The following is a 144,179-nucleotide window of genomic DNA, read 5'->3' on the forward strand; positions in this document are numbered from 1 at the left end:
TCACAAACCTCCACCCATAGTTCATCAGGCACTCCGTCTATCAGATCTAGTCCCTTAGATCTATTTATCACTTCCACTGTACAATCATAAGGTTTTTGATTAGGTCATACCTCGATTGTCTAGTGGTTTTCCCTACTTTCTTCAATTTACATCTGAATTGGGCAATAAGGAGTTCATGATCTGAGCCACAGTCAGCTCCTGGTCTTGTTTTTGCTGACAAGTATCTATAAACCCCAAACTAATTTCTATACTCAATAAACTATACAGGTGTTTGCATATGTATTACAGGCACTCGTTAAGAAATAAAACAAATCTCAAATAACAATCCATGGCTGAAGATCAGAGAAGAAATAAATAAAATATAGATAGAAAAAAAAACAGAAATGTTAATGAACAAAAGAATTAGCTTTTTTTAAATATAAAAAAGTGATAAACTGTTAGCCAAGCTTACCTAAAAAAAAAAAAAAAGGAAAAAGGACTCAAATAAACAAAGTAAGAAAAGAAAAAAGAGAAATAACAACTGACTTCACAGAGATACAAAAAAATTATCAGCAAATACCATGAGCTGTTACAGACCAACTCAATGGACAACCAATAAGAAATGGATAGATACCTAGAAACACTCAACCAGGAAAGACAGATTCTAAAATAAGCAGACAATGTGAACGGACTGATCACTAGTAGCAAAATTAAAGTTGCAATAAAAATGTCTCCCAGCAAACAAAAGTTCAGGACCAAACAACTTCATGGGGAAACTCTACCAAACCTATGAAGAAGAGCTAACACCTAGGTTTTTACAAACTATTCCAAAAATTTGAAAAGAATGGAAAACTCTCAGACTCATTCTAAGAGGCCATCATTATGCTGAAAGCAGAACCAAAAGCCACTTCAAAAAATTACAAGCCAATACCTCTGAGGAATATAAATGCAAAAACCCTCAATAAAACAGCAAAATGAATTCAACAATGCACGAATATATTATATACTATGATTAAGTAGAATTTATTCCATGGATGCATGGTTGGCTCAATATTCTAAATTAAATCAATGTGGGGTGTGTGTGGGGGTGTGTGTGATTAGTTACTGAGTCATGTTCGACTCTTTGTTACTGTGGAGTAACAAAGGCTGAGTAACATCCCAACCGGGCTCTGTCCGTGGGATTTTCCCAGCAAGAATATTGGAGCAAGTTTCCACTGATACACCAGATTAACAAAAGGAAGGATAAAAGTCATATGACCATCTCAATGGATGCAGAAAACATATTCCACAAAATTCAACGTCCAATAATGGTAAAAACTCTCATGATGGTGGGTAAAGAAGAAATATATTTCAACATAATAAAGGCCATGTAAGACAACTTTCATCATACTCAGTGGTGAAAAGCTGGAAACCTTTCCTCTAAAATCAGGAACAAGACAAAAAGACCAATCTCTACATTTCTATGTAACACAATATTGGAAGATCTAGCCATACAAATTGTATAAGAAACAGAAAAAAGAAAAAAAAAAAAAGGCATCCAAAATAGAAGAGAAGAAGGAAAACTGTCACTGTTTACAGATGCCCTGATACTTTTATAGAAAACCTTAAAGTCTCTGCTCAGAAGCTATTAGAACTAATTAATGAAGGCAAGAAATTTGGATTTGTTAATTAGCATAAGGTTAATAGGTAAAATTCTGTTTCTTTTCCATACACTAATAATGAAATATTCAAAAAATAACATTTAAAAATCCCATTTAAAACCACATGCAAAGGAGAACTTACCGAGGGATAAACTTACCAAAAAGGGGAAAGTACTATACTCTGAAAATATAAAACATGGATGAAGAAAACTGAAGAATATACAAGAAATGGAACACTATCCCACATATTTATGGATTAGAAGAATTAATATTAATGGCCATTTACCAAAAACAATCTACAAGCTTAAGGCAGTTCCTAAAAGAATACCCATTTATTAAAGAACTAAAAATAATCTTCATGAAATTAATATGGAACAACAGAAGATCTGAAACTGTGAAAGCCATCTTAGGAAAAAAGAACCAGCTGAGTGTATCACCCTCCCAGACTTCAGACTATACTATATTGCTATATACAAAGCTAGAGCAATATAAACAGTGTGGAGCTTGCACAAAACAAACACATATATCAGTAAAACAGAACAGAGGGCCTAGTAATAAATTCACACAATTATGCTTAATTAAATAATGACAAGGAGTCAAAAATATGCAATGGACAAAATACAGTCCCTTCAAGAAGTGATGCTGGAAAACTGAAGAAATTCATGTAAAGCAATGAGATTAGCATATTTCCTCAAACCATATAAAAAATTACTTCAAAATAGGTTGAAAACCTAAATTAAAGTCTGAGGTCCTGAAGCTTTTAGATGAAAACATAGGCAGAACATTCCCTGCAATAATGGTAGCAATATTTTTTTTCAATGTGTTTCCTAAGGCAAATGAAATAAAAAGAAAAATGCATAAATATGACCTAGTTAAACTTTAAACTGTAGCACAGCAAAGGTGATTATCAAAAAAATAAAAAGTCAGTCTAATGAATAGGAGAAAATGTTTGCAAATTATATATCCAACAAGTGGTTAATATTCAAAATATATATGCAGCTCATACAAACCAATATAAAGGAAAAAAGTAACCAAATTAAGAAATGAGTGAAAGAACTAAATAGACATTTGTTCCAAAGAAGGCATACAGATAGCCAACAAGTGCATAAAAGGATGCTCACCATTGCCAATCATCTGGGAAATGCAAATCAAAACCATGAGATATTACCTCACCCCTGTCAGAATGGCTATCATCAAAAAGACAAAAAATAGCAGATGTTGAAAGAATGTGGGGGAAATTGAACCCTTGTATAATGGTATGAATGTAAATTGATTCACCACAATGGAAAACAATACAGAAGTTCAAAAACTAAAAATTGTTAACGTGGTGTATCACATTGATTTATTTGCAAATACTGATGAATCCTTGTATCCCAAGGATAAACCCACTTGGTCATGATGTATGATCTTTTTAATATGTTGTTGGGTTTTGTTTGCCAGAATTTTGTTGAGGATTTTTGCATCTATGTTCATCAGTGATATTGGCCTGTAGTTGTCTTTTTTTGTGGCATCTTTTTCTGGTTTTGGTGTTAGGGTGATGGTAGCCTCATAGAATGAGTTTGGGAGTATACCTTCCTCTGAAATTTTCTGGAAGAGTTTGAATAGGATTGGTGTTAGTTATTCTCTAAATTTTTGGTAGAATTCACCTGTGAAGACATCTGGTACTGGGCTTTTGTTTTTGGGGAGACTTTTGGTTACAGTTTTGATTTCCATGCTTATGATGGGTATGTTAAGATTTTCTATTTCTTCCTGGTTCAGTTTTTAAAGGTTGTACTTTTCTAGAAGAATTTGTCCATTTCTTCCAATAGATGCACAGACGATCTTTGACAAAATTCAACATCAATTTATGACAAAAACTCTCTAGAAAGCAGGCATAGAAGGAACATATCTCAAAATAATAAAAGCCACATAGAGAAACCCACAGCAGACATTATCCTCAATGGTGAAAAATTGAAAGCATTCCCCCTAAAGTCAGGAACAAGAAGAGAGTGTCCACTCTCACCACTATTTTTCAACATAGTTTTGTATGTTTTAGCCACAGCAATCAGAGAAGAGAAAGAAATAATAGGAATCCAGATTGGAAAAGAAGAAGTAAAATTCTCACTGTTTGCAGGTGACATGATCCTCTACAATGAAAACCCAAAGACACCACCAGAAAATTACTGGAGCTAATCAATGAATATAGTGAAGTTGCAGGATGTAAAATTAATACAAGGAAATCCCTTGCATTCTTATATACTAACAATGAGAAAATAGAAAGAGAAATCAAGGAAACAATCCCATTCACCACTGAGACAACAAGAACAAAATAGTTAGGAATAAATTTACCTAAAGAAACAAAAGACCTATATGTAGAAAACTATAAAACACTGATGAAAGAAATCAAAGATGACACAAATAGGTGGAGAAATATACCATGTTCATGGATTGGAAGAATCAATATAGTGAAAATGAGTTTACTACCCAAAGAAATCTATGGATTCAATGTAATCCCTATCAAGCTACAAACGGTATTTTTCAGAGAACTAGAACAAATAATTTAAAAATTTATATGGAAACACAAAAAGCCTTGAATAGCCAAATCAAGCTTGAGAAAGGAATGGACCTGGAGGAATTAACCTGCCTGACTGTAGACTATACTACACAGTTATAATCATTAAGACAGTATGGCAATGACACAGAAAGAAATTAGATCCATGGAACAAAACCAAAATGCAGAGACAAATACATGCAACTATAGACACTTTATCTTTGATAAAGGAGGAAAAATACACAATGGAGAAAAGACAATCTCTTTAACAAGTGGTGCTGGGAAAACTGATCAACCACCTGCAACAGAATGAAACGAGAACACTTTCTAATACTATACACAGAAATAAACTCAAAATAGATTATAGATCTAAATGTAAGACCAGAAAATATAAAACTCCTAGAGGAAAATATGGGCAGAACACTCTATGACATAAATCAAAGCAAGATCCTCTATGACCTTCTTCCCTGAATAATGGAAGTAAAAGCAAAAATAAACAAATGGGACCTAATTAAACTTAAAAACTTTTGCACAATGAAAGAAACTATAAACAGGGTGAAAAGACAGCCTTCAGAAGGGGAGAAAATAATAGGAAATGAAGCAACTGACAAAGAATTAATCTAAAAAATATACAAACAGCTCATGCAACTCAATACCAGAAAAATAAATGACCCAATCAAAAAATGCACCAAAGAACTAAACAGACATTTCTCCAAAGAAGACATACAGATGACTAACAAACACATGAAAAGATGTTCAACATCACTCTTTATCAGATAAATGCAAATCAAAACCACAATGAGGTACCATCTCACGCCTGTCAGAATGTCTGCTATCAAAAAATCTACAAACAATAACAAAAGTCCACAAAAAATAATTGCTGGAGAGGGTGTGGAGAAAAGGGAACCTTCTTACATTGCTGGTGGGAATTCAGACTAGTACAGCCCCTATGCAGAACTGTGTGGCGATTCCTTAAAAAGCTGGAAATAAAACTGCCATATGACCGAGCAATCCCACTGCTGGGCATATACACGGAGGAAACCAGAATTGAAAGAGACACGTGTACCCCAATGTTCATTGCAGCACTGTTTACAATAGCTAGGACATGGAAGCAACCTAGATGTCCATTGGCAGATGTTTGGATAAGAAAGCTGTGGTACATACTCACAATGGAATACTACTCTGTTAACAAAAAGAACACTTTTGTGTCTGTTCCAATAAGGTGGATGAAACTGGAGCCTATTATACAGAGTGAAGTAAATCAGAAAGAAAAACACCAATACAGTATGCTAATACATATATATTTTAAAAGATGGTCATGATGGCCATATATATAAGACAGCAAAATAGACGCAGATATAAAGAGCAGACTTTTGGACTCTGTGGGAGAAGATGACGGTGGAATGATTTGAGAGAATAGCACTGAAATATGTATATTACCATATGTGAAATAGATTACTAGTACAAATTTCATGCATAAAACAGGGCACTCAAATCCGGTGCACTGGGACAACCTAGAGGGATGGTATGGGGAGGCAGGTGGAAAGAGGTTCAGGATCAGGGTCACATGTACACCCATGGCTGATTCGTGTAAATGTATGGCAAAAGCTACCACAATATTGTAAGGTAATAATCTTCCAACTAAAATAAATAAATTAATTTTTTAAAAAGTAAAAATTGAATTACCACATATCCAGCAATTCCACACTGGGGTATATATGTGGAGAAAAATAAAGCATTAATACAAAATAAGAAACACGCACATCCATATTCATTGCAACACTATTTACAATAGCCAAGAAATGAAAGCCACCCATGTGTCCATAAACAACCAAATGGATATACATACAATGGGATATTACACAGCCATATAAAGAATGAAAGTTTTCCATTTTCAAATACATGCATGGATCTAGACAATTTTATGATTAGTGAAATAATTCTTTTATACACAATAAGATACCACTTATATGGGAATCTTAAAAATAAAACAAAGAAATGTATACATCAAAACAGAGAGAAATTCACAAAGAAAAGAAAAAAACAAAAAACAAACTAGATGTAACCAAAAGAGGAGGGGAACGATAGAGGTACAGGATTAAGAAACATAAATGACTATGTATGAAGAAAATAAGCAACTAGGAGATATTTAATAGCACAGGGAATTATAGCCATTATCTAGTAATAAATCTTAATGGAATATAATCTGTAAAAACACTGAATCACTATGTTGTATACCTGAAAATAATATTGTGAATCAGTTATACTTCAGTAAAAATGCATTTAAAAGATAAATCCAGCCTGAAAATATGTTTGTAGTTCAAAAATGATAAGAAAGCAGTCTTAGACAAACCACAAAGAGTTAATACAATATTCTGAGAGGCCAGATATAAGATTTCAGGTACAGGAATCAAGGGAGGTAAATCCAACTGGCATGAGAAAATTTAGAATGAAAGACCTATATAGCTGTCTGCTGCTGCTGCTGCTGCTGCTAAGTCACTTCAGTCATGTCTGATTCTGTGTGACCCCATAGATGGAAGCCCACCAGGCTCCCCCGTCCCCGGGATTCTCCAGGCAAGAACGCTGTAGTGGGTTGCCATTTCCTTCTCCAATGCATGAAAGTGAAAAGTGAAAGTGAAAGCGAAGTTGTGTCCGACTCTTAGCGACCCCATGGACTACAGCCTACCAGGCTCCTCCATCCAAGGGATTTTCCAGGCAAGAGTACTAGAGTGGGGTGCCACTGCCTTCTCTGATAAGCTGTCTAAACTTACCTAAAAATTTATTTCCAAAATATTTTGTGTACAATGTGTACATGACTCTGTGTACTCTAAAATATGTCTGTCAAGTATCTCATTAAGGAAACTACCAAGAACTCACAAAACTATGATATATGTTATCTCAGTTTTCAACTATATATATGTCTATTTACACAAATATTTCTCCAAGTGAAAAGACAGTCAGTAAAAGTCAGTGACAGCATGAAGTTCACTCACCCTCATATGACTTAATAAGTTCTACTAAAACTTGCCTATCTCTTATCATTCAGCTAGATTTTTGAGGACAAATACACCTGGGGAAAATACAGCTATAAGCAAGAACTAAACTATGGTGGAAATATTTTATGACCTTAGTAGACATTAAATTGAAGTTTTCATTATTTACCAAAACATAAATGAATGTTCTGGAGAAGGAAGTGGCAACCCACTCCAGTAGGCTTGCCTGGAAAATCCCATGGATGGAGGAGGCTGGTAGGCTATAGTCCATGGGGTCCCGAAGAGTTTGACACGACTGAGCGACATCACTTTCACTTTTCACTTTTATGCATTGGAGAAGGAAATGGCAACCCACTCCAGTATTCTTGCCTGGAGAATCCCAGGGACAGAGGAGCCTGGGGTGATGTCATCTATAGGACTGAACACAGCCAGACACGATTGAACCAACTTAGCAGCAGCAGCAAATGAATGTTCAGTGAACTTTTCAGTATGGCTGTTATGTTTGATGAATAAATAAGAGAAACAGGTATTTTCAATATTATCATGTTAATGTAAAGTATCTAAAAACTCAAAATACTCATATTTATTTTTTTTTTAAATACTCATATTTAAAGCAGAGCTTAATACAATACTTTGATCACCTGATGCAAAGTGATGACTCATTAGAAAAGAGTTGACTCATTAGAAAAGACCCTGATGTTGGGAAAGATTGGAGGCAGGAGGAGAGGGGATGACAGATGACAGTGGTTGGATGGCATCATAAACTCAATGGACATGAGTTTGAGCAAGCTCCAAGAGATGGTGAAGGACAGGGAAATCTTGGGTGTTACAGTCAGTGGGCTCGCAAAGAGTCAGAAACAACTGAGTGACTGAACAACAACAAACCAGAATTATGATGATTTTATCTATTAGATAATATTTCCATATAAAATATCATCATAATCTTAATGGAAATGTGTACTTGTATATGGAATTTAATTTTTTCTATCCAGTTTTAGTAATGAAATATCAATTACAAATCAAGAATTCATTTTTTCTATTTTTATTGATATATATATTTGATATACAATATTATATGAGCTACAAGATTCACAATTCTTAGAGGTTATATTCCATTTATAGTTATTATAAAATCTTGCTATATGTCCTGTGTTGTACATTCTATTGTTATAACTTAGTTTATACATAATATTTTGTACGTCTTCATCACCTATCCCTATACTGCCTGTCTCCGCTTCCCTCTCCCCACAGGTAACCATAAATTTGTTCTCTATATCAGTGAATCTATCTCTTCTGTTCTATTCCCTAATTTGTTACAGTTTTCAGATTCTACATATAAGTGATACCATATTTGTCTTTTTCTGCCTGACTTATTCCACTTACCATAATACCTTCCAAGTCCATTGATGTTGCTGTAAATGGAGAGTCTTCATTCTTTTGATGGATGAGTAATATTCCATTTTATCTATTTACCCTTACCACATCTTTTCCCTTCATCTGTTGATGGAGATTTAGGATGCTCCCATATCTTGGCAACTGTAAACAATGCTGTGCTGAATATTGGGGTACAAATATCTTTTTGAATTAGTGTTTTCATATTTTTCAGATATATACCCAGGAGTGGAATTATTGGGATATATGGTATTTCTATTTCTAGCTTTTTGAAATACCTCCACACTGGAAAATTTCCACTTGCAAGCTCATTCAGAAACAATTCTCCAGAAGTTCCCTCTTTTTCTTCACAGTTGTTTCTTTCCTTCCATTTTTTCACAAGATGAACAGTGGGTTCAAAAACTGGTCTCTGCAATTTTAGCTGTTTGATTCTGAGCAAGTCACAGAACTATTTCCTTAGCAAAAAATCTTTTAAGACCATTTATAAAATTCTAAAACATATTATTTCCTAAAGATTTTATTTTTCCTCTAATAAAGGGAAGGAGTTAAGTTTATGAACTAAAAGAATAAATATTAACAGGACAATGTTTCTGTCAAATATTTTTGTTTTGTTTTGAAAAGTGGGAAACACATCTTTCTTTGCAAAAGGGAGCTGCTCTTATATAACTAGACAATGAATCTTGACCTTGCATTTGATAATGAATACTATAGTCAAAAATATCACTGTTTAACTTTTAATCACTATCAGAACCCACTGATATGCAAGTTGATAACAATTTCAATTATATTTTATGACAGCATATCAATTGACCAATACAATAAAAAAGGCATATGTTACTAGTGTGGATTGAGAAAGGTGGACAAAATAATTTAGCTTATCATTTTCAAGTACCCTCAAAAATAAAGAACTATGGTTCAACAAAGCGTTCAATTTCTTTACCTATATGACACTTAAGATACAGAACAGGAGCTATTACTCAAAGAATCCAGAAAAAATTGGGGAATTTTTACATCTTTACCATGTCCACATTTTTGTCGGTATGTCTCAGTTTTAATGGAATGGTAAGTAATGACAGCACTGATACAGGAAAGGGCTCTATATAATGAAATCAAGAAAGAAAAGAATTGGTCAGACTGCATACTACTCCATGGCATACCTTGGATGAATAGACACACAAGGAAAATAATAGTGTTATCATCAGATGGGAAAGGTTATTGGTCTCTACCCTGCAACTGCTATGGGATCACTTAGGGGTGAAGATGATTCTCCAGTTAAATAGGCCCACAGGTTACATTAAGTGGCAAGAGAAGAAAAGACATCAGACATTAGAGATGAAATCCTATCAAAAGGACATTAGAAAGACAAATCAAGAGCATGACAAAAGAGTAAGAGGAAGAGGATACAGTGGAGAGAGAAAAAAACAAAGAAAAGGTAGCATAACTGGTTTAATTCATTTTGTGATTCTCTTCAAGGTTTTCTTCACAGCAATTTTGACATCCTTATTCCTGAGGCTATAAATGAGAGGGTTCAGCATGGGTACCACATTAGTGTAAAGCACTGAGAAAAACTCCCTGCTGCACAAAACAAGAAGACGATGACCTGACGTGAGTGAGCAGGGCAAATCCATAGAACAGACCAACTGTTGTAATAGGGGACCCACAGGTGCTCAAGGCTTTGGACAAACCTTTAGATGATGGTCTATGAAGAGTATCGAAAAGAATCAAAGCATAAGAAATTAAGATAATGAGGCTAGATACTATAACAACTGTCCCCACAACAGCAGAAACCACAATCTCATTGGCATAAGCGCTGCTGCAGGAGAGCTGGAGGAGTGGGAGAATGTCACACATATAATGGCTAATAATGTTGGAATCACAAAAAACCAGCCGTATCATATACCCTGTGTGGACCATGGCTCTAGCAAACCCCAACACATATGAACCAGAAATCAGCAGAGAACACACTTGAGGGAACATGACCATTGTGTACAGCAAGGGCTTACAGATGGCCACATAGCGATCATAGGCCATGGCTGTCAACACATAGCACTCAGAGCTGACAAAAAAGCAGAAGAAAAAACAGCTGAGATATACATCCTGTAAAGATGGCATTCCTCTTGGAAATACAGTTCATTAGCATTTTGGGGGTAAAGACAGATGAGTAACAGAGATCAATAAAAGAGAGATTGAACAGAAAAAAGTACATGAGGGTGTGCAGATGTGAATTTAGACAAATTAGAATCATCAAGCATAAATTGCCCACCACAGTGACCAGATAGTTCAGCAGAAACAGGAAAAACAGGGGTAACTGGAGTTTAGGTTGTTCTGTCAATCCCATGAGGATAAACTCAGTCACAGAGGAGGCATTTTCCATATTCATTTACTACACAGTGGTGATCTGTAGGAACAGGGGCAGAAACTCCGATTCACAATGGACCTTCATGGACTTTCCCTCTTTCCCGAGTGAGAGCTGGATCTTTTTATAACCACAGGGTTGTCTAAAGAGACTCATCAAAGCATACAAAATACAAGACTTGTAATGACTATTCCTGCAGATTCCTCATTTTCTTCTTTCTGTCCTTACTCCTCTTCTTTGTCTCTGTGCTTAAAAAATACCGGTAGACTCCCAGTGTCTCTGCACATCATTCCTCAGTCTCTCCAGGCTCTGTTCAGGATCAGGGCTGAAAAGAACAGTAAATAGGTGGTGTGCCCCAGAACCCTCGATTTATGTAGTCTGAGGTTTGAAAGGAATTGAGACATAGGTGACTCAACATTCACTTTCTTTTCCCATGATGCCTCACTGCCACTGAACCTTAGGACTACGTCTACCTTACAGTCCTTAGAAGGGCAAAGTTTCTAACAAGGAAGAAGACAGTATCCATCACTGTGGTCCTCAGTCTTTGACATGCTAATGGGACAGGTCATAATTTCGATTTGAGAATTTCCCCAGAAGGTCTTCTTCACTTGCAAAGATGATATCCACCTTAACAAGCTCCAAAGCAATCAGTTAACTCAAGTAGAATGTATTTCATACCCTGTAGTTCTGGGAAAATTGATTAAAAGCACAGAAAATAATTCTCTCCCTCATGATTTCCTTTCAAGTTAATGAGCCCCCTGACAGTAGAAATGAGTTTTTTTTTTCCATTCTGTGTCACAGATCTTTTGAGACACAATATACTACTAGTTTACAATTTTAAAATAAGTTTTCTTCTTAATCCCCAAGGCAGAGTGATGTGTGTTCTGATATTCTTGGAGTCTATGCCCAGTTCCAAAAAAAAAGGGATATCTGGGGCATAATCACTTTACAATGTAGTGTTGGTTTCCCCCGTACAACATTGCAAATCAATAACAATTATATATTTATCCTTCCTCTTGAGCCTCCCTCTCCCCATCATCCCACCCATCCAGGTTGTCACAGAGTGCCAGACTGGGCAGTGTTTATACAGTGCTATGTAGCAGCATCTCATCATCTACACATTTTACACATGACAGGGAATGTATGTCAATCCCATTTTCTCAATTAGTCCCACCCTCTCTTTCCTTCACTTTGTTCACAAGTTTTTTCTCTATGTCTGTGTTCCATTCCTTCCCTGTAAATAGGTTCATCCGTACTGTTTTTCTAGTTTCCATAGATGTGTTTTAATCTTGGTAGTTCAGCTGGTAAAGAATTTGCCTGCAATGCAGGAGACCCTGGTTTGATTCCAGGGTTGGGAAGTTCCCCTGAAGAAGGGATAGGTATCCACTCTAGTATTCCTGCCTGGAGAATCCCCATGGACAGAGGATCCTGGTGGGCTACAGTCTATGGGGACACAAGAGTCAGACATGACCAAGCAACTAAGCATAACACACATACGATATTTATTTCTCTCTTTCTGACTTACTTCACTCTTCTGTATAATTGGTCCTAGGTTCATCCAGCTCACTAGAACTGGCTCAAATGTGTTCCTTTTTACTGCTGAGTAATATTTCAATGTATATATGTACCACAACATCTTAATCCATTTACCTGTCAACGGGCAGCTAGGTTGCTTCTGCGTCCTGACTACTGTAAATAGTGCTACAATAAAATTGGGGTAAATGTGTTTTATTCAATAATGGTTTTCTCAGGCTATATGCCCAGTAGTTCAATTGCTAAGTCAGTCATAAAGAACATGCCTGCTTGCCAATGCAGGATATGTAGATGCAGTTTCAATCCCTGGGTCTGGAAGATAACCTGGAGGACATAGCAACTCAACCATTCCAGTATTCTTGCCTGGAGAATTCCTTGGACAGAGGAACCTGGTAGGGTACAGTTCATAGGGTCACTGAGAGTCAAATACAACTGAAATGACTTAGCATGCACTCATTCACAAGGATATTTTGTTCCCAGTTTTTTTTAAGAAACCTCCATACTATTCTCCATAGTGGCTACATCAATTTGTGTTCCCACCAACTGTGCAAGAGGTTTTCCTTTTCTCCAGATGCTCTCTAGCAATTATTGTTTGTAGATTTTGATGATGGCTGTTCTGACTGGTGTGAGGTGATACCTCACTGTAGTTTTGATTTGCATATCTCTAATAATGAGCTATTTGAGCATTTTTCATGTGTTTAGTGGCCGTTTGTATGTCGTCTTTGGAGGAATGTCTATTTAGGTCTCCTGCTCATTTTTCGGTTGGCTTGTCTATTTTTCTAAGAGTGAGCTGCATGAGCTGCTTGTGCATTTTGAAAATTAATATTTTGTCACTTGTCTTATTTTCAATATTTTCTCCCATTCTGAGGATTGTCTTTTCATTTTGTTTATGGTTTCCTTTGCTGTGCAAAAGCTTTTAAGCTTAATTAAATCCCATTTTTTCTATTTATTGCTTTTATTTCCATTACTCTAGGATGTGGGTCAAATAGGATCCTGCTATGATTTAGGTCAGAGTGTTCTGCCTACGTTTATTGAGTTTTATATTTTCTGACCTTTCATTTAGGTCTTTAATTTGAGGGTTCTTTTGTGTGTGTGTGTCTGTGTGTGTGTGTGTGTGTGTGTCTGTGTGTGTGTATGGTGTTAGGAAATGTTCTTATTTCATTTTTACATGTAGCTGTCCAGTTTTCCCAGCACCACTTATTGAAGAAACTGTCTTTTTCTCCACTGTATAATATATTCGTACCTCTTTTGTCAAAGATAAGGTGCCCATGGTGTATTGGTTTATCTCCAAGCTTTCTATGTTGATCCATTGATCTATATTTCTGGTTTTGTTCCAGTACAGTACTGTCTTGATCACTGTGACTTTGTAGTATGTTATGAAGGCAGTAAGGATGATTCCTCCAGTTCTATTTTTCTTTCTCAAGATTCATTTGGCTATTTGAGGTCTTTTGTGATTCCATAAAATTGCAAATTTTTTTGTTTTCTAGTTCTGTGAAAAATGTCACTGGTAATTTGAAAGGATTGCATTGACTCTATAGACAGTTTTAGGTAGTATATTAATTTTCACAATTTTTATTCTTCCAATCCAAGAACATGATATATCTCTTCACCTGCTTTGTGTCATCTTTCATTGGTATCTTATAGTTTTCTGCATATAGATCTTTTGTCTCCTTCAGTAGGCTTATCCTTATGTTTTTTATTCTTTTTGTTGCAATAATGAGTGAGATTTTTTCCTTAATTTTTCTTTCTGATTTGTTATTATAAGTGTATAGGGATGCAAGGGACTTCTGTGTATTGATTTTGTATCCTGTGACTTTAGTAAATTCATTCATTAGTGCTAGTAATTTTCTGATGGTATCTTTAGGATTTTTCTATGTACAGTATATCATCTGCAAAGAGTGAGAATTTTACTTCTTCTTTTCCAATGTAGATTCCTTTTATTTCTTTTTCTTCTCTGATTGCCACGGATAGGACTTCCAAAACTTTGTTGAATAATAGTGGTGAAAGTTGTTATTAATTGCAATTGTCTTGTCTTGTTCCTGATCTTAGAAGAAATGTTTTAAGTTTTCCACCATTGAGAATAATGTTTGCTGTTTTTTACATATTACTTTTTAAAGAACTTTATGAAGTCATTTTAACAGAGGAAAGCAAATGAAAGGGAAAATCCATTATCCCACCACCAAAAAAGACAAGAAAAACCCTCAGCATTAAAATAATTAATGCTGCTGCTGCTAAGTCACTTTAGTTGTGTCCAATTCTGTGTGACCCCATAGATGGCAGGTGGGGATTGATCTATATAAATGGCAGAAATATAGATGCAATCCCCACCTGGCTCCCCCATCCCTGGGATTCTCCAAGCAAGAACACTGGAATGGGTTGCCATTTCCTTCTCTGGTGCATGAAAGTGAAAAGTGGAAGTGAAGCCACTCAGTCATGTCTGACTCTTAGTGACCCCATGGACTGCAGCCTACCAGGTTCCTCCATCCACAGGATCTTCCAAGCACGAATACTGGAGTGGGTTGCAATTCATATGTGTTATAAGATATTTCAGATATAACACATGTATTTGGAAAAGTCCCCAGTTTCAAAAGTTGTTTACTAGTAGGCAAACCCTGCTGGATCTTCCCCATCAGCTCCTTCAGATCCCCACTTCATCCCTCTTCAACTTTCTCTGGACCCCCTCACTGAAGGTTGGCTTTTGTGGGCTACATTGCTGGATCCCCGGTTACCTAGTATCTACTTGGGAACTGTCAGGGGAGGCACTAGCTGAGAGGGAAGGAGGGAGGGGCAAATTACATGCTTGGAACTAAGACATACAAACCACTAGGCAAAACAGACAAGCAACAAGAATATATTGTATATTAATATTTGAAGATTTAAGAAATTAGGATAGTGCAATAGGGGACTGTGATGTCAATACCCACATCAATGAAAACTACCATCTCATTGACATAGGTGCTGGTACAAGAGAGTTGGAGGAGTGGGAGGATGTCACACAAGAAATGGTTGATGCAACCAACATTGCAGAAGGTTAGTCTAAGCATGCACCCTTTGTGGGCAGACGCTCCAGCAAAACCCATCACATATGCAGCCAAAGAGAGCACCAAACAGACCTGATGGGACATGGACCTTATACAGCAAGGGATTACAGATGGCCACATAGCGATCATAGGCCATTGAGGTCAGCATATAACACTCAAAGATGATAAAAAAGAGAAAGAAAAACAGCTGAGTCATACACCCCACATACGAGACGGTATTCTTTCTGAATACAAAGTTCATCAGCATCTTGGGGGTGAAAACAGAAGAGTAACAGAGATCAGTGAAGGACAGGTTGAAGAGGAAATAGTACATGGGGGTGTGGAGGTAAGAATTTAGACCAATAAGAATGATCAAGCCCAGGTTGCCCATCATGGTGACAACAGATATCATTAGAAACAGGTGAAAGAGGGGTTGCTGGAGCTCTGGACAGTCTGTTAATCCAGCAAGAATAAATTCAGTCAATAAGGAATCATTTCTAGCCAGCTTTCTATTTTCAAATTTAGAAATCTGTGAGAATAGAAGAAAATTTCATTAACAGGGAGCACAGCTCTGTCCCTACAAAATCACTTTTGAATAAGTTTTATTTATGAGAAAGAGTCTCAGACTAGGAGAAATCATGTAAGTCCTCCTCTGCTTCATAGTGTCTCAAGGCACACTCATCTCAACATTTAAATCACTATCTTTTTTATTAAATTTAATTATTTTTAATTGAAGGATAATTCCTTTACAGTATTGCATTTGTATCTACCAAACATCAACATGGACCAGCCATAAGTTTACCCATGACCCCTCCCATATCTTTGGTTTTCATGAGTTGTATGGGACAAATAATAGCTCTAACTTTACTGAAAAATAGAGGGATGGGATAGCTGAGGAACAAACCTACCTCTTGACAAGTTTCAGTGGTGGGAATGTATCCCCATCACTCCAACCTACTCATTTGACCAGTCGCTTTTTCATTCCTACTCAAGATTCCATCACCCTACTAGATATCTCAGTTTCCCTATGATGACCTTCAAGAAAGAGAATTCCTATAGAGCAGAGGTCACACCTATATTCTGCTTCCTGGAAGGAAGTTGTTAACAGTCTATAGGATACGCAGATACTTTGCTTCAAGATATTATGAAGTCAATAACTGGTAACAGGTATGGAGGAGAGCCTCGGTGGCCTAAACTTTATACTTCACCATATATTCATTGTTTCTATACATTCTGCTCTATTCCATCCTAGAGGAACAGAGGATGAATAAAACAAGATGGACGTACTTTACCATGCTGTGTAGGATGGCATGAAAGAGAAATAAATTAATTTGGGTGCTGATTAAACTAGCTGTTAAATTAATGAAAACATACCAAGCTGTATTCTTATGATGACATCAAAGTTGTACAATACATACATTTCAACCAAAAAATTTTAGAAGAAAAACAAATATTTTCTTCCTCTGATATTGCTATGTTCTGGATTTGTCACTTGGAACTGCTGTAGTTCCCCTGCTACCAGAATGAGGACAAAGCCAACACAGAGGATATGCTCAGAACAATACAAGCAGTCAAGTCACAGATCCAGACCTTGGAGTTTCTTGTTATTCAGTAGAAATGCTTTTACTCATTTTATAGAAACAGAGATAAAAAGAAACTTGGTTAACTCACATTCCTTCCATTGAAGGAATTCAGTGCTGAGGGAGCTTCATATGTGTTTTGCCTCCACTCTTTTGGAAGAGCTGGCTTTGGAGATATTGACGCTGAGATGCAGTCACAGAATCTTCTCTCTGTGTTGGCAAAAGAGTCAGAGCATTGATACAGCAGTCTGAACATTACAGGAGTTAGTCTAAGGTTCAGATTAAAGTTGTAGCTATAAATCTATTAGGAGACTATAAAGGGAAACCATAGACTTGGCAGCTACACCACCATGTTATAGAGCACATGGCATTTGCTAAAGGCTTGTAAAGTTTTTATACCTGATTAGAAATCCAGGGGTAAGTCTCCACTAAGACCTTCTCATCACGATAAGCTCTGCAGGCAAGAAACTGGTGTCTATTTTTACACCCTAATCATGGCAGTAAATGTTAGTTTTCTTTCAGGGAATATACAACCCCTGGGGCATAGAAAAAGATCCTCTCTGTCTGTCATAAAAATGAAAATAGTTAATGTCACTGAAAATTTCATTAACTGTCATTCCAGGTAACATATTAATTTTTGTAAAAATTTATACACACTTCAGTAAAGGTTATTTACTTTGTTTTATAAAACAGTTTGAGTATCTTTAAATATTTTTCGCATTTTATAGACATATAGCAAAATGATATTTTTATTGCTTTTAGACATTATTATTTCAGTAAAATGCTATTAGGTATAACGCTAATCCAATATTCCATGAAAATTGACTTTGGGCTGTTTTGACTCAATATGTCTTTGCTTTTAATAAATTAAGTCTATAAGAAAATCAGGGGCTTCCTCCATAGATCAACTGGCAAAGAATCTGACCGCAATGCAGGAGACCCTGGTTCAATTCCTGGGTTGGAAAGATTCTCTGGAGAAAGGATGGACTACCCAATCCTGTATTCTTGGGCTTTCCTGGTGGCTCAGACAGTAAAGAATCCACCTGCAATGCAGGAGGCCTTAGTTCGATCCCTGAATTGGGAAGATCCCCTGAACGAGGGCAAGGCAACCCACTTCAGTATTTTTGCTTGGAGAATTCCCATGGACAGAGCAGTTTGGAGGGCTACATTCCATGGGGTCACAAAGAGTCGGACATGACTGAGTGACTAAGCATAGAGCACATAAGAAAATCACTGTTAAGATGACCCAGAGGGATGGTACAGGGAAGGAGGAGGGAGGGAGGCTTAGGATGGGGAACACATGTATACCTGTGGCAGATTCATGTTGATGTATGGCAAAACCAATAAAATATTGTAAAGTAATTAATCTCCAATTAAAATAAATAAATTTATTTTTAAAAAAGAAAATCACTATTCATAGACTTCTATTTCAAGAAAATATGACTTTAGAATTCCTCAGTTCAGTTCAGTCTCTCAGTTGTGTCTGACTAGAATTCCTAGATATGTATTAACTTCAACTTGTGCTTACGAGATTACAGCTAACATTTATTTTGAAATAAGTATAAATTCACAGGGAGTTGTTAAAATAATGCATTTGAACAAATGCATTTTGTTAGAACAAAATTTCTATTATCTAAATTTATTATCATTTATTATCATTCATTCATTCAATCTCAGTACACTCAGTACACATGTGATAGTTTCAGAATTGCAAATCAATACCAGTGTGAGAAAAACTTTTACCATCTGGAGTACAGTGCTTATAGACAGGCTTTTGGTTTTTTTTTTTTTCCTCCCTTTCTCCTTACAATGTATAGTCAAATAAGTAAATGACATCATCAAAGAAAGAATTTACAAATACGCAAAAAGGAAAGTCTACAGTTAATCCTGTGGTGCTAGATTAGAGTCAGAGATAGCATGTTTCTATTAAATATGTATTAAGATTCATTGTTATTCAGTCACTAAGTCATATCTGACTCTTTGAAACCCCCAAAGACTTGCAGCACACCATAGGAGCCACAGTTTTAGGGGACTGCCGCACTTTCTTGGATTTTACCTCCAAAACACCCCAGCAGATTCTCACAGTGAAGATCTGAGAAAGAACCACCTTAGCACTCACAGGGAAAGGAAAGAGTAATTATTTGTAATAATTACTAGTAACAAATAGTAACAAATTCCACTTAGAACACCCTTTTCCTCAAAGTCTTTATTCAGTGCAACTTGGACATCTTTGTTCCTCATACTGCAGATGAAAGGATTCACTTTTGGCCCCACAGGGGTGTAAAAAAACTGTGGACATTTTATCTTTATCCAGAGACCCAGCAGGAAAAGGCTTGAGATACATGAATGCAGATGATCCAGAAAAAGAGAAACCGCAATTATGTGGGAGCTGCAGGTACTGAAGGCTTTGGACCTACCCTCTGCAGAACAAATGCAAAGGATGTTCAAGAGGATCAAGGTGTAAGAAATGGAGATGGTGACACTGGGCACTATGACATTGACACCCACCACAATGAAAACCACCAGCTCATTGATGGAGGTGCTTGTGCAGGAGAGCTGGAGGAGAGGAGGAATGTCACACATGTAGTGATTGATGATTTTTCCATCACAGAAGGAGAGTCGCAGCATGCTCCCAGTGTGGGCCATGGCACCCACAAGCCCCATCGCATATACACCCACCGTCAGCGTGAGGCAGACCTGATGGGACATGGAGACCTTGTACAGCAGGGGCTTACAGATGGCCACGTATCGGTCATAGGCCATTGACGTCAAAATACAGCACTCATCAATAACAAAGAGGGAGAAGAAGCAGAGCTGAGTCATGCACTCTGCATAAGGGATGATGTTCTGGCTTACGAAACTCATCAGCATTTTAGGGGTAATGACAGAGGAGCGGCAGAGATCAGTGAAGGAAAGGTTGAAGAGAAAGTAGTACATGGGAGTGTGCAGGTGAGGGTTCAGACCGATAAGAATAATCAAGCCAACGTTCCCCGCCACAGTGACCACATAAAGTGCTAAGAAAATGGAAAAGAGAGGCAGCTGGAGTTCTGGCTGCTGTGTTAAACCCAGCAGGATAAACTCAGTCACTGAAGATTCATTCCCTGGGGCCATTCTTCCCTAGGACATACCTGTGGGAACAGGACAGAGGGTAACGTTAAAACAAGTACCCCGCTCTCTCCACCCAACCCCGCTCTAATGAGATAGACCCAGAATGTGAGAAGGAACCCCAGCCCACCCCTCTGTGCCTTTGTTTTCTCTTCTGTGTAAAGGCTGAGGGAATTTTTAAAGATGTGTATCAAAAACACTAATGGGCAAGTTCTACAGGGATAAGATTCAGTGACCCTGTGACCTCATGACAACAGCATCTCTGCTGCACTTCTGCTCTGACAGTTTACCAGGCCCACCCAATGATCAGTGGTCATCTCAGCAGGGAGAAGGCTTGTCATCAGAGTCCTTCACTTCTATAGATGAGGTTTGGAAGATGAGTAACAGGACAGATAAAATTCAACATTCACCCTTCTACAGCATGTCCGACTCATTGCGACCCCAGGGACTGTAGCCCACCAGGCTCTTCTATCCATGGGACTTTCCAGCAGGAGTACTGGAGTGGGTTGCCATTTCCTTCTCCAGAGGATCTTCTGACCCAGGGATCGAACCCAGGACCCTTTTACAGGGAGACTTCAGTGTTGGGGCTTGCTAACTCTGCTTCCTTATTCTCAAGGAAGAGCAAGTAGCTCTGATGAATTTTAAAAATGAACAGCCCAGAACAGAGATTCTTCCTCTTCGCTTTTTTTTTTTTTTTTTGATGTTGTGAGTGCATTTTGGACTGAGACACTCAGCACAGACCTCAGTACCCCAGGCTCTGAGGTACCACCAGTTACAGGTCATGATTTTTGATGGTGGCTTTGCCAGAGTGTCCCCTGCAGTCTATGGGATGGAAATAGCATCTGCTGGTGCCCAGGGAGCCACTAGCTAGTAAGACCTAAGGGTTATTGTGAATTGGGAAATCCAAGGGACCTGATTAAAACTTAGAAGTCTTAGGTTTTCATTGTGTTTTCCCCAGAAAGCATGATTTGTAGCAAAGAGAAATTACCTACTCTGCATTTAAGCTGAATTCATTATAACAGTGATGTATTGGAAGTAAACCATTTTGCATACATTTTGGTCTGTTGCCAAATGGAGCACATCCTCAAACAGAAAAGCAGGTGACCTTTCCTGAATACACAGCACCTACCCGTATATGAAATAGTAGTCACTTATTTGTTTATTTAGTTTTCTCACAACACATACACATGCACTCAGAGGCTCACATGCATTTGAATCTAAATTCCATAAGGGCAGAGATTTTGTCTATTTTGTTCAGCGCTATTTTTGTAACAACTTTAGTAACACCAGGCATATTCAGTAGGTATTGAATAAATATTTGCTTAATAAACACTGAAGGAATGAGAATCCCTCTTCCCATGTTTCTTGGCACCAATATTACAATAGAATTGTTACCCCACAGGCAAAAGCTTATGTAGCATTAAGGCAATGTGTTTTTTTTTTGTTTTTGTTTTTGTAGACCTGAATGTGAGGCAGGAAAAATATCAGTAAGTTATACTTGGGTGCCTCAGTTCTTAGGCCCTACATTTTTGTGGGTTTCTGATAGGTACTATTTCAGATGCTAAGGAATTATTAGAGGACAATCCTGTGCCTTCTAGGACCTTATGGTTTAAGAAAAGTACACATATAAAAAGAAACACTATTATTTGTTACAAATAAGAAGACTGAGCATGGAAGAATAGATGCTTTCGAGTTGTGGTGCTGGAAAAGACTCTTGAGAGTCCCTTGGACTGCAAAGAGATCAATCAATCCTAAAGGAATTCAACTCTGAATATTCATTGGAAGAACTGATGCTGCAGCTGAAGCTCAATACTTTGGCCACCTGATGCGAAGAAACAACTCACTGAAAAACACCATGATGCTGGGAAAGATTGAAGGCAAAAGAATAAGGGGGTGGCAAAGGATGAGATGGTTAGATAGCATCGCTGACTCAATGGACATGCAAACTCTGGGAGATAGTGAAGTACAGGGGATCCTGGTGTGCTGCAGTCCATGGGGTTGCAAAGAGTTGGACACAGCTTAGCAACTGAACAACAATAACACAGGCAGTTATCATATTGAAAACATTCTCTGATACAGCTGATCTAGTCCTAAACATCCAAGAGAAACTCTTGCTCATGGGCAGAATTGTATAAGAATATTCACAGCAGCACTATTTGTAATAGAATAAAGAAAACAGGGCTGCCCTGGTGGCTCAGTGGTAAAGAATCTGCCTGCCAATGCAGGAAACATGGGCTCGATCCCTGGGTCAGGAAGATCCCCTAGAAAAGGGAATGGCAACCTCGGAAATCCCATCGCCAGAGGAGACTGGCGGGCTACAGCCCACGGGGTCACAAAAGAGCCGCATACAGCTTAGTGACAAAACAACAACAACAAAAGAAAACTGCTAGCTTCTCATCAACTGGAGAATGAGTATTTCACATTGTACCCCTAAAGGGGAAAACTTAACAGTGGTTTGAATGAATGAAGTAGGTCAAAACTTATCAATAAATCACAAAACCATAGAGTTGAGTGAAAAATGAGCTGCTAAAAATGATCTGTACAGTATGGCATTTACTGATCTTTGAACAATTGGATAGCTATTCTTTACAGATTTTATAGATGCATAAAGTTGTAAGAAAAATGCCATGAATGTAAAATTATCAACATGCTTCATTAAAGGTGTTTTGCAGTGAAACAAATGAGATAATTAAGACTAGAAAAAGAATTATGGGAATATCAGTTATGTCTATAATGTGAAAGTTGGGTGATGTATATACAGGTGTTTATATGTTGTTTTGTATTTTTTCTGAAGTGTTGAAATATTTTACAATAAAATCAATGAGACTAAAGGTAGCATACCTTATTCTAAATCATTGTGATATATAGAGTTAATAATACAGCAACTATCAGTTATATGATGATATTTATTATACTAATAACAGATGTTATTAATTGATGAGAACAAATAAAAGCTGGTCATGATAAAAAAAAAATTCTTTAAGTTTTCTGGATCTTATAGACCCCAACCTAGTTATAGTCATTTATATAATGCCAAACCAGACTATACAGCTGGACCTACACACACCACATATGCACAAGCTGTTGCCATTAAGATGAACATAACTGTAAGATAAATTGTCAAATCATAGAGCCCTGGTTACACGACATGCTTTGATGTGTGGTTTTTTTTGAGAATCTTCTTTCATGTGGGTGCAGTGTAGCATGACAATACTTCTAGGCATTGCAGTACCTGCTGGAAATGAGACGACTTTGATAGAAACCACACTTTGCTCCATAACCTGACTTTCTCTGGCAGATTTGGGGATGGTGATCAGGCTGCCAGAACCATCGATGGACTGCTTGTACTGTAAGAGAGAGAGGAATCCTGGGAAAAGAGAAGCCAGGGGAGGGTGATGAAGGAACAACAGAAAAGTCACAGAAACACTTCCCTCCCTATGGGCCACGAGGCCCAGATCTAAAGCCTAATGGTTCCCTTTAAACTAGCCGAAGTCATTCAGGAGGGGGATGCTTTAGCAGGAGAGTTTAGAAGTGTGTACAGAATAGCTTAAATACAGCCCAACTACAGTCCATGGGATCACAAAGAGCTGGACTCGCCTGAGCACACATGCACAAGGTTTGGGGCTTCCCTGATGGCTCAGCAGGTAAAGAATCTACCTGCAATGCAGGAGATGCAGGAGACGGGTTCAGTCCCTAGGTTGGGAAAATCCCTTGGAGCAGGAAAGGGCAACCCACTCCAGTATTCTTGCCTGAAAATCCCATGGCCAGAGACACCTGGCAGTCCATGGGGTCATGGAAGAGTCGGACACGACTGAGTACTGAGCACACACACAGGCAGTGCTCAACACAACCGAGCATTCTTTCTGATGGAGGACGCGCTTCTGAGTTAGGAAGTTTAGTTCCAAGGGAAATTTTAAAGGCTTCTTAGAAGACTCTCCAGAGTTTGTAGGTGGTCACTGAGCATCGGTTACTGCTTCTGGCCTTGGGCTGTCCTGGCAGGACACTATGCCCCCAGGGTCACTGCCTTCACATGAGTGAACGTTCCCTATCAGCCACTCTCTTTAGTCTTGAAGTTGGCAGTTATCTCCACTCTTAAGTGGGGCAGGTATGAAAGAAAAGGTGGAAATGAGGGGTTCCCTCAGAAGCAAGCATGTTGAACATCCTTGCAGGGAACATCCTCAGAGTGAGTCTAACTCCCCCACTAGCCCTTTAAAATCCAAAGGTTGGTAACTCTCCCTCCATCCTCTTTCCAATCCTCTCACAGATGAATTGGTTCTTAGCTCCCATCAAGGGCCCTGAAGACACTCACCAGAGGTGAATAACAATAAAATGTCTAAGTACGCGGTGAAAATTATCCAGGAGACCTTGTAACTCGAGCGGTACACGGATTCACCCTGAGTTAGCATGTGGTGATACCACAGGAGTGCACCGAGCAGAAGGATGCCTGATGTCCAGACAAAAGGAGAAAGAAAAGTCCCTTCTGACGGACCCTGTCTCTCGTACTTAAGTTAACCCAACGTATGTTTGACTTCCAAGCCCCTACCACGCACAACTGCGCCTTGTCCAAAGGGCAATGCCACTTGAGTGGTGGCTCCAATTTGGCAGCTGCATATCTAAGCCAAAGAACTGGGAGGGCTGAGTTAGTCAGAGACCACAGCCTGGACCTACAAACCAAGTATGCCTCCAATCCTATGTTAGGGAAGACGAAGTTACTTGTGACTGAAGACAGGAAGTTACCTGTGAGGAAAGCGAGGCAGGCAGTCATGAGAGTATATTTGGTTTGAGGACTCATATAGGTGAATTCAAAACCCAGGAGCAAGTTATGCATGAAGGAAAGGCTGAACACCACAATCAGAATGTTCCTGACCACTTCCAGGCCATCTGTTGAAAAGAAGAAGCTGTATTGGGAGGAGGACGGATATTTCTTCTGGCTCATTTCTACCTGGGGCACACAAATCTCTAGGTAAACAAGAATGAGGTGAAACATTTGATTAAATAATAAAGAGCAGAGGTAGGGCAAGAAAGAGATAGGGGTCTTAAGCTAAATGGGAGATGGAACCAAAAGAAACTGTTCTCTATCTTTGTATCTTGTAAACTTCTTTCTCCATTTTTTTTTAAAAATGTATTTCTTACTAAACACTCTTGTCTTCCTCTAGTAGCAATGTAACGTGATTTCTTTGCTACCGGTCACCTTTCTTTTATATCCTCACATTCTAGATGTGCTAGATTCCCTGTTGTTACTGTCAGGGCTTCTCAGAGATCCATCAGGTAAGCCTGTGAGCTTCTAAACATTTCTCCAAAACATGCAAATACTGGGCTTCTGGGGTAGCCTTGACTGTGTTGATTATGGAAGTGGGCACACTGCAACCACAGGTGGTTACACTAGAGGATAATGGTGAGATGAATGGAAGTCAAGGAAGGATGAACCCTTTTTCTCTACCCATCTCTTTCCATAGTATAACTCTGACCTACTAGCCCCAGGGAAGTACAACATATCCATGGATTGCGGCTTATTTTAGGTTTTTAGGGTCACAACTTCAGTTCAGCCCATTATTCTATGATGATTTCTACTGCCAAGAAGACTAAGACCCAGGAGGAGAACATTCTGGTGGCTTAGACCTTTCTGACAAGTATGAGCACCATTGTGATTGGGAGTTTCAAGCAGAGACCATCACCAATATCTCATGCGCTTCATCTCAGAGATGATTAGTCACAAGAAATAGGGCAAAATCTAACTTTTAGTGATTGCTGACACATTGGCCGTGGCAGAAGCTGAAGTAACTTAGGAAACAGAGACGATAAATTGCACTGTTCCCCACGCCTCCATCTGGGCTAGTCTGTTGTCACAGCTGCCAACTGCCATGGAGTCATTTCGGTCTGACTCTTGACCCTGAGACCTACTGCTGTGGAAGCACCTAGAGGGCCTAGATTCCCTGAAAGAGGAACCAGATACAGAAGGAGGTATGATATCACACACAGAGAACACTATCAGATAGAGGAGCAACTAGAGGTCCTAAAAGAAGTTAGATATGTATGATGGAAGACGTTAGAATTATATGTTCCAGGATTGATGAACATTAGATGGGGATCAATGAAATGCAGAAGGTATTTGTATCACTACATGAGATGTCAGCTAGCTAGCATCACGAAAGAGAATGCCCACTCACAATTTGGGATGTTTTGAAGATAGGTAAGGGATTAGTGACACAGGTCAGAGAAGAAATCATATACGTAGTTAGGGAAAACAGGAGGCAAGATGCCATTAAATAAGATGTAAACCATGGGAGCAAGCACAAGCCTGCTTATGAGAAAGAATTTAGTAAGTACTGATTTTGTTTAAGTTTAAGGTGCCTCGAGAGCATATGACAAAATTAGTCTTGAAACTTAGTAGTAGGTTAAGGGTTATCAACCTAGGAATGGCAATTGAAACATAGGTGTGCATATCACCATGACAGGATATCACAGAGAATGTGACAAGAAGCAGTGATGGAAATTCTGATTAACATTACCACTTATGACAAAGAATAAAGGAGGAGTGGTCAGAGCAAGGCTGCATGTGTGTGATTGCATGTTAAGTCCCTTCAGTTGTGTCCAACTCTTTGCAAACCTATGGACTGTAGCCCGCCAGGTTCCTCTGTTCACGGGATTCTCCAGGCAAGAATACTGGAGTACTTTGCCATGCCCTCCTCCTGGGGATCTTCCCTACCCTGTGACTGAACTCCTGTCCGCATTACCCTAAAAGACCCCTCAACTATAATCACCCAACAACAGTACTCTCTCACCCGGAGGCCCACAAGAGACTTAACCCTATTATAGACCGTCTTCTTCAGACCTCTATCTTAATTCCTACCCATTCACCACACAAAACCTCTATTCTGGTAGTAAAAAAGGGACAAAACTCTTGGAGACTGGTCCAGGACCTGAGAAAAATCAGTGAGGCTATTACACCAACATTCCCAGTAGTCCCTAATCCTTACACCCTTCTGTCGGCCATACCAACTGCAACCCTCTTCACAGTATTAGATCTCAAAGATGCCTTTTTCACTATTTCCCTCCATCCCTTCTCCCAACCCCTTTTTGCCTTCACCTGGCAAGACCCTGAGACTCACATTTCCCAACAACTAACATGGACTGCTCTCCCCCAGGGGTTCAGTGACAGCCCCCACTTTTTTGGACTGGCTTTACAAAAGGACCTACAGACACTTGACCTAGCCCCAAGTCATCTACTCCAATAGGTAGATGACCTCTTCCTTTGTAGCCCAACTCGAAAACTCCGCCTCCAACATATTGCTAAACTCCTTGGGGCCCTAAGATCCTGGGGTTATCAGGTGTCCCGATCCAAGGCCCAAGTAGTACAGACAAATGTCACCTACCTGGGGCTCTCTATATCCCACCGACAAAGAACTATTCCCCCAGATAAAATCCAGGCCTTAATTAACTGTCCACTTCCAAAAACAAAAAGAAAACTCCTGTCTATCCTCTACCTCCTAAACTTTTTCCATATCTGGATCTCTAACTTCTCCCTCATTGCAAAGCCGCTCTATGAAGCGACTAAAGGATGTCTGGATGAGCCCCTCTTTAACCCCTCCTCTCTGGCCAATCCTATTTGCCAGCTCACCTAGAGCCTCCTCCAAATGTCAACTCTCCACCTGCCAGATCACACCAGACCATTCTTTCTCTCTGCCCATTCCAACCAAGGACAGGCCCTGGGACTTTTATGTCAGTGGGCCAGAGATACCTGGGCTCCCATAGCCTATCTGTCAAAACAGCTGGACATGGTGACCAAGGGGTGGCCTCCCTGCATACAGGCCATGGCTGCAATCGCAGCCCTCATACCCAAAGCAAATAAACTCTCTAGACATGCCCCTTTAACAGTCTGTTCTCCACACACCTTCCAAGACTTACTATCACATCAGGCTTTCCTCTCCCTTTCCCCTTCCAGGGTACAAGTCCTACATGCCTTTCTCTCAACCCTCAGCTCTCATTCTCCCCCTGCTCTCTGCTTAACCCCATCAGCTTATTACCCACATCATCTACAACAGACCCTCTCCTACATAGCTGCAGCCTAACAGTAGATCTTACCCAAATCCCCTTTTAACATTTAACAGATCAGCCCATCCTAGACCCAGACACCCCACACTGGTTCTTTGATGGCAGCTCTCAAAAATCACCACCCTTCGCAGCAGGATATGCCATCATCCAGGGGACCTTTGCCACAATTACAAGACCCAGACAATTGAAGCTTCACCTCTGCCACCTCACACCATTTCTCAACAGGCAGAACAGAGAGCTCTCACCAGAGCTTTGACTCTGGCTAAAAATCTAAGAGTTAACATCCACACAGACTCCAAATATGCCTATAACATACTTCACTCAAACATTCTAATATGGAGAAAGAGAGAGAGGTTTCCTAACACAAAAGGGATCCCCCATTATTAATTCAGATCTGATCCACAAATTTCTAGAAGCAACACTCTTACCAAACAAAGCCGCCATCCTCCACTGTAGGGGACATCAAAAGGGAAGTCTCATATTAGCCTACAACAATGCTGCAGACCAGAAGGCAAAAGAGAGAGCCCTGTCCCACCCCTCCCTCCAGTCCCCTGTCATCTTAGCTCTGACTCCATCTCATCCTCCCACCACCAGAAAAATCCTCTCTTATCTGCACTCACTCTTTCATCCCTCGTCCAAGACACTCCAACAGTTCCTCTGTAACCACTTCCCCATATCCACGGGTGACCAACAATATTTAGATAACCTTACCCGCTCCTGTCAAACATGTCAATGTATTAATCCCAATTCCCAACCATAAACCTACCTCCTTTCCAACCCATCAAATGCGAGGCAGCCTCCCAGCACCAGATTGGCAGATAGACTTTACTCATATGCCCCCAGTTCAGAGATTCAGATACATCCTTGTCCTTGTGGACACTTTTTCGAGATCGGTAAAAGCATTTCCCACTACAAACAAAAAAGCCCACACTGTGGCCCAAATCCTCCTCACAGAAATTATCCCCAGGTTTGGTCTGCCTTCATCCCTACAGTCTGATAATGGCCTGCAATTTACATACAAGGTACCCAACAACTTGTCCAATTCTTACAGACACCCTGAAAATTTCACATTCCATACCATCCCCAGTCCTCAGAAAAGGTAGAAAAGATGAATAGAATGATTTTAAAAACTCTTACCAAACTTACCTTCAAGGTACATCTAGATTGGACTAAACTTTTGCTGATTGTTCTCAGAGTGTGGGCTTTGCCCATAAAGACCCTGGGACTGAGCCCCTTTGAGGTGATGTATGGAAGGCCCATGGTCCCTCCTGGGCTCCTCTCACACCAAGCTTCCTACACTCTGCTCTGCTGGCAGAACTCCACAATGCCCTAGACACCGAGATTGGGGACATCTCGACCTCGGCCCATTTTTACAACAAGCTGTCCCAGGAAATTAATGAAGATATGGAGCAAGTAACAGGGTCCTTCATTTCAGTCCAAAGAGAAATTAACTCATTAGCTTCTGTGGCCCTACAAAATAGATGAGCCCTGGACCTTTTCATCACAGAAAAGGGAGAGACCTGCCTTTTTCTAGAAAAAGATTGCTACAATTTTGTTAATGAAATGGACATAGTCCAGGACAGAGTCAAAGAACTTAGAGACAGAATTGAACACTGCAAAAAAGAGTTACAAAACCTTTACAATCCCCAAAACCTATTCCAACAGGCCCTTCCTTGGTTACTCCCTTTCTTGGGACCATTGGTACTTATCATTTTATTCCTCGTATGTGGACCCTGTCTCTTCAATCTCTTTCAAAGGTTTCTCCAGGAATAGATTCGGGCCATCTCTCAAGACCAAGTCAAGACTGTTCTTTTGCTTAAAACTCTGATGGCAAAAATAGAAAACCAACACTACAGGCCTTAGACTTCCTTCCTCCCAGACTACAAACCCATGACCCTCATTTATCAGCACAAAAAAAGCCCTGAACATTAACGGTGCCCACATCTCTTTCTCTTTTTATATATGTCCCTTAAAGTCTGGAATGAAGGAAAGTTGCATGGTTCAAGGTAGACTAGAGTTAAAACTCCCCTCCAGGTCCTCCCCACCATTCTAGGCAAAACAAAGAACTCTCTCACCTGAAGGAAAAAAGACATTAGGTTGACTACGCCCAGCTCCAAACTGGCCCAGCCTCTGGCTGATCTCCAGAACTCCTTACCCCAGCCGTTTAAGAGATAACTACTCCCAACAATCTTAGAAAAGAACAGGCCCCCTTAAGACAGTAGCTTTCTACATACATGCCTATATATACTTACTCTTTTCTTAGATAAGAGCAGCAGCTGCTCGCTAATCTGACTTCTGCTCCTTCTCACCTCATTAAAGGTGATCTGTTCCTGTAGAGTACCAGTCTCATTCTTTTTCTGAACCTCACCTACTCTAACTCCATACCTTACACTGGTCACAAGTGACCATCTCAAGTGTTTGAGCAGGATCCTGTTGGGCATTCCTGGAACAACCTATCTGCCTTAGCTCCTCTCTGAAGTACCTAGATAACAGTATTTGGTGCAGAATTCCTGAGTTATTTTGCAGATGTGAACACCCATTCCATCCCAAATGGAAGATGTTAACTGTTTGATAATCAATAGCGCATAAACCCAGGCCTCCTGGAGCCTAAGTTCAGTTCAGTTCAGTCATTCAGTCATGTCTGACTCTGTGCGACCCCATGGACTGGAGCATGCTTGGCCTCCCTTGTCCATCAAGAACTCCCGGAGATTACTTAAACCCATGTCCAGAGTCAGTGATGCTACCCAACCATCTCATCTGTCATCCCCTTCTCCTCCTAACTTCAATCTTTCCCAGCATCAGGGTCTTTTCCAATGAATCAATTCTTCACATCAGGTGGCCAAAGTATTGGGGTTTCAGCTTCAAAATCAGTCTTTCCAATGAATATTCAGGACTGATTTCCTTTAGGATGGACTGGTTGGATCTCCTTTCTGTCCAAGGGATTCTCAAGAGTCTTCTCCAACACCACAGTTCAAAAGCATCAATTCTTCAGCACTCAGCTTTCTTTATCATCCAACTCTCACATGAATACATAACTACAGGAAAAACCATAGCTTTGACTAGACGGACCTTTGTTGGCAAAGTAATGTCTGATTTAAATTAACCTCTGTGACACCACACTGTTCCCTCACCTTCAGCCAGAGAACTGTGCAGGAGCTGAGGACATACCCTGTGACCCCTCTCCACTATCTGCTTTTTAAGAGTGCATTGCTGAACTCTTTTGGGGAGCTAGGGGCTTCTAAGTTCATGAATCACCTGTCTCCTTGCATGACCTTACAATAAACCTTTCTTTGCTTCAAACCCCTAACATTTCAGTGGACTTGCCCTCACTGTACACAAACTCGCATTAACACTCATCCCAATTTTAGGAAGATTACTTAATCTGCTTTCATGATTGTGTGTGTCCCTCAGTTATGTCTGACTCTTTGCTACTCCATGGACTATAGTCTGCGGTTTCCCCTGCCCATGGAATTTTCCAGGCAAGAGTACTGGAGTGGGTTGCCTTTTCCCACTCCAGGGGATCTTCCCAACCCAGGGATCCACCTGCTTCTTTTGCATCTCCTGTATTGACAGGTAGATTCTCTACTACCATGCCACTTAGAAGCCTTCTTTCATGATTATCAGAGGCATTTACAAGAGATAGCCTAAATTAAGTCTCACTTAAGTTCATGAAATGAGCTACAATGAGTTTGCTTACTTACATGGGTTAAATAGTTTTGGCTGTTCAGAAAATTCTCAAGTCCAGTCTCCAATTTGCATTTAAGTTTAACAGTGTGAAACATCATCTAATGACATTACTCTCATGCTTTAAATGCTTTCGTGTTTCTATTTTTTTTTTTTTTTTTTTTTTTTTTTTTTCATGTCTATCTAATTCTTTTTAAATGCATAACTTTTTTTAATATTATGTTAAATTTTTTTTTTTTTTTTTTTTTTTTTTTTTTTTTTTCTTTTTTTTTATATTTTTTTTTTTTTTTTTTTTTCTTTCTTATCTTTATTCTATTTATCTTTAAAGCAAATCTTTTTTATATATGTAAAATCTTATATTCTGTAATTACCTGTCTGGCATCTATAAATGTCCATGTCTCTTTTTCTTTTTTTTTTTTTTTTTTTTTTTTTTTTTTTTTTTTTTTTTTTTTTTTTTTTTTTTTTTTTTTTTTTTTTTTTTTTTTTTTTTTTTTTTTTTTTTTTTTTTTTTTTTTTTTTTACTGTCTGATCTAAATGTCCAGTCTCTATTTTCCCCTTCAGTTCAAAATTACCAAAATATTTGTTACTTCTCAAAACAAACACACAAACAAACACTATCACAAGTTGGTGTCTTTGGAGTTGTTGTTCCAAGTCTTTGAAATGCAGTTCATTTCTATCTCATCTACTAAAATCCCTCTGCAAAAGTCTGACTTGATTCCAACATGACTTAAATTATGTTTCCTTTGTTTTCTAACTTTAGATCATAAAAACCCTAATGTTATACAGATTACATTATATTGTGTCCTCTAAGCTCCTTGGGTGCTATCACTGTGTTTCTGATTTCTGTGTATATTTCATATGTGCTGGGTTCACAGAAGGAATTTAGCAATTGAAGGAAGAAGAATTATACTATAGATGTTGACATAAATCAGGGTATTTAAAAATTTTCACATGGTTAAAGTAAAAATCACAGACAGGGTAAAACTGAGTAGAATAAGAAACATCACACAAATATGATCATTTCAAATATATAATGAAATATCTTGAAAGTTCACACAAGAAGAAACCAAACTAATAAACATAGATGGTTAACCTATTCACTTTTTAATATAGCAATGTGATGTTACAATACTGTTTTTTATCTAGTCAATTGACAAAATAATATTAAATAATGAAACTGCATATTAACAAGCTACATTTTAACTCTGCTGCTTTTGGTAAATAATATTTGTCAATTCATATACAGGTAAACTTTATTGATTCCTTCAACAAGTGTTTTTTGAGTATCATTTCTATATTCTGCATAGTGATGGGAGCTGGACTTATGAGACAGATAAGACATTGATCCTGCCCCAAACAAGTTTATTGCAATGACACACAAATACACAGGATTTTAAGAGACTACTGAAGCTAACAAAGGTCTGTCAAGTCAAAGCTGTGACTTTTCTAGCAGTCATGTATGGATGTGAGAGTTGGACTATAAAGAAAGCTGAGCATCAAACAAATATGCTTTTGAACTGTGCTGCTGGAGAAGACTCTTCTGAGTCCTTTGTACTCAAGGAGGTCAAACAGTCAATCCTAAAGGAAATAAGTCCTGAATATTCATTGCAAGGACTGATAATGAAGTTTAAACTCCAACACTTTGGCCACCTGATGCGAAGAACTGACACTGGAAAAGACCCTGATGCTGGGAAATATTGAAGGCAGGAGGAGAAGGGGATGACAGAAGATGAGATGGTTGGATGGCATCACTGACTCAATGCACATGAGTTTGAGCATGCTCTGGAAGTTGGTAATGGACAGGAAACCTGGCATGCTGCAGTCCATGGGGTCGCAGAGAGTCAGACATGACTGAGTGACTGAAAGGACTGAACTGAATTGAAGAGGGATATTTATTGCAAAATGGGCAAGATGTCAGGAAAAATTTCAAATGCAGAAAGAAACATTAAATGAGATGTTAAGCAGAGAAATAAGAATTAGTTCTGAAATCAAAATAGTTAAGGGATTAAGGGAGCAGAATTAGCAAAAGCACAGAGGAATAGATTTGACAGGATGTGGTCCACTGGAGAAGGAAATGGCAAACCACTTCAGTGTTCTTGCCTTGAGAACCTCATGAACAGTATGAAAAAGCAAAATGATAGGATACTGAAAGAGGAACTCCCCAGGCCAGTAGATGCCCAATATGCTACCAGAGATCAGTGGAGAAATAACTCCAGAAGAATGAAGGGATGGACTCAAAGCAAAAACAATACCCAGTTGTGGATGTGACTGGTGATAGAAGCAAGGTCTGATGCTGTAAAGGGCAATACTGCATAGGAACCTAGAATGTCAGGTCCATGAATCAAGGCAAATTGGAAGCAGTCAGAGGTGGCAAGAGTGAATGTCAACATTCTAGGAAACAGTGAACTAAGATGGACTGGAATGGGTGAATTTAACTCAGATGACCATTATATCTACTACTGCTGGCAGGAATCCCTCAGAAGAAATGGAGTAGCCATCATGGTCAACAAAACAGTCTGAAATGCAGTATTTGGATGCAATCTCAAAACGACAGAATGATCTCTGTTCGTTTCCAAGGCAAACCATTCAATATCACAGTTATCCAAGTCTATGGCCCAACCAGTAATGCTGAAGTTGAACGGTTCTATAAAGACCTATAAGATCTTTTAGAACTAACACCCAAAAAAGATGTGATTTTCATTATAGGGGACTGGAATGCAACAGTAGGAAGTCAAGAAACAGCTGGGGTAACAGGCAAATTTGGCCTTGGAGTACGGAATGAAGCAGGGCAAAGGCTAATAAAGTTTTGCCAAGAGAACGCACTGGTCATTGAAAACTCCCTCTTCCAACAACACAAGAGAAGACTCTACACATGGACATCACCAGATGGTCAACACTGAAATCAGATTGATTACATTCTTTGCAGCCAATGATGGAGAAGCTCTATACAGTCAACAAAAACAAGACCAGGAGCTGACTGGCTCAGATCATGAACTCCTTATTGCCCAATTCAGATTTAAATTGAAGAAAGTAAGGAAAACCACTAGACCATTCAGGTATGACCTAAATCAAATTCCTTATGATTATACAGTAGAAGTGAGAAATAGAATGCCTGATGAACTATAGAATGAGGTTCATGACATTGTACAGGAGACAGGAATTAAGACCATCCCCATGGAAAAGAAATGCAAAAAAGCAAAATGGCTGTCTGGGGAGGCCTTACAAATAGCTGTGAAAAGAAGAGAAGCAAAAAGCAAAGAAGAAAAGGAAAGATATAAATGCAGAGTTCCAAAGAATAGCAAGGAGAGATAAGAAAGCCTTCCTCGGCGATCAATGCAAATAAATAGAGGAAAACAACAGAATGAGAAAGACTAGAGATCTCTTCAAGAAAATTAGAGACACCAAGGGAACATTTCATACAAAGATGGGCTCGATAAAGGACAGAAATGGTATGGACCTAACAGAAGCAGAAGATACTAAGAAGAGGTGGTAAGAATACACAGAAGAACTGTACAAAAAAGATCTTCATGACCAAGATAATCACGATGGTGTGATCACTCACCTAGAGCCAGACATCCTGGAGAATGAAGTCAAGTGGGCCTTAGAAAGCATCACTATGAACAAAGCTAGTAGAGGTGATGGAATTCCAGTTGAGCTATTTCAAATCCTGGAAGTTGATGTTGTGAAAGTGCTGGACTCAATATGCCAGCAAATTTGGAAAACTCAGCAGTGGCCACAGGACTGGAAAATGTCAGTTTTCATTTCAATCCCAAAGAAAGGCAATGCCAAAGAATGTTCAAACTATCGCACTATTGCACTCATCTCACATGCTAGTAAAGTAATTTTCAAAATTCTCCAAGCCAGGCTTCAGCAATACATGAGCCATGAACTTCCAAATGTTCAAGCTGGTTTTAGAAAATGCAGAGAAACCAGAGATCAAATTGCCAACATCCACTGGATCATCAAAAAAGCAAGAGAGTTCCAGAAAACACATCTTTTTTCTGGTTTATTGATTATGCCAAGGCCTTTGACTGTGTGGATCACAATAAACTGGAAAATTCTGAAAGAGATGAGAATACCAGACCACCTGACCTGCCTGTTGAGAAACCTATATGCAGGTCAAGAAGCAACAGTCAGAACTGGATATGGAACAACAGAATGGTTCCAAATAGGAAAAGGAGTATGTCAAAGCTGTATATTGTCACCCTGCTTATTTAACTTATATGCAGAGTACATCATGAGAAATGCTGGGCTAAGCACAAGCTAGAATCAAGATTGCCAGGAGAAATATCAATCACCTCAGATATGCAGATGACACCACCCTCATGGCAGAAAGTGAAGAGGAACTAAAAAGCCTCTTGATGAAAGTGAAAGAGGAGAGTAGAAAAGCTGGCTTAAAGCTCAACATTCAGAAAACTAAGATCTTGGCATCTGGTTCCATCACTTCATGGCAAATAGATGGGGAAACAGCATCAGACTTTATTTTGGGGGGCTCCAAAATCACTGAAGATGGTGATTGCCACCATGAAATTAAAAGCTTCTGTACAACAAAGGAAAATATAAGCAAGGTGAAAAGACAGCCTTCTGAATGGGAGAAAATAATAGCAAATGAAACAACTGACAAACAACTAATCTCAAAAATATACAAGCAACTTCTGCAGCTCAATTCCAGAAAAATAAACGACCCAATCAAAAAATGGGCCAAAGAACTAAATAGACATTTCTCCAAAGAAGACATACGGATGGCTAACAAACACATGAAAAGATGCTCAACATCACTCATTATTAGAGAAATGCAAATCAAAACCACAATGAGGTACCACTTCACACCGGTCAGAATGGCTGCGATCCAAAAATGTGCAAGCAATAAATGCTGGAGAGGGTGTGGAGAAAAGGGAACCCTCCTACACTGTTGGTGGGAATGCAAACTAGTACAGCCACTATGGAGAACAGTGTGGAGATTCCTGAAAAAATTGCAAATAGAACTACCTTATGACCCAGCAATCCCACTGCTGGGCATACACACCGAGGAAACCAGAACTGAAAGAGACACATGTACCCCAATGTTCATCGCAGCACTGTTTATAATAGCCAGGACATGGAAACAACCTAGATGTCCATCAGCAGATGAATGGATAAGAAAGCTGTGGTACATATACACAATGGAGTATTACTCAGCCATTAAAAAGAATTCATTTGAATCAGTTCTGATGAGATGGGTGAAACTGGAGCCAATTATACAGAGTGAAGTAAGCCAGAAATAAAAACACCAATACAGTATACTAACACATATATATGGAATTTAGGAAGATGGCAATGACGACCCTGTATGCAAGACAGGAAAAAAAACACAGATGTGTATACCAGACTTTTGGACTCAGAGGGAGAGGGAGAGGGTGGGATGATTTGGGAGAATGGGAATTCTAACATGTATACTGTCATGTAAGAATTGAATCGTCAGTCCATGTCTGACGTAGGGTGCAGCTTGCTTGGGGCTGGTGCATGGGGATGACCCAGAGAGATGTTGTGGGGAGGGAGGTGGGAGGGGGGTTCATGTTTGGGAACGCATGTAAGAATTAAAGATTTTAAAATTTAAAAAAAATAAAAAATTTTAAAAATAATAATAATAAAAGACGCTTACTCCTTGGAAGAAAAGTTATGACCAACCTAGATAGCATATTCAAAAGCAGAGACATTACTTGGCCAACAAAGGTCCGTCTAGTCAAGGCTATGGTTTTTCCAGTGGTCATGTATGAACATGAGAGTTGGACTGTGAAGAAAGCTGAGCGCTGAAGAACTGATGCTTTTGAACTATGGTGTTGGAGAAGACTCTTGAGAGTCCCTTGGACTGCAAGGAGATCCAACCAGTCCATTCTAAAGGAGATCAGTCCTGGGTGCTCATTGGAAGGACTGATGTTAAAGCTGAAACTCCAATACTTTAGCCACCTCATGCAAAGAGTTGACTCATTGGAAAAGACTCTGATGCTGGGAGCGATTGGGGGCAGGAGGAGAATGGACGACAGAGGATGAGATGGCTGGATGGCATCACCGACTGGATGGACACTAGTCTGATTGAACTCTGGGAGTTGGTGATAGACAGGGAGGCCTGGCATGCTGCGATTCATGGGGTCGCAAAGAGTCAGACATGACTGAGAGACTGAACTGAACTGACTGAACCACTTCACACACAATTACAACGACTTCCTAAAAACGATTGCTATCTAAAAATGGTTACTCACTTCTTAATGTAAAACCTCTGAATGCAGAAAACTATCTTTTTTAAAGTTCAGCCCATATTATATTCAGACCCATTTAATGGTTAGAGAGCCTTGCTATTGAAACACGTATTTTACAGGCTGCAGCTCTGTCTTTTGAGGTAACATTCAATAAATCTAATTCCAATTCATGTTACTAGTTGTGTAGGTACTTGGAGTAAAGTATTTTGATTCAAATATTGTTGTCTTAGATAATTATAATTTGAAATTCACCATCATAAATTATAGCCCCCAGAACTAAGCACAATTCACCAGATGTATTTTTTTCTTGTGTGATTATCACTCCCTTAATTTTGGATGTTATGTTCTTTTTAATGAAATCATTGGCAGTTTGATGTTTTTCTCTTGATCCAGATGTTTTGAACACAGATTCGTTAGGCCATTTCTTCCCAATTTTGAATGTTTTTTGCAGACCTGACCTATTCCTACTTATATCCTTCCAGATTCAGGTTACTTTTGGAAGCTTTCATTGACCTCTACTCTGGGTTAACACCATAGTCATCACGTTCTGGAGGATCTGTTGAATCATTTATCACATTGTCTAGTCTGCCCCCTCCACTCTCTCTAGACTGTAAAACTCTGAAGAGTAGGAATTCTATCTTATTCATCTCATCCTAAGTATCCACAGAAAACTGTACTTACAGTCTGTTAAATTATTTATAATATCAAAGGCTATCAGATCCACAGGCTAATAGTATCGTTTAGAATCATTATCATCATACAAGTGTCTGTTAATCTTCTCTATGTTAATATCATCTACAAATTTCATAGTGATTCCTTTATGGTATCATCAGAGTTATTAGCATAATATTTTTCAGTACAAGTCTAAGTTTACAGTACCATGGAATAATTCTCAAAATAGTATCTCAAAGTGCAAGTTCCACCTTTTTAAAAAAAGTATTTGTATTTAAATTTGTATTTAAAAAGGTGAACAGTTTTACCTGCTGTTATCACTAAACTCTACAAAAGTAGCTTTTTTATTTATTTTTTATTGTATTTTATTTTTTATTTTTATTTTTACTTTATTTTACTTTACAATACTGTATTGGTTTTGCCATACATTGACATGAATCCACCACGGGTGTACATACGTTCCCAAACATGAACCCCCCTCCCACCTCCCTCCCCATAACATCTCTCTGGGTCATCACCGTGCACCAGCCCCAAGCATGCTGTATCCTGCATCGGACATAGACTGGCGATTCGATTCTTACATGATAGTATACATGTTTCAATGCCATTCTCCCGAATCATCCCACCCTCTCCCTCTCCCTCTGAGTCCAAAAGTCCACTATACACATCTGTGTCTCTTTTGCTGTCTCGCATACAGGGTCGTCATAAAAATCACAAATTTGCAGTGTCCTCCTAGCTAAAGACTAAGAGGACCTTACTCTGAAATGGTGATCTTCATAATCATAACTGAAATTTCTGTCTATGGATGAAAAGTGTCAATAACAAGAGGGTGGCAGAAAATAAATGGTATTATGATTATAAATTTTTCCAGCTCTTATGCTCTTTGCATCTAGGATATGTTTTATGCATGTTTTGAGATAGTATGTTTTATGAATGTTTTATGAGATAGTATTCCCAGAAGATATCAGTATTAGCTCAAGTCCTTAATTACCACTTTTGTTTCTTATGGCTATGTCAATTTCTTTTTTTTTAATCTGTACTCTTAGGAAATCATTATCCACATTTATATTGAAAAACGAGTCATGGCTAAAAAATCACTTGAGTCTCTGAATTTATTAATGGCAACTTCATCTATATAATGGGAATAATACACTCAGTAAGATTGCTGGGACACCATTTTTAAAAGGCCTTGCACAACACATAGTATCCACTGAATAAATAGTAATCAGTTTTGATACACTGATAACCTCTGATGATACCTCTTGGGTCTCTTTCTTTTGAAGTCATCACACTGTGCTGTGCATGGAATCATCAACCTTCTTCCCCCATATCCCAGAGTTAGAAAGGTGCAAATATTCTTTCTGCTTTGGTCTCTTGTGCCTATGGGAGAGTGTTTTGGTTTGAAGGTGAATTTAAAGGTGAGTACAAAGACACCAAGACCACACCCATATTGTTGTTACAGCCTAAGGATCATGCAAGATTGACATTCTGCAGCCCTGGTTTCCCAGGACAATAACAGGTCATACAAAGTACTTAGCACATAGTTAATATTTCATAAGAGACTTTAGGATGAATGAATTTAGGCTTTAATATTTCACACTTCTGAATTCTCCTCATTATTTTTGAAAAGGTGACTATAGTGAAGGTATTCACTGCAAAGGATCAGTTATTTATACTCTACTGTCATACTTTATAATAATTTTTCCACTTACTTTAATTACTGTGAATGGTTGCTTTGATATGACAAAGAGATAGAAGGGCAGATATGAGTAGCTAAAAGAGGAGATGAAAAGGGAGACAGAAAGACTTTATTTTGTATGCTTGATCATGTACTTCTTATATGCCTAACTGTGAGAAAATATCCAATCACTATATTAGTTATCCAGCATGTAAAATAGGCATGCTAGTATTTGCTCTGTAGAAGAGTTGAGAGGAAAGAAAACAAATCATGGAAAGTTCTTATAATAAAGTTAACAGAAAATTTCTTTGGCTGTCTAGGCACTGGGCAATACTGAGACCCATTGGGAGAGTTCTTTGCTTTGATAACGTAGAACAAACAAAGGAACATTCTATTTATATTTGTTAATATTTACATCTTCTATGTTACTGAGATGCACTTTGACCACTAATGTAGATCAGGAAGAGACAGAGAACTGAAGCTATCTGCTTGAGAAGTCTGGTTTTTATATTACACATCGTGTTATAAGACTATAAATATCCACTTCAATTCTTCCTTTCTTCCATAAATTCCCAGAGGAAAATGGCAGCAGGAAATCACTCCTCAGTGACTGAGTTCATCCTTGCTGGGCTAACAGAGCATCCAGGACTCCAGCTGCTCCTTTTCCTCCTCTTCCTAGGAATCTATGTGGTCACGGTGGTGGGGAACCTGGGCATGATCACACTGACTGGGCTCAGTTCTCACCTGCACACCCCCATGTACTATTTCCTCTGCAGCTTGTCCTTCATTGACCTCAGTCAGTCCACTGTCATTACCCCCAAAATGCTGGTGAGCTTTGTGACAGAGAAGAAGACTATCTCCTACCCAGCATGTATGACTCAACTCTTCTTCTTCCTTGTTTTTGTTATATCAGAATGTCATATGTTGGCTGTAATGGCATATGATCGCTATGTTGCCATCTGTAACCCCTTGCTTTACAATGTCACCATGTCTTATCAGCTCTGTTCTTGCATGGTAGTGAGGGTTTATATCATGGGCTTGACTGGTGCCACACAGCTCACACAGGCTGCATGCTAAGAGCGCTTTTCTGCAAGGCTGATGTGATCAACCATTACCTCCGTGATCTTTTTCCTCTACTGGAGCTCTCCTGCTCCAGTACTTACATAAATGAGGTGGTTGTTTTGTGTTTCAGTGCATTTAATATCCTCACTCGAATCCTGACCATCCTCAGCTCCTACATCTTCATCATCTCCAGCACCCTCCACATTCGTCCCACGGAGGGCAGGTCCAAAGCCTTCAGCACATGCAGCTCCCACATCTCAGCTGTCACTATTTTCTATGGATCTGCAGCATTCATGCACCTGCAGCCATCATCAGTCAGCTCCATGAAACAAGGGAAAGTGTCTTCTGTGTTTTATACCATTATTGTGCCCATGCTGAATCCTCTGATCTACAGCCTGAAGAATAATGATGTCTAAACTGCGTTTAACAAAATCCTTGAAAAAATAACTTTCCTATGAAAAAGAGGATTTTGTCTTGGAAGAAATTTTTGATTTCCTGAGAAATTTGGTAAGGAAATAGTCCAGACACAGGAATGTATGTCCACAATTAATGAGATCATTGCTACCATTAAGACTTGATTATTTGGGGGGAAGTGGCAGGGAGAGGACTGGACTCATAGTGTTATCATATGGAGAACAGCACCATTTGAGGATGTGCCAGAGTCCACATGTCCATAAAATTCTGTATTACCTCTAAACATTAAAACAATATCCAAAGGCCTTCATGTGGATTATTATATGCATGGAATATGGAACTTCTTTAGTCAAGACTTATTCTTCTTTTAAAAATTATTTTTTTAAGTTTAAATTTTTATTTTTTGGATGCAATGTGTGACTTGCAGGATCTTAGTTCCCCCAACCAAGAACTAAACTCAGGTTCACTGCAGCGAAAGTGCTGAGTCCTAATCACTAGACTGCCAGGGAAATTCCAAAATTTATTTATCTTAGTTCAAGGAATAAATCCATCTGATATGTATCTTTTTACTTTCTCAATATCTTGTATCCCTGGTGCTGTTTACTAATAAGGCAAATATCTCCAAAAGTGAGATCTCTAAAGTAAACAATGTTTAACCATTTACAATCTATAAAAGTCAATCTTTAATTCTTAGTTTGTGCACAAAAATGTATTAGGAAGTACAAGGACATATGATGGGTGATAAGACACAATTTCTATGTCACAGGACACACATATGGTCCACACTATTGCAGAAGATTGACAGCTATAAATGGCCCTGAAGAATTATGTGTATTTTGACTTATATCTTTGTGCAGCTTTCCTTACTCCACATTTCTGAGATAATTCTACCACCTCTGTTTCCCTGATAATGTTGTACTTATTTTCTCTTGTCTCTAAAAAATATATCCTTTTGTTGCCATTCACATTATAGAATCTTAGATTTAGAAGTGATATCCTTTTATTATTATAACCATATGGATCATTCATTCACATAGGCATTTAAAATTGAAATATTATTTTCTGTTTAATGGTAAGTACCCATCTTATCCCCAAAGTATCTGATAGAAAAGAAACTAGTCATTTTGAAGAGGAAAAAGGTATATGTAAACAATAAATACCCTCTTTACCCCTTCGACTCAGCATGAGCTGTTATTCTTGGGAAAAATCCCTGGTGGCTCAGGCGGTAGAGAGTCTGCCTGTCAGTGCAGGAGACACGGGTTCAGTCCTCGGGCCTGGAAGGTCCCCTGGAGGTGGAAATGGCAACCCACTCTAGTGTTCTTGCCTGGAAAAGTCCATGGACAGAGAAGCAAAGTGGGCTACAGTCCTTGGAGTCACAAAGACTCAGGCACAACTGAGTGACTAACACTTTCACTTTTCTTTTCAATCTGTGTTTTAAACATCATGAGTCCCATCTGATAATTCTAAGGTAGTGTTTTCTTTGAGGTCAGCTTGCCTTCAGACATGTAATGGTAACACTTCTGTGAGATAGCACCATTTATCTTACCTCATAAAACCTAAACTCATAAAGTACAAGGCAAGCTTATTCCTCTCTTTGAGATTTAGAGGAAAATTCCCTCTTGACTTTCTATATACCAATCATTCCTCAAGTTCATACTCCACTCTTTGATCCTATAAAAACTCTCTGTATACATGTATATCTATCCATATGTGTACATATGTGTATGTATATATGTCTATGTTTATGTGCAACTAATATGAATGTTATATATTATAAACCAATCTCCATTTTTATTGCTAGCATATGTTTTATAAGGCTTATGTGTGTAATAATTATTACTCTATGCATTCAACAAACAACATTGAATACATTTTTTTTTCACATGGATGGCTGAAAGATAGGAAGGAATATTTCTGAGAATTTTTGTTTGTTTCTGAGCATGCATTTGTGTATTTCTGCTGCTCAATGCTCAGTCATGTCTGACTCTCTGTGACCCCATGGACTGTAGACCGTTAGGCTACAGTCTCTGTGACCTCTGTCCATGGGATTCTCCAGGCAAGAATACTGGAGTGGGTTGTGATTTCCTCCTCCAGGGGATCTTTCCAACTCAGGGATCAAACCTGTGTCTCGTACATCTCCTGCATTGGCAGGCAGATTCTCTACCATTACTGCCACCTGGGAAGCTCTATTTGTGCATTAAAGCTATCAAAAGATTAAAGAAAGATAAAACATGTCTGCACTGACTCTAGTGATATGAGAACTGGTAGAAGATATGCGATTAAAATATTGGAGTAGATTGCAGACAGATTCCAAAATGGAAATGAAACTTTACCACAAAAATGAGAGGTAAAGGATTTGAAGAACTACTACAAATGAGACAAAAATTAACAAATATATAGGATTGTTTTAGATACCAGTACAGATGGGCACAATGTTTTAATAATGGAAAAGAACATGATACAAAAAATACATTCTAACGCTAGGCACTATGATAAGCTTGGATTACGCTCTCATACAGAGTTTGTCTTTCGTTAATTCTCATACAAGCATATATTAATTTCTAAAAAATGTCCAATTCCTCACATACAATTAGCATTTTCAAGGATGTCACAGGAGTGGATTTCAGAAAATTACTTTATATTTTCTCTTTTAGTCACAGTTAGGTATAACTGTTCATCACATACACAGAAGTATGCACATACTCTGGTACCTAAACCTACAGGTGACTCAGGACAGGTTCAGTGGCTCACTGGGGACATAAGCTGCTTATCGATTGTTGCTCTGCTACAACATCTAGTTTCCATCTATCTTTTGGTCTCAGACAATAGTTCCAGATTCATCCTTCATCTGTAACCCTCAGCCATCAGAACCAAAGACAAGGAAGGAGAGAGAATGTCTGCCGACTTGAAGACAACTGCCTGGAAGTGACAGACCTCACCTCCTCCTATTTTCCTTTGGTGTGACCCAGTCATATAGTCCAAGGTGGCTGTAAGAGGGGCTAAGAAATACCATGGTATCTTTGTAGCCACCTGCTCCCCCCAAAAAATCAAGGCATTTATTATTGAGGAAAAAAGAGAAAATTAGGAATAACTAACTGTCTTCCACTCTTTTGAGTATTTCTATTTAGTCCTGGACAGCTGTGTGTTGTTCTCTCTAGAGTTAACATTTGAATTTGACTTTGTATCTAAAAGAATAATAATGTGAACTGTGATTAAAATGATATGCATAACATGCAAAATACATTAATATTTCATAGCTATTAGAATCTGCCAGAAAACTGTTTGTCCTGCTGGGTGGAATAGTTCCTATAATATCTTAGCAATGCGGTTTATTCCTGTCACTTCATTCTTGCTGCTTTCCAGTCCTGACATAGCTTCGTAAATCCATTCTCATTTTCCAGCTTTTCACACCTTTCAGTTATAAACACCTTTCAAGAACAAATGCAAGTTTTTAATTCTCCATGTATTTCTGACCACTTCACACTATTATCAAGCACATTTCTGGTTCCTCACATATACTGCAAGATGTCTTTTATGGTACTCCTTATCATTAAAGAAGGCTTGTGGGTATTCTGTAAAAGTTATCAGAAAGTTGAGAACAATTTTTTGTGTTACATTGTACCATATTGATTATTCTAGGTCTGATAATTATTGATGAGCAACATTTTCCTATGTGTTTATGGATTGTTATGTTTATGCTACCCTTTTTTTACAGAAATTTGCAACAATACCTTAAAATCTGATTAAAATCTGATACCCAACAGTAATCTAAAGGCTTTCAAACTCTGATTAGCCAATATACAGAAAGAGCCTGACGTATGTGGGATATACACACGATGGAATATTATTCTGTCATTTGGAACAACATGGAATGACCTAGAAACATTAGGTTAAGTGAAATAAGTTAAAGAAAGACAAATATTGTATAATATCACTTATATGTGGAATCTGACAAATCTGATCTCATAGAAACTGAAAGTAGAATGGTTTTTACCAGATGGTCAATTGGGGTATAAGGAGATGCAAGTCAAAGAGCACAAACTTCCAGCTGTAAGATAAATAGCTCTGGGGATCTAATATACAAAATAATGACTACAGTTAATAATATTGTGTTATATGTTTCTTTTTTTTCATTTAATTCTTTTTTTTATTTTTTATTTTTTTTGCCACATGGCATGTGGGATCTTAGTTCCCTAACTAGGGGTTGAACCTGAGGCACTTGAAGTGGAAGTGCAGAGTCTTAACCACTGGATCACCGGGGAAGTCCATTTTATATGTTTCTAGTAGAGTAAATCTTAAATATTTTTACCATAAAAAGGAAATGGTAACTATATGACATGATGGAGTTGTTAGCTAAAACCATAGTGGAAACCAATTTGCAACATTAAATTGTATCAAATCAATTGTATATAGTAAGCTTATACAATGTCATATGTTAATTATATCTCAAAGCTGAAAAAAGCAAACTTTATCAACACATTTCATAGTAAATTTTTCCTCAAAATGATATAACATTTAACACATATTTTGAATAAAGATATTAAATACAATTTTTATTTCCTAACAAATACAATTCAGAATTTATGTAGAATTAAAATAATCTTGATAACACATGTGTCTCTATATTGTTTCTCAACATACTTCTTATGATATTAGAGGAAAATAAGTCATTATTTTTCCTTGTTAGACTTGTTAGAACTCACGGGATTATGGCACTATCTAACAGATGTTTTCATTCAGTCCCCAAGTTAAAATGATAAAAGCATTTTTTAATGGGTGTATCATGATAGATAAATACAGTTAATAGAGAAAATGAAAAAAGAAACTTTTAAAGCTTACAGGTAAATGTTGCTCTCTGATTATCTATTATTCCCCTTGTGGAAAATCACTTTGGAAAACTCCTTCAGTGTATGTCTTTGTAATTTCCTGAAATTTTGAATTTTCAATTAACTTGACATGAAATTCACTGGAGCTCTAAAAACTCTATCACATCCTTGCTTACAATGTATAATCTAACAAGAGCAATGAACCCCATCCATGTGACCAGATTAAACACTTGAGATGCAATGGAGAAAAGAGTGAAATTCTAATTGTCTAATTTTCCCAAGAGTTGATACTTGTGGGATAAGGTTCCAAAGGGAAGTAAGAATCATTATTTATTCCACATTAGACTCTTGGCATCAATACTGAGAATATAAAATCACCGTTAATATCAACCATCTTTGCTAAGGATCATCAGCTTCACCAGAGGTCAGGACCAGTGATGCAAAATCACAAAAACAGAGACTTTTAGATTATGACCCTCAACACCAAGAAATCCTGAAAGGTTAGTACTCAGAACTATCCACCACCATCATCAGAATCACTTTTACCTTCAGAGTTGGGGGAGAAACCCATAGCTCTAAAGTTTTAGGCAGGGGTTGGTGCTGGTTAGTCACTATCATGTCCAACTTTTTGTAACTGATGGACAGCAGCATGCCAGCTTCCTTTGTCCATGGGATTTTCCATGCAGGAATACTGGAGTGGGCTGCCATTTCCCTTCTCTGGGAGGTCTTCCCCACCCAGGAACTGAACCTTAGTCTCCTGCATTGCAGGTGGATTCTTTACCAACTGAACCACCAGGGAAGGCCTGGGGAGGATTTATCCCAGTCTTGAATTTAAAAATTTTAGGTCTTTTACCACAGCACTCTCCCAGGGCACTAACAGATGTAGGTAGTTATCTTCCTGTCTCTATCTGTCCTCAGTCTAATAGTCACACTCCCAGAGCAGCAAAGTTTCCCTTATCATCTACCTGTCCCTGCTGGATAAAATTATGGCCAACATTTCTTTATTTAGTCACTTCAGCTCAGGCATTGTGAGAACCTTGCTCACTTATGTGGTGGTGGTGGTGGTTTTATCACTTAGTCATGTCTGACTCTTGTGATGCCATGGACTGTAGCCTGCCAGACTCCTCTGTCCATGGGTTTCTCCAGGCAAGAATACAGGAGTGGGTTGCCATTTCCTTCACCAGGGAGTCTATGTTAACCTCTCACTAAACTTTCAATAATTTTATTAAAATAGCATATTTGTGGATACTTTCTGTATTTAAGTCATGGTGCCAAATATTATCTAGTACAGAAGAATAACCAGTAAATAACTCTCAATAATTAATACAGATTTGTATTCATTAAATGTAACATGTTGTTGTCTAGTCACTCAGTTGTGTCCGACTGTAATTCGATGGGCTATAGCCCTCCAGGCTCCTCCATCCTTGGGATTTCCCAGGAAAGAATACTGAAGTGGGTTACCATTTCCTTCTCCTGGGGACCTTCCCAACCCAGTGATCGAACTCATGTCTCCTGCATTGGTAAGTTAATTCTTTACCAGTTAAAAAATGTATTTCTGGGCACAGAAAATGGTTTTATTAACTGGGGCTTCCACCATTTAAGTCCTCAACTTAAGGATGTTGACTGTTAGTTCTAGGATAAAGGGGATAAAGAGAAAAAAAACTGAAGGAATCTAATGTGTCGAAAGTGACAGTGAACCATGTTTCTTTGTTAGATAATTAAATCATGTGACAGCTATTGTGACCTTAAAAAAAGTTTATCGTCAGATGATATACATCTTTAAATAACAAACAAATTGACTTGAATTTATTTAGAGACCATGGAAAATGCTGTTAATTGATACATAATATTGATAATTTAGAAAGCTAGTAGCAAATAAAATAATTAAAATCTCTATTTTTACTGTATATGTTAATATATGTAGAAAGGAGCAATAAGAAGATGTGCTAAGGAAAAGAAAATTTAAAACTGTGGTCATCATTTAGAAATGAAAATATTGGTCAAATGAAAGATATAACAGAGACAAACTCAATAGGTTAAAAAAAATGACATTTGCTTACAAAGAGCAAGTAACTGCACTAAACTCCCTGTAGGAATCTTTTAACTTAATTTTCACATAAAATGCACATTGGTGTTTTTGTTTATAAGAGTGTTGGAGAGTAGATGTAACAAACACAAAATCACATGGGGAGTGAATCTTCTGTTAATTATAGAAAGTATACACCATTATTACTTATTTCAAGTGAGATAAAAATCCTATGCTAATTTATATGATTCAGTTCAGTTCAGTTCAGTTCAGTCGCTCAGTCGTGTCCGACTCTTTGTGACCCCATGAATCGCAGCACGCCAGGCCTCTCTGTCCCTCACCATCTCCCGGAGTTCACTCAGACTCACGTCCATCGAGTCCATGATGCCATCCAGCCATCTCATCCTCGGTCGCCCCTTCTCCTCCTGCCCCCAATCCCTCCCAGCATCAGAGTCTTTTCCAATGAGTCAACTCTTTGCATGAGGTGTCCAAAGTACTGGAGCTTCAGCTTTAGCATCAGTCCTTCCAAAGAAATCCCAGGGCTGATCTCCTTCAGAATGGACTGGTTGGATCTCCTTGCAGTCCAAGGGACTCTCAAGAGTCTTCTCCAACACCACAGTTCAAACGCATCAATTCTTCGGCCCACAGCCTTCTTCACAGTCCAACTCTCACATCCATGCATGAGCACAGGAAAAACCATAGCTTTCACTAGACGGAACTTAGTCAGCAACGTAATGTCCCTGCTTTTGAATATGCTTATCTAGATTGGTCATAACTTTTCTTCCAAGGAGTAAGCATCTTTTAATTTCATCTGCAGGGATTTTGGAGCCCCCCAAAATAAAGTCTGACACTGTTTCCACTGTTTCCCCGTCTATTCCTCATGAAGTGATGGGACCAGATGCCATGATTTTCGTTTTCTGAATGTTGAGCTTTAAGCCAACTTTTTCACTCTCCTCTTTCACTTTCATCAAGAGGCTTTTTAGTTCCTCTTCACTTTCTGCCATAAGGGTGGTGTCATAGGCATATCTGAGGTTATTGATATTTCTCCTGGTAATCTTGATTCCAGCTTTTGTTTCTTCCAATCCAGCATTTCTCATGATGTACTCTGTATATAAGTTCAATAAGCAGGGTGACAATATACAGCCTTGACATACTCCTTTTCCTATTTGGAACCAGTCTGTTGTTCCATGTCCAGTTCTAACTGTTGATTATGAATAACATATACATATGGAGAAGGCAATGGCAACCCACTCCAGTACTCTTGCCTGGAAAATCTCATTGACAGAGGAGCCTGGTAGGCTACAGTCTATGGGGTTGCGAAGAGTCTGACATGACTGAGCGACTTCACTTTCATTTTTCACTTTCATGCATTGGAGAAGGAAATGGCACCCCACTCCAGTGTTCTTGCCTGGAGAATCCCAGGGACGGGGGAGCCTGGTGGGCTGCCATCTATGGGGTCCCATAGAGTCTGACATGACTGAAGGGACTTAGCCACGGCAGAATAACTTATAAATATAGACTATGGGAAGAAAGAAAAGATCCTCAGAAATAAAAAGAGCAATGTTCATTCTGACTGATTTTAAAAATCCATAGATGGGTGTTTTCGCTTCAAAAGTGAGGAAGTGTTTGAATTCTAAGGGTTGTGAAGTTTATATTTCCTTCTCTGGTTCAAGCAGAATCATCGTTTGTCCCCAAGTAGCAGGAGAGACACAAGAGATTTCTGCTTTATGTGTGTCGTCTGATGAGGGATCAAATAATGAGCTCTACAGAATCCGTCCCTCCCCCTCATAAAATACATTCACATGACCACGTCTTCTCACACATGTACACTCATTTTCTCATTTTTAAACTTAGAACCTTGGAGAGGATGATGGACCCTGGAAATCACTCCTCAGTGACTGAGTTCATCCTTGTTGGGCTCACAGAACAGCCACAACTCCAACTGCCCCTTTTCCTCCTCTTCTTAGGAATCTATGTGGTCACGGTGGTGGGGAACCTGGGCATGATCACACTGATAGGGCTCAGTTCTCACCTGCACACCCCCATGCACTATTTCCTCATCAATTTGTCCTTTATCGATTTCTGTCATTCCACTGTCATTACCCCCAAAATGCTGATGAACTTTGTGACAGAGAAGAACATCATTTCCTACCCTGAATGTATGACACAGCTCTATTTCTTCCTCATTTTTGCTATTGCAGAGTGTCACATGTTGGCTGTAATGGCATATGACCGCTATGTTGCCATCTGCAATCCCTTGCTTTACAACATCACCATGTCTTATCACATCTGCTTCTTCCTCACAATGGGAGTTTATATTTTAGGAATCATTGGATCCACAATCCACACTGGATTTTTGTTGAGACTCCTTTTCTGCAAAAACAAGGTGGTTAACCATTATTTCTGTGATCTCTTTCCACTTTTGGAGCTATCCTGCTCCAGCATCTATGTCAATGAATTATTGGTTATATTCTTGAGTGCATTTAACATTTTGACTCCTGCCTTAGCTATTCTCGCTTCATATATCTTCATCATCTCCAGCATCCTACATATTCGTTCCACTGAGGGCAGGTCCAAAGCCTTCGGCACCTGCAGTTCCCACATCTCCGCTGTTGCTGTTTTCTATGGATCTGCAGCATTCATGTACCTGCAGCCTTCATCTGTGAGTTCCATGGACCGAGGGAAAGTGTCCTCTGTGTTTTATACTATCATCGTGCCCATGCTAAACCCTCTGATCTATAGTCTACGAAATACGGATGTCAAATTCGCCCTGAAAAAAATTGTAGAGAGTGGAAAGTGTATATGAATAGAAACAATATAATGATGTCATATCAGTCATTTGATTCACTAAGATATATTATGTATTAAGCTTATTGGATATGAAAAAAGCAATCATACTTGCCTATATAACACATCTCCAAGATTTTATCCAGGCCACTTCTTGAGCCTATATTGTAGTATTTATATGTAAAGTCATAGGCTGTGATTATGAATAAAGTAAAAAACTCCAGAAGATAAAGTGGTCTTAGTTTTATTTTTAGTGATAATCCAAACCAGAAGAAAAATATTGAGGGAGAAGATGAAGATTTTGAAGTCAATCATAGTAATCTATATAATTTTGTATAAAACACAATGTCCGGCATTTAAGTGAATAACTTTATTTTATATTCACAGTATTATATAAGCACATCGTAGTATTATTTCTCTTAGGAGGGAAATGAAATTGAAAGGCATTTAGTTTGGGACCATGAGTAAATGTCATGGTCCCAAATGTAACAAATGATAGGATGTGGGGAGTTTGGCTCCAGAATCCATGATTTTACTCGGTTATATTTTGGCCCCAGGTAATTGTGGGCAGATCTAAAGCCTCCATAGGAATTTTCTTCTATATATAAAGCAACCTCAGTTCCCTATAAGACTGAGTTTCTTTCCTCAGGATCTCTTATACTTTTTTCCTATTTATTTCTTCTGATATCATGAAAATAATGAAAAACATTCAAACCTGACTTCATCAAAACAAAAGAAAAAGAGTCATTTGAGTCTCAGAGACTTGGGGCTTTCCAGGTGATGCTATTGGTAAAGAATATGCCTGCCAATGCAGGAGACACAAGATATGAAGTTTTGATCCCTGGTCAGGGAAGATCCCCTGGAGTAGAAAATGTCAACCCACTCCAGTATTCTTGCTTGAAAAATTCCATGGAGAGAGGAGTCTGGCAGATTACAGTCCTTGGGGATGCAAAGAGTTGGACACGACTGAGCAACTGAGCAGAGATTGAATTGTTATACTTGATATAATAAAGCAATATGTAGCAATAATTTTATAAAACAGCCTCAACAATATTGTCTTATCTTTATACAAGAAATAGCTATTTATGAAAGCAGATGCTCATGAAAGCCAACATCCCAGCTAAGCTGTATCACTGTCATATGGTTCATGCTCTTTCCTCCTATAACTTATAAATAATCACCATTTCATGTCAGTTGTATCTTTGAAATATCTTTTCTCTTATGTTGTTTTATTGTCTTTCATTTAACATCTTGTATGTATGAATTTGCATGATATCTTAAATACTCAGTGTTTTCTATCTTTTCCCAATTCAAATCATCTTATTTGCCAGACTGGTGTTCTTTGGCTAGTGTGCTATCTTATCTGATATAACAAGTACAGATGCACTGATAGAATTAAAACAATGGCTGTTATGATCTCTTAGTAATTTTTTATAGTTGTAAAATTATTTATTAAAGACTTGGTTAAATTATTCCCATTTCTGAGCTCTTTCTCTATCAGTTTAATCCTGAGATTCAACTGTACAAGCCTGGTTGATGACCCCAGCCAGGTGACCTAGCAGTGTCCACTAAGCTGTTATTATTCAGTTGCTAAGACATGTCTGACTCTTTGCAACTCCATTAACTGCAGCACAAACTCATGTTCATTGAGTCACTGATGCCATCCAACCATTTCATCCTCTGTTGTCCCATTCTCCTCCTGCCCTTAATCCCAGCATCAGGGTTTTTTCCAATGAGTTGGCTCTTTGCATCAGGCGGCCAGAGTATTGGAGTTTCAGCTTCAACATCAGTCCTTCCAATGAGCAGTCCTCTGAGCCGCAGCCACAAAAGTCAGGGTTCCAGACAAGACTATGATCTCCCTGCCAGGAGATAACTGGAAGCTGGAGTTAGGGACAGGGAGAGTGCAGACCTGCTGCCCTCTTGCCTGTATCCCAGAAAGTATTTCAATAAGCTCTCAATGTGTGTCTCCTTAGATGCCTATTATTCTTGCCTATGCTTAAAAATAAGCAAAAAATCCTCTTTCACAAAAAGCCCAGGTGCTTTTCTAAAAGGGAGTTGCCTTGAGGTGAGCTCTGGGGTGGGTCAGTCTACCTGAATGTGAGTTTTAGGAATGGTTTCTCAGGGATGTCCCTGGTGGTCCAGTGGTTCAGGATCTGCCTTCCAATGCAGGGGACATGGATTCAATCCCTACTCAGGGAACTAAGATTCCCACATGCCATAGGGCTCCTGCTGCTGCTCCTAAGTCGCTTCAGTCATGTCCGACCCTGTGCGACCCCATATATGCCAGCTCACCAGGCTCCCCCGTCCCTGGGATTCTCCAGGCATGAACATTGGAGTGGGTTGCCATTTCCTTCTCTAACGCCTGAAAGTGAAAAGTGAAAGTGAAGTTGCTCAGTTGTGTCCGACTCTTAGCAACCCCATGGACTGCAGCCCACCAGGCTCCTCTGTCCATGGGATTTTCCAGGCAGGAGTACTGGAGTGGGGTGCCATTGCCTTCTCCATGCCATAGGGCAACAAAGCCCAAATGCTGTAACTAGAGAAACCTGTGCAGCGCAACTACTGAACCTGCAGGCAACAATGAAGGCCCAGGAGACCAAAAAAAAAAAAAGAAGTTTTTCTTTAAGAACTGTTTCTCGTCTCCCTATAGCATTGTGGGTCTCATGATCACAAACCCTGCTGACATTCCTGCTAAATGTTTTGTGACTTCTGTATTTGGTTCAGGTCTTTCTTAACAGTTGTGGTGCCAGATGTGGGGTTCAAGCTGTTAGCTCCGCAAGAAGCAGCTCAGGGTTCTGAGTTATGCTGACTGTGGTTTGTTGCAGCGAGCTGTGGTTTACGACAAGATTGTGTCTCAGCCTCTCATATCCACTTCAGTGTGGCCTTTTCTTGTTTGCCCAATGTGTAAGAATTGATCAACTAGTCCTCCTCTCCTCAAAAACCACCCCACAGGAAATTATTTTCTATGTAGCTCTAAATTCATTGTATCCATGGGAGAATGTGAAATCTGTATGTTATTTCTTTGAACCAGAGCACCCATATGTATTTCTATTTTAGTACACTACACATTAATCAAAAAACAGCTAGTGAATTTCTTACATTGATGCTTGATATATGAAAATGACTATGAAATTTTTTATGTTTTCAAGCATTTGTAAATATTTAAAACTTTAAAAAAGTGTTACAAAATTTAAAATGTGAATGTGTGTGTGTTAGTCACTCGGTCGTGTCCAACTCTTTGTGACCCCATAGACTGTAGCCCACCAGGTCTTCTGTCCATGGAATTCTCCAGGCAAGAATACTGGAGTGGGTTGTCTTTCCTTCTCCAGGGGATGTTCCTGACCCAGGGATTGAACCTGGGTTTCCTGATTTGCAGGAGATTCTTTGCTGTCTGAGTCACCAGGGAAGTCCTAACACACACAAACTTTAAAAGTACTAAGCAAGGCAAAAATTTAAAGCTTCCTTAGGAATTTTCTATGGATCTGCAGGGTTATGGATCTCAATCTGAGAACTCGTGGAAGATGTAGTATTAACATATTAGAATAGATATCAGAGTATTTCCAAAACACAAAAAACAGAAATCAAGGACTTGGAGATCTACTACAAATGAGAAAAGTTTTAATGAATACATAAGATTTGTTAAACATTATTATGGCAGGAGATGTTTTCAAATGTTTTAGTAATTGAAAAGAGCATGACTGAGTAAATGCATTCTAAAGTAGGCATTCTGATGGACTTAAATAATGTTCCATACAGAATTTACACTCATTAAATTGGATTCAGCCCTATATTAATTTCTTTAAAAAAAAGAAAAAAAAAACTGTTCCTGATGTACAATTAGCATGCTTCAGGATCTTTAGTTTGCATTTATTTTTATTATCAAAATTAAGTGCAATTAAACTTAGCTGCAATTAGGTTTCACTGTACGTCGCACACAGCCCCACACACACATGCACCATGATGCCTTAAAGATCTTCAGGACTGGTTCAGTGGCTCACTGCAGAACATAAACTTCTTTTAAATTGTGATCTGCTACAACATCTAGCTTCCATCCATCTCTCAGTCTCAGACAATAGCTCCAGACAGATCTTGCATCTTCATCCCTCAGCCATCAGAAGAAAAGATGTGGAAGGAAAAGAAATGTCCCCTAACTTGAAGATCAACACTGGAAGCGACAGACCTTACCTCCTCCTATTTCCCTGGTGAAATTTGGCCAGGCAATCAAACTCAGCTGGAAGAGAGGCTAAGAAAATACTTATTATACAGAGTGAAGTAAGTCAGAGAGGAAAACACCAATACAGTATACGAATGCATATATATGGAATTTAGAAAGATGGTAACGATAACCCTGTATGCGAGACTGAAGAGACACATATAAAAAACAGTCTTTTGGACTCTGTGAGAGAAAGCAAGGGTGGGATGTTTTGAGAAAATAGCATTGAAACATGTATATTACCATATGTGAAATAGATCACCAGTCCAGGTTCAATGCATGAGACAGGGTGCTCAGGGCTGGTGCACTGGGATGACCCAGAGGGATTGGATGGGGAGAGAGGTGGGAGGGAGGGTTCAGGATGGGGAACACATGTGTGCCCGTGGCTGGTTCATGTCGATGTTTGGCAAAACCCACCACAATATTGTAAAGCAATTAGCCTCCAATTAAAATAAACAATTTTTTTTAAAGAAAATACCAAGGTGTCTAGATAGCCATGCACCCAAATAAGATTCAGGGCATTTATTATTGAGGAAAAATGGAAGAATGAAAATTAGGAATAAGCAGCAATCTCCTACACTCTTTCAATATCTACATTTAGTCCTAAACAACTGTATGTTGTTCCATCTAGAGTCAACATTTGAATTTAACAGTGCATCTGAGGAGAATGGCAATATGAAATTGGTTAAAATAAAATATATAGGGCATAAATAAAAAATACTACTATTTTCATAATTGTTAGTATCTACTACAAAGCTCTTAAGTTGTTCTAGGTAGTTCTGTAAGATCTCAACATTGCTAGGTTCATCCCTATGACCTTGGCATGCTGCTTTTCCACCCTGAAATGACATCTTGACTCCATTCTCCTTTTTTCGTCTTATACACCTTTCTAATTCTCCATGCATTTCTGATCACTCTATTATCAGGTACACTTTCAGTTCCTCATGGATACTAAAATAATATAAGTATTTTTGTTTCCTGAGTATATCACAATATTTAAGCACAATTAGTATTTTACATGAAAAAGAAAAAAAAAGCTATCACATCTTACCTATAAAGTTTGTTTCCCTCGATTTTCTCATTTTCACCTAGTGGGAAATTACTTTATCCATAAGTGGACATGAAATTCACTGGAGCTCTAGCAAACTCTGTCTGTCACATCCTTGTTTACAATACAGAATCCAACAAGAGCACTGAATCACAGCTACATGATACTATTAAACACATGAGAACCAAAGGGGGAAAAGCAAAACTCTAATTGATTCTTTTCCCAAGAGTTGATACTTATGGGATATGAACCTAATGGGAGTTCACTCTCATTTTTCCTAATTAGACTCTAAGAATCAATATGCAGAGTATAAAATTATCATTCATATCAACCAGTCTTTACCGAGAGCTGTTACTTTCATCAGAGGTCAGGACCAGTGACATATCATTATCATGGAGGCTATTAGGCTATGACACTTCAACGTCTAACAGCCCTGCAAGGTTAGTATTCAGAGCTATCCACCAGCAACATCAGATATCCCCCCACCCCTCTTTGGAGAAATTGGGGAGAAACACATAACTCTGAAATTTCAGGGAACAAGGACTGTGTGTCTGAATCCCAGCCCTGACTTTTATGATTTTAGAACTTCAGCTGTGGCTCTGTGCTAAATCACTTCAGTTGTGTCCAACTTTTTGTGACCCTGTGGACTGTAGCCCACCAGGCTCCTCTGCCCATGGGATCCTCCAGACAAGAATATTGGAGTGGGTGGCCATGCCCTCCTCTAGGGGATCTTCCCAACCCAGGGATAGAACCTGTATCTCTTACATCTACCTGCATGGGCAGGCAGGTTCTTTACCACTTAGCACCACCCTGCCTCCAAGTGCAATTACAAATGCAGAAAGTTTTTCTTTCTTTCTTTCTTTTTTAAATATCTGTCTGTCCTCACTCTAATATTCATACTACATTACGAGTAAGGAGAGGATGAGATGGTTGAATGGCATCACTGGACGTGAGTTTGTGCAACTCTGGGAGATGGCGAAGGCCACGGAAGCCTAGCATGCTACAGTCTATGGACTGTACAGTCCATGCTATAGTCCTTGCAAAGAATCAGACATGACCGAGTGACTAAACAACAGCAAATGAACAAAGACTACCTCCGAGCAAGGACACTCTCCTGTCCCTGGCTGAGTAAAATTGTGACCAACACTTCCTTCTTTACTCACTTTGACAGAGATAGTGTGAGAATTTTGTTCACTTATGTGGAGTCTATATTAATATGTAGCTAAGCATCTTTCAAATGATTTTTATTAAAGGCTCATGTTTATTGATGCTTGCTATATATAAGGCACCATGCCAAACATTGTACTGAGTAAACAAAACACTCTAGTGCTGAAGAAAAATCAATAAATAAGCCATAATAATTGATGCAGATTTATTTATGTACTAAATATAATATAAAAATATATTCATGGGCACATAGAAAATTTTCTTATTGACTGGGGCTTCCACTGTTAAAGTCCTTAACTAATGGGTCTTCAAAATCAAATGCATTTTATAAGATAAAGGGCATAGAGTGAGACAAGCTAAAGGAATTTGATGAGTCAAAAATGAAAGCCTACTATGTTCTTTTGTGAAATAATTAAAACTTGTGATACCTGTTGGAACATCAAAAAGAAAATTTTTCTTGTCAGATGATCTGAATCTAGGAATGACAAATAATTTGGTTTGGCCTTATTTGGAGACCATGGAAAATATTCATAATTTAAGAAGTTAATATTCAGTAAAATATTTCAAATCTCTATATTACTATATGTATTAATGTAGAAAGGAGCAACAAGAAGATGTTCTAAGGATAAGAAAACTTAACATTTTGGCCATGATTAAAGAATGAAAATGCTGGTCAAATAAAGCATATTATAGGGAGAAGCTGAATAGTTTAACAGTAAAATAACTTTGACATTTTCTTACCAAGAGCCAGGGAGTGGGCTAAGCTCCTTGTGAGAATCATTTTACTTAATTTTCACATGAAACAGATTTTTGCTTTTTCAGAGTTGGAGAGCAGATCTGATTATCTCAAGGTCTTATGGTACGTATGGAGTTCAGCGACGCTTCAATCCACTAATTCTAACTTGCTACCAGGACTTATGTGTGAGTGTTTAGTCACTAAGTCATGTCCAACTCTCTGTGACCTCATAGACTATAGCCCACCAGACTCCTCTGTCCATGGGATTCTCCAGGCAATAATACTGGAGTGGGTTGCCATTTCCTCCTCCGGGGGATCTTCCTGACACAGGGATCAAATCCGTGATTCCTGGTTTGATTCCTGGTTTGATCAAACCTGTGATTCCTGGTTTGATTCCTTCTCTGTCTCCTGCATTGCAGGCAGATGTTTTTTTAAGAATTATAAAATCATGAAACAGTGAAACTGAGATGTTAAAAATTATTTAATCCAAGCATGAGATGCTTACTGTTATTAATAATTCCTGCTAAGTAACTAGTTATTTAAGATGAAATCAACATTTTGCCTGAAAGATCTGGGTATTTTGATAGTTGGAGTGTTTGTTTTGTTGTGAAACCAAATATTTCTCCAATATTTTTAAGCAGTTATTTTTACTTCATTCTATTGGTGACACATAAAATGAGCCCAATAACTCTTAAACAAACCAACATGTTGAACTATAGCTGTCAGGTGTCACATGGGTTTTAATTTTGCTAGAAATACATCCTTAGTTATTCTAACCATTCTAATATGGCAGAGTTTAGATGATTTTACTAGTTTACTAGTTTTCCAGTTTTTCTCTATCACATAAAGTATTGCATCTTGAATGAACACATTAATCCAACTATTGCTTGAGTTTTAAGTAAGATTTTGAATTTCCATTTTCTAGAATCTACTCATTACCTATACAAATGTAAACTAAAAGTGAGTTGGTCTTTAAACAAAGAACACATCCCACAGTTGTTAAGTACTGAGTTTAAATTAAAATTTCTAATTGCATTTTGCATGTGCTCTACTAATCCACATCTCTATCATCCTTGAATTCCATAGAGAGCATCTGCAAAATACAGGATTATATTAATAAAAAAGACCAGAATAAACAGGACCTAGTATCTGTGTTCAAAAATGCTTCTCATATTAAGGGGGGAGGGAGTGTGATTATAGTTTTCTCATCTTTTCCATCAACCATGAAGTGCAAATTCCATGAACTAAACTTTGTACACTGATCCCCTGGTCACAGTGATGGAATATATGACCTATATTGAGGTTGTTATATTCTGACTCCCAATTATCAAAATTAGAATAAAGGAGGAAGGTTCTTGAGTCTGGAAAACCTATTGAGGTATAAGGATGATGTCTGCCATGCAGTTATGTTTCTGCTCCCTGGGGTCATAGTTCAGGGAGAAGGATGTTGGGACATTAAAGAAGTAGATCTCAAGTGAAATGATACAGATAGTTGCCCAGTCCTTCAGATATTTTGAGTTATGATTCTAGTACAGAAAATATCTGAAATTAATAAACATTTCATATTTATGAATTATATGTTAATTTGCTAGAGAAAGCACACACTACTCACATATTCTGGGTGAAATAAAAATACTATGCCATTTTAATGGCTGAGTAATACTCCATTGTGTATATGTACCACAGCTTTCTTATCCATTCATCTGCTGATGGACATCTAGGTTGCTTCCATGTCCTGGCTATTATTAACAGTGCTGCAATGAACATTGGGGTACATGTGTCTCTTTCAATTCTTGTTTCCTCTGGGTCATATGGCAGTTCTATTTCGAGTTACATATACACAATGGAGTATTACTCAGCCATTAAAAAAGAATACATTTGAATCAGTTCTAATGAGGTGGATGAAACTGGAGCCGATTATACAGAGTGAAGTAAGCCAGAAAGAAAAACATCAATGCAGTATACTAACACATATATATGGAATTTAGAAAGAGGGTAATTATAACCCTGTATGCAAGACAGCAAAAGAGACACAGATGTACAGAATAGTCTTTTGGACTCTGTGGGAGAGGGAGAGGGTGGGATGATATGGGAGAATGGCATTGAAACATGTATAATATCACATATGAAATGAATTGCCAGTCCAGGTTCAATGCATGATACTGGATGCTTGGGGCTGGTGCACTGGGACGACCCAGAGGGATCACTGGTATGGGGAGGGAGGGGGGAGGGGGGCTCAGGATGGGCAACACATGTATACCTGTGGCAGATTCATGTTGATGTATGGCAAAACCAATAAAATATTTTAAAGTAATTAACCTCCAATTAAAATAAATAAATTTATATTAAAAATACTATGCCATTTTACATGAGTATTAACACATACACAAAGAATATGGAAAGAAAGAAAAAGTCCTCAGAAGTATCAATAGTAATATTCACTCTGATTTTAAAAATCTAGAAATTGGTATTTTCTCTTAAAATGTTATGAAATATCTTAATTATAAAATAATTAATTTTAATTTTATTTTTTTCTCTGGTTCAACTAACATCATTATCTCAGAGAAGCAAGCAGGAGAGGCTCAGGAGATCACTGCATTATGAGCCTTCTTTGATGAGAGACTGAACAATGACTTACCCAGAATTACTCTCCCCAACACCCACTCACATGTACACAAGTGCACATAGACACTCATACACATGCACACACAGGCATAAAATATTCTCATTTTCTCTTTAAATATAGAAGGAACTGAGAAGAAAATGGACCCTGGAAATCACTCCTCAGTGACTGAGTTTATCCTCACTGGGCTCACAGGACAGCCACAACTCCAGCTGCCCCTTTTCTTCCTCTTCCTAGGAATCTATGTAGTCACGGTGGTGGGGAACCTGGGCATGATCACACTGATTGGGCTCAGTTCTCACCTGCACACCCCCATGTACTATTTCCTTATCAACTTGTCCTTTATTGATCTCTGTCAGTCGACTGTCATTACCCCCAAAATGCTGGTGAACTTTGTGGCAGAGAAGAATATTATCTCCTATCCTGAATGCATGACTCAACTTTATTTCTTCATCATTTTTGCTATTGCAGAAAGTCACATGTTGGCTGCGATGGCATATGACCGCTATGTTGCCATCTGCAACCCCTTGCTTTACAACATCACCACGTCTTATCACATCTGCTTCTTCCTCACAGTGGGAGTTTATATTTTGGGCATCATTGGATCCACAATCCATACAGGATTTATGTTGAGACTCTTTTTCTGCAAGACCAATATCGTTAACCATTATTTCTGTGATCTCTTTCCACTCTTGGAGGTATCCTGTTCCAGCATCTACGTCAATGAATTATTGGTTATATTCTTGAGTGCATTTAACATTTTGACTCCTGCTCTGGTTATTCTTGCTTCCTACATCTTCATCATTTCCAGCATCCTCCAAACACTCCATGGAGGGCAGGTCCAAAGCCTTCAGCACCTGCAGTTCTCACATCGCTGCTGTTGCTATTTTCTATGGATCTGCTGCATTTATGTACCTACAGCCATCATCAGTCAGCTCCATGGACCAAGGGAAAGTGTCCTCTGTGTTTTATACCATCATTGTGCCCATGCTAAACCCCCTGATCTATAGCCTACGGAATAGGGATGTCAAATTTGCCCTGAAAAAAAAATTTAAGCTGTGAAAAACATATATGAACAGAGTCAATATTATGATGGCATATCAGTTATTTGGACTGCCAAGGAATTCCCCAATTCTTAATTATCTACAATATATTTAATAGAGAAACCTCTAACCTTAATTGATCCTTTCATAATAGATCTCAGTAACTTGTTTTCCAACAAAATATATTAATCAGACTCTGAGACGTGGATTCTTTGGAGATTAGGTCAGAACTAATAAGTAACAGAGAAGATTATTTGAAATTAATAAAAATTCCAAGATGTTGAAACTATTCTCTATTCTGCTCTCTATTCTGAATCCATTAGGAGACCCATTCAAATTTCCATTCCTCTCTGCTGTTGTTCAGTCACTCAGTCAAGTCCGACAGTTTGTGACCGCATGAACTCAGCATCTGAGGCTTCTCTGTCCTTCTCTATCTCCCGGACTTTGCTCAAACACATGTCCATTGAATTGGTGATGCCATCCTACCATCTCATCCTCTGTTTTCTCCTTCTTTTCCTGCCTTCAATCTCTCCCAGCATCATGGTATTTTCCAAAGAGTTGGCTCTTCACATCAGGTGCCCGTAGTATGTCTCTCTGATTTTACTCCAGTTTTATTTTCATATTGTGTTTCATTATGATAGATATTAGACCTCCTTAATATGAAGTTCCAAATTTCATAACGTCAGTAACTGTGATTTTTTTAATTATTATGTTCTAGTTTAAATCTCATTGGGTGGTAAAATGCTTTCTAAACTCAACATTTAAAAAAATAAGATCTTGGCATCTGGTGCCACCACTACATGGAAAATAGGTGGAGAATAAGAGGAAACAGTGATCGATTTTATTTGCTTGGGCTCTACAATCCCTTTGGACAGTGACTGCAGCCACAAAATTAAGACATTATCTCCTAGGAAAAAATGCCATGAAAAACCTAGACAGCGTATTAAAAAGCAGAGACATCACTTTGCCAACAAAAGTCGTCATAGCCAAAGTTAAGTTTTTTCCATTAGTCATGTATGGATGTGAGAGTTGGACCATCAAGAAGGCTGAGTGCTGAAAAATATTTTTTTCTCAAATTGTGATGCTGGAGAATACTCTTGAGAGTCCATTGGACAACAAAGAGCAAAATAGTCAATCCCCAAAGAAATCAACCCTGAATATTCATTGGAAGGACTGATGCTAAAGCTCAAACTTCAATACTTTGGCCACCTGATGTGAAGAGCTAACTCACTGGAAAAGACCCTGATGTGGGGAAAGACTGAGGGCAGGAGGAGAAGGGAGCAGCAGAGGATGAGATGGTTAAATAGTATCACTGACTCAATGGACATTTGTTTGAGCAAACTCCAAGAGATAGTGCAGGACAGGGAAGCCTGTTGTGCTACAGTCCATGGGGTCACAAAGAGTAGGACACCACTTGAGGACAGAACAACAGACCTCAGTTCAGTCGCACAGTTGTGTCCAACACTTTGAGACCCCATGAATCACAGCACGCCAGGCCTTCCTGTCTATCACCAACTTCCTGAGATTACCCAAATTCATGTCCATCGAGTCGGTGATGCCATCCTACCATCTCATCCTCTCTCACCCCTTCTCCTCCTGCCCCCAATCCCTCCCAGCATCAGGGTCTTTTCCAATGAGTCAACTCTTTGCATGAGGTGGCCAAAGTACTGGAGTTTCAGCTTCAGCATCAGTCCTTCCAATGAACACCCAGGATTGATCTCATTTAGGATGGACTGGTTGGATCTCCTTGCAGTCCAAGGGACTCTCAAGAGTCTTCTCCAACACCACAGTTCAAAAGCATCAATTCTTCAGCGCTCAACTTTCTTCACAGTCCAACTCTCATATCCATACATGACTACTGGAATAACCATAGCCTTGACTAGATGGACCTTTATTGGTAAAGTAATGTCTCTGCTTTTTAACATGCTATCTAGGTTGGTCATAACTTTCCTTCCAAGGAGTAAGCGTCTTTTAATTTCATGTCTGCAGTCACCACAAGCAGTGATCTTGGAGCCCAGAAAAATAAAGTCTGACACTGTTTCCACTGTTTCCCCATCTATTTCCCATGACGTGATGGGACCAGATGCCATGATCTTCGTTTTCTGAATGTTGAGCTTTAAGCCGACTTTTTCACTGTCCTCTTTCACTTTCATCAAGAGGTTTTTTAGTTTCTCTTCACTTTCTGCCATAAGGGTGGTGTCATCTGCATATTTGAGGTTATTGATATTTCTCCTGACAATCTTGATTCCAGTTTGTGCTTCTTCAAGCCCAGCATTTCTCATGATGTACTCTGTATAGAAGTTAAATAAGCAGGGTGACAATATACAGACTTGACGTACTCCTTTCCCAATTTGGAACCAGTCCGTTGTTCCAAGTTTAGTTCTAATTTTGCTTCTTGACCTGCATACAGATTTCTCAGGAGGCAGGTGAGGTGGTCTAGCATTCCCATTTCTTTAAGAATTTTCCACAGTTTATTGTGATACACACAGTCAAAGTCTCTGGCATAGTCAATAAAGCAGGCAAATGTGGCCTTGGAGTTCAGAATGAAGCAGGGCAAAGGCTAATAGAGTTTTGCCAAGAGAACACACTGGTCATAGCAAACACCCTCTTCCAACAACACAAGAGATGACTCTACATGTGGACATCACCAGATGGTCAATGCTGAAATCAGATTGATTGTAGTCTTTGCAGCCAAAGACAGAGAAGCACTATACACTCAGAAAAACAAAGACCCAGAGCTGACTGTGGCTCAGATTTTGAACTGCTTATTGCCAAATTCTGACTTAAAGAAAGTAGAGAAAACCACTAGACCATTGAGGTATGACCTATATCAAATCCCTTATGATTATACAGTGGAAGTAGCAAATAGATTCAAGGGATTAGGTCTAATAGACAGAGTGCCTGAAGAACTATGGACAGAGGTTCGTGACATTGTACAGGAGGCACTGATCAAGACCATCCCCAAGAAAAAGAAATGAAAAAGGCAAAATGGTTGTCTGAGAAGGCCTTACAAATAGCTGAGGAAAGAAGAGAAGCAAAAGGCAAAGGAAAAAAGGAAAGACATACCCATTTGAATGCAGAGTTCCAAAGAATAGCAAGGAGAGATAGAAAGCCTTCCTCAGTTATCAATGCAAAGAAATAGAAGAAAACTATAGAATGGGAAAAACTGGAGATCTCTTCAAGAAAATTAGAGATACCAAGGGAATATTTCATACAAAGATGGGCACAATGAAAAACAAAGATGGTATGAACCTAACAGAAGCAGAATATATTAAGAAGAGGTGCCAAGAATACACAGAAGAACTATACAAAAAATATCTTCCTGACCCAGATAACCACAAAGGTGTTATCACTCACATAGAGCCAGACATCCTGGAATGTGAAATCAAGTGGGCCTTAGGAAGCACCACTACCTAGAAAGGTAGTGAAAGCTAGTGAACATGATGGAATTCCAGTTGAGCTATTTCAAGTCCTTAAAGATGATGCTGTGAAAGTGCTGCACTCAATATGGTAGCAAATTTGAAAAACTCAGCACTCGCCACTGGACTGGAAATGGTCAGTTTTCATTCCAATTCCAAAGAAAGGCAATGCAAACAATGCTCAAACTACCACACAATTGCACTAATCTCATGCTAGCAAAGTGATGCTAAAAAATTCTCGAAGCCAGGCTTCAACAGAACCTGAACTGTGAACTTCCAGATGTTCAAGCTGCATTTAGAACTGGCAGAGGAACCAGAGATCAAATTGCCAACATCCATTGGATCATCAGAAAAAAAGCAACAAGTAAGCAACATTTAATAAAGTTTTCAAACAAAGCAGGTATTTAAGGTTTTTTTTTCAGAGAGTTGAAGAGTAGAAGGGATTATCCCCAGGTCAGACAGCATGTATGATGTTGAATTAAATTTTCAATTCACTACTGTGTAACTTAGTATCATAACCAATAAGAATTATGAAATCATGAAATTTGGGAACTGGAATAAATGCTAAAACATAATTGAATTCAACCAGGTGCTTTTATCTTTAAACAGTATTTGCTATGCAGTTGACCACTCAGAACAACCAGAAACATTTTGGCTATAAGATCATGGTATGTCTGATGATTGCAATGTTAAGCCTTTGTTGTAAAACCAAATATTCTCCCTACAGTTTCAAGCAGTTAATGTTACTTTAATCTCTTAAGACATACAAAGACATACCTCTAAAATAAGTCAATGCATTTAACATTGAGATGACTGTATGTGCCATGTGCAGTTTTGCTTTGCTAAAAAATGTCTTCAGCTATTTCAGTCATTCTAAAGTGCATATTTCTATATCATTTTGAGTTTGAGTAAGCTCCAGGAGCTAGTGATGGACAGGGAATCCCAGCGTGCTGCAGTCCATGGGGTCACAAAGAGTTAGACATGACTGAGTGGCTGAACTGAACTAAAACTTCTTCATAAAGTTAAACTAAAAACACATCGGTCTTAAAAAAATAATAACAAATCAAAATAACAACATTCTAGAATAATACACTGTAACTAGTTAATGTAATCTTGGATTGTGCTTAGTTCTAATGTAAGCAGATTTTGGTCATTTATATAAAATACATCCAACTATTCTAATGTTCACCTTGCTTATATTCCTTGTTGTCAGACTTAATTAATTAATCCCATTTGTTTATTTTTGCTTTTATTTCCAGAATTCTGGGAGGTGGATCATAGAGGATCCTGCTGTGATTTATGTCTGAGAGTGTTTTGCCTATGTTCTCCTCTAGGAGTTTTATAGTTTCTGATCTTACATTTAGATCTTTAATCCATTTTGAGTTTATTTTTGTGACCCCACTGTCTTTGAATTCTATGGAGAACACATGCAAAACACATGATTATTTTTTAAAAACACATCATAAATGATCCTTAGTGTTTGTCTTCAAAAGCCATTATTATATTTTGGAAATATGGATAATTATCTGATTGCCAGTACTTCAACCATGAAGCTCAAATTGCCTAAACTATTCTTAGTGCACTGCTCCCAGATCAGAGATGTGTGCAATTGAGTGGTAGTTTGAGCATTCTTTGGCATTGCCTTTTTTGGGGATTGGAATGAATACTGACTTTTCAGTCCTATTGCCATGCTGAGTTTTCCAAATTTGTTGGCATATTGAGTGCAGCACTTTCACAGCATCGTCTTTCAGGATTTGAAATAGCTCAACTGGAATTCCATCACGTTCACTAGCTTTGTTCGTAGTGATGCTTTCTAAGGCCCACTTGACCTCACATTCCACATGTCTGGCTCTAGGTGAGTAATCACACCATCGTGATTATCTGGGTCGTGAAGATCTTTTTTGTACAGTTCTTCCGTGTATTCTTGCCACCTCTTCTTAATATCTCCTGCTTCTCTTAGGTCCATACAACTTCTGTCCTTTATCGAGCTCATCTTTGCATGAAATGTTCCCTTGGTATCTCTAATTTTCTTGAAGAGGTGCTAGTCTTTCCCATTCTGTTGTTTTCCTCTATTTCTTTGCATTGATTGCTGAGGAAGGCTTTCTTATCTCTCCTTGCTATTCTTTGAACTCTATAAAAATGGTATATCTTTCCTTTTCTCCTTTACTTTTTGCTTCTCTTCTTTTCACAGCTATTTGTAAGGCCTCCCCTGACAGCCATTTTGCTTTTCTGCATTTCTTTTCCATGGGATGGTCTTGATCCTTGTCTCCTGTACAGTGTCACAAACCTCTGTCCATAGTTCATCAGGCACTCTATCTATCAGATCTAGTCCCTTAAATATATTTCTCACTTCCACTGTATAATCATAAGGGATTTGATTTAGGTCATACCTGAATGGTCTAGTGGTTTTCCCTACTTTCTTTAATGTAAGTCTGAATTTGGCTATAAGGAGTTCATGATTTGGGCCACAGTCAGGTCCCAGTCTTGTTTTTGCTGACTGTATAGAGCTTCTCCGTCTTTAGCTGCAAAGAATGTAATCAGTCTAATTTCATGTTGACCATCTGGTGATGTCCATGTGCAGAGTCTTCTCTTGTGTTGTTGGAAGAGGGTGTTTGCTATGACCAGTGCGTTCTCTTGGCAAAATTTTATTAGCCTTTGCCCTTCTTCATTCCATACTCCAAGGCCAAGTTTGCCTGTTACCCCAGGTGTTTCTTGACTTTCTACTTTTGCATTTCAGTCCCCTGTAATGAAAAGGACATCTTTTTGGGGTGTTAGTTCTAAAAGGTCTTATAGGTCTTCATAGAACTGTTCAATTTCAGATTCTTCAGCATTACTGGTTGGGCCATAGGCTTGGATTACCATGATATTGAATGGTTTACCTTGGAAACGAACAGAGAGCATTCTGTCATTTTTGAGATTGCATCCAAGTACTGCATTTCGGACTCTTTTGTTGTCTATGATGGCTACTCCATTTCTTCTAAGGGATTCCTGCCCACAGTAGTAGATATAATGGTCATCTAAGTTAAATTCATCCACTCCAGTCCATTTTAGTTCGCTGATTCCTAGAATGTTGACATTCAGTCTTGCCATCTCCTGTTTGACCACTTCCAATTTGCCTTGATTCATGGACCTAACATTCCAAGTTCCTATGCAATATTGCTCTTTACAGCACCAGACCTTGTTTCTATCACCAGTCACATCCACAACTGGGTATTTTTTTTTGCTTTGGCTCCATCCCTTCATTCTTTCTGGAGTTATTTCTCCACTGATCTCCAGTAGCATATTGGGCACCTACCAACCTGGGGAGTTCCTCTTTCAGTATCCTATCATTTTGCCTTTTCATAGTGTTCATGTGGTTCTCAAGGCAAGAATACAGAAGTGGTTTGCCATTCCCTTCTCCAGTGAACCACATTCTCTCAGAGAAGTGTGACAAAGAAAGGTAATGCCAAAGTATGCTCAATCTACCACACAGTTGCACTCATCTCACACCCTAGTAGAGTAATGCTCAAATTCTACAAGCCAGGCTTCAGCAATATGTGGACTGTGAACTTCCAGATATTCAAGATGGTTTTAGAAAAGGCAGAGGAAGCAAAGATCAAATTGCCAACATCCACTGGATCACGGAAAAAGCAAGAGAGTTCCAGAAAAACATCTATATCTGCTTTATTGACTATGCCAAAGTCTTTGACTGCGTGGATCACAATAAACTGTGGAAAATTCTGAAAGAGATAGAAATACCGGACCACCTGACCTGCCTCTTAAGAAACCTATATGCAGGTCAGGAAGCAACAGTTAGAACTGGACATGGAACAACAGACTGGTTCCAAATAAGAAAAGGAGTACGTCAAGGCTGTATATTGTCACCCTACTTATTGAACTTATATGCAGAGTACATCATGAGAAATGCTGGGCTGGAAGAAACACAAGCTGGAATCAAGATTGTTGGGAGAAATATCAATAAGCTCAGATATACAGATGACACCACCCTTTTGACAGAAAGTGAGGAGGAAATAAAGAGCCTCTTGATGAAAGTGAAAGAGGAGAATGAAAAAATTGGCTTAAAGCTCAACATTCAGAAAACAAAGATCATGGCATCCGGTCCCATCACTTCATGGGAAATAGATGGGGAAACAGTAGAAACTGTGTCAGACTTTATTTTTTTGAGCTCCAAAATCACTGCAGATGGTGATTGCAACCATGAAATTAAAAGACGCTTACCCCTTGGAAGGAAAGTTATGACCAACCTAGATAGCATATTCAAAAGCAGAGACATTACTTTGCCAACAAAGGTCAATTTAGTCAAGGCTATGATTTTTCCAGTAGTCATGTATGGATGTGAATGTTGAACTGTGAAGAAAGCTGGGCACTGAAGAATTGATGCTTTTGAACTGTGGTGTTGGAGAAGACTCTTGAGAGTCCCTTGGACTGCAAGGAGATCCAACCAGTCCTTCCTAAAAGAGATCAGTCCTGGGTGTTCTTAGGAAGGAATGATGCTAAAGTTCAAACTCCAGTACTGGCCACCTCATGCGAAGAGTTGACTCATTGGAAAAGACCCTGATGCTGGGAGGGATTGGGGGCAGGAGGAGAAGGGGACGACAGAGGATGAGACGGCTGGATGGCATCACCGACTCAATGGGAGGCAGTTTGAGTGAACTCCGGGAGACTGTGATGGACAGGGAGGCCCAGCGTGCTGCAATTCTTGGGGTAACAAAGAGTCTGAAACAACTGAGCGACTGAACTGAACTGAAGGCAGAAAGAGAAAAACAAATATCATTTGTTGGAAAGGAAAAACTGACACAACATTGTAAAGCAATTATATTCCAATAAATACAACAAATAATAAAAGATTTTATGAAATATAAACACTATGCCCTATTTTCAAATGGGTAACTGTTTATTGTATTCCCTTAAGGCAAGCTCTAGTATAATTGAAGCTTATTTCACTTGAGTAAATGACTGAGTTTTTCCACAATTTTAATGTGGAAATTGATTGAGAAGCACTGTGTTGCCCAACTGTAAAGTCTTTTAAAAATAATTGAGCCTGGGAGGGGGGTTCATGTTTGGGAATGCATGTAAGAATTAAAGATTTTAAAATTTAAAAAAAATAAAAAATAAAACATTTTAAATCTTAAAAAATAATAATAATAATTGAGCCTAATTCATTTAATCATATATTATACATGCTCCCTGATGTGAGTTTCCAATTTATCTTACATCATGCTACAATCTAAGACTGCTTCCAGGTATTTCAGCTTTGGGGAAAAAAAAAGTCAAAGTATATAAAAAAGAAGGATTATGAACCATAATTGCTTATAATAAACTGTTTCATTAAATATACACGTAAAATTTAAATTTAAAATTTAAATTTAACAGGTAAAATTATTATTAGTGACCACTTCAAAAAAACATTACATCAATATTCTGTATTCTTGCCCATAAAACTCTAAAATTCAATTCTATATATATATTTCATTTTTGAATCAATTATTTATATTATCTATTATTATAACAATTAAATATATATACTACATGAAAAATGATTTTAATTCATTATTTAAAATTTCTGGCTTTATTAACAGTAGGATAAATTTTCAGAATATGTCCTAATGCTCTAAATCTACTATTCACAGTCTAGATGGTGAAGCCACAGCATTGGTAGGAGCTTGTCAGAAGTGCAGAATCTCAGATCCAGCTTAGACTGGCCAGATCAGGATCTCCAGTTTAACAAAATCCTTAGCAGAAGCCTGTGAACAAATATTTATTGCTAGTTGATAAGTTCAGGATTGACAAATAATACCTTTTGAAGGAAAATGTTTGACAACTGGGGACACTTCACCTGCAATTGCCTCTTTTCTCAAGAGCCAGTCTCTTGAGAAATGCAAATCCTTGGAGAGTATTTGAATCCATGTTACTTGTTGCCTGGTATAGCTAAATCCAGGATGTACCTTCATAGCACAGTGATCACAACTGCTCAACGGAAAACTAAAAAGGTGCAGATGTTTGCTACCTTGAAGCTGAAGAAACACACACTGAAGACTTAGAATTTAAGATGCTGATCTGTGATGCATAACGGCTTCAAAAGTGACTCCTGAGACCAGGGCTGTCAGGCCCGCCCTCCCAGCACTAAAGACAGCAGAATGCTGGGTACCTATCACTCCCCACACTAACACTAGTGCTATTCTTTGAGAGCACATTGTGAAATAGATTTGGCATTGAGATTTCCAGGAACAAAGAAAGGTGAGTGTGTTGATTTTATACTTAGTATTTGAGACTTCAATTATGAAAGTAATAACCATTGGCATTCAGGCAAATATTCCACAACATCTTCATTCATAAAATTGTCACTTTATTCATAAACCATGTTTTTAAACTTTCTGTGATGTGCCAAATGTGGGATATTTTCTTGGATACAGAGGAAACTAAGTCAGACTTGTTCATCATTTAATCTATAGTACAGCTGGAGTCTGAAAATGGAGGATTATTGAGCTTGTAGTAAGAAAGTCGAATCAATTAGAAGGAATATGAAGTTTTCATGATGATATTCTGCTTTCCTGGTGGCTCAGGTGATAAAGAATCTGCCTGCTATGTGGGAGACTGGGTTTGATATCTGGGTTGAGAAGATCCCCTGGAGAAGAGAATGGTAACTCACTCCAGTAATCTTGCCTAGAGTATCCCATGGACAGAGGAGCCTGGTGGGCTACATGAGGTCACAAAGAGTCAGAAATAACTGAGCAGCTAACACTATTACTACTATAATGACATTAATTCTAAATGAGATTAGTTAAAAAAAACTATGTAGCAGATAATAGAGATGAATGGGGTTGGTGAGGCTATTATTTCATATGAGTAAGTAAAAATCTAGATAAGTTGAGAGAATTTGACTTATTCCAGAAAACGAACATTTTCTGAATTTGACTGTAAGTTTCTGAAACCAGAAGGAATCAGATGTGAACTGAGTCTGATTGAATGTATTCGTTGATTAAGAACAGACATTTCTAAGAGCTCAAAATTTTAGAATATTTTTCCTTGTATTCTTAGATCTTTCAAATGCCGTACATAAAATGTCTTTTGTCTCTTTAGAGTCCCTTGAGATATATAACGACATCTGTTAATTATCCCAACATCTCAAATATTTTTCAAGTTTTACAGTGTTTATTTGCTTTTTATCTTGTCAGTATCTCTCCTTAAAAAGAATATCCGTAACTAAGCTCCAAAGTCATTTATAATTTAAGGGTAGTATAGTGCTTCCCAACCTAATCGCACACATAGAAAATGGTAATATTTGTGTGAAGTGACAGGTTAAGTGAATCAGGCTGCATGTGGCCAGTGGTGACCAGCTTAACTCATTGGTTCTATCTCACTTCCTCATATCTGTGGCTTTGTAGTTCCATGGAACTAATATTAGAAAATCATCATACTGGGATTACTGCTGATCATACTCTAGACATTGTGTAATCTGAAACTAATTTCTTTATTAACCAGTCACTTACTTTGTGAATTTTATTGAGTTAATAAAAAAATTGATCCCTTATTCTTTTCAAGTGAATAGCACACAAAGCTATATCCAATATTCAAATGATTAGGTTTTTTAATCTAAATTTTAAATGTAAATACTCCTTATTTTGCTAAACTTCAAGTTGTTTGTTTTAATTGTTTTCAGTGTCTCTATTCATTTTTCCAGTTGCTGTCACCCTGGGGTCTAAGTCGTACAAACTTGGAAGGTTTTGTTGATCACAGAGTGTGCACTAATCAGGGGGCACTGGCGATTTTCAAGCCCAAGCTTCACTGAGAAAAGAAAAATTTCAGCGGAGAGTTTGAGTACCAACTGCTCTTTTCTAATTGTATTCCTACCTATCCCCATTAAAAGTCAAATAAGCTAAGGCCAGTAAGTAGTAACTTTGTCATTTTTAATGTTCAGTGATTCCATCTTACATTCTAATAAACGACTGAAACCCCATATAAACAGGGTTTATGTCATTCCTACATACACCTAATTCTTACATTAGGTCTATAAGATGGGCATTGAATCAGGACTAATAAATATCAGAAGGCATTTTGAAACAAAAATTACAAAATATTCCATTCCCTAGCTCTGAATCCATTAGGAGAGCTGTTCAAATTTTCATGCCCCTCTGAGTTTTCGCTCCTATTTTATTTTCATACTATGCTTCTTTATAATGAATATTAGGCCCTCTTAATATCAAAATTTGAATTTCATAAGGTAAGTAACTGTGTTTTTGTAATGTTTATACTCTAAACTTCATTTTGAAATGAAGTGCTGTTTCAGCAATTGTTGCCAAATTATTGAAGAAAGAAAGAAGGAAGGAGGTAGAGGAAGGATGAAAAGGAGGAAAGGGAAGAGAGAGGGGAAAGAAATAAGAAGATAAAAGGAAAAGAAAGGAGAAAAAAAATTTCTGAAGTTCTCCACCTAAAACATGCTGCTACATGAACTTTGTGTCTTCTAACACAGTAGTTCCCAAACCTCACTGATCATCAGAATTACACTGGCAGTTTTGTTGGCTTATTTGTTTTATATTATTTTGATTATCAGGTGTTGAGATCTTTAAAATTTTCCAAGATTCTAAACACTTTTGAGGACATTTTTAAAGATAAAGAGCAAAAAGAAAAGGCATTTTTTAAATAAAACTATCAAATATCAGACTAAAAAGAGGCAGTGGTAATGATTTAACTAAAGTAACAGCATATATAATAAAAGAGAAATTTGATAAAATTCTGGAATTCTGGAAGTACCAAATTTGTGAATTATTTAAAATTGTAGAGGCAATCTTTCAAAGAGACAGAAAGAAAAAATGATTTATCAGAGCTATTCTACAGAGATTAATCTATCCCTGGAGTAAAGAATGTTAAGGAAGATGATTAAAGATTTTCATTTTCAATTATATGTTTACATTTCTACACTCATTATTTTTATAAATGTGATCTCTCTAGGTGATTCTGATGATCAACCATATTGGGGAATCCTGAATTAACAGACCATCTTTGTGTTGATATGTTCTTTTACATCTGACTGTACAGTGACCAGCCCGCAGAACTCCATCTTACCCACGAGCATATCATGAGAGCCAGTGCCACTTGACTATGTGAAGTGATGATAAGTTATTATATCACGTTCATGTTCACAAACTAAAACCTTGGCCGTGATGTAAAATTCTTTTGACTTGAAATAGGTTGGAATCCAGAAATTTGGAGGAAAGAAGAGTGCTCAAATAATAGTAGAAACGTTCATTTTGACTGCCTTTAAAAGTCCAGAAATCAGTGTTTCTTTTAAACTGTATGAAATATCTCAATAATAAGATTCTTGAAGTTTATAATTTTTATTCTAGTTCAATCAGAATCATAGTTTGTCCTAGAATGACAATAGAAGCTAAAGAAATCCCCACATTATGTATGTCCTCTGATGACCATTACAGAATGATCTCAGGAGGATTACTCTCTGCCTCACACACATGCACATGCTTATGTTCATAAATCTCTCTCTCTCTCCCTCTCTCTCTCTCTCTCTCTCTCTCTCTCTCTCTGTCTCTCTCTCTCTCTGTCTCTCTCTCACATACACACACACACACACACACACACACACCCCAACACAAAAATACATTCATTTCCTTATTTTTAAACTTAGAACCTGCTGAGAAGAAAATGGACCCTGGAAATCACTCCTCAGTGACTGAGTTCATCCTCGCTGGGCTCACAGAGAAACCAGAGCTCCAGATCCCCCTTCTGGTCTTCTTCCTAGGAATCTACTCAGTCACAGTGCTGGGGAACCTGGGCATGATCACACTGATAGGGCTCAGTTCTCACCTGCACACCCCCATGTACTATTTCCTCACCAATTTGTCCTTTATTGATTTCTGTCATTCCATTGTCGTTACCCCCAAAATGCTGGTGAACTTTGTGACAGAGAAGAATATCATCTCCTACCCGGAGTGTATGACTCAGCTCTATTTCTTTATTGTTTTTATTATTGCAGAATGTTATATGTTGGCTGTAATGGCATATGACCGCTATGTTGCCGTCTGTAACCCTTTGCTTTACAATGTCATCATGTCTTATTATAGGTGCTTCCAGCTCACAGTGACAGTTTATATTTTGTGCATCATTGAATCTGCAATCCATACAGGCTTTATGATTAGACTCTATTTCTGCAAGGACAATGTGATTAACCATTATTTTTGTGATCTCTTGCCACTCTTGGAGCTATCCTGTTCTAGCATCTCCATGAATGAATTATTGGCTCTAGTCTTTAGTGCTTTTAATATCCTGATTCCTGTTTTAACCATCCTTGCTTCCTACATCTTCATCCTCTCTAGCATCCTTCAAATCCACTCCACTGAAGGCAGGTCCAAAGCCTTCAGCACCTGCAGCTCCCATATCTCAGCTGTTGCTGTTTTCTATGGATCTGTAGCATTTATGTACCTGCAGCCATCATCAGTCAGCTCCATGGACCAAGGGAAAGTGTCCTCTGTGTTTTATACCTGCATTGTACCCATGCTAAACCCTCTAATCTACAGCCTGCGGAATAAGGATGTCAAATTTGCTCTGAAGAGAATTCTGGACAGCGGAAAATGTAGATGAATAGACTCGATGTCATAGTGTCATATCAGAAATATGTCTTTGGTTTGCTGGGATATACAATGCTTTAGTTTTATTGTTCAAATTTTTGGAAATTCAGAATCATTTTCTCATATAATGCTTTTCCCAAATTCTCTCTGAGCCACTTCCATTGAACCTGTGTTACAGTGACTATGTATGGAGAAATAACAAGAATAAAGTCAGAGAGTCTTAAGAATTAAAGAAGTTCCAGTTTGGTTAAAAAAAAATACAAACCACAACAACTATGATGATCATCATAAAATAATAACATACATGATTGAAATAGTATAAAATATCAAGCACAAAGCCCAGCACTTTAAAGTAGATGACTTCATTTAATATTTACAGGTTTCTCTCAGAGCAAGCCCTAGTGCTATTTTACTTTGAAATCTGAATAAACTGACACTTATTTAGTTTCAGTAAATGTCTAAGCTCCCAAACATAATAAATGACAAGGGTCTAGAATGTCTGGCTCCAGAATCTGTGATTTTACTCAAAGTGATATATTGGCCCCAAGTAATTATGGGTAAGTCTAAGGCCTTCCCAGTAATTTTCTTCTGAACATTAACCTACAGTTCCTTATAAGACTGTGTCATTTTCTTCTCTCTCTCCAATCTTAGTATCACTTTTGTTTCTTTTGATATAATGAAAATAATCAAAATATTTCAAAACTGTCTTAATCAAAGGAAAAAGAAATCAGTTGGAGAGTTACTGCAGAATCTTATGACAGAAACTCACTAAAGAGATTCAAATTTTCATGCTCAACACCAACAATTTTTACAAAAGTAGCCCAACACATTTTTATCTTTATACGAGTAATGCTGTATTATTTATGGAAAAACTACTCATATTAGCCAAAAAAGCTATAATTTACAAATAATTGCCATTCACATCAGTTTTATCTCGGAAACATTTCTTCTTTCCCTTTATATGATTCCTTATTTGCTTCTGGGCATTTTACCATCTGGTTACTATAAATCTGGGTCTTCCCTGGTACCTCAGTGGCAAAGAATCTGCCTGGTAATGCAGGACAAGTGAGTCCAACCCCTGGGTAAGGAAGATCCCTTAGAGAAAGAAATGTCAACCCACTCCAATATTCTAACCTGGGAAATTCCATGGACAGAGGAGCCTGGTGGTCTGTAGTCCACGGGTGTCAAAAAAGAGTCGGACATGACTCAGAGACTAAGCAACAACTATAAATTCTCATGAAATTCTAAATACTCAGCTGTCTTCTGTCTCTTCTCAGTTCAAAACATTTACTCATTAATAACAGGTCAATGTTCTTTAGAAAGTGTTTAACCTTATTCACCTGTAGTGTCTAATTATGTAACAAAAACACATATAACATAATATTATTTACTACTCTTGTATCCCATTATCCGTTAACTCATTGATGTCAGACATTCATTTTCCAAGTGCTCTATTATGATTTAATTTTAATCAGTATATTGAAAGAAGATAAATGGCTATAATTAAAACCCCTATTCTTCCAATTAAAATTAATTTAGAAAAATGATTTTTAAAAAAACCTCCTGTCTCAGGCATGATTCCTACTCTGCTATATATATATATATATTCTAGAATATATATGTATATACATACACACACAAATATATATATATATTCTTTCTGCTTGTGCAATCTTGATTCCATAACCTGGAAGCACAAACTTAAGAACTGATGCTTTTGAATTGCTGTGTTGGAGAAGATTCCTAAGAATCCTCTGGACTACAATGAGATCAAACCAATCAATCCTAAAGGAAATCAACCCCAGACATTCATTGGGAGGACTGATGCTGAAACTGAAGCTCCAGTACTTTGGCCACCTGATGCAAAGAGCTGACCTGTTAGAAAAACCCTGAAGCTGGGAAATATTGAAGTCAGAAGGAGAAGGGGACTACAGAGGATGAGATGGTTGGATGGCATCACCAATTCAATGCACATGAGTTTGAGCAAGCTCTGAGAGGAAGGAAAGTACAGGGAAGCCTGGTGTGCTGCAGTCCACGGGATCACAAAGAGTCAGACACGACTGAGCAACTGAACAACAACAATATATCAGAACATATACCCTATTAGAACTGAAAGAATGGCATCTATGGGTTTCTTAACGCTTTTCAGGATGTATAGTCATAGGAAAAATATCTGTTTTTACTTTTTGTGTACATCTTTTCTGTGTCTGACCTTTTGTTGTTGTTGTTGTTCACTCACTCAGTCATGTCTGACTCTTTGTGACCTCAGGAACTGGAGCACTCCAGACTTCCCTGTCTTTCACCATCTCCTGGGGCTTACTCAGACTCATGTCCACTGAGTCAGGGATGCCATCCAACCATCTCATCTTCTGTTGTGCCCTCCTTTTTCTTCTATCTTCAATCTTTCCCAGCATCAGGGTCTTTTCCAGTGAGTCAGCTCTTCACATCAGGTGGCCAAAGTATTGGAGCTTCAGCTTCAGCATCAATCCTTCTAATGAATATTCAGGATTTATTTCCTTTAGGATTAACTGGTTTGGTCTCCTTGCAGTCCAAAGGACTCTCAAGAGTCTCCTCCAACAACACAGTTCAAAAGTATCAATTCTTCGGCACTCATCCTTTATGGTCCAGCTCTCACATCCATACATAACTACTGGAAAAGCCAAAGCTTTGACTGGGCAGGCTTTGTCAGCAAAGTAATGTATCTGCTTTTTAATATGCTGTCTAGGTTGGTCACAGCTTTTCTTCCAAGGAGTACATGTCTTTTAAATTTGTGGCTGCAGGCATCATCTGCATTTTGGAGTCTACTATTTCTGTTTCTTCCCATCTATTTGCCATGAAGTGATGGGACCAGATGCCATGATCTTAGTTTTTTGAACATTGTGTTTTAAGTCAGCTTTTCACTGTCCTCTTTCACCTTTGCAAGAGGCTCTTTAGTTCCTCTTTTCTTTCTGTCATAAGGGTGGTGTCATCTGCATATCTGAGATTATTGATATTTCTCCCAGCAACCTTGGCTCCACCTTGTGCTTCATCCAGGCAGGCATTTTGCATGATGTACTCTGCATACAAGTTAAATAAGCAGGGTGATAATAGACAGCCTTGACCTTTACTAAACTCCAAAATCTCTTTCTCACTTTTTTTATTCAGCACACAGAAGTAACTGTAAATCATTGTCTGCTCACCTATAAGGTGGCATTCCAGACACACATATTGCCCTTCAAACATCCCAGAATCCTGCAGCCACAGCAAATCCAATGCTAAAGAAACTTTTTAATTGGGGGGCACCTTACTTAAATCTGAAAGAACTCCAGGGAAGTTATTCAAAACAACAGATCTTCTACCTTTCATTTTTCCAAGAGGTCCATAGATGAGCAGTAACAAGATCTGAGAGGTTTTATTTAAAATGCATAATATCAAGCCATTTATGAGACTTGCTATCACAAACCACTTTTGATCAAGATCCTTAGGTTATTCCTATGCACATTAAAGGTTTAGAAGTTTTCAAAAAATGCTGATATCTTATGTTATACTCTTAAAATTTTGACTTTATTGACATAGGGTGTACCATGGGTATTGAAATAATAATAAAATAAACTCCCTTGTTAATTTGAAATGAGTATCCAAAATTGAGAAATACGAATGCATGCAAGCGTAAACTGGTAATAATAATTGAACTGATACATTTAGCTATATTTTATAGTATTTCTCCTCACTTGAGTATCCAATTTACTTTGATTAAGTTAAACCTTATATTATTTCCCATTTTCTGATTTTGGAACAAAAAATGAAAATATACAAACAAATAAAAAATAGAAGGAATATGAAAATAGAAGGAATAAGAAACAAAGGTGCCTAATAAAATGTTTATTTATATATAGCAACTAGAATTTTTAATAGTGAGGACCTCAAAAGAAAACAAATATAACATAAATATTTTGAATTTTTACCTGAAAACTTAAATCCAATTTTATATAGGTTTGACTTTTGAATCAATATTTATATTTCCTATTTACAATCAAATGAATTAAATGCATTCTTGTACAAGCTTAATCAGTTTACTTCATTATTTTAAAATCTATTGTCTTATTAACATTAAGATAACTTGTCAGGAGGGTTTCCAGGTGGTGCTAATGGTAAAGAACCAGCCTGCCAATACAGGAGACATATGAGATGCAGGTTCAATCCCTGGGTCAGGAAGATCTCCTGGAGGAGGGTATGGCAACCCACTCCAGTATGATTTCCCGGGGAATCCCAGGCACAGAGAAGCCTGGCAAGCTACAGTTCATTGAATCTCAAGAGTCAGACACGACTGAAGTGACTTAGTACTCATGCATGCAATTTGTCAAGATGAGCCATGATCCTCTAAAACCTTTTATTCACAAAGTGGACTGGGAACCAGTAGCATTGGCAAGGAGCTTGTAAGAGATGCAGAATCTCAAAGTCTCAAATACTCCTCCAAACCACTGGATGAGGATCTACATTTAAAAAAAAGTCCCCAGGTGATCCTGTGAAGAAATCTTTATCACTAACTGATGAGTTCAGGATTGGCAAACAATCCTTCTTGAAGGAAAAATCTGGGGACAGGTCAACTGGGGACATGTTAACTGCAATTGCTTCTTTTTCAAGAGCTTGTCTCCTGAGAAATGGAAACCCTTGGAGAGTATTTTACTCCATGTTATTTATTGGCTGGCATAGCTTAATCAAGGACACACCTTCATAGCACAGTGACCACAACCACTCAGGGGAGAACTGAGAAAGGTGCAGATGTTTGCTACCCTGAAGCTGAAAAAACACACTAAAGACTTAGAATTGGAGATGCTGACCTGTGATGCAGATCAGCTTCAAAAGTGGCTCTGAGACCAGGGTTGTCCCTGCCCTCTCAGCACTAAAGACAGCAGAATGCTGGATACCTATCACTCCCAACACTCACACTAGTACTATTCTTCCCTAAGAGCATGTTTCCAACGAGATTTGGCATTGTGGTTTCCAGAAGAAAAAAGGTGTGTTGATTTTACATTCTCTTTTTGAGACTTTAATTATGAAAGTAATAACCATTGGCATTTAGGCAAATATTCCACAATACAGTTATTCATATAATTATCAATTTATTTGTAGCATATTTTTAACTTGCTATAATGTGCCAGATGTAGGCTGCTTACTGACCAGAGGAGAATAAGTCTGATTTGTTCATCTGATTTATAGACCAACTTCAGTCTGAAAACATGCTATTTAGAAATGGAAGATTCTTGAGCTTGTAGTAAGAAAGTCTAACCAATTTCAAGGAATTGGAGGTTTTCATGATGACATTAATTGTAAATGAGATTAGAAAAGAAAAAATAATTAGCAGACAATAGAGATAATGGGGTTGGTAAGACTACTTTTTTTCATGTGAAATGATGAAAGCATGAGTAAATAAAAATATAGATAAGTTGAGAGAATTTGACTTATTCTAGAAAAACAAAATGTTGTGAATTTGAATGCAACCTAAAACTGAAAGGAGCCAGATACAAACTGAGTCTGGAGAGTGGCAAGAGGTGGTGTAGATATCCATACTTTGTCTTAAAAGCCATGAAGAAAATCCTTTCCCTAACGTCCCTGGTGGTTCATTATCTGATTTATGGTTAAGTGTATTCAATGATCAAGAATTGCCATTTCTAAGAACCCCAATTTTTAGAAAAATTTCCCTTGTATATAGTGAAGGGTATATTCATTGGAAGGACTGATGCTGAAGCTGAAACTCCAATACTTTGGCCACCTGATGCGAAGAGCTGACTCATTTGAAAAGACCGTGATGCTGGGAAAGATTGAGGGCAGGAGGAGAAGGGAACAATAGAGGATGAGATGGCTGGATGGCACCACCAACTCAACGGACATGGGTTTGGGTGAACTCCGGGATTTGGTGATGGACAGGGACGCCTGGCATGCTGCAGTTAGATCTGTATTCCATTATCCTCACATATTTTCTAAGTTCTTCACAGTTTTTATTTGCCTTTTATCTTGTTGATGTCTTGCCTTAAAAAGAATTTCTATAACTCCAAACTCCAGATATAATGTAAGTGTAGCACAGTGCTTCCTAACCTAATTGCACACATAGAAAGTGGTAATATTGCGTGAATTGACAGGTTAAGGATCAGGCTGCATATGACCAGTGGTGACCAACTTAACACATGAGGAAGTAGGTTCATCCCCTCTTTCAGATATGTTAAGAACCCAAGACCTTCGAACCCATATGATGATTTGTGGCTTTGCAGTTCCATGGAACTAGTGTTAGAAAACTATATTATTGGGGTTACTACTGATCATACTCGAGATATTGTGTTTCTACAAGTGTAATCTGAAACTAATTTATTAACCAGCCACTTACTTTGTGGGTTTTATTGAGTTAATAATGAATTGACACCTTATTCTTTTCAGGTGAATTGCACCCAAAGCTATAACCAGTATACAAAGAATTTGGTTTTTTTAATCTAAATTTTAAACATAACAACTCTTTGCTTTGCTAAATTTCAGTTTATTTGTTTTAAGTATTTTTAGTGTCTCTATTCAATTTTCCAGTTATTGTCCTTCCTCAGGGACTAGGTTGTGGGAACTTCAGCAGTTTTGTTGACCACAGAGTGTGTACTACACCAGAAGGGACTGGCAATCTTCAAGCTCAAGCTTCACTGAGAAAAGAAAAATTTCACAGACAGAGTTTGATCCCCAACTGCTCTTTTCTACCTTTACTTCTTCCTATCCCCTTTAAAATTCAAATATTGAAAGGCCATTAAAAAGTATTTTGTCATTTTTAATGTTTAGTGATCTCATCTCATATTTTGACAAAAGACTTAACCCTGCTTAAGTGGCCATGCTACTTAATTGGCATTGCTATACACATCCAATTCTTAATTTTTCTAGTATATCTAATCTATCTATATATGATAGGGAAATCTCTATCTTTAATTGATTCTTATGTAAGTAGGGTACAATAACTTGTTTCCAAAGAAATATTTAGACTCTCATAGGTAGATCCTATGGACATTGTGTCAGGACTAATAAATAACAGAAGACATTTTGAAATAAAAATTCCCAAATATTCTGTTCCCTAGCTCTGAATCCATTAGTAGATCTATGCAAATTTGCATGGCCCTCTGAGTTTTCACTCCAGTTTTTGCATATTATGTTACTTTATGATGAATATCATCTTTAATTTTATGTGTGTAGTTTTCACACTCTAGAATAGACCTTGCTTTTTGGTAAATGCTATCTCATGAATTTTTGCTAAATTACTGAGAAGAGAAAGAAGAAAGAAGGAGCAGAGAAGGATAAAAAGGAGGAAAGAGAAGAAAGGAAAAAAATGCAAAGACAAAAGAAAAAATAAAGAAAAAAAACAGAATGTTTCAAATTCTCCACCTAAAACATTCCACTACACTGACTTTGTGTCTTCTAATTCAGTAGTTCTCAAACCTGGCTAATCATCAGAATTACATTGGCAGGTTTATTGGCTTGCTTGTTTTAAATTACTTTATTAAAAGTTCAGATCTTTTAAAATCCTCAAAGATTCTGAATCCCTAATTCTGATGTTGTTATAAAATGTGTAATAAAAATTTCTCCAGATAAGTTGAGAGAATTTGGAGAGCTGATGAATAACAACTTTTGAGAACATTTTTAAAGATAAAAAAGAAGTGAAGAAAAGATATTTTTTAAATATAAGTATCAAATATTAGAGTAAAATTTACAAGGTGGTACTGCTTATGCAATAAAGTGGAATTTCAATAAAATGTTGAAAGTTGTTAACTCTGGAAGTACCAAGAGTCTGTGAATTATTTTGAGCTGTAAAGGTAATCTTTAGGAGAAGAAATAGAAGCAAAAATTGTTTATCATTGATCTTCTGCAAATACTAACATCCCAGAGCAAAAGAGTATAAGGACAATGATTCAGGAAATTTTATTCTTAATTATAATCATGTTTACATTTTTACAGTCATTATTTTTGCAGATACTTTAAGCTCTCTAGGTGACTCTGATGATCAAACCATATTGGGGAGTCCTTGAATTAACAGACACTCTGTGTTCAGATATGTTTTATATCTCACTGAAGAGTGACCAGCCCACAGAACTCCATCTTACCCACGATAACATCATGAGAGCCAGCTACACTTGGCTGTGTGAAGTGAAGGTAAGTTGAGTCTCTTTCATGTTCACATTGAGAAACTAAAATATTGTCCTCACTGTAAAATTCCTCTGACTTGAGATAGGTTGGAATCTAGAAAGAAAGTCATTTTCTGACAGTATATGTATATTTTAAATGAACCCAGATACAAGGAGGAAGGCAGATAGGCCAGATATTAACATGTTAGACTTGCAGTTGTTTCCCATTATGGTTTAGTGTTGTTTTCATTTCTCTGGTGAATAAGGATTTCAGGATCTTTTTATGTTCTTGTTAATTATTCTTTTATCTTCATCTGTGATATATCTGTTCACATAGTTTTCTTATTTTTAACTTGTTTGACTGTCTTCATGTTATTATCATTTCAGTATTATATTTCATACTCTCAATAACAGTCCATAGTGCTTTTGATATTCTAATAATGTATTTTGAGGAATAGTTTTTAATTTGAATAAAAAGAATTTATCAATATTGTTTGGTTAGACTGGTTATATTATTTGGTTATATTGGTTAGTATGTATGAGTGTTCTTTCTAACAAATTCTTAGACTAGTCCAATACGTTATATATTCTTTAGTGTTTTCTCACAAAGTTTAACAGTTTAATCTTTATACCTAGATTTAAGATTCACTTCAATTTTATTTTTATTTAGCTGTGAAGTAGAACAATTTAGATTTTTTTCATTTTAATTTGTATTCAAGTAACAATTTTTCTATTTTATTTCTACCCATATGTAATGATAATCTGTTTACTGCTTAACACAATAGGGGACTGCATTTCTGATTCTATGTCCCCTGATTTTATGACTAGTTTTAATACCTTTTTAGTTAATGAAAGATGAAAAAGAAAAAGTTTAACCATTATAAGTGCTCTTTCTGTATTTTGAAGTGTGTAATTATCTTCTATTTTCCAAATAATAGCATGGTATGACAACAATAAAAACAGCTGTTGTTATTATTACCATTTTCAGACTGCTAATCTTTTCTAGTTAGACAATGAGATTATCTTACTATTCAAAGATTATCAAGTAGTAATTGATGAGTCAGTAGATAAATGCAGATACTTGCACTTTAACTCACAAGCACAATTCATATATCTTTTCTTAAAGCATTTAGTCCACAAACATGCCAACAGTGGACTAGTTCACAGTGAATGTTGTTTGTGCTGTTTTATTTCCAAAAAAAAAAAAAAAAAACATTAAAAACTGAAGATTTTTACATAGAAACCCATGTTTTATAATTATCAGAAAAAATAATTACAAAATCTGTTTTGATGTGTCTCTTTTCTTCTCTGACAGAAATTAAATTCTAGTTAATAAAAGGTTCTACACTTACATGAGATTTGCTCACTCCAGGTTGATGCTCAACCAGTTTCTGTCATTTTAATAGGTCCTCTAAGATTTGGGTCCTCAATTGGGAAAAGAAGTGCTTAAAATAAGTGAATGTTTCAATTATGGAATAGCCATTCAAATAGGTAAAATGATCACTATTATGGCTGAAAAATGTGTAAGTGAAATAGCTTAATATATTTTCTGTCAAACTGTAAAAACATTTTATTAAGAAAATGTTGTTTAGAAAACTTATCTGGAGTTTAAACTTTTCAGAGAAACCAAGGAAATATTCAAACAGTTAACCTTCTATGTGAGGTAACTTTAATAAACAAAGCATAAAAAAGACACGTCTTCAAAGCTGTCCCTTTCTCTCTCTCTCTCCTTCAGAAACTTCCCAGATAAAATGGCAAAAGGAAATCACTCCTCAGTGACTGAGTTTATCCTTGCTGGGCTAACAGAACAGTCACAACTCCAGCTGCCCCTTTTCCTCCTCTTCCTAGGAATCTATGTGGTCACGGTGGTGGGGAACCTGGGCATGATCACACTGATTGGTCTTAGTTCTCACCTGCACACCCCCATGTACTATTTCCTCAGTAGCTTGTCCTTCATTGACCTCTGTCATTCCACTGTCATTACCCCCAAAATGCTGGTGAACTTTGTGATAGAGAAGAACACCATCTCCTACCCTGAATGCATAACTCAGCTTTACTTCTTCCTCCTTTTTGCTGCCTCTGAGTGCTACATGTTGGCTGCAATGGCATATGACCGCTATGTTGCCATCTGTAGCCCCTTGCTGTATAATTCCATCATGTCACATCAGGCCTGTTTGTCCCTCATTTCGGGAGTGTATATGATGGGATTGGCATGTGCATTCTCTCACACAGGCTGCATGCTTAGGGTTCATTTCTGCAAATTAAATGTGATCAACCATTATTTCTGTGATCTTCTACCTCTCCTAAAGCTCTCCTGCTCTAGCACCTATGTCAACGAAATACTGGTTCTATGCTTTGGTGCACTTAACATCTTTGCCCCCATCCTGACCATCCTCAGCTCCTACATCTTCATCATCTCCAGCATCCTCCACATTCGTTCCATGGAGGGCAGGTCCAAAGCCTTCAGCACGTGCAGCTCCCACATCTCAGCTGTCACTATTTTCTATGGATCTGCAGCATTTATGTACCTGCAGCCATCATCTGTGAGCTCCATGGACCAAGGGAAAGTGTCCTCTGTGTTTTATACTATTATTGTGCCCATGCTTAATCCCCTGATCTACAGCCTCAGGAATAAAGATGTCAATGTTGCCCTGAAGAAAATTCTTGAGAGAAGAATATTTTTGTGACCAGACATGACATGAGCATGATATTTTAGGTCTAGCCATTGCTTATTACACTGTATGAATGTATGGTTCTCTTATGTCAAAATCCTTACCAGTGCTTAATTTCTGAGCTAAGAACCCTTCATGCTTTGTAACATTGATCAAACCTGTATGCTCCTACTATGCCATTTATTGTTTTCGTTGTGTACTTGGCTGCTTATTGTCCAAAATGCATTGTACTGTAATGTTCATGAAGGTTATCCCCATGCGTGTATTTCACTGCTGTATCTGCAGGACCTAAGATAGTTCCTGGCATTAGAAAGACCTTGATAATTTTCTCATTTCCTTTTTAAAAATATTTATAGGAAGCCATATATATCTCATAATGTCATTATCCATTACTTTCTCTAAAAGCTACATACGACTTTCAAAAGTTAAAATCAATTAAATTTATGTTTGAATAGTTCTTCAAAGATCTGCAACAAAACTGATAACATCCTAAATTATTTCTATTCAAAAATTTAGAAGCATAAACTTGAGTAACTTCAGTATCAAGCCCCAATACAGGTAAGATAACTTGTGAACACTTGATTTTTTAAGTCATTAAATAAAGTCAACAACCCAAAATCCTTGAACTAAAACTCTTGGTTTTTAAGCATGCAGCATACACGTGTTAAAAAATAATATGTGTATTTGTTATCTGATGAGTCAGCATAGCAAATCTGGAGATACAGTGGGTTCTGGAACTCGATTACTCCAGCCTTGATTACCAGGGTTTCCCATAACCAGATTAAAATAGAACTTCACCTATATTGACACTGAGAAAATTCTTAGTATGTAGAATTTTACCACATGCAAATTATAATTCAAAAAATTTAATTTCAAGATAAAGAGAAAATATGATAACCTATAATGTTTCAGAGTTGTGGATCTTCCTAGATTGCCACCATGAACCAGAACATGATTTCTTTATTACTCTATACATTAAGCAAAACACATCAGTAAATTTTTTCACATTAGGTGACAGATTTCTATGTGATTCCTCAATATTTTTTTTATTTATAGAGTTAGATAAAGTCAATAACGTACTGTACCTAGAAGGAAATTTTCCTGGGGTTATGACAATAACCAGTTGAAACCTTCCTGCAACCTATATGTTACAATTTTTTAAGTACTACTGTTCTATAAATACATCATGGGGTCTAAATACAGTTTATATAGGTCAATGAGAAAAAAATATCAAACAAATATTGCACACAAAGATATTTTTCTGATTTTTTATTTATCTCTTGTGTAAAATCACTTTAGAGGGTTCCTTTAATGCAGGTCTTAAAAATTCCCTAAAATTTTGAATTCTTATAGAGCTTGACATGAAATTCACCAGATTTCTAATAAGACCTATCCCAGGCTTGCTTCCAACCTATAATCTAACAAAAACAATAAATTACAATAATATGATACCAGACTGAGCGACTGAACTGAACTGAAGTAAACACGTGAGAGTCAATGGGAGAAAAAGGAATTGCTAATTGTAACTTTTCCCAAGAGTTGATACTTGTGGGATATAATCCTAATGGGAGATCATTAGCATTATCTGTTCTTCATCTGACTCTTAGCATCAATACTCAGATTATAAGTCACCATTCACATCAACCAACATTTGCAGGGGCCCACTGACTTCACTCACCTAGAGCCAGACATCCTGGAATGTGAAGTCAAGTGGGCCTTGGGAAGCATCAGTATGAACAAAGCTAGTGGAGGTGATGGAATTCCAGCTGAGCTATTTCAAATCCTGAAAGAAGATGCTGTGAAAGTGCTGGACTCAATATGCCAGCAAATTTGGAAAACCTGGCAGTGGCCACAGGACTGGAAAATGTCAGTTTTCATTCCAGTCCCAAAGAAAGGCAATCCGAAAGAATATTCAAACTACCACACAATAGCACTCATCTCACATGATACTAAAGTAATGCTTAACATTCTCCAAGCCAGGCTTCAACAGTACGTGAACCGTGAACTTTTCGATGTTCAACCTGGTTTTAGAAAAGGCAGAGCAACCAAAGATCAAATTGCCAACATCCACTGGATCATCGAAAAAGCAAGAGAGTTCCAGAAAAACATCTATTTCTGCTTTATTCACTATGCCAAAGCCTTTGACTGTGTGGATCACAACAAACTGGAAAATTCTGAAAGAGATGGGAATACCAGACCACCTGACTTGCCTCTTGAGAAACCTATATGCAGGTCAGGAAGCAACAGTTAGAACTGGACATGGAACAACAGACTGGTTCCAAATAGGAAAAGGCGTATGTCATGGCTGTATATTGTCACCCTGCTTATTTAACTTATATACAGAGTACATCATGAGAAATGCTGGGCTGCGTGAAGCACAAGCTGGAATCAAGATTGCTGGGAGAAATATCAATCACCTCAGATATGCAGATGACACCACCCTTATGGCAGAAAGTGAAGAGGAACTAAAAAGCCTCTTGGTGAAAGTGAAAGAGGAGACTGAAAAAGTTGGCTTAAAGCTCAACATTCAGAAAACCAAGATCATAGCATCCAGTTCCATCACCTAAATGCAAATAGATGGGAAAACAGTGAAAACAGTGGCTGACTTTACTTTTCTGGGCTTCAAAATCACTGCAGATGGTGACTGCAACCATGAAATTAAAAGACGCTTACTCCTTGGAAGGAAAGTTATGACCAACCTAGACAAGATGTTTAAAAGCAGAGACATTACTTTGCCGACTAAGGTCCCTCTAGTCAAGGCTATGGTTTTTCCAGTGGTCATGTATGGTTGTGAGAGTTGGACTGTGAAGAAAGCTGAGCACCAAAGAATTGATGCTTTTGAACTGTGGTGTTGGAGAAGACTCTTGAGAGTCCCTTGGACTGCAAGGAGATCCAACCAGTCCATCCTGAAGGAGATCAGCCCTGGGATTTCTTTGGAAGGAATGATGCTAAAGCTGAAACTCCAACACTTGGTCCATCCTATGCGAAGTGTTGACTCATTGGAAAAGACCCTGATGCTGGGAAAGATTGAGGGCAGGAGTAGAAGGGGACAACAGAAGATGAGATGGTTGGATGGCATCACCGACTCAATGGACATGGGTTTGGGTGGACTCTGGGCATTGGTGATGGACAGGGAGGCCTGGCGTGCTGTGGTTCATGGGTTCACAAAAGTCAGATGATGACTGAGTGGCTGAACTGAATCCCCTTCAACAGAAGTCAGGACCAGTGACTCAAAATCATTACAACAGAGTCTTCTAGTTTATGACTCTACAACAAGAAGTCCTGCCAGCCTAGTACTCAGAACTATCTACCAGCATCACCAGACCATTTTTCCCTTCAGAGAAATAAAAGAGAATAAGGGGAACAAGAGGGATGTATCTGAGTCTCAGTCCTAGATTTAAAAAAATTTGATCTTCTGTTCTAGCTCCCTTCAGTTCAGTTCAGTTCAGTTCAGTTGCTCAGTCATGTCCAAATCTTTGCAACCCCATGAACTGCAGCATACCAGGCCTCCCTGTCCATCACCAACTTCTGGAGTTTACCCAAACTCATGTCCATTGAGTTAGTGATGCCATCCAACCATCTCCTTCACAGTGCACTAATAGATGTGAGTAGCTATTTTTCTGTCTCTCTCTGTCCTCACTCTAATATTCACACTCCCTGAGGAGCAAAGTTTCCCTTATCATCTCTCTGTCTCCGCTGGAGAAACTTATGGCCAGTATTTCTTTGTTTACTCACCTCCGCTCACGCAGTGTGAGAGATTCACTCACTTGTTTTGGGCTCTATGTTAACTTATCACTGCACTCCTTTCAATAATTTTATTTAAAAATCAAATTTATTGATACTTGTATATAAGGCATTGTACCAAGCACTGTATTGAGTTTCCAGTCTAGTACAGAAGAAAAGCCAATAAATAACTCATAATAATTGATACAGATGATTTTGAACTATGGTGTTGGAGAAGACTCTTGAGAGTCCCTTGGACTGCAAGGAGATCCAACCAATCCATTCTGAAGGAGATCAACCCTGGGATTTCTTTTTTTTTTTTTTTCAGTTAGATAAATATCTTTATTTACCAAGTGAAATGTTTTCTTTTTCTCTCCAGTTAGAATTCAATAAGGGAAATATTTTTTAAATAATATTTTATGATTCTTTTATAATATCATTATTGTTAATATTTTATTTTTTATTTTTTTTAATTTTTATTTTTACTTTATTTTACTTTACAATACTGTATTCGTTTTGCCATACATTGACATAAATCCACCACGGGTGTACATGTGTTCCCAAAGGGAGGGGGGTTCATGTCTGGGATTTCTGTGGAAGGAATGATACTAAAGCTGAAACTCCAGTACTTTGGCCACCTCATGCGAAGAGCTGACTCATTGCAGAAGACTTTGATGCTGGGAGGGATTGGGGGCAGGAGGAGAAGGGGACCACCGAGGATGAGATGGCTGGATGGCACCACTGACTCGATGGACGCGACTCTGAGTGAACTCCGGGAGTTGGTGATGGACAGGGAGGCCTGGCGGTGCTGCTATTCATGGGGTCGCAAAGAGTCGGACATGACTGAGCGACTGAACTGAACTGAACTGAAACATAAACATAAGAAGGATATTCCTCAGCACATAAAAATGGTCTTATTAACTGGGATTTTCATTATTAAAGCCCTTAACTTAATGACCTAACTATTTAATAAATTTCATCAGATACACTGGGAATGTGTAAGAGAAGATAAGGAAATATAATGAGTCAAATAAAGAGATTCTACCAAATGCTGTTTTGTGTAATTGTTAAATCAGGTGATACCTGACGGGACATGAAATTAAAAGATTTTTTTGTTGGGTGATATAAATCATTGAATGACAGAAATGTATTCAAACTTCATTTGGAAACCTTGGAAAATATTGATATTTAGGAGTTAATATTTAGTAAAACTTTCAAATTTCAGTATCATTGTATATATTTAGGTAGAAAGGAGGAACAAAAAAATGTCTTAAAGAAAAAAAAAACCCGCTATCATTGCAGGAACGAAAATGCTGCTGAAACAAAAGATATAATGGAAAGAAACTGAATAGATTAAAAAGAAATGAGACTGTGCTAAGCATCTCATAGGAATCATTTATCTGAATATACACAGAATGTAGATTTTAGTATTTCTGTTTTTCGGAGAGTTGGAAAGTAGATATATTATCTCAAGACCGCACAGCAAGAATGGGGTTGAATTGAGGATTCAGACCTCTAACGTCTACCATATTCAGGATCCATTAGAATGAAGATAATAGAAGTACATTTAATCCAACTACCCATTAGGTGTGTCCTTAAAGAATATCTGCTGTCTACGTGGCTATTCAGGCTGTGCTCCAACTTTATGACTGTCAGCTCAGGATGTGTCTGGTGATAGGGATGTTTGTCTTTGCTGTGAAACTAAATATTTCTTCCCATGGTTTGAGGCAGTTCATTTTACCCAGTCTCTTGAAAGTATACAGTAAGTTCAGTACCTCTCACTGCCATATGATGAATTTTGAAATAACTGCCTTGTGCCACGTGAATTTTTGCTTTGCCAGAAAAAAAAATTCTCAGTTATTTTGGCCATCTTAAAATAACTGATTTCTAGATCATATTTAGGAAACTGTGTAGCTTTTCCTACAGTATTTTACTTCAAACTGAGCACAATAGCCAAGTATCACTTGAGTGTTAAGAATATGAATTTCTATTTTTTAGAAGCTACTCATTTCCTGTGCAAATCTAAAGATACATTGGTCTTTAAAAATACATCACACTTTTGACTAGTATTGAATTGAGACTAAAATTACTTATTTTATTTTGCATGTTCTTTACTCATCCACATCTCGTCCATCTTTGAATTCTATTGAGAACACATGCAAAATACATGACTATATTTTTAAAAGGTTGGCATACAAACACCTAGTGTTTGTGTTCAAAAGAACTTTATGATTTGGAGAATAGAATCATTTTCTCACCTCCACCATTTAAATCATGAAGTCCAAATTGCATAGATCAATCTTGGTACACTGATGCCCTGGTTACAGTGTTGGAGTACATGACTTGTATTTAGGCCATTATACTCTCACCCCTAAGATTATCCAAATTAGAATAAGAATGGTTCCTGGTGTGGAAAAACTTATTGAGGTATAGGCATGATGTCTGCCAAGCAGTTGCATGTCTGCCCTCTGGAGTCAAAGTCCAGGGAGAAGGAAGCTGGGACATTAGTCCATCAGATCTCAGGTGAAGTGATACTGGTTGTCACATTTTAGGTATTTTCAGTTGAGATGTTATTAAAGACAGCCCCAACTAATATAACTACTTTCCACAGACTTGTGAATCCTCCTGCATTAATTATAGAAAGCACACACTACTATTATTTATTATAAATGGAAGGAAAATGCTATGTCATTTGACATGCATGATATCAACATATCAACAAAGAAACTTGGAGGAAAGAAGAGTACTCAGAAATAATACTAGAAATCTACATGTTGACTGACTTTAAAAATCTATAAATTGTTGTTTCTCTTAAACTTTATGAAATTTCTTAATTATAAAGTTCTTGATGTTTATAATTTCTATTCTAGTTCAACCAGAATGATTGTTTGTCCTCGAGTAGTAGGAGATACTGGAGAATTCCCTGCATCATGTATGTCCTCTGATGAAGGATAAAGAATGATCTCCACAGAATTACTCTCTGCCTCTCTCTCTCTCTCTGTGTCTCTCTCTCTGTCTCTGTGTGTGTGTGTCTCTCTCTCTCTCACACACACACACACACACAGAAATACATTCATTTTCTGTTTTTTTAATTAGAATCTGCTGAGAAGAAAATGGACCCTGGAAATCACTCCTCAGTGAGTTCATCCTCGCTGCCTCACAGAACAGCCACAATTCCAGCTGCCCCTTTTCCTCCTCTTCCTAGGAATCTATTTGGTCATGGTAGTGGGGAACCAGGGCATGATCACACGGATGGGAGTCAGTTCTCACCTGCATACCCACATGTACTATTTCCTTGGCAATTTGTCTTTATTGATCTCTGTCAGTCCACTGTCATTACCCCCAAAATGCTGGTGAACTTTGTTACAGAGGAAAATGTCGTCTCCTACCCTGAATGATTGACTCAGCTCTATTTCTTTCTTCTTTTTATTATTGCAGAGAGTTATTTGTTGGCTGAAATGGCATATGGCTGCTACGTTGCTATCTGTAGCCCCTTGCTTTATAATGCATTCATGTCTTATAGGTGCTTCCAGCTCACAGCAGCAGTTTACGTCTTGTGAATCACTCAGTCGACCTTCCATACTTGCCTTATTTTGAGACTCTATTTCTGCAAGGCCAATGTGGTTAACCATTATTTCTGCAATGTTTTTTCACTCTTGGAGCTATCCTGTTCTAGCATCTATTTCAACAATTTTTTGGCTCTAGTCTACAGTTCTTTCAATGTCCTGATTTCTGTCTTAACTATTCTTATCTCCTGCATCTTCATTCTCTACAAAACCTTCCACATACACTCCACGGAGGGCAGGTCCAAAGCCTTTAGCACCTGCAGTTCCCACATCTTTCCTGTTGCTGTTTTCCATGGATCTGCAACATTCATGTACCTGCAGTCATCATCTGTGAGTCCCATGGACCAAGGGGCTCATATAAAGACAAGGGTTTTATACCTGCACTGTGCCCATGCTGAACCCTCTGACCTACACTCTGCAGGATAAGGATGTCAAATTGGCCCTGAAGAAAATTCTGGACAGTTGAAAATGTAGATGAATAGACTCAGTGTTGGTGCCATATCAGAAATAAACCTTTGCTTTACTGAGATATGTAATATTTTATTTTTATTGTTCAAATTTTTGGAAATTCAGGATCATTTTCTCAGACAATACATTTCCCAAATTCTCTTCAAGCTAAAACCTTTGACTTTGTGTTATATGACTATGGAGAAATATCAAGAATAAAGTCAGAGACTCGAGATTTAAAGTTTCAGTGTAATATTAAAAAAAACAAGAATAACTATGATGATCATCATAAAGTAATGACATATTATTATTGAGATAGTATAAAATATCAACCAGTGTGCCCAGCACTTTATATTAGACAACTTTCTTTAATATTTATGATATTCTCTCAAGGCAAGCCTTAGTATTGTTTCCATTTGAGAGATTAATCAACTGAAGCCTGTTTGCTTTGAGTAAATGTCCCCATAGTCCCAAACATAATAAAGACAGAGGCTAGAAGGTCTGGCTCCAAGAACTGTAATTTTACTCAAAGTAATCTATTGGCTCCATGTAATTATGGGTAGGTGTAAGGCCTTCCCAGTAATTTCTTTCTACACATTAAGCATCTACCTTTTGTGTGAGATTGTATTGCTTTTTGTTAGATCTCTCCAATGCTATTTTTACTTTTATTTCATTTGATTTAATGAAAACAATCAAAATATTTCAAACTTGTGTTGATCAAGCAAAAACACCAAATGCAGAGTGATTGCAGAATCTTATGATAAGACTTATCAAAGAGATTCAAATTATCATGTTCAATACCAACAATTTCTACACAAGTAGCTCAACACGTTTTTATCTTTAAACCATTAGTGCTATACTGTTTATGTAACAGGTGCTTCCCCGGTGGCTCAGTGGTAAAGAATACAGCTGCCAATGCAGGAGATGTGGGTTCAGCCCTCCGGTGGGAAAGATCCCCTGGAGAAGGAACTGGTAACCCTCTCCAGTATTCTTGCCTGAGAAATCCCGTGGAGAGAGGAGCCTGCAGGCTACTGTCCACAGGGTTGCAAAGCGTCCATCCAACATAACCTTGCCGCTAAACTACAACAATAAATGTATGTTAACAGCTACTCATAATAAACCCGAATTCTGTAAGTTGTATTACTTTCATGAGGTTCACGCCTTTTGCCATATAAGTTATAAACAATTGCCATTTCTTGTCAGTTTTATCTTGGAAACATCTCTTATCTCCCCTCATATTGTTCCTTTTTAGCTTCTGGGCATTAACATCTGGCGACTATAAATTCACATGAAACTCTGAATACCCAGTTGTCTTCAGCCTCTTCTCAGTTCAAACCATCTTACTCATTACTGACAGATCGACATTCTTTGGGTAGTGTGCTGCCTTATTCAACTATAGTGTCCAAATATGCGACTATATATATATATAACATAATTTTATTTACCACACGTGTATTTCATTATCCATTCATTCATCAATGGCAATTCATCTTCATCTATTTCATATTATTTGACTTAATTTTCATATTATTTGTCTTATTATTTTCATATTATTTGACCTACTATTCATCAATACTATAAAAGAAGGTAGAATGGCTACAATTACAACTTCTACCTTAGGCATAATTCCTAGTCTGTTATATATAGTCCAGAATATATAAATATATATATATATAAATCAGCTAAATCAGAACATATAACCTGTCAGAAATGAACATATGGCTTATTTGGATCTCTTCATATTTTTAATTTCTGAATAAGTATAGGAATGATCTCTTTACTTCTTGTTTACATTCTTTCCATATCTGACCTTTACCAAATTCCAGCTCTTTTTTACTTCTTTTATTTGGCACACTGAAGCAACTTCAATCATAGTCTGTTCACTTATACAGTGGCATTCCAGACACACAGTATTCTTCTCCAAACATATCAGAATCCTGCAGCCATAGCAAACACAAAGCTAAAAGATTTTTGGTGCATGGGTAGGGTGGATTTTTCTTGAATCTGAAAGAACTCCAGTAGAAGGTATTCAAAACAAGAGACCCTCTAGAACCTTGTTTCTCAGAGTGGTCGATAGATGAGAAGTAGTGGCAAAATCTGAAAGATTTTATTTAAAATGTTTAATCTCAAATCTATTGTAAACTAATTAACCTCCAATTAAAATAAATAAATTTATATTAATAAAATAAAATTTAAATTAGTAGCCTTAAAAAAAAGACTTACTATAAGAATCTGCTTTATTCCCATGCACATTAAAAGTTGAGGAGCTTTTGAAAAATATTGATATCTGACCTCACACCCTGAAATTTTGACTTAATTTGCATAGGGTTCAACCTCGGTATTGAAATTAAAAGAAAAAAAACTTCCCTGATAATTTTTTTAATGAGTTTAAATGAATATCTAAAATTGAGAAGCATTAACTTCCCTTGTGGCTTGTGTAAAGAATCCACCTGCAAAGCAGGAGACCTAGGTTGGGAAGATCCCAGGGAGAAGGGAAAGGCTAACCACTCCAGTATTCTGGCCTGGAGAATTCTGTGGACTCATAGTCCATGTGGTCACAAAGAATCAGAAACAACTGAGTGACTTTTACTTTCAATGTAACAAAAGTATAAACTGGTTAAAAATAAAACTGAGTCTTCTTATATTTAAGATTTCTCCTGACTTGAGTGTGCAATTTACCTTAATTCAGTCATTTCTAAGTATGTTTCCAATTTTCCTGTTTTAGAACAAAAAGTGAAAATACAACACACAAGAACAGAGGAAACATGAAACATAAGTGCCTAAGAAAATGTTTTATATATGCAGCTTAGCACTAGAATCATTAATAGTGAGCACCTAAAAGATCAAAAATTGTCAATATTCTGAATTCTTACCCCATAACTTTAAATCCAATAACATATAGATTTGACTTGAATTAATATGTGTATTTTGTATTTACATGTAAAATGGATTAAACACATTTTTGAAAGGATAAATGATTTACCTCATCATATTAAAAATTGTTTCCATTTTAACATTAGGATAACTTGTCAGAATGTTGCCCAATCCTCTAAAACCTTTTACTCACAGAGTGGACTAGGAACAACTAGAACTGGCCAGGAGCTTGTATGAGATGCAGAATTTCAAAATCTCAAATGCTCTTGAGAAGGATCTGATGCTGGTTGAGGATTTTATTTTGAAAAAATCTCCAGGTGATCCTGTGAAGAAATCTTGGTCACTAATTGTTGAGTTCAGGATTGACAGAGAATTCCTCTTAAGGAAAAAGATAGACAACTGGGGACACGTCAACTTCAGCTGCTTCTTTCTCAAGAGCTTGTCTTCTGAGAAACGGAAATCCTTGGAGAGTATTTGACTCCATGTTATTTATTGCCTGGCTTATATGAAATCCGTGACACACCTTCATAGCACAGTGATCACAACCGCTCAAGGGAGAACTGAGAAAGGTGCAGGTGTTTGCTACCTTGAAGCTGAAGAAACACACACTGAAGACTTAGAATTAGAGATGCTGACCTGTGATGTAGACCAGCTTCAAAAGAGGCTGTGCCAGCCCTCTCAACACTAAAGACAGCAGAAAGCTGGGTACCTATCATTCCTGACACCAATACAGAGCTATCTTCTGAGTCAAAGGAAGAATGTTGCAAACAAAATTTGGTATTGAGATTTCCAGCAAGAAGAAAGGTGAGTGTATTCATCTCACGTTTGTGGCTTGAGACTATTAAGTCTGGAAATAATACCATGAAAATTCAGGCAAATAGTCTTCATACATTCTTGTATGGAATTATTTCTAAAATCCCATTTATATCCCCCTATGTCCTAAACACTATGCAATTTACTTGTTATACAGAGGAGAATAAGTATAATTCGGTGTATCAACTGACTTACAATATATCTCAAGTCTAAAAATGTGCTGTTTAGAAATGACGGTTTTCTGAATGTAAAGTGGGAAAGTTAAATCAATTACAAGGTGTTGGAGAATATTTTCATGATGATTTCTAACTTAAGTAAGATTGAAAAGAAAAGAGAACATATTTACCACACAACAGAGACAAAGAGAGATGATAGGATTATTTAATGTGGAAAAAAAAAAAAAAAGACAGCTGCTGCCTGCTTCTCCTTTAGCTTTCAATCTTTTCCAGCATCAGGGTCTTTTCCAATGAGTCAGCTCTTCACATCAGGTGGCAAAAGTATTGGAGCTTCAGCTTCAGCAACAATCCTGTCCAATGAATATTCAGGGTTGATTTTTATGGCACAAATAGAAAATGGTAATACTGACATGGCATAAAAGGGTAGATGGATGAGGCAGTTTGTGGTTGATGATAAATTAAAAGACTCTGAATGTCACACTTTTAATCCAATCTATAGATACCATCAATATATGTTGCTGTATATGTTTATATATGCACATACATATATGTATATATGTGGATATGCATATGATTATGTATGTACATACTATAATATGACTCACTCATCTATTCATCAGTGATGGACATAAATTTGAATTGTTTCCAATTTGCATTGTTATGCATAAAGCTGCCATGCATGTTTTTATTATTATAAACATGGCTAAAACCTTTAATAGAAGCAAAATCAATACAATATGGTAATATAATTAACCTCCAATTAAAATAAATAAATTTACATTTAAAAAAGAAACTATATTTATTATATTTGAAAATGAGGCTTTATAAATATTGAATTTATTTTTTATTGAGATTTCTTTTTTAATTTATTTATTTTAATTGGAGGCTAATTACAACATTGTATTGGTTTTGCCATACATCAACATGAATCAGCCATGAGTGTACCCGTGTTCCCCATCCTGAACCCCTCTCCCTCCTTCCTCCCTGTACCATCACTCTGGGTCATCCCAGTGCACTAGCCCCAAGCATCCTGTATCCTGCATTGAACCCAGACTGGTGATTCATTTCTTATATGATATTATACATGTTTCAATGCCACTCTCCCAAATCATCCCACCCTCTCCTTATCCCATAGAGTCCAAAAGACTGTTCTATACATCTGTGTCTCTTTTGCTGTCTCGCATACAGGGTTATCGTTACCATCTTTCTAAATTCCATATATATGCGTTAGTATACTGTATTGGTGTTCTTCTTTCTGGCTTTAGATGCACTTTCATTCCATAAATAGACCCACAGTTAAGTGATTATATAGGTGGATAGGATGCCAAAAATGTGAATCATTTATATGGAGCACTCTACTCCAAATTAAAAAGAATGGAATGAATTCCCTCCGATGACAGTGTTTTACTCTTTCCCCTCCAGAGACTATGCAGATGGAAATGGCAGCAGAAAATCACTCCTCAGTGACTGAGTTCATCCTTGCTGGGCTCACAGAACAGCCACGACTCCAGCTGCCCCTTTTCCTCCTCTTCCTAGGAATCTATGTGGTCACGGTGGTGGGGAACGTAGGCATGATTATACTGATTGGGCTCAGTTCTCGCCTGCACACCCCCATGTACTATTTCCTAAGCAGTTTGTCCTTCATTGACCTTTGTAAGTCCACTGTCGTTACCCCCAAAATGCTGGTGAACTTTGTGACAGAGAAGAACATCATCTCCTATCCTGAATGCATGACCCAGCTCTATTTCTTTCTTGTTTTTATAATTGCAGAATGTTACCTGTTGGCTGCAATGGCATATGACCGCTATGTTGCCATCTGTAGCCCCTTGCTGTATAATTCCATCATGTCACATCAGGCCTGTTTCTCCCTCATTTCGGGAGTGTATATGATGGGATTGGTATGTGCATTCTCTCACACAGGCTGTATGCTTAGGGTTCATTTCTGCAAATTAGATGTGATCAACCATTACTTCTGTGATCTTCTACCTCTCCTAAAGCTCTCCTGCTCTAGCACCTATGTCAACGAAATACTGGTTCTATGCTTTGGTGCACTTAACAGCTTTGCCCCCATCCTGACCATCCTCAGCTCCTACATCTTCATCATCTCCAGCATCCTCCACATTCGTTCCATGGAGGGCAGGTCCAAAGCCTTCAGCACGTGCAGCTCCCACATCTCAGCTGTCACTATTTTCTATGGATCTGAAGCATTCATGTACCTACAGCCATCATCTGTGAGTTCCATGGACCAAGGGAAAGTGTCCTCTGTGTTTTATACTATTGTTGTGCCATTGCTGAATCCCCTAATCTACAGCCTCAGGAATAAAGATGTCAATGTTGCCCTGAAGAAAATTCTTGAGAGAAGAATATTTTTGTGACCAGACATAACATGAGCGTAATATTTTAGATCTAGTCATTGCCTATTACATTGAATGGATATATGATTCTCTTGCTTCAAAATCCTTACCAGAGCTTAAAATCTAAGTTAAGAACAAAGTTTCATGCTTTGTTACATTGCTCAAACCAGTATGCCTCCTACTATGCCATTTATTGTTTTTGGTGTGTACTTGCATGCTTACTGTCCAAAATATATATCTACTGTAATGTTCATAAAGGTTACCCCCATGCTTGTATTTTACTTCCATATCTTCAGGACCTAAAATAGTTATTGACACTAGAAAGACTTTGATAACTTCCTTATTTCCTTTTTAAAAACATTTATGTGAAGCTGTATATATCTCATACTGTCTTTGTCCATTACTTTCTCTAATTAGCTACATATGACTTTATTTTTTTTTAGTTCTCAATATTTTTTTATTTATTTATTTTTCTTTTTTTTCTTTTACTTTATTTTACTTTACAATACTATATTGGTTTTGCCATACATCAACATGAATCCGCCAAGTTAAAATCAATTAAATTTGTATTTGACGAGTTCTTCAAAGACCTGCAATAAAACTGATGACATCATAAATTATTTCTATACAAAAACTTAGAAGCATGAATGTAAGTAGCTTCTGTAATCAAGCCCCAGTGTAGGTAAGATAACTTGTGAACAGCTGATTTCTTAAGTCATTAAATAAAGTTAAAAAGCCAATATCCTTGAAACAAAACTCTTGGTTTTCAAGCATGCAGTCTACATGTGTTAAAAAATAGTATGTATGGTTGGTATCTGATGGGTCAACATAACAAATCTGGAGATACATTGGTATCTGGAACTCAAATACTCCAGTCTAGATTATCATGGTTTCCTATACCCAAGCAGAAGAACTTCACCTATATTGATATTGAGAAAATTCTTAATATGTAGAATTTTACCACCTGTAAATTACAGTTTAATAAATTTGTTTTTAAGATAAAGAGAAAATACAATACATTTTGCTATATTGCTGCAATCAGAGTTGTGGATCTTCCTAGGTTGTCACCTTGAACCAGAACATGATTTTTAATTATTCTATGCATTAAGCAAACAACAACTAGTAAACTTTTTCACATTAAGTGACATATTTCTATATTATTCCTCAATATTTCTTTTTTTATAGAGTTAGATAAAGTCATTAACTTATTCTACTTGTTAGGAACTTTTCATGGGATTATGACAGTAACCAGTTGAAACCTTCCTGCAGCCTACATGTTAAAATATTTCAAGTACTACTGCTTTATAAATACATCATGGCATCTGAATACAGTTAATATATGTCAATGAGAAAAAAATTGTTCAAATATTGCACACAAATTTATTTTTATTTTTTTAATCTCTTTTGTGAAATCACTTTAGAGTGTTCCTTTAACGCAGGTCTTAAAATTTTCCTAAAATTTTGAGTTCTTATATAGCTCGACATGAAATTCACCAGAGTTCTAATAAGATCTATCCCAGCCTTTCTTCCAACCTATAATCTAACAAAAATGATAAATTACAATGATATGACACTATTAAACACTAGAGAGTCAACGGGAGAAGAGGGAATTGTTAATTGTAACTCTTCCCAAGAGTTGATATGTGTGGGATATGATCCTAATGGGAGATCATTAGCATTATCTGTTCCTCATCTGACTCTTAGCATCAATACTCAGATTATAAGTCACCATTCACATCAACCAACATTTGCATGGGGCCATCGACTTCAACAGAAGCTAGGACCAGTGACTCACAATTATTTCAACAGAGTCTTCTAGGTTATGACCCTACAACAGCAAGAAGTTCTACAAGGTTAGTACTCAGAACTATCCACCTGCATCACCAGAACCATTTTCCCTACAGAGAAATAGCGGAGAAGAATACACAGCACTGGTGTTTTGGGGACAAAGAGAGATGTATCTGCATCCCAGCCCAGGGCTTTAGAAAGTTGAATCTTCTGTTCTAGGTCCCTCAGATGAAAAGATGTGAGTAGCTATTTTTCTGTCTCTATCACTCCTCACTCTAATATCCACAGTCCCTGAGGAGCAAAGGTTCCCTTATCATCTCTCTGTGTCCGCTGGATAAAAGTATGGCCAGTATTTCTTTGTTTACTCATTTCAACTCAGGTAGTGTGAGAGCTTTGTTCACTTGTGTTGGAGTCTGTGTTAGGTTATCACTACACTCCTTTCAAGAATTTTATTAAAAATCATATTTATTGATACTTGTATATAAGGCGTTGTGCCAAACACTGTATTAACAGTCTAGTATAGAAGAAAAGCTGATAAGTAACTCATAATAACTGATACAGAATTAAGCACGTACTAAATGCAAACATGAGAAAAGTATCCTCAGCACACAGAAAATGATCTTATACCTGGGGTTTCCATTATTAAAGCCTTTAACTCAAGGGCTCTAACTATTGAATATATTTCATCAGATACACTGGGAATGTGTGAGAGAAGATAAAGAAATATAATGAGTCAAAAAAGAAATTCTATCAAATGCTGTTTTGTATAATACTTAAAACGTGACACCTGGTGAGACATAAAAATAAAAATTTTTGTTGTTGGGTGAAATAAATCATTGAATGACAGAAATTTATTCAAACTTCATTTGGATACCTTAGAAAATATTAATATTTAGGAAGTTTATATTTAGTAAAAACTTCAAATTTCAGGATCATTGTATGTATTTAGGTAGAAAGGAGGAACAAGAAAATGTCTTAAGAAAAAAAACAAAAATTCCAGCCATCATCAGTTCAGTTCAGTTCAGTGGCTCAATTGTATCCAACTACTTGTGACCCCATGGACTGCAGCACATAAGGCCTCCCGGTCCATCACCAACTCCCAGAGTTTACCTAAACTCATGTCCATTGAATCATTGATGCCATCTAATCATCTTATCCTCCGTCATCCCCTTCTTCTCCTGCCCTCAATCCTTCCCAGCATCAGGGTCTTTTCAAATGAGTCAGTTCTTCACATCAGGTGGCCAACCATTGGAGTTCCAGATTCAACATCAGCCCTTCCAGTGAATAATCAGGACTGGTTTCCATTAGGGTGGACTTGTTGGATCTCCTTGAAGTTCAAGGGACTCTCAAGAGTCTTTTCCAACACCACAGTTCAAAAGCATCAATTCTTCAGCACTCAGCTTTCTTTATAGTCCAACTCTCACATCCATACATGACTGCTGGAAAAACCATAGCTTTGACCAGACCAACCTTTGTTGGCAAAGTAATGTCTCTGCTTTTTAATAGCTGTCTAAGCTGGTCATATGTTTTCTTCCAAGGAGCAAGTGTCTCTTAATTTCATGGCTGCAGTCACCATCTGCAATGATTTTGGAGCCCCCAAAAATAGAATCTGTCACTCTTTCCACTGTTTCCCCATCTATTTGCCATGAAGTGATGGGATCAGATGCCATGACCTTAGTTTTCTCAATGTTGAGTTTTAAACCAGATATTTCACTCTCCTCTTTCACTTTCATCAAGAGGCTCTTTAGTTCTTCTTCGCTTTCTGTCATAAGGGTGGTGTCATCTGCATATCTGAGGTTATTGATATTTCTCCCAGAAATCTTGATTCCAGCTTGTGCTTCATTTAGCCCAGTGATTCTCATGATGTACTATGCATATAAGTTAAATAACCAGAGTGACAATATGCAGCCAGCCATTATAGCAGAAATGAAAATGCCACTGAACCAAAAGATATAATGGAACAAACTCAATAGATCAAAATTAAAATAACATTGACAGTATTAAGGTCTTTCCAAAGGTATGTACCATGCTAAGCATCTCATAGGAATCATTTATCAGAATTTACACGGAAGGTAGATTTTATTGTTTCTGTTTTTCGGAGTGTTGGAGAGTAAACATGTTATCTCAAGACCACACAGCAAGAATGGTGTTTAGCTGAGGATTCAATCTCCTACTGTCCACCATATTCAGGTTCCATTAGAATGAAAATAATAGAAGTACGTTAAATCCAACTACTCATTAGGTGTGTCCTTAAAGAATACGTGCTATGCACATGGTTTCTCAGTCTGAGCTCAATTTTTATGATTGTCAGCTTGGGGTGTGTCTGATGATAGGGATATTTGTCTTTGCTGTAAAACCAAATATTTCTTTCCATAATTTGAAGCAGTTAATTTTACTCAATCTCTTGAACATATAAAATAAGTTCAGTACCTCTCACTGCCATATAATGAACATTGAGATAACTGCCCAGTGTCACAAGAATTTTTCCTTTGCTGAAAAAAAATATCTTCGATTGTTTTAGCCATCTTAAAATACCATATTTCTAGATCATATTTATGAAACTGTGCAGCTTCTCCTTTATCACACACAGTATTTTACTTCAAACTGAACACAATACTCCAAATATTGCTTGAGTGTTAAGAATATGAATTTCTATTTTCTAGTACCTACTCATTTCCTTTGCAAATCTAGACCAAAGGTACACTGGTCTTTAAAAAAACATATCACTGTTGACTAGTATTGAATTGACACTAAAATTACTTACTTTATTTTGCATGTACTTTACTCATCCACATCTCTACCATCTTTGAATTCTTTTGAGAACATGTACAAAATACATGATTATATTTTTTAAATATTGGCATAGCTAACACTTAAGGGTTTCTGTATAGATCAATCTCAGTACAGTGATGCCTTGGTCATAGTGGTAGAGTACATGGCTTGTATTTAGGCCATTATATTCTCACCCCTAAGATTATCCTATTTAGAATAAGAAGAATGAATGGTTCCTGGGGTGGGAAAATCTGTTGAGGTATAAACATGATGTCTGCCAAGCAGTTGCATTTCTGCCCTCTGGAGTCAAAGTCCAGGGAGAAGTAAGCTGAGCCATTAAAGCATTGATCTCCGGTGAAATGATACTGGTCATCAGATATTTCCAGTTGAGATGTTACTAAAGAATATAACCCCAACTAATATAATTACTTTTCAAAGACTTGTGAATCTTCTCTTCATTAATTATAGAAAGCATACACTATATTACTTATTATAAATGAAAGGAAAGTTCTATGCCATTTGACATTGATGATATTAATATATAAACATAAAAATTTGGAGGAAAGATGAATACTCAGAAATAATATTAGAAATATTTCTTTTGACTGGCTTTAAAAATTTATAAATTGTTTCTCTTAAACTTTATGAAATATCTTAATTATAAAGTGCTTGAAGTTTATAATTTCTATTCTAAATCAACCAAAATGATTGTTTATCCTACAGTAGAAGGATATACTAGAGAATTCCCTTCATTATGTATGTCCTCTGATGATGGATAAAGAATGATCTCTGCAGAATTATTCTCTGCCTCTCACACCCACAAATACACACACACACATACATATATGCATAAGCCTCTATCTCTGTCATACACACACATACACAAACACACACACACACACACGTGAACTCATTTTTCTGTTTTCAAACTTAGAACCTGCCGAGAAGAAAATGGACCCTGGAAATCACTCATCAGTGACTGAATTCATCCTTGCTGGCCTCACAGAACAGCCACGACTCCAGCTGCCCCTTTTCCTCCTCTTCCTAGGACTCTATGTGGTCACGGTGGTGGGGAACCTGGGCATGATCATATTGATTGGGCTCAGTTCTCGCCTGCACACCCCCATGTACTATTTCCTAAGCAGCTTGTCTTTCATTGACCTCTGTCAGTCCACTGTCATTACCCCCAGAATGCTGGTGAACTTTATGACAGAGAAGAGCATCATCTCCTACCCTGAATGCATAACTCAGCTTTACTTCTTCCTCCTTTTTGCTATCTCTGAGTGTTACATGTTGGCTGCAATGGCATATGATCGCTATGTTGCCATCTGTAGCCCCTTGCTGTATAATATTATCATGTCACATCGGGCCTGTTTCTCCCTCATTTGGGGAGTGTATATGATGGGATTGATATGTGCCTTCGCCCACACAGGCTGCACGCTTAGAGTTCATTTCTGCAAATTAGATGTGATCAACCATTATTTCTGTGATCTTCTGTCCCTCCTAAAGCTTTCCTGCTCTAGCACCTATGTCAACGAATTACTGGTTCTATGTTTTAGCGCACTTAACATCTTTGCCCCCAGCCTGATCATTGTCAGCTCCTACGTCTTCATTAATTCCAGCGTCCTCCGCATTCCTTCAGTGAAGGGCAGATCTAAAGCCTTCAGCACATGCAGCTCCCACATCTCAGCTGTTGCTATTTTCTATGGGTCTGCAGCATTCATGTATCTGCAGCCATCATCAGTCAGTTCCATGGATGAAGGGAAAGTGTCCTCTGTGTTTTACACTATTGTTGTACCCATGCTGAACCCCCTGATTTATAGTCTACGGAACAGGGATGTCAATGTTGCCCTGAAGAAAATGCTAGAGAGAAGAATATTCTTCTGATCAGAAATAATATGAGAATGAAGTTTTAGTCTAATTAACTAGCTGTTTTATTGTGCAAGTTAATATTTAATTTTAACCCACACGTTAATATATATTTATTAATATATATCCACTCATTTAGTGACATTCTATTGACATTATTTCATATTCGTATGGCCTGTGATGCCATTTGTCTCTGAGTTTTTCTCTCATAAACATCACTGAGATACAGATTAAAAGAAATAGGATGATCTGGATACATGGGCCCACTTAAAGCCATCAACACCGTTCCTCCCTCTGTTCTTGTCTACAATTTATAAAAACCTTCTGTCAATGAAATATCTTCTAGCAGTTATCACTAATGTTCTTTCTTCTGTCCAAAAAAAACAGAAAAGAAAAGAAAACAGCAAAACTGCTATCAGTATAATGATTGTAATCTCTAACTTTTGCACATCTAGTCTGGAAAAGTACCTTTCCCAAACCCTAACTTGTGAATATCTGATTTCTCAAGTCATTAAGTTGCATTGACAGCCAACCTTGGGCCTGGAAAAAATTTCTAGATATGATCCCAAAATCATAACTCATAAAAATTAATAGTGTGGATTTCATCAAAATTAAAATATTTTGCTTTTCAAAGACAGTGTTAAGAAAATAGAAGATGGTTTTAGATAAGTGTATACACTTTTATTTTTACATCTAATATATATGTAGATAGATGGATAAACAGTAATTTCCAGGTTTCATATTTTGCTTAAGAAGTGGCACTTTTTTATGATAAATGAAATCACATGACCTACTATAATTCATTATCCAGTTTAGTGTATCATGCATTCTCTTTAAGTCTTTTTACAATATCCTTTTTTGCTAATGTTAGATGATACTTAAAGAATCCTAGAGTTTATCTTGTTTCTGATGTGTGACTGGACTCTAGAAAACAAGTGTGAATCTATTACATAATTCTGGCACTATACCAGAAGCCACATTAGCCACAGTTCCTAGAATGAACACTAGATCTTCCTTTCCAAACTCGGATAATTCTTCCATATGTATAACCTTTCATATTTACAAATCATAAGAAAAAAGTACTCTTCCCTTCTGAGTTACATTCAATTCAACATTTTTGAGGTATCAGGGTTCAAAGAATCATGCTTGACTTTTTCCTCTTTGGTTTTCTTAACCAATTTCTACCACCCACCCATGCACTTATAAAAGAAGTAATATGTGAATACTTACTTTATATGCTGGGCATGTCAGGCTTACCATTACCAAGACAATGGGTTGCTAATCTAGGCAACTCAGGGTTACAATTGAAGATACTGTCACTGTGTGTGTGTGTGTGTGTGCACGCACGCTTGCTCAGTTGCTCAGTCATGTCTAACTCTTTGAGGCCATGTGGACAGTAGCCTACCAAGCTCCTGTGCCCATGGAATTTTTCAGGTAAGAATACTGAAGTGGGGTGCCATTTCTTACTCCAGGGGATCTTCCAGATCTAGAGATCCAACTCACATCTCCTGTGGCTCCTGCATTGGTGAAATCCCAAAAGAGGAGCATCAAATTTATCATTCTATTTGACTTAATAATAGCTTCAATTGCTTTTTCACAAGCAGTTTTTTATGTTGATGAGAGAGAACTGAATTACAAGTGGATTTTGAAGGTCATTTTAACACATGAAGGAAGTTAATTTGTATAAATTATTTGTCAAAATTTATTTCTTGATGCTGGATTTAGGGTATTTAAATTCTCATATTCATAATTCACAAATCATGGATTCAATCAAGTCTATTAGAATGTGAGAACCAGACACATTCATTTCTGTACTTTCTTTGTTACCTGTATTCAAAACTACTGGAAAGTGGCTTCAGAGATTTAATCAGAACCAGATGAAAGTTAATATTCTGACACATGGACTGAAATGCATTGATGAGCAGGTCTTTTTCCTTCAGCTTTCTCATATTCTGAGAAGGGTTTTTTAGGTCAGTCATACCCATCCTTAAATATTTTATTATATAATATAACTTCTGTGATCTTCAAAACATGTAAGAAAATATAAAGAAGATCTATACAAATGTACTCTGTATAGATCTAGAAGACAGATCTATAGACTCTTAAAAATAATTTGATTGTTGCCTAGTTGGTATGTGAAAATAATATGATTTATAATATATGCTACACTGTTATATTGGCACAATAAGGCAAGTTATTATGTCTCAGGAATTGTTGGAAATGTTGTATAACATTTGAGATGTTATAGTTTTGAAATACAGAAAACTGGCCTAAAAAGGCAGATGCAAGTGTTTGCCCCTGCAGCCTCTTTTGTTGATGAAATTAGACATTTATTATTATAAATGAGTTTCTACAATGACAAAATGAGAGACATTTAGGGAAGATAATATTATAATAATTAATAAAGTTTTGTACTTAAATATTTGTGAAAGTTTCCTTTTCTGAATTGTGTAAGAGACACTACACTCAACTGTTCTCATGATGTAGGTTAGAATCATAAGAAACTATCATCACTTATGATGATTTAGCCGTATCAGCCTATCTTCTTTTTGCTTTTCAGGAATGCTTGAAGTCTATAAACCAAGGGAAGAAGAACTATGGCATTAGTTGGTATTAATTCTGCAATTGCTCAGAGTTTCAGCTTTTACCCTGGAGAGGATAACATACAAATCTATAGCATCATTCACAATACGTAGAGTGAACCCTAGATCTTCTTTTCCAAACTTGGACATTGCTTTCATATGTATAACCTTTCACATGTATGAATCATATGAAAAAGTATCCTTCCCTTCTCTTTTACATTCAATTCATCAGTCTTTTAACCCTACTTGACTTTTTCCTCTTCTGATTTTCTTGACCAATTTCTACCACCCACCCATGCACTTACAAAGCAAATAATATGAGAATACATACTTTAAATAAATGCTTTTGTGTTCATGTAAATGGACAAACTTGCAAAAGTAAAAATCAACACCCAATTAGAGAGGTAGAATTTATTTCTATGAGTGAGACTATTTCAGGCCAGTTCAATGGGGGAAATATCTGCAAAACTTGAAGAATATTGAAACTCATAGATAGAAGTGAAATAAAGAGATAGGCTGATATTTCTTGATGTAAATTTTCATTGATGCTGCACCATAATCTGAAATATCCCCTTAGGGATTGTCCTCAAGAAATGAAATTTCTCTGTAGCTATGAAAGTGAAAGTGAAGTCACTCAGTCATGCCCGACTCTTTGTGACCCCATGGACTGTAGCCTACCAGGCTCTTCTGTCCATGGGCTTTTCCAGGCAAGAGTACTGGAGTGGGTTGCCATTTCCTTCTCTAGGAGATCTCCCCAACCCGGGGATTGAACCCACGTCTCTCACATTGTAGGCAGGTGCTTTACCATCTGAGGCACCAGGGAAGAAGTAATGTAGCTGTGGGACCTATTGAAATATAATATGTTGTTGAGAGACTCACCTCCCTCTCTGGAGCTACAATCTAGTACCATAAATTTTTCAGTGAATAATAAATAGACAGTTAATGGTTGTGGGGATGCCTGGAAGGCTTCTCCAAATCTTAAGAATGAATCTATAAGTGGTTTTTCAGTCATAAAAGGACAATTGGTATCTGTATTGTCTTTTTTTTTTTTTTTGAGGAAAGAACACTAAACTTGGAATCAGAAGATCTGAGTATGACTTGCTCTTCAGTTTTTAGTTTTAGAAAAGTTTCTAACTATCTGAATGTCAGTGTTCTTTTTTAGAAATTGGGATTCATTGTCACTGTTTCACAAGGATTTTGTGAGAATTAAGAGATAATAAAATTACATTATAAAAATAAGCAATATAAACATATTTTTATTTAAAATTATCATTATTTTGAATGAATGTTAGAAAGGCAGAATTAGTAATTCAGCTCAGTCATGAGTAGCTTGCTCAGTTGTGTCTGACTCTCTGCAACCCCATGGACTGTATAGTCCATGGACTTCTCCAGGCCAGAATGCTGGAGCTGGCAGCCTTTCCCTTCTCCAGGGCTCTTCCAAAACCAGGGATTGAACCCAGGTCTCCCACATTGCAGGCAGATTCTTTACCAGCTGAGCCAGAAGGGAAGCCCAAGAATACTGGAATGGGTAGCCTATCTCTTCTCCAGGGGATCTTCCCAACCCAGGAATCAAACTGGGGTCTCCTGCATTGCAGGCAGATTCTTTACCAACTGAGCTATCAGGGAAGCCCAATAACTCAGCAGATGTTCCTACTGTACTTTCTGGGAGATCTGACTCTACCATCTAACAGATGTAGGAACTTGGGCAATTTTCTTAACTCTTTGTGCCTCAGTTTCCTAATGTAAACAGGAATTAACCCTACCTACCTCAGAGAATTGTGGTAAGGACTAAAGGTGTTAATGTACATGAAGCATTCAGCAGTGCCTGGACATTTTTCTATTAACATAACTTCAGTTTTGTCTCTTTTTAAATTAATCAATTTTTATACTTTAAAAAAATTGGAGTACAATTACTTTACAAGCATGTTGTGTTAGTTTCTACAATATAACAACATGAATCAACTATATATATATATATATATATATATATATATACACACACACAACAGATTCTTACCTCCTTTAAAAAAAAAAAAAAAAAACTACAGACCAAACACGAAAGCATCCCAAAGAGTTTCTGCCATTTTAAGGGGCTCTTAGTGGTATTCTGGCCTTCCCCATGGCACATGTCTGTCTTTTATTAAGATACATTAAGAATGGTATTAAGTTGTTATTGTAACTTTTATACCTATATTCATAATTCTTATTGTTATAGAGGTAGATAGATATATCATATTTAAATCAAAGCCATCTGCTCACCAGGAGAATCATTTGTTAAATGTGCACCTCTTCAGATATATTTGAGAAAATGAACAATGTAATAAAGGCAAAGAATTTCAGAGGATATTAAGGGTGTGGGTAGGAAAACTTTGCATTTAAACTGGGAATGCAAGTTCTTCATATTTGAAAGAATATCATCCTACAAATAATCAAACCCTTATCATGATGAGAACACAACACTTAACAAGGCAACTCAGCCATTCATTTTTTCCTATACTGAAACAAAATCTAAATTTTTACTAGTTCCAGTTTTTTACACGTTATTCACCATGGATAAGCACACAACACATCAACATAGCAGCCCTCCGATTATTTGAATATGAACATCAGGTCTCTGCTTCTCTAAGTAAAATTTCCTGGGAGCTTTCACAGCAGAGATGTTAGAAGTTTAACTGCAATCAGGCCTGAGTTTTAATCTCAGACCAGTTACTTTCTAGCTACATGATCAGATTACTAAAAACTCCGCAAGCTTTTTATGTCTTCTTTCACTTAATAAGGTTGTTTCTGAGACTTAAACTTTAAAATAAAAGAAATTAGCATAACACTTGCAAATACTTAGTCAAAAGCTGTTATTTTAAATAAAGCATTTTCATATGGGATGATTTTTTTCCTTTTAAGCATTTTTAATATAAATTTATTTATTTTAATTGGAGGTTAATTACTTTACAATATTGTGTTGGTTTCCCATACATCAACATGAATCTGCCACAGGTATACACGTGTTCCCATCCTGAACCCCCCTTCCTTCCTCCCTCCCTGTACCATCCCTCTGGGTCGTCCCAGTGCACCAGCCCCAAGCATCCAGTATCATGCATTAAACCTGGACTGGCCATTCATTTCATATATGATATTATACATGTTTCAATGCCATTCTCCCATATCATCCCATCATCTCCCTCTCCCACAGAGTCCAAAGACTGTTCTATACATCTGTGTCTCTTTTGCTGTCTCACATACAGGGATCGTTACCATCTTTCTAAATTCCATAGTATATGTGTTAGTATACTGTATTGGTGTTTTTCTTTCTGGCTTACTACACTCTGTATAATAGGTTCCAGTTTCATCCACCTCATTAGAACTGGTTCAAATGTATTATTTTTCATGGCTGAGTAATACTCCATTGTGTATATGTACCACAGCTTTCTTATCCATTCATCTGCTGATGGACATCTAGGTTGCTTCCACGTCCTGGCTATTATGAACAGTGCTGCAATGAACATCAGGGTACACGTATCTCTTTCAATTCTGGTTTCCCAGTGTGTATGTCCAGCAGTGGGATTGCTAGGTCATATGGCAGCTCTATTTCCAGTTTTTTAAGGAATCTCCACACTGTTCTCCATAGTGGCTGTACTAGTTTGCATTCCCACCAACAGTGTAAGAGGGTTCCCTTTTCTCCATACCCTCTCCAGCATTGATTGCTTGTAGACTTTTGGATAGCAGCCATTCTGACTGGTGTGAAATGGTACCTCATTGTGGTTTTGATTTGCATTTCTCTAATAATGAGTGATGTTGAGCATCTTTTCATGTGTTTGTTAGCCATCTGTATGTCTTCTTTGGAGAAATGTCTATTTAGTTCTTTGGCCCATTTTTTGATTGGGTCATTTATTTTTCTGGAATTGAGCTGCAGGAGTTGCTTGTATATTTTTGAAATTAGTTGTTTGTCAGTTACTTCATTTGCTATTATTTTCTCCCATTTCGAAGGCTGTCTTTTAACCTTGCTTATATTTTCCTTTGTTGTGCAGAAGCTTTTAATTTTAATTAGACCCCATTTGTTTATTTTCACTTTTATTTCCAGTAATTTGGGAGGTGGGTCATAAAGGATCCTGCTGTAAATTATGTCAGAGAGTGTTTTGCCTATGTTCTCCTCTAGGAGTTTTATAGTTTCTGGTCTTACATTTATATCTTAAATCCATTTTGAGTTTATTTTTGTGTATGGTGTTAGAAAGTGTTCTAGTTTCATTCTTTTACAAGTGGTTTCCAGAACTGAACCAGGAAGAAATAGAAAATCTTAATAGACCCATCACAAGTATGGAAATTGAAACTGTAATCAGAAATCTTCCTGCAAACAAAAGCCCAGGTCCAGATGGCTTCACAGTTGAGTTCTACCAAAAATTTAGAGAAGAGCTAATACCTATCCTACTCAAACTCTTCCAGAAAATTGCAGATGAAGGTAAACTTCCAAACTCATTCTAAGAAGCCACCATCACCCTAATACCAAAACCTGACAAAGATGCCACAAAAAAAAGAAAATTACAGGCCAATATCACTGATGATCATAGATGCAAAAATCCTTAAAAAAAATTCTAGCAATCAGAATACAACAACGCATTAAAAAGATCATACACCATGACCAAGTGGGCTTTATCCCAGGGATGCAAGGATTCTTCAGTATCTGCAAATCAAGCAATGTAATTCACCACATTAACAAATTGAGAAAAAAACACCATATGATTATCTCAGTAGATACAGAGAAAGCCTTTGACAAAATTCAAAATTCATTTATGATAAAAAACTCTCCAGAAAACAGGAATAGAAGGAACATATCTCAACATTAAAAAAGCTATATATGACAAACCCACAGCAAACATTATCCTCAATGGTGAAAAACTGAAAGCATTTTCCCTAAAGTCAGGAAGAAGACAAGGGTGCCCACTTTCACCACTACTATTCAACATAGTTCTGGAAGTTTTGGCCACAGCAATAAGAGCAGAAAAATAAATAAGAGGAATCCAAACTGGAAAAGAACAAGTAAAATGCTCACTGTATGCAGATGACACGATCTCTGCACAGAAAACCCTAAAGACTCCACCAGAAAATTACTAGAGTTAATCAATGAATATAGTAAAGTTGCAGGATATAAAATCAACACTCAGAAATCCCTTGTGTTTCTATACACTAAGAATGAGAAAATAGAAAGAGAAATTAAGGAAACAATTCCATTCACCATTACAACGAAAAGAATAAAATACTTAAAAATATATCTACCTAAAGAAACAAAAGACCTATATATAGAAAACTATAAAACACTTGTGAAAGAAATCAAAGAGGACACTAATAGATGGAGAAATATACCATGTTCATGGATTGGAAGAATCAATATAGTGAAAATGAGTACTCTACCCAAAGCAATCTATAGATTCAATGCAATCCCTATCAAGCTACCAACAGCATTTTTCACAGAGCTAGAATAAATTATTTCACAATTTGTATGGAAATACAAAAAACCTCGAATAGCCAAAGCAGTATTGAGAAAGAAGAATGGAACTGGAGGAATCAACCTGCCTAACTTCAGGCTCTACTACAAAGCCACAGTCAAGACAGTATGGTATTGGCACAAAGACAGAAATATAGATCAATGGAACAGTATAGAAAGCCCAGAGATAAATCCACGCACCTAAAAGTTATGACCAACCTAGATAGCATATTCAAAAGCAGAGACATTACTTTGCCGATTAAGGTCCGTCTAGTCGAGGCAGTGGTTTTTCCTGTGGTCATGTATGGATGTGAGAGTTGGACTGTGAAGAAGGCTGAGTGCTGAAGAATTGATGCTCTTGAACTGTGGTATTGGATATGCCTCTTGAGAGTTCCTTGGACTGCAAGGAGATCCAACCAATCCATTCTGAAGATCAGTCCTGGGTGTTCTTTGGAAGGACTGATGCTAAAGCTGAAACTCCAATACTTTGGCCACCTCACGCAAAGAGTTGACTCACTGGAAAAGACTCTGATACTGGGAGGGATTGGGGGCAGGAGGAGAAGGGGACGACAGAAGATGAGATGGCTGGATGGCATCACTGACTCAATGGACATGATTCTGAGTGAACTCCGAGAGCTGGTGATGGACAGGGAGGCCTGGCGTGCTGTGATCATGGGGTCATGAAGGTCGGACACGACTGAGCAACTGAACTGAACTGATGGACACCTTATCTTTGACAAAGGAGGCAAGAATATATAATGGACAAAAGACAATCTCTTTAACATGTGGTGCTGGGAAAACTGGTCAATCACTTGTAAAAGAATGAAACTAGAGCATTTTCTAACACCATACACAAAAATAAACTCAAATGGATTAAAGATCTAAATGTAAGACCAGAAACTATAAAACTTAGAGGAGTGTTATAGTTTGAGCTACTCTGTAGCTCAAGGAACTCTACTCAGTGTTCTGTAGTGACCTAAATGGGAAAGAAATCTAAAAGAAAGAGGATAATATAGTAGAAACTAACACAACATTGTAAAGTCACTATAGTGTTAGTGTTAGTCGCTCAGTCGTGCCTGACTCTTTGCAACCCAATGGACTGTAACCCACCAGTTTCCTATGTCCATGAGATTTTCCAGGCAAGGATACTGGAGTGGGTTGCCATTTCTTTCTCCAGGGGATCTTCCCAACCCAGGGATCAAACCCAGGTCTCCTGGACTGCAGGCAGATTCTTTACCGACTGAGTGACAAAGGAGTCACAAAGTCACTATACCCTACTACAGCATTTTTTTTTTTTCAAAAGGAACACAGTGCAGGGAAATGGATATAATTTACCTTTATAGGAAGAAAAAGCGTATGTGTGTTTCTTATTCATTCTAGATTTTTCATCTTGGTGTGAGTGATAAAATTATTTTAAATGTTTGAGGGGCTTAGGTTTTTAAACATTTGATCTACAGATTTGTATATTTTGAGAGGCATTGGAAGTATTGCATATTATTGGCATTGTAGGCTCTTTATTCCAAAGGGTGTACCTTTGGCAAGTGCTTCTGAGACCAAGAGGAAACAAAGCAGGGCTAAGGAGGTGAAAGGACTCTTCTCATCTCCCACTGACCTGAGAACAATGTTTCAAGTCAAAAGAGAAGTAGGATTTTTTTTGTCTAATATTCTTTCCAATATTTAATATGTTACCTGGGTTTGTATCTACATTTATTTTTTATCTTCTGGAGACTTATGTGGGCTGGTGTACAAAAAGGACAAGTAATAAATACATGAACTAGAAGCACTACAGGGAAGTGAAAGCTCAGAGCCATATGGAAACCCCATTGATGCTTTAAGCACCAGAGGTAGGTGAACTCAGTTTGGAAACACACCTGCAGGAGGTTGTACCCAAATTAGGAGGAAGAGACAAGATGAGATTAATAAGAGAGGAGAAGGGTGGACATAACCAAGTGGAAAGAACAGTAGGTCAAGTCTCCTGGATAAAGCACAAACATTACACATGGTTAGCAGCATTGCTAATCACCAACCATCCTCTATTAGATTGGGTACAATTGCCATGAATAAAACTGGACACTTACCCTGACACTGCTCAGAGACTGAAGTTCTTAAAAATTGCTTACTTTGCTTAGGAAACAGGTTCTTGTAATCACCAAGAAAGAACAAATCCCTTTCAACTGGCTGATGTGCACATTTATATGTCAATGGTTGAATTATTTGATTGGCTAAAGGTAAAACACCAAAATTGATCTAATAGTACAAACTCTTACAAAAAAAAAAAACATCGTGATGTTCAATTTCCTGGTCTTAAAAAGCAAGGGAGTGGCATGTTATTCCACTTTTATTTGTGGCTTGTTAAACTTAGGGACACCATTAAATATACTCACAGGTCCCCCAATACCCATTGAGCCTAAAGATTATCCCAGTGCTCAGTATTTAGTAATCCTTTTCAAAAATAATCTTATCATCCCCTGTGCCTGCCTATTGCTGTATTTCCCAAGAGTAGTAAAGATCCCAACAGAAGCTTCTTATTTTATATTTTCATGTCACCTATGAGGATTCTGAAACACAGTGAAATAAGATCAGTGATTGCTGAAAGGCAATTGCTGGTTCTTGACTATGATTTCATCAGTCAGTAGAAAAAAATGGAGGAAACTAATAAAATATAATTTTCCTTACAGCTAAATGATTCAATGTAAAGACTGTCTTTATTTTTCTCTTTAAAAATTATAATAAAATATACATATTTACTATTTTAATGTGTACAGTTCTGTGCCATTAAGTACATTCACATTGTCATTCAATCATCATCACCATCATCCCCAGAAACTGAAACTATACTCATTAAACAATAACTTACCATTCTCTCTCTTCCCAGGTCCTGGCAACCACACTTCTTTCAGTCTCTATGAATTTGACTACACTAGATATTACATATAAGCAAAATCATAATGTTTTTCTCCTTCTGTGTTCAGCTTATTTCATTAAGCATAATCTCCTTAAGGTTCACCCATGTTATGGTGAGAGTCATAATTTCTTTCTTAAGGCCAAATGATTTTTCATTGTATGTACATATCACATTTTGTTTACTCATTTGATAATAGAATCTGGGTTGCTTCCAACTTTCAACTGTTGTGAATAATGCTGCTATGAACATGGGCATACAAATATTCCTCTTTTTTGGGGGGAGGGGGTTATCATTTCCATCTTATTTTTATTGTGGTTGGGATTCCAAATACTGTTTAATTATATGGTATGATGCTGACAGTAAATTATAGTTATATTTCTTGGTTATTTGCTTATTTGTTTGCTCATTCTGTTTGAATGACTATGGTTCAGAGGGTAAAGAATCCACCTGCAAGCAGGAGACACAGGAGATGCAGGTTTGATCTCTGTTTGGGGAAGATCCCCTGAAGGAGGAAATAGCAACCCACTCCAGTTTTCTTGCCTGAAAAATCCCATGGCAGAGGAGCCTGGCACACTAAAGTCCATGGGTTGCAAAGAGTGGTACATGACTGAGTGACTAAGCACAGCACTTCTGTCAAACTAAAAATGTGGCAGCCCTCTACAGGCCAAATGCTGTGAACCACAGAGTTTGGCAATATAGACAAAAGTCTTGTCTGCCCTTCCTATCTTAGGACTCAGAGCGTTATACAGGTCAGAAATCTCCTGGGAGCCCAAGACATATATTCCACGAATCTTCCCCCCTGAACTCATCTTTAATTACCAGAATGCAATGATGGTTCTGTGTCTGCTCCAATACTGTTTCCTGTGACAGGAGTCAATATCATTAAATGGCTTGAGCAACCTAAATCCATTTTTGTTTATTAAACCTTTCCCATGCTCTTCCTATTCTAAGATAATTGTGGCATGTGTTCTTAGTGACTTAGTTGCTGCTCTTCAGTCACTCAGTCATGTCTGACTCTTTGCAACCACATGGACTGCAGAACGCCAGGTTTCTCTGTCCTCCACTATCTCTCGGAGTTTGCTCAAACTCATATCCATTGAGTTGATGATGCCATCCAACCATCTCACCACTATCAAAGACAATGGTAGTGTTTAAGAGCCCCCTCAGCTTTTCTGTTCTAGGTTTGCCAGAAATACCAGGGTTTTACCACTGAACTCCCTTCTCTAATGAAGTTCATTTGTAAAGCATCCAAGGATCCCTAGCAAAATTTGACACATGAATGATGTATCAATACAGTTGATTCAGAGTTGGATTTGTTCAGTAGTGTGTTTTCATTCTCTGGTTCCAAACCTGTTCCAATAATAATAATATCACTGACTACAACTGCTCTTCCTAGTTTTACAATTAGAACCACTGTTAATAGATGCTTATAACTAAGCATTTTACATATATACTGTCCATTTGGTCAAAATAACTGAACTGAGGAAGTTCCTAGAATTCTCTGAGACTCACTTTCTCCTACCACTCATATCTGTTCTTCTTTCTCACTTATATGGATGGGCAAAATTATTCTGTATGTAGGCAACGATGGAGGTAGATTTGTTGACTAACCATAATGTATAGGATCTGTTTCTGCCAGCTTAGAACCTGTCTGAGTAAAATATAGATGATTAGATAATGTGGCAGACACTCTACTTCAAATCAATACAAGGAGCCAAACCCTCAGAAAAGATAAGTGAGATCATTATGGCTGACTAAAGCACTGGAGTTTATTTTAAAAGACAGATATGAAAAACCTATGAATGCCTCTAGTGAGCCTCCAGGGTATAGAATATAAAGCAAAGAAATTGCTTTTTTTATACCCACATACCCTGATAATAACTTGGACTCAAAGAATATCCTTTTTCCAGGTATCTAGATACATGTCCTGAAATAGTTACAGTAATATTTTGTGGCTTTATGTCTTGTAGTTTGAGTCATTTTTTTTTTCATGCTATTGTCTAAGACAAGCTATCTGAGAAGCCTAGAAGTTACACACAATTCTAAATTAATCTCATAGGTCCTTGTTTTCCCATGGACCTGTGATAAGCTGAAAAACTATCTCCCCAAAGATATCTACTTCCTAAACCCTGGAACCTATGGGTGCTACATTTTAGAGCCACAACAGGCTATGCAGATGTGACTACATTAAGATCTTGAGATGGGGAGAGTACAACGGATTATCCAGAAGGTCCTAAATACAGTCAAACACATGCTTATAAGAGGGAAGCAGAGGGTGATTTCACACTGAACAGGAGGCAGCAATGTAACCAATCAGGCAGAGATTGTGGTGATACAGCCAAAAGCCAAGGAATTCCACCAGAAGCCAGAAGAGGCCAGGATCAAATTCTCCCTAGAGCCTCTAGGGGGACTAGGCTCTTGTCCACTCAATGTGATTTTTGGATGTCTGACCTACAGAACTGTGAGAGAATAAAGTTCCATTATGGTAATTTATTGGGCTTCCCATCACTTCATGGGAAATAGACGGGGAAAGAGTGGAAACAGTGTCAACACTGTCAGACTTTATTTTTTTGAGCTCCAAAATGACCGCAGATGTTGACTGCAGCAGTGAAATTAAAAGACGCTTACTCCTTGGAAGAAAAGTTATGACCAACCTAGATAGCATATTCAAAAGCAGAGACTTTACTTTGCCGACTAAGGTCCGTCTAGTCAAGGCTATGGTTTTTCCTGTGGTCATGTATGGATGTGAGAGTTGGACTGTGAAGAAGGCTGAGCACCGAAGAATTGATGCTTTTAAACTGAAGTGTTGGAGAAGACTCTTAAGAGTCCCTTGGACTGCAAGGAGACCCAACCAATCCATTTTGAAGAAGATCAGCCCTAGAATTTCTTCGGAAGGAATGATCCTAAAGCTGAAACTCCAGTACTTTGGCCACCTCATGCAACGAGCTGACTCACTGGAAAAGACTCTGATGCTGGGAGGGATTAGGGGCAGGAGGAGAAAGGGACGACAGAGGATGAGATGACTGGATGGCATCACTGACTCGATGGACGTGAGTCTGAGTGAACTCTGGGAGATGGTGATGAACAGGGAGGCGTGGCGTGCTGCGATTCATGGGGTGGCAAAGAGTCAGACACGACTGAGCGACTGAACTGAACTGATTGGGCTTCCCTGGTGGCTCAGGCAGAAACCTGGGTTTATTTCCTGGGTCCAGAAGATCCCCTGGAGAAGGAAATGGCACCCCACTGCGGTACTCTTGCCTAGGAAATCTCATGGACAGAAGAGCCTGGTGGGCTACTGTCCATGGGTTGACAAAAGAGTAGGACATGACTGAGCAACTAACATTTTCAGTTTCTTTTTCACATGGTAATTCATTACAGTAGCCACAGGGAACTAATAGAAGGCCCAAAACAAAGATTTGCTATAGCTCCTTGAGAGAAAGATGCCCCCAACCCCCAAATTTCACCTTCTTAGATGAAAGCTGTGTTCAGGCCAGGAAATGAGCATACAGTGGCTAGAGGCACACTTACAAATGGTGATGGTATGGAAATGAGAAATTTGAGAAAAAGACTTTCTTAAATTGTCAGAAAAATGTGACTCTCTGCAACTTTCTTCCTCATAGCCTAGTTATGTCCTGTGGCAAAAACTACCACAAGTTTCACAACCAAACTTCTGCTCTTTTTTCTTTTTTTCTTTTTTGAATCTAAGCACCCTCCCAGCCATATTCTCTTGCCTTACCTGATTTATTAAAAAAGTATTTTGTGACCTGTTACATTACATATATGTCTCCTTGTTTATTTTCTTTGATACCAAAACCTAAATCTAATGAAGACAAAGACTTCTGTTCTTTCATTCATCTCTTTATCACCAGTATGAGAAATAGGCTAGGTATATACTGCAGCATTTGCTATATGAATAACCAAGATAATGAATATAGGAATGGATGTATGATTTCAAGTCCCTTATTCATCATGCCCATAGACCTCAGAATGCAAAAGGAGCCAAAGGTTTTTGAAAAGTACTGAATGAATTACATTCAAATGGAAGTATTCTAATCATTATAGTGCAAATGATTTTTTTGAAGTTTTATTACTCTGCTAAAATGCAGCTATTGCAGCTAAGGTAACATTAACTTTTTTTTTTTAATTACAATATTGTATTTGTTTTACCATACATCAACATGAATCCACCGTGGGTGTACACGTGTTCCCAATCCTGAACTCCCCTCCCACCTCCCTTCCCATACCATCCCTCTGGGTCATCCCAGTGCACCAGCCCCAAGCATCCTGTATCCTGCATTGAACCTAGACTGGTGATTCATTTCCTGTATGATTATTCAAGTCATTGAAGAAAGACCAAAAAAAAAAAAATCATTTAGCTAGACCCCCAGCCACTTCATGCATATACCTCTAAGACTCCCATACTTAAGAGTAGAGTAAGATGGAAGTTATGCACTGATGCCCAAAATGATGTCTCAGGGCAAGGAAGCACCAAGGAGGTTGTGTTTCTGATCTCCAAGAGGACTGGATTCCTGCACCAGAGGGAAATTGTGGATACAGGCAAAGTCACAAGGTGATAAACAAACAAACAAAGCAAACAACACTATGATTCACACAGAGGGTGGGTGGGAAAGAGCTATATACAATTCCAGGAGAAAAGAAACAGCATTGCCCTCATTAAACTGATTATTCTAATACAGAATAGTAAGTTAAACTCCCCAAATTGGAACAAGACTCTATTAGACTTCTAATGGATAGTTATGGCTTCAGTGATAGCCTCCAAAGAAAGCCAATGTGAGATTTTAGATTAGTTATAATTGATCTTAACTGAATATGATAAGACTAGGCTAACTTTGACATCTCTTACCCTCACCTCTCCACCCTAAAGCTATTCTCTCCTCAAACACACACACTGCAATCCACCTGTATGTAGTTCTTTGCTATAAGTACTGCATCCTCACAGCTCGGTCATGATATCAATATTCTCAATATTTCACTATAATGGCTTGGGGATAGAAAAAAAAAGCTTCCTTTGGAAGTTTAAAAATACTTCTCTTTCTGCCTTTCAAGATGTTGAATCAGTTAACATCATCTCTTTTCAAACACAAGCCTAATACAAGTAAAATTTCCAAATATTATATTGGCTATGAGAAAATCTTATTGTTTGATAAAAATGACCAAAATGCCTCAAACATTCTCAAGTACAAATATATATTTTATAAGTAACAGTGCATTTTGTCTCTACAGGAGAAAAAGAAATAACACAGAGCTCATGACAATTTTTCCTCCGCTTCACTTCTTCCTCTCTGTAGAAATCTCCTTTGCTGGGGTGATTACTTTCCCCTAAGCATCTTCCTCAGTGCATTCTTCACATCCTTGTTCCTTAAACTGTAGATCAAGGGGTTCAGCATGGGGATCACAGTGGTGTAGAACACGGAGGACACTTTCTCCTGTTCCATAGTATTGCTCGAAGGAGGCTTGAAATACATGAATGTTATAGACCCGAAAAAGATAACCGCAGCCATGAGATGGGAGCTACAAGTGCCAAAGGCTTTGGACCATCCCTTGATGGAGTTAATATGGAGGATACTAGAGAGGATGAAAGCATAAGAGATGAGTACAGCCAGTATCGGTGCCAAGGTATTAACTCCTCCAATAATAAACAACAGTATCTCATTAACATGGGTGCTGGAGCAAGAGAGACGCAACAAGGGAAAAATATCACAAAAATAATGACTGATAACATGAGATCCACAAAAGGACAACATTGACATGTGGGTAGTATGAACTGTGGCCCCAAACAAGCCCAGTGAATATACTGCACCCATCATTATGGAACAGACCCTAGGGGACATGATAATATTGTAAAGCAGTGGGTGGCAGATTGCAACATAATGATCATACGCCATGGCAGTGAGAAGATAACCTTCTGCTATTACAAAAATAAGGAAGAAGTAAAGCTGAGCCATGCATTCCAGGAAGGAAATAACATTCTTCTCTAACACAAAGTTCACCAGCATCTTTGGTGTAATGACAGAGGAGTAGCAGAGATCAATGAATGACAAATGGCTGAGAAAATAATACATTGGAGAGTAAAGTTGAGAACTGATAGCGATTAAGAAGATCATGCCCAGGTTCCCCACCATGGTGATCACATATACTCCAAGGAACAGGAGGAAGAGTGGCAACTGAAGCTCTGGGCATTTTGTTAACCCTTCAAGGATAAATTCACTCACTGAAGAATGATTTAAAGTCATCATTCCTTACAAGATATTATCTACAGAAAGAAGTGAGACAAAGTAGATGCATTCAAATTATTTTCTGATTCCCAAAACAGCATGACAGGTCCTGTCTTGATTGGGTCCATCTTTCATCTGCCCCTTGTCTTCATCCTTTCCAGTGATCTCTTAAAAGCTCAAGGACATGGTACTGAGGAACCTATTTGCAGGGCAGGAATAGAGATGGAGGCATAAAAAATGGACTTGTGGACACAGATGGGGAAGGAGAGGGTGAGACTAACTGAGAAAGTAACATTGACATATATACACTACCATGTGTAAAATGGGCTTCCCTGGTGGCTCATTTGGTGAAGAATCTGCCTGCAATGTGGGAGACCTGGCTTTGATCCCTGGGTTGGGAAGATTCCCTGGAGACGGGAACAGCTACCCACTCCAGTATTCTGGCCTGGAGAATTTCATAGGCTGTATAGTTTAAGGGGTTGTAAAGAGTCAGACATGACTGAACGACTTTCACTTCCATGTGTAAAATGGGAAGCTATCCATTTTACACATGGTACTGTATAGACATCAATGTTACTTTCTCAGTTAGTATAGCCAGCATTGTATAGCCCAACTTGGCACTCTGTGATGACCTAAAGTGGTTGGGGTGGGAGGGAATCTCTAGAGGGATGGGATATACATATAACTATCATCGATTCAATTTGTTGTATGGCAGAAGCCAGCACAACATTGTAAAGCAATTATCCTCCAATTAAAAATTAATAATAATTTAAAAAGAATAAGAATCTACCAAAAAACAAAGACAAACAAGCACTCAAAGACAAAGACTGGAAGTATACCCAGAGCCTTGGTTCCACCCAACACTCAAATAGCACCCCCTCCCCCTCATAAGTCATAGCCTTTTCATTTTACTCCCTGGCTTAAGCCAACAACTACCTCACTTTGAAAAAAAAGCACAAACTTTTAAGACCTAATTAGTTTTTCTTTAATATACTTAAAGGAATGTTGCCCATCCCTTTCTCTGACATATATGAATAGAACCTTCAAATTTGATTAAAACATGGCTTCTAATCTAGCTCTAATGAAATGAAAGTCATCCTTTTCAATATCTCAACCCATCTATATGAGTTATCATAATATTTTCTAAAACTGGGAATCTAGAAACATAATAGACTTATTAAAGAGATTGCTTATACAAAAAGAAATTCAATCAGTGTCTTTAATCAATTCAGACTCCCACTTATCTCTCTATTGTTCTTTGGATGGAAGACTTTAGTTAAGCCAGGAAACTCTTTTCATCCTCTGTCAGCAGATGTGGTTAACAGAAATAAGATGCCAAAGGCTGTTCTTAGTCTGTATTTTAAAACTTTCTTGTTCAACGACAGCAAAAAAAGGAAGATTAGCTTTCAGGTATATTTTCTGAGCCATCAACAAGTCAGTGTTTTATCCCTGGCTCTTCCCTGCTGTCCGTAATCAGAGGCCAAACTTGCACTGACCTTTCTCTTTCACAGCTGTTACATCAGAACTGGGATTTCTCCTTCACTATCTTAGTTTCCCCCAAAGTGGAATCAGGAGAAAGAGATTCCTGCTTTCAGTGCATGCACTCTTTCTTACCTTAAGGAATCAAGCTTAATAGCTTTTCATTGAGTGAAAAAAAAAATCAATGGAGAAAAATTTCTGTACATAGAGTGATATAGAATTTGATTTTATTTTGCATGAAAAATAAAAATAAATTCTGTTTCATCACAAACAAAAATGTATGAAACTTTGCTTTAATTTATTTTCTCTCTCTACCTTCCACAACATGCTGAGGGTGCTCAATATATGTGTTGATTAAAAGGCTTAATTACACAGGGTCATTATCTTTAAGAGCACATGAGAATAAATATCTTTTGAAATCGCTTTATGTGGAATCCAAAGTATGACACAAATGAACACACTCACAGACATAGAAAACAAACTTGGGGTTATCAAAGGGGAATGGAGGTAGGGAAGGGATAAATAAGGAGTTTGGCATTAGCAGACATACACTATTAATTATAAAATAGATAAACAACAAGGCCATACTGTTTAGCACAGGGAATTATATTTAATATCCTGTAATAAACAACAATGGAAAAGAAAAATAAAGAACATATGAGAAAAAAATACATGGTTCTGAGTTGAGAAAATTAGATAAAACTTAAGAAAAGAGGATCAGAGTTGCCAGGATAAAACTCAAAGTAACCAGATTAACAAAGACCATGAAATTCAAACATCTCCAGGTAGATGCTCTAAATTTGTCTGAATATAATTAAGACTGAAGGCGGAGGCTTTTGTTATTCAAACCAAATCAACATTCCATGAAAGGGAGAGAGGTGGGACATTTTGGGTTGAGATTTACTTTGGGTTGAGTACTATAGTTTTTTAATAGGCTCACACATAAACTGACTAAAATTCCTTTTTAAATCCTAAATAATACTAAAATCATTACCAGTAAGAAGGGTTGTCCAGAGGTCAGAACCAAAAAAGATTGTTTTCCTTGTCCAGATATTCCTGCTGATGTTGAGACTCAAGTTGCTGATCCGTCAAGTAAACAAAGCCCATTATTAGATTATGCTTTGATGGAGTCCGGTAGAATAAGAAAAGCAATATGTATGCATTAACTCTTCACTTATTTGGAGATGTTTATCTAGTAACTTACAATTTACCAAGAAACTGAAGGTAAGTAAAAATACCTTGAAAAGTGAAAGTCATTCAATTATGTCCAACTCTTTGTGACCCCATGGACTATACTGTCCATGGAATTCTCCAGGCCAGAATACGGGAGTGTGCAGCCTTTCCCTTCTCCAGCAGATCTTCCTGACCCAGGAATCAAACAGGGTCTCCACTGCAGGCAGATTCTTTACCAACTGAGCAATCAGGGAAGCCCCAAATACCTTGAAGACACCAATATAAATGTCACAATATCATGTAACAAAATTTATCCATTTGTCAATCCATTTAGGTTTCTCTTAGTGCCCTGTTATTCTTTTCCTTAAGAAATACTTCTAACAAACATGAAGGAGATCAGAATGAAGGCAGAATTTTAAAAGGGGAGGGGAGATACAAGAAAGAAGGCTCAGGATATCAAGAAGAGCAGCTTAACAGCAAAAAAGGAGGCCTCCAGAAGAGTGCTTAAAAAAAAACAAAAGGAAAAAATCCTCAAACTGCATAGGTATGTAAGACTCGAGAAAATTTGAATCTATCAAAATGCAGAATACATGCACAAAATAGCTCATGTGCATAAAAATAATTGCCCTGAATCACCAAAAGAAAGTAAATTTTTAATATCTTTAACTCAAAATGCCAGGGAAGCATGAAATGCAATATTTAAATTTCCTATCAAAGTAATTCAGTAAATGAAGCAAGAATAATAAGATATTTATATATGTGAGATTTTTACTGGAAGTGAAATGTTATTATGCCAAATGAAATGAAAGTGAATAATTACTATATATGTAGGTAAAATGCTTCTCTGTGGGGAGAGAAGAAAAGACAATACATTGTTTCCCTCTGAATTTTTCTTCCCCATAGCTAGTGGTCTAGGATGCTACTGTTTTTAAACTTTTATAATACAACCAGTAGTGAAGGCAGGAAAATGCCACCTCCTATCCTTGGAGGTCATAAATGGAAGTAGCATCATCAACTATTCAAGGATGTAAGAATACTGCTCCTTATATCCTTCATCAAGTTACCCATAAAAGATTCAGAATTAAAATTTAAATATCTATACAGTATAAGTGTGCGTCCCTTGTGGTTCAGCTGGTAAATTATCAACCTGCAATGGAGGAGACGTGGGTTCCATCCCTGGGTTGAAAAGATCCCCTGAAGAAGGGAAAGGCTACCCACTCCAGTATTCTGGCCTGGAAACTCCCATAAATGGTAGCATTTGCATATGTGTATGTCTGGGTGTATGTGTCTGTATGCCTAATTAATTTTTTAATTCTAAAGTTTTATTTCTTTAATTTAACAGAGATACACAAATCTAAGAAAACACATCTTGCAAAGGCCTACTTTTTTAATGCAGAACTATTTAGGGCAGATATTGATTTGTTATATTCTCTCATTGAAAGATAACACTAATAACATTTTCCTAAACTAATTTGTTGCAGGATCTGGAATACAGAGTTATAGTTATGGGAGAAATCCTGTTCTTATTCTTTCTATGATGTAACTTTATTTGAGAGAGAAGAATAAAATTGTCTTGATACTCGAATCTCAAATACTACTGGGAAAGTAGATGTCTGTCCCTTTAGGATCTGGTGAAGTGGGCATTTTTGTCAAGAAGGTAGAATTTATAAAGTTCAATCTTTTGGGTAGAGAATGAAGCTTAGTTCTTCATAGAAGTCAAATACTGTGGAAAGGAGATATTCCTATTTGTTTCTTTATCCAAAACAAATGTTATAAAACATCTGTATGACTTAGAGCAAAATCTTTATCAATTTCAAATCTTAAATGCTATGATTGTATAATGACACACAGAGTCTGAAGAGGGGGCTAAGAACACTTTGTATGGAATCTGTGTGACTAAAGCAAATCACTTACCCTCTCTGAATCTTTGTTACTTCAACTATAAAGAGTAGCTATGAAGATAAAGACTTGTATTGAGATTTGAAAACTTTATACCACTTGTGATTTCTTACACTTACAAAACACGTTCTGAGTTTACTTTACCTGTGTATGCCTGCTGCTGCTGCTGCTAAGTCGCTTCAGTAGTGTCCAATTCTGTGCGACCCCATAGAAGGCAGCCCACCAGGCTCCTCCATCCATGGGATTTTCCAGGCAAGAGTACTGGAGTGGGGTGCCATTGCCTTCTCCACTGTGTATGCCAATGTTCCACAAATGAACAGGCACCCTTACCCATGTAATGAAAGTATAGGTGTGTATTTACCAAGAAAAGCAGTATTTGTTCCAGGGTCTCATCAAGAAGGGCACTCTCTTTAACCATGAAAAGCAAAAAAAAAAAAAAATTTTTAATTATAATTTAAAAAGCAAAGCAGTCAGGAGATTCCAGGTGTTTCTACAATGGCTTTGGGAGAACTCTCAAGAGTTTGGTGCACATTCGAGGCTATGAATAACAGAAAGTCAGGATTCAGATTTAAGAAGGAGCTGTGTTAGCCACTATATCAACTCTGTTCTTGCTGTCGTAGGAACAGATTGCAGTAAACTGCTCAGAAAAGCACTGGGAGCAACAAAAGGATGAGGTCATTAAATGCCGCCAATCCCTGACATGCTGTAGTCCATGGGGTCACAAAGAGTCTGATACAATTTAGCGACTGAACAACAATACAATACAGCTGAGCATTCTGACCTTTTCATATCTAAATATTCTCACCAATTTCTTAAACTTTAACAATGACAGTTAACAGCCCAGTAACTTAAGTCTGATACTTTAGAGCTGCATTTGCCAATTCTGCCTTGGATAGGGCACCGTTTTGCTAGCAATTTCCATCTACATAAGGAAGATCATCTGGTGTTCAGTTAAGCCAATGTAACAGATTTCAGGACAAGAGGAACTTAAAACATTGGGCTCTGTGAAAATCCTTTGGTTCACTGGAGCGTCTGATTGGAAATATTGAAACTGAATTGCAGATAATGGGTAATTAAATCAAGGAAATTGTCATCCAGTTTACAGACTGACTAAAAGCAAGTAAGTACATTTAAAGTTCAGGATTACCTTTCTCCAGGCAAAGTTTTCAGAACAGTTGGCTTGTCTTGAAATGTATGTCTTTTTCTTCAGTCAATGAAAAATTAAATGAGTATAATCTCAAAAAAATAAAGAATAGGGTAACATATTGATTAGAGCTTTAATGATACCCTAGCCTCAGTCTACCTAGAACCATGTGTTGGTTTTACCACTTAAGATTTGTGTGATTTGGGACAATCATATCACTTGTGACTCAATGTCTTCATGTGTAAAACCTGTCTCCTAAGATTTTTTTAGTTAATTGAAGTTAATTAAAAAAAGATACATATTAAGTACTAAATAACTAGTTCATACTATTAGCCTAATATCATGAAGAAAAAATGATTAATTAGGCTGTTTAAATAGAACCAATCCAGACATCACTTTGAACTTTTTCTCTGCTAAGTTGATATACACTCACCTTAAAATATTTATTTATTTTCCTTCAAAGACTGCATCTTGATATTGTTTGCAAATATTGAGATGGGGCTTAGAAATACACAACAACTAATTCCCAAAGGTCTACAAATCTCTCAAGATTTGGCCCTATGTGCATTATGCAATCAATGAAAAAAAACAAACAAAAATAGAAATTACATCTCAAAAAGATTTCATCACCCAAGGGACTGCTCTCTGTTAATAAAACACAATAATAATAATAATAATAATATATACATTGTCTTCTGTAACACCATAGAATTTACAAACTGTTTCACCAAACATTCCTCTTAGCAAAAATTTTTTTGTCTGAATCTACTCTAGTTGTTCTCAGACAGCCCCAAAGAGATGCGCCATCTGGGAAAGCTTTTGAATTTTTTCTTCTTAATAGTCCATCTGTTTTATGTCACAAAATTAATAAGGGAATATAGGGTGTCAAGTACAGTTGTTTCTGGAATAAATTTAATTCTTTTGTGTAGCATATGATTTCAATATTTTAAATACTTTGAGTCACCAGGTCAAATCTCAGCTTCCTAAGCTGTGAAATAATGCTAGATAATTTACATATTTCTGTAGCATAACAGCAAAAGTAATTTTCTGATGCTTCCAAACAGGGTGAAAGTCACTCAGTCATGTTCGACTCTTGTGACGCATGGGCTCTACACAGACCATGGAATTCTCCAGGCTGGAATACTGGAGCGGGTAACCATTCTCTTCTCAAGGGCATCTTCGCAACCCAAGGATTGAACCCAAGTCTCCCACACTGAAGGTGGATTCTTTACCAGCTGAGCCACCAGGGAAGCCCTCCAAACAGGTTCAGTTCAGTTCAGTTCAGTTCAGTCGCTCAGTTGTGTCCGACTCTTTGCCACCCCATGAATTGCAGCATGCCAGGCCTCCCTGTCCATCACCAACTCCCGGAGTTCACTCAAACTCACGTCCATCAAGTCGGTGATGCCATCCAGCCATCTCATCCTCTGTCGTCCCCTTCTCCTCCTGCCTTCAATCCCTCCCAGCATCAGAGTCTTTTCCAATGAGTCAACTCTTCACATGAAGTGGCCAAAGTACTGGAGTTTCAGCTTTAGCATCATTCCTTCCAAAGAACACCCAGGACTGATCTCCTTCAGAATGGACTGGTTGGATCTCCTTGCAATCCAAGGGACTCTGAAGAGTCTTCTCCAACACCACAGTTCAAAAGCATCAATTTCTCGGTGCTCAGCTTTCTTCACAGTCCAACTCTCACATCCATACATGACTACTGGAAAAACCATAGCCTTGACAGGCTAGGTTGCCTTATTAATAGTTCTTTCTTATACTATCATCTTTTGGTGAGCTCTTAGTGTTATTGTTAACAATTTAAGGGAGCTATCCCTCTAGTTCTTCTCCATAAAAATGTTCACATAAATTAGAGATATCTATGTTTGAAGTTATGTTAGAATTTATATGTAAAACCACCACAGAATTTTTGTGAGGACAAAATTTTAAGATTTTAAAATACATGTGAATCAGTTCTAATGAGGTGGTTGAAACTGGAGCCTATTATACAGAGTGAAGTAAGCCAGAAAGAAAAACACCAATACAGTATACTAATGCATATATATGGAATTTAGAAAGATGGTAACAATAACTCTGTATGCTAGACAGCAAAAGAGACACAGATGTATAGAACAGTCTTTTGGACTCTGTGGGAGAGGGAGAGGGTGGGATGATTTGGGAGAATGGCATTGAAACATGTCTAATATCGTATATGAAACGAATGACCAGTCCGGGTTCAATGCATGATACAGGATGCTTGGGGCTGTTGCACTGGGATGACCTAGAGGGATGGTATGGGGAGGGAGGTGGGAGCGGGGTGCAGGATGGGGAACACGTATACACCCGTGAAGGATTCATCTTGATGTATGGCAAAACCAATACAATATTGTAAAGTAATTAGCCTCCAGTTAAAATAAATTAATTTATATTTTAAATAAATAAATAAAATACTTATCTGATTTTTTATTATTGTTTAAAGGTTTATTCAGACTACTTTCAAGCTATTTTTAATTGAAAGATTATTACTTTACAATATTGGTTTCATTTCTGCCATTCATTAACATGAGCTAACCGTAAGAGGGGACATATGCACAGACTATTTTTTGAAATGAGTTTTTGATAAGATGTCTTTTTACACAAAGTTACTGGTTGCATCTGAGCTTTCAAATTTATGTAAAATTATTCATATTCTCAGTATTTTTTAAAATCATATCTGACATTTTACATTTGTAACACTTCCTAATGCATGATTGTATAGTTGCTATTCTGGTCACCATGGTTCTCTCTGCAGTGGGAGGACCTGATCTTTGGGATCGAGGATCACAATAGAGCACATGAACACCAAACAATTGATGCTTTTGAACTGTGGTGCTGGATAAGACTCTTGAGAGGCCCTTGGACTGCAAGGAGATCAAACCAGTCAATCCTAAAGGAAATCAATCCTGAATATTCATTAGAAGGACTGATGCTGAAGATGAAACTCCAAAATACTTAGGCCACCTGTTGTGATGAGCTAACTCATTAGAAAAGATCCTGATGCTAAGAAAAATCAAAGGCAGGAGAAAGAGAGGATGACAGAAGACAAGAAGGCTGGGTAGTATCACTGACTCAATGGACACAAGGTTGAGCAAGCTCCAGGATATGGTGAAGGACAGGGAAGCCTAGCGTGCCACAATCCATGGGGTTGCAAAGAGTTGGACACGACTGAGTGAAGGAAAAAGGAGAAAGTAAATGTTCTTCCCAACCAGGTAATGGCTAGCAAAAGACGAGGTGATTTCACCAATGCTCCTATTCCATATGGAAGGAAACTCCGAGAGCAGAGAATAAGTATCCCCTTATCCTCTTTTCTTGGAGTCCAAGTAGTCCCGCAATATATTTTATAAATTAATATTCTACTAATAAAAATTGTTGAAGTTCTAATGTATCTATTTGTTGTTTGTGCTACTTCCCATTCACACTGAATCATTCCCTTTTCTGTTTAAGCATTTAATTTCCCCTGAGAAAATCCCCTGCAGACAGACAAAAGAGAAATTTCCACCCAGAGAAGTTTTGCATATTTTTCAGGCACCCCAGTATTATCATCTAAGGTGAAGGAGAAATTAAATTCAAAGAAGGGAAAGACACTAAGCAAATATACACAGTTAAGAGATATTGGGAATATTACAGGGAAAAGTGGGTTTTGGGGCAGAGGGACTAAAAGGAGGCAGTATACCAACAGAAAATGCTATAGCTTTGACAGAGGCCAAATTATGAAAGGCAAAGTTATTATGGTATTTACTTTGAAATATACATACATGGTGGCTATTTTTAATTTTTCCATATTATCTTATTCTGATAATTTAATGTAACCTACAAATCTCTACATGGTGTATTAGTTGATCTGCTTTTGAACAGGTATAAGACAGATTTGGTAAAAGTAAATAAAATGTAAATATCCTGGATGATAAATTTAGAAGCATTGGGACTTCTGAGATAGGTTTCAAAATCATCTTCTTTTACCCAGTGAAATACATCAGCAGCATATTTCTAAAGCACCAGCTATATTTGCCCTTGAGATATATTCTTAGAAATTGCTACCAATGTTAACAAAACATCTCTAACTGTTCTAAATTTCTTTTAATTTCTTTCTGCTTTTTATTTACCCTCAATAAAATTCCTTTATTTCTATTTCCCTGAACAATTTCTCTTGGGAATGAGAAAGCAATATGCTTGCCATGTGTTAATATTTGAAAATCATCTTCTTATGTCAAACAACCTCTAAGACAAATATTCACCTAATTCATTGTCAAATCAAAGTAGAATTGTTTGTTGTCAGAAGTTAACAAATCCTTTCATATATTTTATTTGTGCCTTAAGATATGAAACTGCAACCACTTTTATAATGATTTTTAATTAATTCATGCTCTAAAACTATAAAAAATAAAATATACATGCATCATTTATATTAACTTTCTGAAATTTTTAAATAAAAAAACCCACTAAGTTTAGATGCAAAGATAGAGACTGGAGAATATTTAAGCATTTTAATTATCTCTTAAAACTTTATATTAAGCAATATCTTCTTCATACTGAATGGTTGAAACACCAAATTTTATATTTTAGAAGCAAAAATTGTCATAATTTATTTTATATTACAATATTAAGAGTGATTTCCAAACAAAAACTGCATCAACACCAGGAATACAAAGATTTTTTTAAAAGTCTGAGTTTTATAGGATTTCATAATCTATTAGGGGTAGCAGAGAAATATTATTTTTCAAGATTAACTGTGTTAAGCAGTATAATAGAGTTAACAAAGACTACTTAAAATGATGAAAAACAGATTGATGCTAGAGAAGTTGATAGAAACCAGACTGTGAAGGGCAGCATTCACCATAGTACTTATTTTCAACACACATCTACACTGACTGCCATTTTATATTTTTTCATCTAATAATTTCTACAAACTAACAGAAGTTGGAAAAAATTTTGCAAATGTTAATAAAACCAGGAAAGAATGAAAGCAGTAAATTACAAAAGCTTTTGTTCACTGCTTTTGTTTTTGCGAGCAAATTTGAAACTGTCTGTTTCATATGAATTCAACTACTGACACCAAAGACATGCTTAGCACTATTCTATTAATTTATTACAGAATCTGCAATATTTGCCCTGGAGATAGATATCATTCCACATAGCAAAGACTAAGTAATAGTAATTTCTCTGTTTTCCTTAATGTTGCAATTATATAATTACAATTGTAAAAGCTAAGAGATAGGGGAGAGGAAATGTTGAGAAACCTCAGAAAGAGAGAGGAAGAGAGAAGAAAGAAAAAAAAAGAATGCAAAAAAAAAAAAAGGAAGGAAAGGATGGAAGGAAGGAAGAGACTCTGAATTAAAGTAGAAAATGCATTCCACTTTCATGTGATTAAGGCCAAGATCCAGCCATGAAGAAACCCAAGTAAAATCAGCAGAACAATCCAGTCCTAAAAATTCCTCACACAAATTGTTGCTGCCCAAGAAAATACGTTTCTTCTTAGAGTTTTCTTCATAGCAAATTTGACATCCTTACTGCATAGACTATAGGTAATGGGGTTCAAGATGGGCCCAACATTTGTATGAAAGACTGAAGTAAGATTTCCCCAGTCCATAGACTCTGCATTAGAAGCTGAAAGGTACATGAATGCTGTTGCCCGGAAGAAAAGTGAAATAATCATTATATGGGAACATCATGTACTGAATCAAAGCTTTAGCTCTGCTCTCTATGGAGCTGACTGATGATAAAAGTGTAGGTGAAAGTAGTGCTGATGAGCACCAAAATGTTCATCCTATTAGAAGACAGAATGCAAGCTCATTGCTGCAGGTACTGGTGGAGGAAAGCTGAAGCACAAGAAGAATATCACACAGATGGTGGTTGACAATATTGGGATCATGGAAGTTCAGTGTCACCATACAAGGAATGTGGGCCCTTGTTCCCCTTGGCAATTTCCCACATATATTATTGTACAACTTAATGTATATGATATCTGATCCAAGATCTAGCTATTTTGTACAAATGGGGCCCACCAGAGTATCTAATTCAACATACAGAAAAAGGTGAAAGTTGGTATCTTTTAATATTTACAGAGGTTTTCATTGTTAACTTTTTGAAAAAAAATTATTTTCTTAATGGTTTTTTCTTCTGTACTCACCCTGAGATTAGAAGAATACTCACATGAGTAATCTATGAATATTTTCTACTCCCTCCCTGTCCTCTACTCCTTAATCAACTGCAATCAGACTTATGCTTCTATCATTTCCATAATATTAACTTAGATCTCCAGTGCAGTTCAGTTCAGTTGCTCAGTCGTGTCTGACTCTTTGCGATCCCATGGACTGCGGCATGCCAGGCCTCCCTGTCCATCACTAACACCCAGAGTTTACTCAAACTCATGTCCATTAAGTCATTGATGCCATCCAAACATCTCATCCTCTGCCATCCCCTTCTTCTCCTGCCTTCAATCGTTCCCAGCATCAGGGTCTTTTCAAATCCCATCAGGTGGCCAAAGTATTGGAGTTTCAGCTTCAACATCAATCCTTCCAGTGAATATTCAGTACTGATTTACTTTAGTATGGACTGATTGGATCTCCTTGCACTCCAAGGGACTCTCAAGAGTCTTCTCCAACACCACATTTCAAAAGCATCAATTTTTAGGGACTTAGCTTTCTTTATAGTCCAACTTCCACACCCATACATGACTATTGGAAAAACCATAGCTTTAACTAGACAAACCTTTGTTGGCAAAGTAATGTCTCTGCTTTTTAATATGCTGTCTAAGTTGGTCATAATCTAGGAGCAAGGGCCTTTTAATTTCATGGCTTCAGTCATCGTCTGCATGATTTTGGAGCCCAAGAAAATAAAATCTGTCACAATTTCCCCATCTATTTGCCATGAAGTGATGGGACCGGAAGCCATGATCTTAGTTTTCTGAATGGTGAGCTCTAAGCCAACTTTTTCACTCTCCTCTTTCACTTTCAGCAAGAGGCTCATTAGTTCTTCTTTGCTTTCTGCCATAAGGGTGGTGTCATCTGCACATATGAGGTTACTGATATTTCTCCAGGCAATCTTGATTCCACTTGTGCTTCATCCAGTCCAGCATTTCTCATGATGTACTCTGCATATATGTTAAATAAGCTAGGTGACAATATACAGCCTTGACATGCTCCTTTCCCGATTAGGAACCAGTCTGTTGTACCATGTCCAGTTCTAACTGTTGCTTCCTGACTTACATACAGATTTCTCAGGAGGCAGGTCAGGTGGTCTGGTATTCCCATCTCTTTCAGAATTTTCCAGAGTTCGTTGTGATCCACACAGTCAAAGGCTTTGGCACAGTCAATAAGCAAAGTGGATGTTTTTCTGGAACTCTCTTACTTTTTCAATAATCCAATGGATGTTGCCAATTTGATCTCTGGTTTCTCTGCCTTTTCTGAATCCAGCTTGAAAACTTTAAGTTCACAGTTCATGTCCTGTTGAAGCCTGGCTTGGAGAATTTTGAGCATTACTTTGCTAGTGTGTGAAATGAATGCAATTGTGCAGTAGTTTGAGCATTCCTTGGCAATGCCTTTCTTTGGGATTGGAATGAAAACTGACCTTTTCCAGTCCTGTGGCCACTGCTGAGTTTTCCAAATTTGCTGGCATATTGAGTGCAGCACTTTCACAGCATCATCTTTTAGGATTTGAAATAACTCAACTTGAATTCCATAACCTCCACTAGCTTTGTTCCTAGTAATACTTCCTAAGGCCCATTTGACTTTGCATTCCAGGATGTCTGGCTCTAGGTGAGTGATCCCACCATCATTATTATATGGGTCCTGAAGATCTTTTCTGTATAGTTCTTCTGTGTATTTTGCAACAGCCCCACCCTTCAGCAGAAAATTGGATTAAAGATATATTGACATGGCCCCACCCATTAGAACAAGATCAGGACCAAGAGACACCACAGAGACTGGGACAGAACTATGTTTGAGTGTCTTCTGAGGAGGTATGGTTCAGCAGTGGACTGCTGCAGGAGCAGCAGCCCTGGGTACAGAAGAACTGGGTATGGAATAAGTCCTTTTGGAGAAGGTCACCATTAACCCCAGCATAGAACCTCCAGAGAGGAGTTACCCCACTTCCAAGGTCAGGAGCAGCAGCCATGAATAGATACCTCACATCCAAGGTAAGGAGTGGTGGCTGCACTTTGCTGGAGCAGCCATGAAAAGATACCCCACGTTCAAGGTAATAGAAACCCAAGTAAGACAGTAGGCACTGAGAGAGGGCATCAGAGGGCAGACAGACTGAAGCCACAATCACAGACAACTAGCCAATCTGATTACATGGACCACAGCCTTGTCTAACTCAGTGAAACTAAACCACACCATGTGGGGCCACCCAAGACAGATGGGTCATTGTGGAGAGGTCTGACAGAATGTGGTCCACTGGAGAAGGGAATGGCAAACCACTTCAGTATTCTTGCCTTGAGAACCCCATGAACTGTATGAAAAGGCAAAATGATAGGATACTTAACTCTCCAGGTTGATAGGTGTCCAAAATGCTACTGGAGAACAGTGGAGAAATAACTCCAGAAAAAGAATGAAGAGATAGACCCAAAGCAAAAATAACACCCAGTTGTGGATGGGACTGGTGATGGAAATAAAGTCTGATGCTATAAAGAGGAATATTGCATAGGAATCTAGAATGTTAGGTCCATGAATCAAGGCAAATTGGAAGTGGTCAAAGAGGAAATGGCAAGAGTGAACATTAACATTTGAGGAATCAATGAACTAAAATGGACTGGAATGGGTGACTTTAACTCAGATGACCATTATATCTACTACTAATGTCAAGAATCCCTTAGAAAAAATAGAGTAGCCATTATAGTCAACAAAAGAGTCTGAAATGCAGTACTTGGATGCAATCTCAAAAACGAAAGAATGATATGTTTGTTTCCAAGGCAAACCATTCAAAATCACAGTAATCCAAGTCTGTGCCCCAACCAGTAATGCTAAGAAGCTGAAGTTGAACGGTTCTATGAAGACCTACAAGACCTTTTAGAACTAACACCCAAAGAAGATGTCCTTTTCATTATAGCGGACTGGAATGCAAAAGTAGGAAGTCAAGAAACACCTGGAGTAACAGGCAAATTTGGCCTTGGAAGATGGAATGAAGCAAGCCAAAGGCTAATAGAGTTTTGCCAAGAGAATGCACTGGTCATAACAAATACTCTTTTCCAACAACACAAGAGAAGACTCTACACGTGGACATCACCAGGTGGTCAATACTGAAATCAAATTGATTATATTATTTGCAGCCAAAGATGGAGAACCTTTATACAGTCAGCAAAAACAAGACTGGGAGCTGACTGTGGCTCAGATCATGAACTCCTTATTGCCAAATTCAGACTTAAATTGAAGAAAGTAGGGAAAACCATTAGACTATTCAGGTATGACCTAAACCAAAGCCCTTACTATAACACAGTGGAAATGACAAATAGAGTCAAGGGATTAGATCTGATAGACAAAGTGCCTGAAGAAATATGGACAGAGATTCGTGGCATTGTATAGGAGGCAGTGATCAAGACCATCCCTAAGAAAAAGAAATGCAAAAAGGCAAAATGATTGTCTGAAGAGGTCTTACAAATAGCTGAGAAAAGAAGAGATGCAAAAGGCAAAGGAGAAAAGTAAAGATATAGCCATTTGAATGCAGAGTTCCAAAGAATAGCAAGGAGAGATAAAAAAGCTTTCCTCCATGATCAATGAAAAGAAATAGAGGAAAAGAATAGAATGGGAAAGACTAGAGATCTCTTCAAAAAAATTAGAGGTACCAGGGGAATTCTTCATGCAAAGATGGGCACAAAAAAGGACAGAAATGTTATGGACCTAACAGAAGCAGAAGATATTAAGAATAGGTGACCAGAATACACCCAGTGCAAAGGTCATCTAAACTCTCTACAGCACTGAATACTGACTCCTCTTTCCTTCTTGAAATAACCTAATTAACTTTCTTGATACCTTGAAGTTGATTATTATTAAAGTTTATATGTGCCCACATATCTACCTGTTCAGACACAATTTTAAAGTCACAGAATATTAGAAGTGGAAAGCTCTAAATCACCAGTTAACCAAATAGTAACATAGTCTTTTGAAAAGAATTTTAAAAGTGCATAATCTTGAGCCCTGATGACAGATATATTCCGATACAGTAGGTCTTGAAATGGGAAAGAAGATAATAATATCAATTATTATTCTGAGTGACTCTAACACATACCCAAGTTAAGAATGATTAATCCAGTTCAGTCCTATTGGCATATGAATCAAGAAATTGAGAGACAGTGACTGCAAGATATTTTTAATGAATAGAACATGTTATCATACAGCAAAGCCTCTTATTTTTCACATTATTAAACTGAGATTCTAAAAATGAAATGCTACTACTATGTAGGGTCAAATCCAGGATTATACCTCATTTACTGTAGCTTGAATCCCAAGCAAATAAATAACTACCTTCACAAAAATCATTTTAAATTGATATTATTATTTTTCTAATTTTGGAAATGAGGGAACAGATATTCTGAAATGCCAAGTAACTCTTTCAGAGTCACGTATTTAGCAAAAGACAGAACTGAAATTTAAACACAGGTAGTAAAAATTTAAACCAGAAACTGTGAGCTTGCTCACCCTAATGGGCTTCTAGGAATCTGTCCAACTCATACCTTCATTTCCTGACTCCTAAATACACACAACAATCTACATAAAAATAAATCAATCTTTGTTTTCCATCATTGTGCATTAAGAAAACCACCGTGGAAGTAAATTGTTACAAAATTCATTCTAGGAGGAAGTGGTAATAATTCTTAGAATGACTCACCTTCTCCCCAAATGGGCTTCCCTGGTGGCTCAGAGGTTAAAGCGTCTGCCTGCAATGTGGGAGACCTGGGTTCGATCCCTGGATCAGAAAGATCCCCTGGAGAAGGAAATGGCATCCCACTCCAGTATTCTTGCCTGGAGAATCCCATGGATGGAGGAACCTGGTGGGCTACTGTCCATGGGGTCGCAAAGAGTCAGACACAACTGAACTACTTCACTTTCACTTTCTCCCCAAATATCTCTTTATGACTCAAAGTTTAAAATCAAATAGGATTCATTTATTCCAGACATAATTACTGAGCCTTTACTAAACACCCAACACTATATTCAGCCCTAGAGATATAACCAGGAAAGCCCTAGAGATATAACCAGGAAAGTCCTAGAGATATTTCTGAGAAGACACCCAAGCTGCCTTCCCTCACAGGGAAGACAGTTAATCAGATGATTAGTGAAGCATGTGAAAATTGTTCTCATTACTTCATGTCAGGCCTGACTGCTACACTCTGGGAATTTAAAAAAAAAAAAAAAAAAAAGAGCACCTAAACTACAAGGTGGGTTAGACAGGTTTCCATTCAACTAATACCTAAAATATCAACAGAAAACAAAGTGGGTTATAAAGATAATAAGAGCATGCTAGAAAAAGGAAAGCAAATAGAATGTAACCAGGGAGGAAGCCTCATCGTTCAGTGAGCAAAATGAGTGTTCATGGAAAGGTAGGGAAAAGAAAATAAGAGAAACCCTTTATGTTCTCAATAAGTTATCATATAATTCTCTTCCCAGTTTTGAAAATCCAAGTTGAATAAACGTATGTCTTACCTAACATATTCCTTTGTATTGAACTGAAATTTTTCCTACAAATAAATATCCCATAATTTTCTTATCATTAAATACACAGAGTTAGATTGAACATTTAGAAAGGAAAGAAATTTCAGTACAGTGGAATATATGCCACAACAGGGTAAGCATATACCTGAAGGTCATCTACCCATCTTTCTGTCCAGGAACGACCTCCTGGAGTTCTGGATAACCTAGTACCTGAAGGATAGACAGGCTGCATAAGACAAAGGACTCTTTCTTTGTACATAAATGTGTTCCAGGCTAAGAGAAGAGCTTGTAGAAAAGTATGCAAAGGAACAAGGGTTTATTTTATTTGGGAAAGTTCTGTATAACTTTAGCAGAGTGCTGGGAGGAAGCAGGGAGGAAGGAGCTGTAGCGACAGCAGATCAGACTAGAGAGGTGAACAGGGGTCAGACAGAAAGATCCTTGTTCGGTCTACTGTGGAAATTTGGTTTTACCTTGAAAGAGATTCCAGTGAACAGAGTAAACCAGGATAAATGTGGTCGTATTGGAAGCAGGGAAGGAGCATTCCGGTTGCAGCGTGGAGAATGGATATTAAGGGGGAAAACAGGAAAGGGAGAAGCCAGTTGGAAGGCTGATGTCTGGATAGAAAGGATGAGAAATGCTCATGAGAAGAACAAGAATTATTAGCACTTGATGAATTCGGTGTGGAGGACAAGTAAAGAGAGGGGGATCAAGAAAGAAACCTATGGGATTTGAGCAGTTAAATAGAGGATGGCGCCATTCACAATGACAGCAAAAGAAGAGAAGAGAGTTTGGTAGGCTTGATAGTCTTTCTGTGATTACGGTGGTTCTTACAAGATAACTTCAGATGCTTATAGAGCATTCAAACAGAGATATTAGGCAGTTAAACAGGTTTGAAATTCAAATGTGAGTTCTATCTGTTTTCTGTGTAGAATTTTTCCATAATCAGAACATTCTTATCTTCTATGAACTAGTCAACTTACTTTCAAAAGGTGTGAATATTCTTGCTGATTTTTAAGAGGATAACACTGGGAGGGAAGATGCAGATATAAAAAGAAGAGAAAGGAGGAAGAAATACATTTCACAACTATGAGACCCCTGATTCTTTGCTACAAATATTAAGTTGCATCAATTTCTTCCCAATAATCCTATAAAGTAACAGGATGCCCATATTTTGCAGTGTTCAACTCAAACCTTCTATGTCAAAGTCTTTCTTCTATACCTCTTTCAATTATACATCACTTCTTCCTATGTGAAAGAACTCCATACAGAAACAAAAATGATTTTGAAAGAAACCTGTATTGTATCATAGTAATTAATACTGCTCCAGCTCAGAAAGATATTTTTCTACTCAAGGTTTTTTTCATGGAAACCTTAACCTCCTTGTTTCTTAAGCTGTGGATCAGAGGCTTAAGCATGGGCACCACAGTTTTATAATATATGGCGGTCACTTTGTTCTGGTTCATGGAAAAAACAGAAGAAAGATGAAGATACATGACTGCCTCTGACCCAAAGGAAACTGAAACAACAATTATATGTGAGTTACACGTACTGAAGGCTTTGGACCTTCCTTCTGTGGAACTGATGCAGAGGATACTGAAAAGGATAAAAACATATGAGACAATGATGGTGAGACCAAGCACAATGACATCAAAGCCAACGATGATGAGAACCACCAGTTCATTGTTGTGAGTGCTGGTGCAGGAGAGCTCCAGGAGGGGGAGGATGTCGCACATGTAGTGGTTGATGGTGTTGGCATCACAGGTCAACCTCAACATTCATCCTGTGTGGATCCAAGCAGCAATAAAGGCCCCCAAGTATAAAATCACAGCTAGCAGAGATCAGACCTGAGGGGACTTGGTGACCTTATAGAGCAGGGGCTTGCAGATGGCCACATAGCAATCATAGGGCATCACTGTCAGTACATAGCACTCTGCATTGACAAAGAAGCAGTAGGAAAACTGCTGAGTCATGCATCCTGCATAGGAGATGGTGTTCCTCTTCGACATAAATTTTACCAACAGCTTGGGGGTGATGACAGAAGAGTAACAGAGACC

The 144,179-nt window shown here is 37.7% G+C and overlaps 6 protein-coding genes and 8 pseudogenes across 6 annotated transcripts; 8 read left to right on the forward strand and 6 right to left on the reverse strand.

The window, feature by feature from the left end:
- On the reverse strand, positions 9,986-10,908 carry LOC102174813 (annotated as a pseudogene).
- LOC108633318 lies at positions 15,300-17,279 on the reverse strand (annotated as a pseudogene).
- On the reverse strand, positions 19,204-20,149 carry LOC102175368 (annotated as a pseudogene).
- On the reverse strand, positions 23,254-25,771 carry LOC102175651 (annotated as a pseudogene).
- LOC102176100 lies at positions 41,033-41,970 on the forward strand (annotated as a pseudogene).
- LOC102175927 (olfactory receptor 8G2-like) lies at positions 49,023-51,584 on the forward strand. Its single transcript, XM_013975798.2, has 2 exons — positions 49,023-49,045; positions 50,633-51,584. Exons 1-2 carry the CDS (start codon positions 49,023-49,025, stop codon positions 51,582-51,584), a joined length of 975 nt encoding a protein of 324 aa, XP_013831252.2.
- LOC102176201 lies at positions 61,490-62,411 on the forward strand (annotated as a pseudogene).
- Positions 75,422-76,404, forward strand: LOC102176499. The gene has a single exon (XM_013975799.2). It carries the CDS (start codon positions 75,469-75,471, stop codon positions 76,402-76,404), a length of 936 nt encoding a protein of 311 aa, XP_013831253.2. The 5' UTR covers positions 75,422-75,468.
- Positions 86,266-87,201, forward strand: LOC102176396 (olfactory receptor 8G1-like). Its single transcript, XM_005699563.2, has one exon. The coding sequence runs from the start codon at positions 86,266-86,268 to the stop codon at positions 87,199-87,201; it is 936 nt and encodes a 311-aa protein (XP_005699620.2).
- On the forward strand, positions 93,348-94,941 carry LOC102176766 (annotated as a pseudogene).
- Positions 100,201-101,160, forward strand: LOC102176669 (olfactory receptor 8G1-like). Its single transcript, XM_005699564.2, has one exon. It carries the CDS (start codon positions 100,213-100,215, stop codon positions 101,158-101,160), a length of 948 nt encoding a protein of 315 aa, XP_005699621.2. The 5' UTR covers positions 100,201-100,212.
- On the forward strand, positions 106,615-107,586 carry LOC102177035 (olfactory receptor 8G1-like). The gene has a single exon (XM_018042681.1). The coding sequence runs from the start codon at positions 106,651-106,653 to the stop codon at positions 107,584-107,586; it is 936 nt and encodes a 311-aa protein (XP_017898170.1). The 5' UTR covers positions 106,615-106,650.
- LOC102176942 (olfactory receptor 8D2-like) lies at positions 123,859-124,785 on the reverse strand. The gene has a single exon (XM_005699565.2). It carries the CDS (start codon positions 124,783-124,785, stop codon positions 123,859-123,861), a length of 927 nt encoding a protein of 308 aa, XP_005699622.2.
- Positions 143,454-144,179, reverse strand: part of LOC102177309 — a 932-nt pseudogene continuing 206 nt past the window's right edge.

Source organism: Capra hircus, chromosome 29 (assembly GCF_001704415.2).
Source record: "Capra hircus breed San Clemente chromosome 29, ASM170441v1, whole genome shotgun sequence".
NCBI lineage: Eukaryota > Metazoa > Chordata > Mammalia > Artiodactyla > Bovidae > Capra > Capra hircus.

Bases quoted from the DNA above. Each gene is read 5' to 3' on its own strand.
- LOC102175927 (XM_013975798.2), top strand. From the start codon at position 49,023: ATGATTCAGTTCAGTTCAGTTCA. The intron at 49,046-50,632 runs GTTCAGTCGCTC...TTTTAAACTTAG, and splicing joins ATTCAGTTCAGTTCAGTTCA to AACCTTGGAGAGGATGATGG.
- LOC102176499 (XM_013975799.2), top strand. From the start codon at position 75,469: ATGGACCCTGGAAATCACTCCTCAGTGACTGAGTTCATCCTCGCTGGG.
- LOC102176396 (XM_005699563.2), top strand. From the start codon at position 86,266: ATGGCAAAAGGAAATCACTCCTCAGTGACTGAGTTTATCCTTGCTGGG.
- LOC102176669 (XM_005699564.2), top strand. From the start codon at position 100,213: ATGCAGATGGAAATGGCAGCAGAAAATCACTCCTCAGTGACTGAGTTC.
- LOC102177035 (XM_018042681.1), top strand. From the start codon at position 106,651: ATGGACCCTGGAAATCACTCATCAGTGACTGAATTCATCCTTGCTGGC.
- LOC102176942 (XM_005699565.2), bottom strand. From the start codon at position 124,785: ATGATGACTTTAAATCATTCTTCAGTGAGTGAATTTATCCTTGAAGGG.